This window comes from Lutra lutra, chromosome 16 (genome assembly GCF_902655055.1).
Source record: "Lutra lutra chromosome 16, mLutLut1.2, whole genome shotgun sequence".
In the NCBI taxonomy this organism is placed as follows: Eukaryota; Metazoa; Chordata; class Mammalia; order Carnivora; family Mustelidae; genus Lutra; species Lutra lutra.
In genome coordinates this window covers 24,526,017-24,648,796 of record NC_062293.1, presented here as the reverse complement: position 1 = coordinate 24,648,796, position 122,780 = coordinate 24,526,017, and the positions used below count along the sequence as shown (strand labels likewise).

Here is a 122,780-nt window from a genome sequence, read left to right as displayed (position 1 = left end):
AAGAAACACAGAAGCCTTCTAAAATAGATTTTCTCTTTTCTTTTTAGCAAGAACACAGGCTCATAATCTTGTCCGGAAACTCTTGGCCAGATGCATTTCAGAATTGAAAGTAACACTCCCAGTAAGGTCTCGGGCACCTCTCAGTAACCAAACATTGATATTTCGACAGCAAAATGTATGACTATTCTTACTAATTTAGGGTACACTTGTGAATATCCATATAGTACATCAAACAAATAACCTCCCTCTGTGTTTTATTTGACTGCCCAAACTGGTTTTTAGGAAAAAAGGTACACTTTTCACTGTTCCCTGAATTTTCCAATAAGGGACCATGGACTTGAGTGGATAATAGCCAGCACTTATTGAGACTAAAAATTTGTTTCTGGGGTGCCTGGGTGGCTCATTGAGCATCTGCTTTTGGCTTAGGTCGTGATCCCGGGGTCATGGGATCGAGCCCAGCATTGGGCTCTCAGGTCAGTGGGAAGCCTGCTTCTCCCTTCCCACTTCCCCTGCTTCTGTTCCCTCTCTTGCTGTCTGTCCAATAAATAAATAAAATCTTTAAAGAAATAAAAAATAAAAATTTTGTTTCTTTAGCTGACATTTACTGAGTGCTTAATATGTGCCAAGCATTTTGTATACTTTGTCTTATTTGTTCCTTTCAACAGCCCTATGAAGTAAGTACTATTATTAGTCCATTCTGACAGATGGAAAAACAGAGGCTTATGGAGATTCGGTCACTTAACCAGGGTCACACTGAGAGCAAGCAACAGATTTGGGGCTGTAAGCCAAAGCTGTCTGACTCCAGAGAAAAAGTTTTAACTGCTGTGTGATACTGTCACAGCCTGGAGCTCTCCCACATTGACTGAATTTTACTTCATGTGGTCCTTTGTTACCTGTTGCTCCCAACCGCTACCCCACAACACACACACACACACACACACACACACACACTCGCTCTCTTGGGGTTCTCAAGCATGTACTGTCTGTGAACCCAGCAGGGGGCCTGGTATAGCTTAGGTACTTAACATGAAGCGATATGAATCAACACAATGTTTTATACAGATTTCATGTTTTTTTGGTTTAGCATTTTACCACTCCATAGTCATAAGGATACCAGAATATATGAAAGGATACACAAAAAACTGGTAACAGTGGCTGCCTCCAGATGGTTTGATCACCGACAAGGTGGGCCAAGGTGTGTGTATGGATGGGTACCTTTTTAATATTGTACTGTGTATCTATTGCCTATTCAGACTAGGTTTTATTCATTTTTAAAAATTTTTTTTTAAATTTATTTGACAGAGATCACAAGTAGGGAGAGAGGCAGGCAGAGAGAGAGGAAGGAAAGCAGGCTCCCCGATGAGCAGAGAGCCCGATGCGGGGCTTGATTCCAGGACCCTGAGATCATGACCTTAGCCGAAAGCAGAGGCTTTAACCCACTGAGCCACCCAGGCGCCCTGGTTTTATTCATTTTTAAAGGATTCTGGAATTTTGTTCGGTTATTATTCATTTAGTAAGGTGGTCAAAGTCAACTCACTGATAACCTCACAAAGAAAAACACTACTCCATCCCTCTTCCATGACTCTAGTCTGCAGAGGCCCAGAGATGGCCCAGGGGGCAAGAGGATTCCTGCATGGGGTCCTTTCCTTACTACTGGACTATTGTTTTCAGTGGACAGAAAACATCTGGGATCCAGAAGAGTTTCCAGCTTTTAATCTGTACCACTTACAAATAGCCTGTTTGAGCCTATTTCTGCATCCACAGAATGGTGCTAATTCTTACCTCTTAGGGTTTTTCTGAGGATTAAGTGTGACAGTTCCACAAGTGTTTTGTAGAGTGTCAAGCACTGTCTAAACCATGGGCATCCCACTTGCCCATGTACTGTCTCTCCTCCAGGCCTTTGCTCATACTTTTTCTCCCTGGAATACTCTTTCCCTCTACTCTGCCAGGGGAAATCCTAGTTATTGAAACACTGAGCCTCTATTTCTCATCAGTAATATTGGTAAAATGATAGTAGCTATAAAGAAGAGCGAACGTGGGGCGCCTGGGTGGCTCAGTTGGTTAAGCGGCCAGCTCTTGATTTCAGCTCAGGTAATGATCTTAGGGTCCTGGGATAGAGTCCCACATCAGGTTCCATGCTCAGCGGGAAGTCTGCTTCATCATTCTCTCTCCCTCTTCCTCTGCCCCTCCCCGCAACTCACACCCTCTCTCTCTAAAGTAAATAAATGACTCTTTAAAAAAGAGAGATAATGTGATAACTAATGTGCACAATACCTGCTCAGAGTAAATGTTCAATAATTATTAACTCTTACTATTCCAACTCATCTTTTTTTTTTTTTTTTAGATTTTATTTATTTATTTGTCAGAGAGAGAGAGGGAGAGAGAGCAAGCACAGGCAGACAGAATGGCAGGCAGAGGCAGAGGGAGAAGCAGGCTCCCCAACGAGCAAGGAGCCCAATGTGGGACTCGATCCCAGGACGCTGGGATCATGACCTGAGCCGAAGGCAGCTGCTTAACCAACTGAGCCACCCAGGCATCCCCCAACTCATCTTTAATGCAGGCTGAAATACCACTTTCTCTCCCATGATTTGCACCTCCAGGTATATTCTTATTGTTACTATTTATTAGTCATTTAGAATTACTCTATCCTCGAGTGATTCATACCTTTATTGCAGCACATACTACTTTTTATTTTTCTGGTTTGGTTACCCTGTCTAGCTACTACGTGTGACATACTCTAGGGCAGAAAACATGGAGCACCCAACTTGTATCTCCACGAACTGACATCCAGTGAATGCTGCAGACATGGCAGACAGAGCGGAAATAAGGACAGGGCAGCGAGTTGCCCTTCCCCTGGCCATGGGTCTCTAGAATTTCAGCCCCTCCTCCTGCTCAGATATGCCTGTTTTTCTTTTCAAAAGGCTGAGCCAGGCTTGCACAAGGAATCTGCAAGTCAAGGCCCGAAGGGCCTTAGAGCATGGCAGCTGCTTAAAGGACCAGCTCACCACCTTCCAAGGGAGCTCCAGGAAGCCCCTAAGCCAGGGAAGAGGAAAGGCCAAGGAGAGGCTAGCAGCAGAGTGTTAGAAGCTGGCATTGCTCAGTCTAGTGATTACTGACTTTTTCAAAGCAACACCTGGCTGCTTTCTGGCAGCTTGGCTAGAGGGCAAGAGTGTGCCTTCTGGAGCCTCTCCCATGTCCTCTGGGGATGGATGACACAACTAAGCTGTCTTCCTACAGGAATTTGGATCCAAGCCTCTCTCCTCCACAGCGTCGGACTGCCCTGCGCCGAGACATCTCTTAGTGCAATAAAGTTTGGTAACACCTTGCTCATGGGAACTAGACAAATGTCCTCCCCCAAGGACAGAGGCCAGCAGGTGTCATAGAGTCCAGGTCACTGATGTGCCTCAACTCTAAGAGGAGAAATCGTGAAGATCTTTCTCCCCTTCCCCAAAGTTCTATGTCCCTCAGGAGCAGTCCTTCCCCCACATAAGGCCCAGCCTTTTGTCCTGGGCTCAATGCCAGGGATAGATGAATTCCCATCCAGGTCATAAAACCTGTACTAAAATTAAAAATCAGAGCTTGGACTGGGAGTTTGTGGCTTCTGATTACAAGTGATAACAGCTATATTAAAGAACTTTTTTTTATATTAAAGAACTTTTTTTAAAAAAAGATTTTATTTATTTATTTGACAGACAGAAATCACAAGTAGGCAGAGCAGCAGGCAGAGAGAGAGGGGGAAGCAGGCTCCCTGCCGAGCAGAGAGCCCGATGCGGGGCTCGATCCCAGGATCCTGGGATCATGACCTGAGCCGAAGATTCAGTTTTTCTAAAGTAATCTCCATACCCAACGTGGGGCTCAAACTCACAACCCCGAGATCAAGTTGCATGCTCTCCCAACTGAGCCAGCCAGCTACCCTCTTAAAAAATTTAGGAATACAGGTGTTATTACATCTCTCTGAATACATGGAATGTTACATGTATCTCATTAGCACTGCAATGCATATGTTACATGTATTATCATTATTTGCATACATTTACCTGTATTATCTTATTTTGTTGTCCCAACCACCCTGAATTGTTCTTATCCCCATTTTAGAGGTGAGGAAACGAATCTCAGGGGAATTACCCAGTTGAGAAGTGGCAGGGATGGTGTTTGCATTCCCCTCTGTGTTCTTTGCTACCACGCAGCTCTTCCGGAGTAGGTACTAATTGTTTTTGGTCACTGCCTCTTAAGTTTAATGAAAACAGTGGATCCTCACCGAAGAATCATACACCTCTGTAAGTATTTTGCATTAAGCAAGATGGTTCCCCGCTAAAGACCCTAAAGAATCCCAATGGTAATTGACTAACTAGCCTTGTTGGGGGTGGGGCAGCATTCTCCCCTGACTCTCTAGGGTTCTCTAGGCCCAACTACATTCCCAACCTTGCTGATTTGGATTTGTAAGTCCAGCAACTCCAAGGCTGTTTGGAGCTCATGATCAAGGGAAATTCTTGCCAGCCCCTTGGCAAAAACTAGGTTCCTGGAGCTTCACAGGAAGTTAAGAGAATCACCCTCCCTGGAGGCTGCTCCTTGAATTTACCGTTAGAGTGACCTGGCAAGGATGCCGGCCTGATATCCCAAAGGGTTACTACATTCCATTTTTGTAACATTACCAGTTTAATCCATTGCTCCCTTGGGAATACCTCAGCTGCCGGTTCAACCTGAGTTCCATTCTTTCTCTTTGGCCCTATGATTCCTGGGCTCTGCTTCAGCTTCTAATACCAGCTTGTTGGGGACAACCTTAAGAATTACTTAAAGAGGACAAGCAGCAGATTATGGGAGATGAGTAGTTCTAAGCTGGGAGTGATTTTGCCTCCAACCAGGAGACATTTGGGTGTTTAATTGGTTGTCACAACTTGGGGGTGTGGAGGCCAGGGATGCTGCCTAACTCCATACAATGCACAGGGCACCCTACCACGACCATGGACTATCTGGCCCCAGATGTGCCAAGGTTGAAAAATCCTGTGGTATGAGACCATGATTGTTGAATGAATGTCAGATGGACTTGGGATTGGAACTGCTGGTGTGCTGTGTGCTATCGGGCATGTCAGTGAACTTGGGTAAAGCTTAGGTGAGTCAGCACAGTGATAAGAACACAGGTTCTGGAGTTTGAATTCCAGCTTTACTAATCAGCTGTGTGACCTTCATAGGTCGCCTCACCTCTCTGAGCCTCTTTTTCCTTGACTATAAAAATGACCTCATAGGGATGTTGGAAGCCATTCACAGAAAATGCTTTGCACTGCGCCTGACCCCCAAGAGCTCTTGTGTTAGCTGAGGTTATTACTACACTGGCTTCCTTGCTCTCCCTCACCTACAGCACATAGTTTTGTACCCACATATTCAATGTGGGACACTGTTCAAGGTTTCCACTCTCTTAATGCCCCCAACTCCTTAAGGACAGGATCTTAAGGGCTCCGCCTCCAGCGGGTCCGCGCGAGGCGGGTGCGGGACACCGCTTGGAGCCAGGCGCTGTCCCTCTGCGTTTACCAAGCGCTTGCTGTTTGCCCCGCTCGTTCGCGACCTCCGGACCGTTGGCAGAGGGGCCTGGGGCAGGTGACCGAACCTCTCCGAGATTGTCCCAGGTCCGTCCAGAGGGTGGTGCCTTCACCTTGCGGGCAGGTAGCAAAGCCCTAGGCCAAATGACCCTTGTTTCTCACCGATGGGTTTTCTTCAGTGAGGGTAAAATACGCATGTGACAAAATTCACGACCTTAACCACCTTGTTTCATGCACATTCACATTTGTGCAGCCTTCTCCACCAGCCACCCACAGAACTTTTCCAATCCGTGATGGTTTCTGCGGTTCCTCGCAGAGAACAGCAGACTGCCTTCCGAGTGGAGGCTCTGTCCTCACTCCTTGCCCAGCGGCCAGTCAGCACGGAGTCCCCACTAGTTGGATCCTGACACACTGCAAGGCCCTGCCCTCCCGGAGTATCTCTTCTGGGGGGGTCGGGAGGGGAACCGCTAACAAACAAGCCCACCGACTGCTCCTTTCCATTGGATCATCCCCTCCACCTGAACCGTGGTCAGGCCTCTCCCAGCTTAAAAACAAAAACAAAACCAGTACCCTTTACCCCCTCCAGCTAGCACCTCAAAAAAAAAAAAAAAAAAGGACAGGATCTTAAGAGTTCCCTGCCTTCCCCAAGACGACTAGGAGGATACTTAGCACTTAAATACTTGCAGACTTTCCTTAGTTGCATGGAAATTGAATCCATTCTTCTTAATTCACATTTTTTGGTGTTCCAACCCTCTTTGCTAGCTGCCCTTCAGCTGGATAGGAATAGTCTTGGTTTCGCCATTTTGCAGAAGTATTGAAAGGGAGGTATAAGGCTTTCACAAAATGGGTCCCCACTTCTACCTCTTTTGAGACCATCCAATTTGAGACAGATCGTTGTTAACCAGCACCTCTGTGTTCATTTTGTCACGGTTAGCTCATGCTGGGGCTTAGGGCAGCAGTGGCTGTGTGTAGTAGAGCAGGTGAGCGCTCTCTTCCCTGAGTTATCAGTCGCACTTTAGCCAAGCTGGGGAAGCCTGCTGGGTCAAGACTGAAACCATGAGGAAGATGCTGTGCAAGGCTCTCTAAGCAATTTACTGGTTGGTTCAACCAAAAAAAAAAAAAAAAAAAAAAAAACAACCCCTCACCCCTTTTTTCCCCTAGCAAAGCTAAGACTGTAAATTCTCCAAGAACAGGAACTGTACCTCATCTGCTTATTCTAGAAAGTTTAGAGACTCTAAGAAAAAGTGTCTTTCATTCTTTCATCTAAGAATGAAAGTGAAACTTACAAGTGGGACTAAACGCAGGCAGATGGAGGCCCGCCTCCATTTCCAACCGGCTACATCACTTCTTTGGGACTGTTTCCCTATCGGTGCCACCCTGCTTGTGGGGCTGTCACAAAAACAGATGGGACAGCACAGCAGTTAACGGGTTAGGCTGGCCTGAGGTGGAATCCCCAGTTCTTCCACTGCCAAACTCTGTGATGTTGGACAAGTTATTTTGCTGCCCCAAGGCTTGGTCTCCTCATTTGTAAAACAGGTATAAACCGTTTATTGAAATAACTAATTAAAACAGAGCTTGGCGCAAATTAGGCCCCTCAAGAATGACACATTATTATTTTATTGAATTCAAAGGAAAAAAGCACCAATTATCATTACTTGGACAAATCCGTGCTCCCTCTGAGAAATAAAGGGAACCCTCCATGTTCTCAGGTCATGGCAGTGCCACTTCTCAGCCCTGAAGATTTGCAAACCACGAACGGATGACCCATTCCTACTTCCCTTTTCCCAGCTTTCCACCAAGACCCTCCGCAGGGGCAAAGGACAGAGGCACAGGCATATGGGTTTAGAGAAACGTTGTGTTTAATAGTAAAGCTTAGCACACTCCAGCACCAGCATGGCCTGAAGTCGAAGCAGCAGGGGCGGGTAGGTGACCCTCATGGAACCTCACATGGCGAAGAGGATGAGGAAGGCGACCATCAAACAGAAGAGCCCCATGGCCTCAGACAGGGCAAAGCCCAGAATGGCATAGGAGAAGAGCTGCTGCTTGAGAGACGGGTTCCTGCCAGGGACAGAGATCGATGCCAGCCAGGGGAGAGGAAGGGGTGAGGGCAATGGGTGGTGGAGGACACAGGTAGACTGGGTCAATGGCCGGGGGTGGGGTGGGGTGGTGGTGGGGGGTGGGCTGCTGAATCTGGGAGAGGGCCTAAACTATATATATCCTGGGGATTTAGACAGGTAAGCAGAGCACCAACATGTTAAGTTTAAGACAGCCAGGTTGGAGACATTATCTAAATACTGATTCAGAGATCACTGGAGAAAACAGGAGGCCGATGGAATCAACTCCAAGCTAGTGGGAGCTCCTGCTGAGGCTTCTCCCAAATGGGGTGGAATTTATGGTAGGAGATGCTCTAGGCCACCTCCAAACTTACCTGGCATAGCCAATGATCAAGCTGCCAAACACTGTTCCAATGCCAGCCCCTGAACCAGCCACACCAACTGTGGCAGCCCCAGCGCCAATAAACTTGGCTGCTGTGTCAATGTCCCGGGAGACAACACTGGTCTGGAACTCCCGTCGGGCCACCTGGAGCGGGGAGTTGCTGCTATAGGATGGCTGGGAGGCAAGCAGGGAAGGAGAGGTAGTGAGGCACAAGGACAGGTTGCTGACTCCCATACCCTCACTCGACCCACCTGGGCTCTGAAACTGTTGGCAAATTGCCAGGTAGGAAGAGAATGCTCAGACTGCAGAGCATGCTGGGAATTAGTCCTCAGGCCCATTTCCCGACAGGGCCAGGGAAATTTTGTAGGTTAGGGAAACTTCATTTTTGCAAACTTCTCACCTACAATGTTCACCTTAGGGTACTTAGAGCTATTAAAGCACCACAGATTCTCTAATTGTCCTCCCACTCTGGCCTACAGATCACTATCTTGAAGAACCCCTCGCTGGGGAAATTAATTTTTAAGATTTTTATTTTTAAGTAATCTCTACACCCAACGTAGGGCTTGGGCTTACAACTCCGTGATCAAGAGTTGTACGTTCTACCAACTGAGCCAGGCAGATGCCCCTGGGGAAATTTACAGGAGGGCCCACAGTCCTTTACCTGTTTAGCTGGGATCTCTGGCCTACTCAAGAGGGAGGCAGACACAGGCCTGATTAGATCCCTGGTACAACAGCGAATCTGTCAAATCAGAAAGACACATTCCTCCAAATCAAGCAAGGGAAACAGGAAAACCTAGATGCTGAAATTGTGTCATTTTTGACACATATAATATCATTTTTGATATTATAAACAGAAAAAAAACGCCCAGTGTGTTTCAAGGTCAATTAATGCATTCCTGTTTCTACCAGACAGGCCTACACCAGAGACAGCTGTCCAAGACCCAGGTGTAGTTAGCAGTGGCAACTTTCCCATTTAAACCCAGGTACCAAAGTTCATTTCTACGGGCACAGCCCTTACCGCTATCCCAGAAGGGAAGAACCCACACTAATATCAAACCAGGGACAGGGAGGGTTTGCATCTGATCACCCAAAGAATCAGAAGGGGGAAATCTTATTTTGTTAGAGTGTACTCACTGTTACACACCCCGAATGGACTGGGTCAAGAAGCCTGGTGAGGCTCCTCGAACCACCAGCTAAGCAGAGCCTCCCTGCAACTGAGCTTTCTTGAAACATGCCAACAAAATGCAGTGGTTCTCAAACATGGCTGAACACTGGAATCACCTGGAGAGTTCTGGCCAAGCCTGACTAACTGCTTCAGTGGGCTGTCTGGCTACCGCCAAGCCAGCCTGGGTGTAAAGATCATCTCCAGACTCTGACCACGCTCCAAAGCCAAGAAAGCTTGGTTTACAGGTCTAAATAAAGAGGGGTTAACTGCATCACTACACCCTCCCCCAAACGGCCAACAACATCTGGATGCCAAGCTGCTCTCAGTTCATTCATTAAATGTCGACAGGTCCCACATCTACAGGTGATCTACAGATCACCCCGGAGCCGCAGCTTACCAGAGCCGGAGAAATGAGTAGTGCCCCGGTGGTCTGCATTTTCTCAGTCTGCAGAGGAAAAAAGAAAGATTCATTCACATCCCAGTCGTCTGCCTACAGGGGCGACCTTTGGTCGTCCCCTTCATCCCGCCCGTCCTTCCTCCCTGGACCACCACGTTCTTCCTTGCACCGTGCCCCAGCTGAGGAGGGCATTAGAGGTCAGAGGGACAGCGTGAAAGGGTCTGCAAAGGAAGATCACGGGAGATCTTCAGTTAGAGGAAGGAGGGCCCAAATCCCAGTAAGGAAATGTTGCTAAAGAGGGTGGTCTCCAGGGAAGACTTTTGGAGGCAGATACTGGGTCGGTGCCCGGCAGAGTGCTGCCCATGTTACACAGCTGTTCTCGGCCCGCCTCAGTGGGGATAGTTAATCGCTCGTTACCGTTGGTAATTAACATTAATTGTTAAGGATATAGGCAACCATCGCTTCTCCCGGACAAATGCCCCCTCACAGAGCCCAGCCCACGCCCCTGCCCATCGCTGCCTTCCCGCCCCGAGTCACCTGCACTCCCACTGCCCCGCTGCCCCTACGCCGACCACAGCGTTTGCCCCGCTCAAGGTGACTGACTCACCTCCCGGCTTTAGCTCTAGGTCTCAGCGCTCAGCTCCCCCACCCACATGTCCCGGTGTCCCCCCAGTCTCATTGGTCGCAATCCTCCCGCATCCTCATTGGCTAACGTCCTCAAGTCCTCCTTTCTTATTGGCTTTCCGCAGCTTCTTCCTCTCTCTCCACAGGAGCTTCGTGGCAGTTCCCGCCTTCATGCGGGTGAAGGCGGGGTTTTCATCGGAGATCTGGCTTCCGATTGGTCAGTCCCTGAAATGCTCAACCATAGAGTCCGCGGGGCTCAGAGGTTCCAGAACCTCCCGCACAAAATGGCTGCCAAGGTGGACACCGCCCAAAAAGGCGTGGGAGAGATGACGAGACGCCTTACGCACATAGACACATGACCTTGGACCTACGCCTTCATTCGGGCGCTTGGACCTTCAGGCACGTTGTATGTCGGGATTTGTAGTCAGGTCGGAGGCCCAAGGACGGCTGAGATCCCGCGAGAAGTTCCTCCTGAGGCCCGGAGAGCCAACGCCTTTGCAGCAATTCGCGCCCTCGTGATTCGTGGAAGCCTTCCTTCCGCCTTGGAGAATAAAGGCCTCCCGCTGGCCTTGAAAGTTAACTAGTGGGCGAGCGCGGCTTTGTGGGCCTCCGCTAGAGTTCAGAAGCCATGGACAACCAGCAAGATTTTTTTAAGTTTTGTTTTTGTTTTTGGTTTTTTTTTTTGTATTGCAAAAAGCAAATTCTACAGATAAAACACTTAATACTCCTGCAGAAAAACGAGCAAAGGATAGGAACAGGCAGTCCGCTAAAGTAGAAATTCAAGGAAAGTAGACATTCAAGGAAATAGTATTTAACTTCGCTAATCAAAGAAATAGAAGTGAAGTGGATGGAGCAAGGTCCTATTCTAGCTCCTAGTTGCAAAAATTCATTTAATATATTGTCCTAGGATAGAGGACGTGTCAGATATTAAACTGATAAGAATAGATAACACTTGACATTAGCTAAAATGCCTAAAAGCTATCAGCATTCTTTTTTTTTTTTTTTAGAAGATTTCATTTATTTATTTGACAGACTGAGATCACAAGTTGGCAGAAAGGCAGGCAGAGAGAGCGGGGGAAGCAGACTCCCTACTGAGCAGACAGCTTGATGGGGGACTCGATTCCAGGACCCTGAGATCATGACCTGAGCCAAAGGAAGAGGCTTTAACCCACTGAGCCATCCAAGCGCCCCTCAGAATTCTTTTTATTAGCGTGAGCCAGGCGCTATCTTATACTATTGCCAGTGAAAGTATGAGTTAGGAAATCTTTCCAGAAAACAATGTGGACTGGAGGAAAATAAAACAAAATATTAATAGTTAATTCTGGATAGTGTAGTAAGGTTGATTTATATTTTTAGGAGTCTATAATCACAGCAAAGGATTAAAAATCATACTAATCTGGAAGGTTCGACCTCTGGATTCTTAGAAAAATATTTTATGGCGGAGATTAGGATAGCTTGCTGGCATGGTAAAATGGAAGGAATGTGGAGTTTTGAGATAACACAGGCTTGAGTTCCTGGCATGGCTCTGCCATATAAATGGATACATATGTGTCTGAGATTACCAAATTACCAAATCTTTCTTGGCTTTAGTGTTAGAAGCTACCATTGGTTGAGGCCTCATCATATGGCAAGTATTGTGTTAAAATTCCTTCAGCTCTTAGATGATTTAATCCTTAGAACAACCCTTTAAATAGGTATTATTATCCCCATTTTACAGATTACTTCATTTCACAGAATATCTTTCTCCAGTGTGACATCTTTGGTGAAGAGGTAAAGTCAGGAGGCACCTAGGTGGCTTAGTTCCTTAAGCATCTGTCTTTGTCTGGGGTTGCGATGGTGGTCCCAGGGTCCTGTGATCAAACCCTGCATCAGGCTCCCTGCTCAGTGGGAAGCCTGCTTCTCCATCTGCCCCTTCTCCCACTTGTGCACGATCTCTCTCTCAGATAAATAAACAAAAATCTTAAAAGAAAAAAAGAAGTAAAGTCAGTATTTTTTTTAAAGATTTTATTATTTGGCAGAAAGAAAGAACACAAACAGGGGGAGTAGGAGAGGGAGAAGCAGGCTTCCTGCAGAGCAGATAGCCCGATGTGGGGCTCCATGCCATGACTCTGGGATCATGGCCTGAGCTGAAGGCTGATGCCCAACAACTGAGCCACCCAGGCACCACTAAAGTCAGTATTTGAACCCAAGTGTGTCTGGGTCCAAAGCAGAAGATCTTAACCTAATGGCTAAGGAGGTTCTTGAGCCTCCTAAAACCGAGGAACATGTAAAAAAGGGTTAATACTACTTGCCTTATAGAAATACGAAATAAAATAAATGCGAGGCATAGGTTGGTGACTGGTTCTCTTTCTGTTCCTACTCTAAGGAAATTTATATTTTTGGGACACGTGTCCCTGGGACTCAGTCAGTTAAGTGTCTGCCTTCTGCTCAGGTCATAATCCCAAGGTCCTGGAATCGAGCCCCACATTGGGCTCCCTGCTCAGTGGAAAGTCTGCTTCTCCATCTCTCTCTGCCTGGTGCTCCCCCTGCTTGTGCTCTCTCTCTCTCTATCAAATAAATAAATAATTTTTTTTTTAAAAAGGAAAAAAAGAAAAGTTATATTTTCATGTGGATTATCTCTGTCTACATGTATTAATTTTTTTTCACATACAGATTTGTCATACAGCTCTACTCCTAGCATACACTCAAAGTTGTCAAGTTTGATTTACTGTAATTCAGGCCGTTCAATGTGAATCTTGAAGTCTTAACTAGCAGGTTTCAAATCCTGGCACTGCCACTTATTATTGTGTGATTTGGGGCAAGGTTCTTTTTTTTTTTTAAGATTTTTTTTTTTAATTTATTTATTTGACAGAGAGAGATCACAAGCAGGCAGAGAGGCAGGCAGAGAGAGAGGAGGAAGCAGGTTCTCCGCCGAGCAGAGAGCCCGATGTGGGGCTCGATCCCAGGACCCTGAGACCATGACCTGAGCCGAAGGCAGCGGCTTAACCCGCTGAGCCACCCAGGCGCCCCTGGGGCAAGGTTCTTAATCTCTTTAAAACTCAGTCTTCAGGGGCGCCTGGGTGGCTCAGTGGGTTAGAGCCTCTGCCTTCGGCTCAGGTCATGATCCCAGGGTCCTGGGATTGAGCCCTGCATTGGGCTCTCTGCTCAGTGGGGACCCTGCTTCCTCCCTTCTCTCTGCCTGCCTCTCTGACTACTTTGTAATCTCTATCAAATAAATAAATAAAATCTTAAAAAAAAAAAAGACTCAGTCTTCATCTCTAAAAGAGAGATATTCCTTTTTCAACAAGATTGTTTTAAGGAGTAAATGAAATAGTATATGTGGAGGTGGTCTTTTCATTATTGAACTAAAAAGTACTAGTAACCAGGAGTGGATGTGAAGTGAAAGGTAGTTGGGAAACCTCAAATCTGGCCCTGGCATCTTGGGGTGAGACAAGCTATCTTGGAGGGGCCAAAGAAACTGTGGGAACTCAGAGGATTGCTGTGTAGGCAGAAATGCTATTGATGAAGGTGGCAAAGAGCAAACTTGTGGATAGTAAGTCAGGAGGGCCCTCTTTCCAAAGGCATTTCTGACTCTGAAAACCCTCCTTTCCTGGGGCGCCTGGGTGGCTCAGTGGGGTAAGCCGCTGCCTTCGGCTCAGGTCATGATCCCCAGGTCCTGGGTTCGAGCCCCACATCGGGCTTTCTGCTCAGCAGGGAGCCTGCTTCCTCCTCTCTCTCTGCCTGCCTCTCTGCCTACTTGTGATTTCTCTCTGTCAAATAAATAAATAAAATCTTTAAAAAAAAAAAAAAACCCTCCTTTCCTGCCTAGAGTCTTATCGCAACATCTTCTCTTTCTTCCTTTAAGCCCGGTTCCTCACTAGAAATTCAGTTCAACAAACATTTTTGAGCACAGATGAATAATACCAGTTTCCACCCGAACAAACTCAAAACTAGCAAGAAAATCATGATGCAAACAAATCATTAAAACGAATCATCTTCATGGGCACCACAAGAAAAATACCTACAAAATACAAAGAAGGGAGAGACTAACTTCATCTGGAGAGAACCAAGGAAGGCCTTTTTGAAAACAAAAAAAAATTTCTGGGTTGAATTTTGAGGATAAATATAAGTTAGCTAGATATGTCAGGGGAGAGGGTGAGAATGGATGTGGCTATTCCAGGCACAGTGAACAACATGTATAAAAACACAGGAGAGTTGGTGTATCCAATCTTAGACCAGTCAGCAATGGCCATGGCACGGCACAAATGTGACTGTTGCTCTTCCGTTTCTGGCAATACAACTAAATTAAATATTCTGAGTCCTCCTGACACAACACCTAAAGATGCTACCGAAAGAAAAAATACGACAAATATATTTTTAAATGCATGGCCTTGTTTTTGATAGCTAAAATAAAATGTGTTCTCTATCATATTAAATTACCAATTTTCCACAGTCCGAAAAAACACCTCCTCTCCTAAATGACCCAGCAGGTAGTGATATATTCTGGGACAACAATAGCAACAAATATAAAAGGGGGGATTTTTAGGGGGGGGGGTTAAGGAGAGAGATGACTCATGGTGATAAATGCTAGCTTTTTTTTTTTTTTAGATTTTATTTATTTATTTGACAGAGAGATCACAAGCAGGCAGAGAGGCAGGCAGAGAGAGAGGAGGAAGCAGGCTCCCCGAGAGAGCAGAGAGCCCTATGCGGGGCTCGATCCCAGGACTCCGAGATCATGACCTGAGCCGAAGGCAGAGGCCTTAACCCTCTGAGCCACCCAGGCGCCCCTAAATGCTAGCTTTTAAACGCATAGCTGGCCTCACAAGAAAGTAAGGAAAATCCTTAGGGACCCGAAACAAAGAAAGAACATAAAACCAGAGCAGTAAACCTGTTATATTAAACTGAAGCAGCCACGGCTGGGAATATGGTGGGATAGAGAAAGGAGTGTTAGTTGCAGGAATTAAGTGACTAGAGTTTTTTTTTTTTTCAAGTAAGGTTTTTTGTTTTTGTTTTTTTAAATATTTTATTTATTTAGTAGAGAGACAGAGAGAGAGCACAAGCAGGCAGAGGGAGAGAGGGAAGCAGGCTCCCTGCTGAGCAGGGAGCCCGATGCGGGGCTCGATGTGGGGCTCGATCTCAGGACCCCAGGATCATGACCCGAGCTGAAGGCAGCCGCTTAATGACAGAGCCACCCAGGCGCCCCATTAAGGGGCTTGAGTTTTAACCCTCCATGAGGACAGAAGGGTTTGGGGTCTGTGTGAGAAAGGGAACTGGAATTGAAATTTCCAAATAAAGCTAAGATCCTCAAAAGGCTATACCCTTTGATGGGTGGACCCCTCCCCCCCCTCCCGCCTCCCCGAAAAAATCCATCCACAGGGAGGCAACAAGGAAGCTTATCTACCTATTCCCCGCTCTGGGTGAAACACACACACACACACACACAAACACACAAACACATACATACACACACACTCCTTTCCTAAGAATTTGTAACTACAGGATTATATTTTATGTTGATTTTGAATTTAAATCTATGCCCTGGGGCACCCAGGTGGCTCAGTCGTTAGACTCGAGACTAAGACTAACACTGGGGGCGCCTGGGTGGCTCAGTGGGCTAAAGCCTCTGCCTTTGGCTCAGGTCATGGTCTCAGGGTCTTGAGATGGAGCCCCGCATCAGGCTCTCTGCTCAGCGGGGAGCCTGCTTGCCCCTCTCTCTCTGCCTGCTTCTCTGCCTACTTGTGATCTCTGTCTCTGTCAAATAAATAAACAAAAATCTTAAAAAAAAAAAAAAAGACTAAGACTGAGTCTTAGACTCAGGTCATGATCCCTGAGTCCCGGAATCAAGCCCCACATTGCATGGCACTCCCTGCTCAGTGGGAAGCCTGCTTCTCCCTCTCCCACTCCCCCTGCTTCTGTTCCCTCTTTCACTGTGTCTCTCTCTATCAAATAAATAAATAAAATCTTAAAAAAAAAAATAAACCTATACCCTGTTGGGTACCTGGCTGGCTCAGTTGGTAGGACGTGTGACTCTTAACCTCAGTGGGGAGAGTTCAAGCCCCATTTGGGCATAGGATTACTTATAAAACCACATTATAGAAAAAAATATCTATACGTTGTTGTCCAGGAATGTCCAAGATAAGGAATTGGCATTAAAAGTGGTTCTGGACTAGAGATGCCCTTGAGCTGAAACAGGGTGAAATTCCTTCTTTGGACCCAGGCAGGATTGCCACAATAACGGAAAAAGTGATCTCCATAAAGAAATAATCCACAATGAGCAAAGATGAGAACACGTAGCAAACAGCAAGAATTTCAGATAACACAATTTTTTTTAAAGATTTTATTTATTTATCCGACAGAGATCACAAGTAGGCAGAGAGGCAGGGAGAGAGAGAGGAGGAAGCAGGCTCCCTGCTGAGCAGAGAGCCTGATGCAGGGCTCCATCCCAAGACTCTGGGATCATGACCCGAGCCGAAGGCAGAGGCTTTAACCCACTGAGCCACCCAGGCACCCCCAGATAACACAATTTTTCAGACAACAATTCAACTATAAAAGAGATAGTAAGGTACCGTGGTTCAGGGTATAGGTTCTAAAGTCACACTGCCTGGATTCTAGTCCAAATGCTCTACTTACTATTCAGGTGATCTTGGGTAAGTTGATTGGCTTCTCCGTGCTCCATTTCCTTATACAGGGCTGTTATGAACATTAAATGAATTCATATAGAACAGTGCTTGGCACATAGGGTCACTGATGCGTTTGTTATTATTTATCTATTTTTAAAGATTTTATTTATTTATTTGACAGAGAGAGTGAGAGAGCACAAGCAGGGGGAGTGGCAGAGGGAGAGGGGGAAGCAGGCTCCCCATTGAGCAGGAAGGCTGATGTGGGGCTCCATCCCAGGACCCTGGGATCATGACCTGAGCCAAAGGCAGATGCTTAACTGACTGAGACACCCACGCATCCCAAACTTGTTATTATTTAAAATTGAATAAGTTTACAGGTTTCTGCAGGGCTCCGTTGAAGGATAGCAAAACTATCCTTCAAAAATTATAGTAGAAATTAATCGTAGTAGAAATTAATCACTAGCAGAACTGAGCTATAAGAAATAAAAGGAGTCCTTCAGGCTGAAATGAGAGGACACTGGACAGTAACTCAAACCCACAGTACTAGTAAGTGTAAACACACAGGTAAATATAAAAGATGATATAATGTGTTTTTGTTTGTAACTTTTTTCTCTTCTGTCTTACTTAAAAGACAATTACATAAGAAATAATTATAAAGCTGTGTTAAAGGGCTTTATAATATCTGAAGACATAATTTGTATGACAATAAGTATACAAAGGAGAGTGAGGGAATTAAGCCATATTGGAGTAAAGTTTTTGCATATTATTATTATTATTTCTTAAATATTTTATTTATTTATTTGACAGAGATCACAAGTAGGCAGAGAGGCAGGGGGAAGCAGGCTCCCTGCTGAGCAGAGAGCCCGATGCGGGGCTCGATCCCAGGACTCTGGGACCACGACCCGAGCCGAAGGCAGAGGCTTTAACCCATTGAGCCACCCAGGCACCCCAAGTTTTTGCATATTATTGAAATTAAGTTAGTATTAATTTGAAGTAGAGTGTTTTATTTTTTTTTAAGATTTTATTTATTTATTTGACAGAGAGAGAGAGAGATCACAAGTAGGCAGAGAGGCAGGCAGAGAGAGGGAGTAGCAGGCTCACTGCTGAGCAGAGAGCCCGATGCGGGGCTCGATCCCAGGACCCTGAGATCATGACCTGAGCTGAAGGCAGAGGCTTAACCCACTGAGCCACCCAGGTGCCCCGAAGTAGAGTGTTTTAAGTTAAGCTGCTAATTGAAATCCCCACAGCAGCCATTAAATAATAACTAAAGAACTACAGTGAAAGAAACAAGAGAATTAAAATGACATACTAGAAATATCTATTTGACCCAAAAGAAAAAATTCACAAGTATGTGGAAATTAAATGATATGCTCCTAGATAGCCAATGGGTCAAAGAAGAATCATGAGGGAAATTAGAAAATACTTTAAGATAAATGAAAATGAGGGGCGCCTGGGTGGCTCAGTGGGTTAAGCCACTGCCTTCGGCTCAGGTCATGATCTCAGAGTCCTGGGATCGAGCCCCGCATCGGGCTCTCTGCTCAGCAGGGAGCCTGCTTCCTCCTCTCTCTGCCTGCCTCTCTGCCTGCTTATGATCTCTCTGTCAAATAAATAAATAAAATCTTAAAAAAAAAAAAGATAAATGAAAATGAAAACATATGTACCAAGCTTTATAGGATGCAGCTAAGGCTGTGCTTAGGGGTAAATTTACAGTTGTTAACACCTGTATTAAAAAAGAGGGATGATCTCAAATCAATAACCCGCTCTTCCACCATAAGAAACTAGAAAAAAGGGGGCACCTTGGTGGCTCAGTTGGTTAAGAGACTGCCTTCGGCTTGGTTCATGGTCGTAGGGTCCTGGGATCAAGTCCCACATCTGGCTCCCTGCTCAGCGGGGAGCCTACTTCTCCCTCTTCCACTTTCCCTGCTTGTTCTCTCTCTCTCTGTGTGTCAAATAAATAAATAAAATCTTTAAAAAAAAAGAAACTAGAAAAAAGAGAAGCAAACTAAACCCAGAACATGCAGAAAAGAAGGAAATAATAAAGATAACATGAAAATAGGGATCCCTGGGTGTCTCAGTTGGTTAAGTGGCTGCCTTTGGCTCAGGTCATGATCGCAGGTCCTGGGATTGAGTCCCATATCAGGCTCCTTGCTTGGCGGGGAGCCTGTTTCTCCCTCTGCCTCTGCCTGCCACTCTGCCTGCTTGTGCTCTCTCTCTGACAAGTAAATAAATAAAATCTTAAAAAAAAAAGGTAATATGAAAATAAATGAAATAGAAAATAGATGGTAGAGAAAACCAACAAAACTAAAAGTTGATTCTTTGACAAGATTAACTATGTTTTTTACTTATTTTATTATTTTTAAAAAGATTTTATTTATTTATTTGACACACACAGAGAGATCACAAGTAGGCAGAGAGGCAGGCAGAGAGAAGGGGGGAAACAGGGGAAACTGAGCAGAGAGTCTGATGCAGGACTCGATCCCAGGACCCTGAGATCATGACCTGAGCCGAAGGGAGAGGCTTTAACCCACTGAGCCACCCAGGCGCCTTTATTTTATTTTTTTTAAAGACTTTATTTATTTGTCAGAGAAAGAAAGAGGGCATAATCAGGGGAGCAGCTGGCAGAGAGAGAGAGAGAGGGAGAAACACGTTCCCTGCTGAGCAAGGAGCCCAATGTGGGACTCGATCCCAGGACCCTGGGATAACGACTTAAGACAAAGGCAGACGCTTAACCAACTGAGCCACCCAGGCATCCCCAGGATTAACTATATTGACAAACCTTTAGGTAGAGTAACCAAGAAAACCAGAAGACTCAAATTACCAAGAATAGGAGTGAAAGAGGAAGTATCATACTGACCTTATAGAAATAAAATGGATTATAAGGGAATGCTATGAACAATTATATTTCAACAAATTAGACAACTTAGATGACATGGACAAATTCCTAGAAAGTCACAAACTGTTGAAACTGACTTAAGAAGAAATAGAAAATTTCGAGGTACCTGGCTGGCTCCTTTGAAAGAGCATGGGTTGTGAGTTCAAGTCCCACACTGGATGTAGAGAGTAGTTAAATAAATAAATAAATTTTAAAAAAGAAGAAATAGAAACTCTCAACAGATATATATATATAAAAATAAAGAGGGGCACCTGGGTGGCTCAGTGGGTTAAAGCCTCTGCCTTCGGCTCAGGTCATGATCTCAGGGTCCTGGGATCGAGCTCCGCATAGGGCTCTCTGCTCAGTGGAGAGCCTGCTTCCTCCTCTCTTTCTCTCTCTCTGCCTGCCTCTCTGCCTACATGTGATCTCTGTCTGTCAAATAAATAAATAAAATCTTAAAAAAAATAAATAAAGAGATTGAATGAGTAATAGAAAAAACTCCTGAAAAGGAAAGCCCAGATCCAGGGGTGCCTGGGTGGCTCAGTCATTAAGCATCTGCCTTCGGCTCAGGTCATGATCCTGGGGTCCTGGGATCGAGCCCCACATTGGGCTCTCTGCTCAGTGGGGAGCCTGCTTTCCCCCCACTCTCTCTGCCTGCCTTTCTGCCTACTTGTGATTTCTCTGTGTTAAATAAATAAATAAATAAATAAATAAATAAATAAATAAATAAATCTTAAAAAAAAAAGAAATGGAAGAGCTGATGCTAAAATTCAAATGAAGATTCAAAGCATGCAATCTTGAAAATAATCTTGAAAATGAAGGACAAAGTTGGAGGTCTCATACGTCCCAATTTCAAGACTTACTGCAGGTGACGGTACTCAGGACAGTGTGGTACTAGTGTAAGGAGAGATGACAGATCAAGGTAAAAGAAGGAAGAGTCCAGTAATAAATCCTTACATTTATAGTCAGCTCATTTGCAAAAAGGGTTCTAAGACAGGGGCACCTGGGTGGCTCAGTGGGTTAAAGCCTCTGCCTTCGGCTCAGGTCATGATCCCAGGATCCTGGGATCGAGCCCCGCATCGGGCTCTCTGCTCAGTGGGGAGCCTGCTTCCTCCTCTCTCTGCCTGCCTCTCTGCCTACCTGTGATCTCTGTCAAATAAATAAATAAAATCTTTTAAAAAATCCATGACAGACCTAAACATAAGAGCTAAAACTGTAATACTCTTAGAAGAAAAATGGTATAAATCTTCCTGACCTTGGATTAAGGCTGTATTTCCTTAGATATGACACCAAAAGCACAAATGACAAAAGATAAAATACATAAATGGGACATAATTAATATTAAATCCTTTTATGTTTCAAAGGACACCATCAAGACAGTGAGAGGACAACCCACATAAACAAGAAAATTTTTGCAAATCATAGATTTAGTAAGGGACTTAAGTCTAAAACATATGAAGAACTCTTATAACTCAGTAAACAAACAAACAACCCAAACCCAATTTATAAATAGGCAAACGATCTGAAGAGACATTTCCCTTTCAAAAATATATAAATGGCCAGGGATGCCTGGGTGGCTCAGTCAGGTAAGCCTCTGCCTTCGGCTCAGGTCATGATCTCAGGGTCCTGGGATCAAGCCCTGCATCGGGCTCTCTGCTCAGCAGGGAGCCTGCTTACCCCGCCCTCTGCCTGCTGCTCTGCCTAGTTGCGATCTCTCTCTGTCAAATAAATAAATAAAATCTTTAAAAAAAAATGATGAAAATGTTCTAAACCTGACCATGGTGCTGATTGCTCTTGTGAATATCCTAAAAATCCTTGAATTGTAAATTTCAAGTGGTTGAATTATATGTTATGTAAATTGTGAAAAGTTTTAGAGATTTAAAAAAATATTTCTAAGCTATACAACTATGTAAATGTATTTAATTCCAGTAATTTGTACACTTAAAAATGGTTAAAATGGTAAATTTGCTATGTATATTTAACTACAATTATGTATATATATATATATATATATATATATATATATACATGTATATCACACATACATACAACACACACGACAATATGGAGGAAAATATATCCAAGTGATATGTAAATACTTTTTAATGGCATGTCACAACTCCTAGACAGAGAGAGAAAAACAGAAAAATCTGAAAGATACATCTATTAACAATGGTTTCCTGAAGTGCCTGGGTGGCTCAGTTGGTTAAGCCTTTACCTTTGGCTGTTGTCATAGTCCCGGGGTCCTGGAGTTGAGCCCCAGGTTGGGCTCCCTGCTCAGCGGGGAGTCTGCTTCTCCCTCTCCCTCTGCTTACTCTCTCCTCACGTTCTCTCTCTCACTCTCTCAAACAAATAAATAAAAATCTTTAAAAACAAAACAATGATTTCCTCTAGGTTTTTAGGTTGTAAAGTAATAGATGCTTTAATTAATCTATTTTTTATTTTTTTGCATTGTCGAAGTTGTACAAAATCATATGTATTACACATTTACTTTGAAAGACCAAATATATAAGTTAATGATAAAAACGTACCTCTTGAGGGACACCTGGGTGGCTCAGTTGGTTAAGCAGCTGCCTTCGGCTCAGGTCATGATTCCAGCGTCCTGGGATCGAGTCCCGCATCGGGCTCCTTGCTCGGCGGGAGCCTGCTTCTCCCTCTGCCTCTGCCTGCCATTCTGTCTGCCTGTGCTTGCTCTCTCTCCCTCTCTCTCTGACAAATAAATAAAATCTTAAAAAAAAAAAAACAAAAACGTACCTCTTGGGTGAACATGGGATAATATATAGAGACATTAAATCACTATGTTGTACACCTGAAATTAGTGTAACATTGCATGTTAATTATACTCAAATAAAAAAAATTAAATTTATAGGGGTGCCTAGGTGGCTCAGTTGGTTAAGTGTCTGCCTTCGGCTCAGGTCATGATCTCAGGGTCCTGGGATTGAGCCTCACATCGGGCTCCCTGTTCTGTGAAGAACCTGCTAGTTCCTCTCCCACTCCCTCTGCTTGCGCTTGCGTGCTCTCTCTCGCTCACTCTCTCTGCGTCAAAAAAATAAATAAAATCTTTTAAAAAATTAAATCTATAAATAAATAAATAAATGGCATACAGATTCAGAAGAAAACCTACATTCTGGTTCAAGGTTAAAAAAAAAAGAATGAGTATAGATAGAGAAGTTCAAGGAGGGAGCTTTGGGCACCCCAATACTGAGAGGTCAGGGAAATGAGAACTGGCAAATGAGGCTGAGAAGGAATGGTTAGCGAAGTAGGAGGATAATTAAAGCAGAGTGCTGTCTTGAAAGTCAAATGGAGAGTGTTGTTTTTTTTTTAAAGATTTCTTTTTATTTATTTGACAGACAGAGATCACAAGTAGGCAGAGAGGCAGGCAGAGAGAGAGGCGGAAGCAGGCTCCCCTCGGAGCAGAGAGCCTGATATGTGGCTTGATCCCAGAACCCTGAGATCATAACCTGAGCCGAAGGGAGATGCTTTAACCCACTGAGCCACCCAGGCCCCTGAAGAGTGTTTTAAGGAGGCAGTGATCAGGGTACCTGGGTGGCTCAGTTGGTTAAGCATCTGCCTTTGGCTCATGTCATGATTCCCAGAGTCCTGGGATGAAGTCCCACATTGAACTCCCAGCTCAGCGGGGAGTCTGCTTCTCCCTCACCCTCTCCTGCTCCCCCTGCTCCTGTGCACACTCTCTCTCTCAAATAAATAAATAATTGTTTTTGTTTGTTTGAAGATTGTATTTATTTATTTGATAGAGAGAGAGAGAGAGAGCACAAGCAGGGGGAGCAGGAGATGGAGAAGCAGTCTCCCCGCTAAGCAAGGAGCCCAATGCAGGACTCAGATTCTAGGATGCTGAGATCATGACCTGAGCCGAAGGCAGACGTCCAACTGACTGAGCCACCCAGGTGTCCCAGGAAATAAAATCTTAAAAAGAAAAAAGAAAAAAAAAAAGGAAGGAATGTTCAACTAGATGAGGTCTAGACTTGACCTCTGAATGTGAAAGCCTAGAGGTGATTGGTGAACTTCACAAGAGAAATTTTGTGGATCCCTGGGTGTGAAAAATGACTGGAGTGGGTTTAAGAACAGTAAAGCAGAAAGCACTACTATAGACTAGAGGGTCACATATATATTAGTAAAGGGTTCAATTCATAAAGAGACTATAGTAGTTCTAAACTGTATGCGTCTAATAATATGCATGTAATGTGAACACTGACAGAATTATAAGAAGAAATTCAGAAATTCATAAGCATGTTAGGAGATTTAACACATCTCTGTTTGTAATAGACAGATCTAGCAGACCAGTAATTAACTAGGGTATAGAAGATTTGAATGGCACAATTAACTCCCTTCACTTACTACTGAATTTCCATAGAACTCAGTCATTAGAGAATATGGATTCTTTTCAAGCACACATGGAACACTTATGAAAATTGACCACTTACTGAGCCACAAAATAAACTTCAATAAATACCAAAGAATCAATATCACACAGACCACACTCTCAGGCCACAATGTAATTAAATAAGAAATCAAGACATTAGAATCTATGCATTTAGACATTAAAAAAAAAAACACCTTTCAAATACGACTTGGAGTCATATCAAGTATTGAGGGGTTGTCTCGGGAAAAGGGTAAGTGAAGAGTCCTAACCAAGCAGACACCCCAAAAGGTCTTCACTATTTTCTAGGCCATGTCGTCTAGTCATGTGTGTGTGCACACACACACACACACACCCCTTTCTCCCAGCACAGCCCAAGATGAACCCACTAAGCATGACCCAATCATCTCAAAGACAACTACAACTCATGTTCCCAAAATTAAAAATCATCCACGTCCAGCTCGTTTCCAGAGACACCATGATGAGGTGGCTGTTCCCCAAGTAGTAACCTACGAATGTCTTGTAGTTCAGGGTCAGTCTCACCTCGGTATGGCTCCATATCACCCTGTCATCTCCAGACTAAGCATTGAGTATCATGTCCACCTGCCACACCCTATGCTCAGGTAGGGGCCAAGGGCAGGCCACCCCAAGATGGCCACTTTGCCATGAAGGTTATTCTGAAGGCAATGGAGACCCTATGAACTCAATACAAACTTTTGCCCCTCCCTTAACTGGATTTAACTGGAGGTCTTTCCAAAATAAGGATTATTTGCAGAGATGAGTATTATCCGAGTACCCATCTGTCTGGCAGGGCGCACATTTGTTCACCAAACATTGACCCTTTTCCACCCTCCTGTGAATTGCATTTCTTCCCTCTGAAGCCCTCTACCAGACCTCTACCCAGACCTCTACCCCTTCTCTTTAGTTTGGAACGACATATAGACCTCATTTTGCCTGACTGTCTTTGGAAGTTCCACGTCTGTGTGGATCCCCCACTCACATGCTATTAAATTTGATTTTCTCCTGTTAATCTGTCTCATGTCAATTTGGTTGTCAGCCCAGCCAGAGGGACCTTTGCAAAGGACAGGAGTTCTTGTTCCCTGATGCTCACGTGGGCTTCCTGCCACACAGCAAACTCTCTGCTCATGCAAAGTGTCAGGACAGACTCATGGGCACTTGGTTCCTTTGTGAAGGTGTAGTGTCAAGTCCTTTCGGAGCACCTGGGTTTATTGTATTTCATTTTATCCACAACTTACATCTGTCGTTATCTTTGCACAAAGATAATGAAGTTATTGGAACTTCCAAGTTCCAGCCCAGTTCCTCCCTCTCTCATGATTTAAAAAATGTCAAATGAGGGGTGCCTGGATGGCTCAGTCATTTAAGGATCTGCTTTCAGCTCAGGTCATGATCTCTAGGTTCTGGGATGGAGCCCCATGTCCAGCTCCCAGCTCAACGGGGAATCTGCTTCTCTTTCTCCCTTTGCCTCGCCCCCTGCTTGTTCTCTCTCTCTCAAATGTATAAATTTTAAAAAATTTAGAAAAGAAAGTTTAAAAAATCTTTAAAAATACACATCACATAAAATTTACCATCGTAGCCATTTTTAATCCACTCTCTCCCTCCATCTTAACCATTTTTATAAAAAAGATGTATTTACTTTTGAGAGAGAGTGAGCACGCATGTGAGCGGGGGAGACAGGCAGAGGGAGGGAAGATTTTAAGCAGACTCCACACTGAGCGGGGAGCCTGATGCAGGGCTTCATCCCACAACGCTGAGATCAGGACCTGAGCCAACACCAAGAGCCAGATGCTTAACCAACCGTGCCACCCAGGTGCACCTCCAACTTAACCATTTACATTTACGCACCATTACAGTTCAAGGGCATTAAACACATTCACACTGTTTTGTGACCATCAGCGGTGCTCATCTAATTTTCTTGCATTTTTCCTGACACAAAATATTCCTAAACATCCATGCTCACATTAACGTCAATTATAAGGTATATTTCCCTCTATATTACCAACCCTAACAAAATTCCAATTTTAGTTCTGATTGGGAGTACCTACCATTAACCATTACTCATGTATAGTAGTGGGAAAGAAAAAAGACGAACATAGTAGGTACCCTTAAGCAAAGGGTTTACTGGGAAGGCTCTATGAAAGCACCGTACTTGGCCGTTGATCTAGAAGCCGTGCTCTATCTTGCTGAACAAGTCCGTGCAGGTAAATGGCAGAACCAGCAAATTGCACAGGTGCTGTCATGTAACTAACTCTCTGGGCAGCTGGAGTGAATTCCTCGGTGCCTATGATCTACCCGCTTGGAGGACGGCTTTTGTACAACCTGCATCCTTCAAGACTGTCCCAAAGAAGACCAGTGGGTAGGGTCTCCTATAGGGAGTTGTGAGGATTGTGCCTTTCACTTCCTACTACTGCTGGTACCCTTTTGATGTGCTTTGGAATGGAGTCTCCCAGCATCGATTAAGAAAATCTCAGACCTCTGCTTGCCAGCATTGTACACATATTCTTGCTAGTGCTACAATTCCCATAAAACCTTGCTGGCTTGAGCATTTTATTTGGTGTGTGTGTGTGGTGGGGGGTCTCTGCTATAAAGCCCAAACCAGAAATCTTATGTTTCTTTGATAATTCCCAGGCCTGGTAGAGTCAAGAGTCAGAACCTGGCTTTGCTAGGGTGCTCTGCTCATCTATACCAATTCCTCTTCAGTTAAGGGTCTTAGCCTCAGGGTATGAATGGTAGGTATGGGGAGGGTGGAAGTGTCTAAGGGGAGCATTTCTCCGCTAATCAGCCTGGAAGGTTAATTAACCTGCACTTTTGCATTCCGCAGCAGTCCGAGGTCTTTTAAAAAGGGAGGCAATTTCTCATTTGTCCAGCAGAGGGGGCTCAACGGGAAGATACTTTGGAGAGATCTGAAGTTTGGTTTTGGGGGTTTTGTTTCTGTCCTTTAAACAAGGCTGGTTTCTCTGACGCCCTACATTCCGTCCCAGGAAACCATGCTGGTTCTGCCCCCAGAATGCATCTAGGGTCTGGCCACTTTTCCTGGCTACCTCCAGGGCTACCGCTCTGGTCCCAGCCGCTTCCAGTTTCTCATCTGGATCACTGCATGGAATGCCTAACACGGCATAATGCTTTTTCTTACATCCTTAACATCTCTCCTCCTCCCGCCCAGCAGCCAGAGAGATCCTTTCAAGATACACACACATTACGTCATGCCTCTGCTCAAAATCCTGCACGGGCTTGCCACTTCTTTTGGAACGAAAGCTAAAGTCCTAAAGCCCATCCCCCTTGGTCCCCCGACACCTGCCTGACCCCTCCTGCGCCTCCCCTCTGCAGTGCTCCCCTCCTGTTGCTTGAACACCCGGGCCTGTTCCTGCTCTTCCCCTTTAAGTCCATGGAACTCACGCCTTGTTTTTTGTCTTTGTTTTTTCATGTCTTTGCTCAAAGCTTGCCTTTTCCATGAATCTTGCCCTGACCTCCCTATTTAAAATTACAACCACCACCTCCCACTCTCCCCAAACTCCTTCCTTAGCTCTATTATTTCCTTTATAGTATTTAGCACCTTTAAAAAATATATTTATGGGGGCACCTGGGTGGCTCAGCGGGTTAAAGCCTCTGCCTTCGGCTCAGGTCATGATCCCGGGGTCCTGGGATGGAGCCCCACATCGGGCTCTCTGCTCAGCAGGGAGCCTGCTTCCCTTCCTCTCTCTGCCTGCCTCTCTGCCTACCTGTGATCTCTGTCTGTCAAATAAATAAATAAAATCTTTAAAAAATATATATTTTATTGGGGTACCTGGGTGGCTCAGTGGGTTAAGCCTTTACCTTCGGCTCAGGTCATGTTCTCAGGGTCCTGGGATGGAGCCCCTAATCCGCATTGGCTTTCTGCTCAGCGGGGAGCCTGCTTCCCCTTCCCCCTCTGCCTGCTTCCCTGTCTACTTGTGATCTTTCTCTCTGTCAAATAAATAAAATCTTTAAATATATATATATATATAATATTTATTTATTTGAGAGAGGGGAGGGGGTAGGGGCTGAGGGAGAAAGAATTCCAAGCAGACTCTCTGCTGAGTGCAGAGGACCCAATCCCAGGACTCCGAGATCATGACCTGAGCCAAAATCCAAAGTCTGAGCAGCCCAGGTGCTATAGCATACTGCTCTATTCTGACTCTAACAAATGTAATTTTTATGTTTACCGTTTATCATTTTTAAAAAATTTTATTTATTTATTTGACAGAAAGAGATCACAAGTAGGCAGAGAGGCAGGCAGAGAGATAGGGGGAAGCAGGCTCCCTGCTGAGCACAGAGCCCAATGTGGGGCTTGATCCCAGGACCCTGAGATCATGACCTGAGCCGAAGGCAGAGGCTTTAACCCACTGAGCCACCCAGGTGCCCCTACAGTGTGGTCTTAATTTGCATTTCTCAGTGAGTGAATTGACCACATTTTCATATCTTTAAAGGCCATTGGTAGAGGTTTTTTTGTGTATGAGTAAATTATCACCTCACGCTTTTGCCCACTTTCTTTTTTTAAGATTTTATGTATTTATTTGACAGAGGGAGAGAGAGAGAGAAGGAACACAAGCGGGAGGAGCAGCAGGCAGAGGGAGAAGGAGAAGCAGACTACACACTGAGCAGGGAGACCAATGCGGGGTTTAATCCCAGAACCCCGGGGATCATGACTTGAGCCGAAGGCAGAGGTTTTAACCCACTGAGCCACCCAGGCGCCCAAGATGTTGTATTCTTTAAAGGTAACGCATTATGCTGCTGTAACAAAGAGCCCCATAGCACAGCGGCTTAGGTCAGACAGAGATCATTTCTTTCTTTCTTTTTAAAGATTTTAAAAATTTTTTTAATTGACAGAGAGATAGCACAAGTAAGCAGAGCGGCAGGTAGAGGGAAAGAGAGAAGCAAGCTCTCTGATGAGCAGGGAACCTGATGTGGGGCTCGATCCCAGGACCCTGGAATCATGACCTGAGCTGAAGGCAGCCACTTAACCAACTGAGCCACCCAGGCGCCCCCAACAGAGATCATTTCTTTCTCAATAGTGGTAAGAGGCGAACAGCCAGGGGCTTCTAGAGGGCCCCTGTCGCCCTCAACATGTGGCTTCCATTGCTCAGTCTCGGCTGCTTCTCAGGGAGAGGAATGTGAAGAGCCAGCAACTTTGCTTCTAGGGAGGGGATCCCAAGGCCGCATACCTCACTGCTTCACACCTCCGGTTGGCCAGGACACCTAGCGGCAAGAAAGGGAAGGAAATCTGGTCTCTTGCTGGGCCACCACTCTTCCCACTGAGGCTTAAGGATGGCGATTCCATTACTAACTGGAAGGAAGGGGGAACGGGTAATGCAGAGCACTACAGGGGGTCATTAGATCCCTCTGCTCCCATGTGAGATGAGAGAGATGATGAATTCACCCTGCCCGGATGACTCACAGTGGAGAACATTTACTGAGTGGTTACTACGTGGACACTCCACTCTAAGCACTTGGCACCTGTAAAGCATTTAATCTGCCCGTAATGTATGGAATGGATAGTATGCTATTATTACAGAAAGGAAACTGGGGCAGAGAACAATTAATTTGTCTGGAATCACCTGGGTGATAGGATGGAGCCAGGACAGTCTGGCTCTGAGCAATACCCTTAGTCACTATTTTATTCCTCTTCTGGACCATATTTAGGTATTTCGAGATTTTTTTTTGCTCTCTGGGACCAGAACTTTCTTTCCTCCAACACATAAATCTATTCTTCCATTTTCAGACATATGATGCTCATACACTTTTGTGGAAATGGGAATGTTTTCCAGTAAAGGGCTGCCTTCTCACAGGAGCCTCATGGCCACTTGGTCACCTTCCAGTCATTACATGTTGTGGCTATTTGGTGACTGAGACTCCTGTCCTCCTGCCTTCCCTGTGTGGCCTCATAATAACTCCCCATTGTATAAATAACTTCAGTGTGGTTCAGATCCTTGGTCCTTGAAAGATACCGAACCTTGCCCCCTTGTGTGTTAGGCCGGGAGTATGGCCTTTTTCCTGTGCATGTTGTTATGCCCTGAAATGGTTTCGGTGGGGGGAAGCCAGGAGCAGCCCCGTGATGGAGAGGCATCCTTAGGTAGCTCAGTAGAGGCCAGGTAGGATGTGGAACGGAGGAGAAACAAGGAGGCCAATGCAAGACATTAGGCATGGGAGGAACCAGCAAGTTCAAAGGTGTTTGGGAATTTGGGAACAGACAGGTCACCGGGAAGGGGAGAGAGGTCTAGTGAAGGTCACCGGGACCTTCGGGTTTCCCGCGTGGTTGGCGGGGTACTATCACTCAAGTTAGAGAGAACACATGCTGGGGTGGAGGGGAGAGATATTCCTTCTCGGGGGCTGGATGTTGGTTCCCAAAGGACCTCTGGGTGCAGGGGTCCTGCTGGCAGCTCCGTGTAAGGGTCTGGAGTTCAAATGAGAGAGGTCTAGAGAGAGATTGGGGAGGCATGAGGGTATGGGGGAAAGCCATAACTAAGGAGTAGGAGTTAATATAGAAGACAAGAGGTTCGAGAATGAAATTGTGGGAACTTGAGAACATTTACTGAGCTTCTACCATATGCTGGGCACCGAGTTAAGGACGTCCTTTCCATACTTTCATCTCCTTTAATCCTCAAACATCCCCTATATGTGGTATTATTATAATATGTGGTATTAATAATACCTTGGTGGGGGTACTATGTTGATAGTCCCCTTTTAAGGAAGAGGTAACTGGCTCCGTCTTGAAGAAATGACTTGAAGTGACTTGCTCAAAGTCTCACAGCAAGCTGGTGGGAAAGCCAGTCACCCGCCAGTCCACTTGTACGTAGTCTGTACATAAATTTCATTTTATGTGGGATGTGCCCAGAGGATAGAGGGCTCTCCTGGGTCCTCTCCTGCTTTGTCCCACCCCCCACTCACATGGGGCTCCCCCCTTCCATGGGCTCAGCACTCATGTTTTCAATTGTATCCCTTTGAGAACGGCTGCTGTGTCTCCATATCTGACGTCATGATCCTGGGTATGTTTTGAGTCCCCCTGATGCTGTGATTTTCTGCACAGCTGGGTCACGGCTTCCTCTCGTCTGGTTGGAAACATCATATTTTTGTTTTCCAAATGGGAATTTCCTCACTGTCTGCCCCACCTGCCTCTCGAGATGGGTCTCGCGCTGTCCCACACTGTACACACTCCAGCCACACCACACCTGTCACCGGCCCCCCAGGAGCCTGCCCCTCGGCTGTGCATTGCCTTGGCTCATGTAGTCCCCCTACCCAGAATGCCTTTCCTCCCCAGGGCAGCCTGGCCCTCTTACTCATCCTTCAAGGCCCAGGTTAAATGTCACCTGTCCTGTGATGCCTTCCTCTGTTGTTCCACCCTTACTCCCATTCTCCCCTGTGTTTCCGTGGAACTTGGTTCACATCACTGGTAGGGTACTCGTACCGTACTGTCATTGTGGGTTATGTGTTTGCAGCGGCCATAAACAAAATGGTGACCTCCTGGAGGATAAGGCTGAGCTTTATGCGTCTTTGTGTTAGCCTTTGTTCCCAGAGCAGGTGCACGGGGCCTGGTCCAAGTAGGTGCTCAGTAAATGGCAGTGAGTTGAGTGGGGTGGGTTGGATACCCTGGTGCACAGGGGTCTCCCCACCTGCACCTTCCCGGCGCAACCTCTAGAGGGCAGTCACACCACACGCGGCTTCTTGAGACTCTGCCCGCCCCCCCCCCCCCCCCCCCAGTTGCTTCCTTTCTGTCCTTGGCAAAGACATAGACACAGGTGTCCACGCTTTTCCAAAGTCAACAGGCCACTTCGCTTTTCCGAAAGATCTACAGTAGTAGTTGTTTTCACTACCTGAAAGAAATCCAAAGAGGATCTTTGCTTTTATGAAAAAAGTGAAAATAGCCCTTGCTCAGCCTTAGTCTTGTAGGGAAGACCCCCCAGCAGCATGGCGGCACCCCCAGACTCCCCCCCGCCGCGGTTCCTCCCAGCCACACTCAGCATCTCAGCACCCAGCAGCCTCCAGGGCTCTTTTTCTCCACCTGTTTTGTGCATTCCTTTGCAAGAAGTGTCCTAAGGTATCACAAAGGCCTAAACGAATTTACCATATAAATTAATAATAATTGCTTCTTCCCTTTGTGTCATTTTGGCTTACAAAATGAACGATCTCAGGATCGCTACAGTTTTGGATATTGGGGAGAAATCTGTGGAGAGATCAGTGGGTGGGTGGAAAGACAGGTAGGGTGTGTGTGGTCGAGGTGGGCTCTGGAGCGGACAAGCTCTGGGACCCAGAATCTAACCAAGCCGGTTCAGGTGCCAGAGGCACCGCCCCGCATCCCTTAGATACGCAGGCGTAGGCCTAGAGATCATGGTTGAAATATAGAATGATGTTATTGGTTTCAAAATAAAAAGAGAAGATTGCGAAATGGAAACTCATCGGTATTACAGTAAATGGCCACAAAACCAAACATTAGCCAATCCACTGCAGCCCCGTTTGTATGGTTCGTCTAGAAATCACACTGCATGTGGGATGGGTGTGCCTCTTAGCATTTTTGACATGATGTGGGCACAAGTGTCAAGGGCCCTGGATGCCCTTGAAAAGGGTCTGGGAGGGAGTAAACCCACCAGAGTGCTCTGTGGAAGCCCAGACTCCCCGCCAGAGGGCTCTGGGCACCGCTCCGGAGCTCAGCCGCTGAGTGGCTGGGTCAGAGGCTGCCTGTCCAGAGCCCCCCTTCCTGCTGAGGGCTCTGGAGCCAAGCCGGGGAAGGTAAGGATCAGTTAACAAAGGCTGCCCTCAACCACCCTTTCCTGATCTTGAGATGAGATGGAAGAGGGGTGGTATTTCATTTACTTAAATTCCCACCCTGGGACGATGCTAGATAGGAAAAGATGCTGTCCCCTGGGACTTTCCGGGGTGGCATGAACAGGAGGCAAGAAGAGAACTGAGTGACTCTGAATTTAAGTCTGAACCAGTCGGCATCCGGTGGGCACCCAGGCAGGCTTCTGGGAGGAGGCAGCATTTTGAGTGGGCCTTGACAGGTAAGTCAGCATTCACTGGCAGTAGGTGGAGCATCCTAAAAGAGCAGGAGAGAGGGAAAGGGGAGACTCCAAGGCCGATCCTCCAGGCCTTGTTTCCAGCTGACACAGGAAGGACCTGAAGCTCGGGGAGTTAGTTATTGTCACAAGAGTCACTTGCTGAGTGCCCCTTTCCAGCCAGACCCTGTGTCAAGCCCCTGACATATATTGTCTCATTTAATCTTCTCAGTAACACTAATGCAAAGTAGATGTTATTGGGTTCATTTGACAGAAGGGGAACTGAAGTTTACAGAGCTTAAGGAAGCTGTGGCAAGTCAGAATTCAAGGGCAAGGCTGTCTGATTTCAAACCAGTGATTTTTTTTTTTTTTAATTCATTTGAGACAGAGAGAGAGACAGAGAGAGCACAGGCAAGGGGAGAGGGAGAAGCAGACACCCTGATGATCAGGGAGCCCGATGTGGGTCTCCGTCCCAGGACCTGGAGAACACAACCTGAGCCAAAGGCAGACACCCAACCGTCTGAGCCACCCAGGTGCCCCAAATGCAGTGTTCTTGATTCTGACCTCGTACCCTCTTTCAAGGAGGCCTGCCCAATTTCATGAAGCTCTTAATTAAGTGGCGGAGTGGAACATGTATCGAGAGCTTACAACCAATGAGGCAGACGCTATTCTCAATGCTTTCCACATTTTCTTTACAGTAGAGACTGTAATCGTCATTGCCAAATGGGGAAACCGAGGCCAAGGAGGCTAAGTAATTTGCTTGAAGTTGTTGCCAGGTGGTCCGGTCCCAGGGTCTGGGCTCTTGACCGAGATACTCGACTAGCCAGCCTCCTCGATGGAGACACCGGTGTGGGGCGGCCAGAACGCGGGGCTGGCCACAGACCCAGGGGGCTGGAGACAGGGTGGTTTGTGAGGTGTGCAGGGGAGCTGGGATAAGGAAGGACACCCCAACCGCAGGAGACACGAGGTGTTTTCCTCTGCTGTTTCCTCCGAAGGAATTCAATGCTGACTTCCCAACAAGATTACTGAGTGCATGTTTGGTTGAAGTGGTTTTTAATCAGCAAACCCAGCCGTTTTGAAATAGGGGCCCCTTTGTCTATGGCCATAGTACCCTGAATGCAAGACCTCGCCTAAAATAGGGGTTCCGTGTTCCTTCTGAGACTGGGGGCGCCAGTGGGCTGGAGCTTTCTTGAACGGCTAGCACAGTCCTCCAGTCAGGGTTAGGAAACCACTTCGTCGAGAAGGGTGGGAGCAAGACACGGTTGTCCAGAGGCAGCAGCTGGTGGGGACCTAGTCAGAGGTGGCCTTAAGTGATGGGAAGGAAACCAGCTTGGGGTCTGGTCCCTAATAACTCTATTCAGCTTCTTTGGCACCAGTTGTAGGTTTCTGGCTCAAAGGAGAATAATGGCAGGTTGATGGGGGTGAAAACTAGTGAGACATAGAGCATTAATTATGAAGCTCATGGGCTTTGAAGTTGGACTGTCTGAACTCAAATCCCAACTCGGTTACTGTATGACCTTGGGCAATTTACTCAACCTCTCTGTCTTGATGTCCCATCTCTAAAATTGTTATATCAATGATATCTTTAACCACTAATTGTTCATTCATTCCTTTGAGATCAATGGCTCATTGTGGGGATTTAAATCACCAAATACAAAGTGCTTAACCCCACAGGTTTACCACCACCACAAGCATTCACTGCCAGCTAGCTCACTTGGATCCAAAGCAAAAGCACGTTTTGTATCATGGGGAACAAAACAGAAACAATCCTATTGTTCCGGGCTCTAGGAACAGAGACTGAAGTTGGCTCCAGGAAGAATTTACCCACAACAAAGGGTGTGAAGCCCTGAGCGTATTGGAAAAACTCCTTGGTTTCTTCCCAAGGGCGGGGTGGGGGTAGGTGAGGGGGGGTGGTCATTTCTGGAGGCTGGGAACTGGAGGACTTGCCCTGGTGATGGGTGTGGCTGTTTGGCTTCCTGAATCCAGGCCATCGATAAACAGATGATCTGTTTGGCTTGGCCCTGGGTTTACAAGCAGGAGACGGAGGCCTGTATTGTCAAGGTGCCCGCTTAGAGCAATTTCCTGGACCTGGGTACATTTCTGTTTTACAAGTACTCCAACACCCTGCCTCAATCTCCCTCCTGCTGAACGTGATGGTTGCTTCTCCTGGGCTGAGTGGGGGCTGAGCTGCAGGGCAGTGGGGTTGGGTCCCCATGATGGGGAGGATGGGGATGGACCTGGATCTGGGTGGTTTCAGAAGGATTTGTCCTGACTTGAAGGTAGGCTGGAAAGCCTGGCAAGGAAAGGGTTACTGAAGGGGGCCGGCCAGCGGTGAGGGAGGCTCTGGCCAAGCAGTTCTTATCTTCCAGGAAAGTTTCACGGTCATTGTCACTTGCTGGGACTTTCCTGGACTATGAACTTAATTGCAGAGGAGAGAAGGCTGGGTGAGAGGAAGTCAGGCTCGGCGCCACACCCACCCCTCCCATCCCCCACAGGGGGGTTTGCTGTTTCCCCAAACAGGAGCCTTACACACCTAAACCACGCTCTGGCCCCGTCTGCCCGGCTCTGCCTCATCCTCTATAAAAAGGGATAATGCAGCACCTGGGTGGCTCAGTCCGTTAAGTGTCTGCCTTTGGCTAAGGTCATGATCCTGGGGTCCTGAGATCAAGCCTCCTGTAGGACTCCCCGCTCAGCGGGGTGTCTGCTTCTCCCTCTCCCTCTCCCTCTGCCCCTCCCTTTCCTTGGGCTCTCTTTGTTTCTCTAACAGATAAAAATCTTTAAAAAAAAAAAAAAGGATAACAATAGCACAAACACTCAATAAATGTTGGATTTAAATAATATGATAATGATGAGTTCCGAGGTCAGCTGGGGATGGGGCACAGAGCGGGAGGCTGTCAGAGGTGGGAGGGCAGAACACGACCTCTCCCTCCCACCAAGCAGATGTTGAAGATGAATGAAGACGGATGTGAAATATTGACCTAGGGAGAGGGAAAAGTGCCTGGTATTTATCCAGCCCAAAGCAGGGTGGCAGCTTCCGTGGGAGGAGGTGCAGGAAAGGGCCCCAGGTCCTGAGGGCTGCACTCCCGCAGGCTTGCTGGGGGATCCTCGCAGAGGTCTGGAGGAACACATTCCCCTCAGCTGGGGGGATTTAGAGAAGGATGCTTAGGTTGGGAATCAAGGCAGGCACCTTACCAGTGCACTTGCATCTAAAAAATTGGCCTTTTTTTTTTTTTTTTTTTAAGCTCATAGGAAAAAAAAACAGCTGGAAATGTTAGTAGTGATTGTGTTTGCTTGCTAGAACTATACTTGACTCTCTCCGCACTTCATGCATTTCAAACATTCTTTTTAAAAAAGTATTTTGTTTATTTGAGAGAGAGAGAGCATGGCTTGGGGGGAGGTGGAGGGAGACGCAGACTCCCTGATGGGCAGGGAGTCTGATGGACTCCATGCAGGGCTCGATCCCAGGACCCTGAGATCATGACCGGAGCGGAAGGAGCCGGAAGGCAGAGACTTAACTGACTGAGCCCCACCCCAGATGCCCCATTTCAAATGTTCTTGGTTTTTAAAAAGGGAGAAAGTAGGCACATCTGCATGTTTGTTCAATTCCTAAAATCAAATGTTTCTTTCCAGGCCTAGCCACCCAGTCAGTATTTGACACTGTGGCTTGAACCCCTTTCCTGAAGCTGTTTTCCTGCTTGACTTCCAGGTTGTGACTCCTTGCCTGGCTTTTCTCCCTTTCTGGGATGGCTGCCCAACCCCTAAAGTTGATGCTATTCCGGGTCTGTCCTCAACTCATCCTTTCTCTCTTCTCCATCCAGGCCAGCGCCTGTCCTATGTCCACAGTGACTTCTAGCCCCAACCCAGCCCTTTGCTGGAACATTTCTCCCACAGCCTACTGACTATCCCTATGAATCCCTCAGATTCAACATGCTTAAAACTGAAATTCCCTCTCCGAAGGCCTTCTGTTTTATCGTCTCCCTTGGTGGCCTGGGTCAGAAGCCTGGGAGTTAGTCTTCCCTACCTTTCTATAGTGGGTTGAATGGTGCTCTCCCCACAAAAGAGCTATCCACGTCCTAATTCCCAGAACCTGTGATCATTACCTTAAACGGCTAGAGAGTATTGCTTTATAGGACAGAAGACGTAATCATCTTTTCTCTTGGATTTTTCAAGTGACTCCTAAATCCAATGATAAGTGTCCTCAAGAGACATGCAGAGCACACACACTGGGGAGGAACTAGGGGCATGGAGGCAGACATTGGAATGAAGCCGCAAGTCGCGGAATGCCAACAGCCACTGAAAGAACGGACTGTCCCCGACAGCCTCTGGAGGGAGCGTGGCCCTGCCAACACCACCCTGGTTTTAAACATCCAGGGGCCTCCGGGGTCTGAAGGGTGAGAGAATAATTTTGTTGCTATAAGGAATCCGTTTAGTGTTCATCTGCTATGGCGGCCCTAGAAAATTAACACACCCTCATTCTTTGGCATCTACAGGCTCCCCAAAATCCTGTTGATTTCAACTCCTTGAACAGCTCTGGGTTTTGCCCCCTTGTGTATCTCTAATCTGGTCCAGGCCCTGGCTACTCTCGGGAACCACCACAGGGAGTAGTCTCCTAACTAACTGGTCTTTCTTCCTCCAGGCTTCCCTTGCTTCCTATCCCTACCACCCCATTCATTCTCCACAGGGTTTCTACAACCCAGAACCGCACCACAGGGATCATTCTAGAAGACAAACTCGATTACATCATTCCCCTATTAAAGATCTCAAAAGCTCTCTCTTGCCTCTGTTAAGACCAAGCCCGCCTTATTCCTCGGAATGGGACACAAAGCCCTTCCCGGGCTGGTTTGAACCTTCTTTCCGGCCTCCTCTCTCCCTGTGCCCCACAGGGACGCTGTGCTCTCATCACATGGACAGCAGCAGTTCCTTCATCCCAACCTGCCCTCTCGAAGCTCCTGTTCTTTTGTTAAATTTTTAAAATTTAAAAAAAAAAAAAGATTTTATTTATTTATTTGACAGGGAGAGAAACGGTGAGAGAGGGCTCGATCCCAGGACTCTGGGATCATGACCTGAGCTGAAGGCAGACCCTTAACAACTGAGCCACCCTGGTGCACCCCCCCCCCCCACCTTAAAATAACACTTTTAATTTTGAGGTAATTGTAGATTCGCAGGCCAGTTGCAGAAAACAGTACAGAGAGATCCTATGTGCCCCTTACGCAGTTTCCCCCATCATTTTGGAAAACTTTGGTCTAATCTCACAACCAGGATATTGACACGGGTACCATCTGACAGTCAACTGAGATGTCCCAGTTTACTGGTTCTCATTCATGTGTAGTTTCGTGCAGGTGTATCGCGTGGAGGTTTCTTATCCACTAGCAGGGTCAGGGTGCAACTCTGTCACCACAAGGACCCCTGGCCTAGCCCTTCAGACCATCCCCCCCTTCCCTTTCCTTCCGAACCTAGCTGCAGCAGAGCCCCAGTAATCACTGGTCTAGTCTCCGTCTCTCTAATGTTGAAGTCAAGAGTGTTAAGTAAAGGAAATATAAAGCATGTAATGTAAAATGTGTTGCAAATTTGGCATAATTCTCTGGAGACTTCAGTCAAGTTTTTGCATGGATCCAGGTTTGTTCTTTTTTATTGCTGAGTAATATTCCATCTTGTGTCTTTTTCTTTTTAAAAGATTTTACTTAGGGCACCTGGGTGGCTCAGTAGGTTAAGCATCTGCCTTTGGCTCAGGTCATGATCCTGGGGTCCTGGGATCGAGCCCCACATCGGGCTGCCTGCTCAGAGGTAAGCCTGCTTCTCCCTCTCCCTCTGCCTGCTTGTGTTTTCTGTCAAATAAATAAAATATTAAAAAAAAAAAGAAAGATTGTATTTATTTATTTACCAGAGGGAGAGCAAGAGCGAGAGGGATCGAGAGAGCACAAGCAGGGGGAGCAGCAGGCAGAGGGAGAAGCAGACTCCTCGCTGAGCTCAATTCCAGGACCCTGAGATCATGACCTGAGCTGAAGGCAGACACTTAACCACTGAGCCACCCAGGTGTCCCCAAAAGCACTCTTTAAAAAAAAAAAAAAATTATTTATTTGACAGAGAGAGAACACAAGCAGGAGGGAGCAGGAGAGGGAGAAGCAGGCTCCCCACTGAGCAAGGAGCCCCATGGAGAACTCGGTCCATGGACCCTGGGATCATGACCTGAGCCAAAGGCAGATGCTTAAGCTTAACCAACTGAGCCACCCAGGTGTCCCCAAAAGCTCTGTTATCAGACATCATTGACTTGGGCCTTGGTCACACCTTTGTTAACACTCAGGTTTCACGGTCCTTCTGTCCTCAGTCTGTGAGAAGACTTCCCTAATCTTTGTATCCTTAAATTGCTTTCGTGGGTGACTATCTCTTTTCCCCATCAGGTTAGGAGACCCCTGAACCCCGAGCCTCTCCCTCCCAGCAGTTTAAGCATTCCCTGAGGACAGAGGGACTGTTTTCATTAATTTTGCAGCTACCTCAAGGGAAGAAATTTTCTATTTTTTAAAATCCTGGCCCTGTGCTCGTTCTGCACACTGTGGGTGCTTAATAAATGTTGATTGACTGAGTAAACAATAGACTTAGTCCCCGGAGTGTCATATTCCTTCTTTCCACAGGGAGAAAGTAATAACATTAGGCAGAGCAGGCTGGCTCCCTTAATATGATTATCTGAAATTTGTGGCTGGTGACTCTCTCCCCCAACTTTATTGGGTACATTCATCTCCACAGAATAGATATTCCCAGAGAGCACTAAAACTGCCGGCCAAAGGGTGGACTACTGATGATTGCCCTGACCCTGTTCGTCTTGATTCCGTCATGACCAAAACTGCTACTTGCTTCCAGCTCAAGAGGGGGGGCGAACCCCAGGCTGCTGTGGCAGCAGGCTCTCCTGGAATAAGTACACTCTAACCAAATCCGGTAATGTGGGCCCAGCCCCGTGTCTGTAAGACATTCTACCTTGAGTCAGTGGATGGATGACTTGAGCAAGTTATTTTTCTAACCTTCTTTCTTTTTTTTAAGATTTTATTTATATATTTGACAGAGAGAGAGAGATCCCAGGCAAGGGGAGCAGCAGTGGGAGTCAGAGAAGCAGGCTCCCCACTGAGCAAGGAGCCTGATATGGGACTCGATCCCAGGACCCCGGGATTATCATGACCTGAGCTGAAGGCAGACGCTTAACTGACTGAGCCACCCAGGCACCCTTTCTCTAACCTTTTAAAAATACTTGAGATAGAACTCACACCGCATACAATTCACCCACTTAAAGTGTGTAATTCAGTAGTTTGTAGTGTATTGAGTTGTGAAAACATCTCCACAATAAATTTTAGAACATTTTCTTTACCCTCCAAGAGAGATCCCATACCCATGAGCAGTGACTCTCCAGTCCCCCCACCCCCGCAACCCTCAGCCCTAGGAAAACACTCATCTGTTTTGTTTCTACAGATTTGCCTATCTTGGACATTTCATATGAATGGAATCACACACTATGTGTTCTTTTGGGATGGGTTTTTTCCACTTAGCATGTTTTCAAGGTCCTTCCATGTTGTGAAGCAAGTTACTCAATTCCCTTTTTTTTTTTTTTTTTTTAAAGTAGGCTCCAGGGGCGCCTGGGTGGCTCAGTGGGTTAAGCCTCTGCCTTCGGCTCAGGTCATGACCCCAGGGTCCTGGGATGGAGCCCTGCATCGGGCTCTCTGCTCAGCAGGGGGCCTGCTTCCTTCTCTCTGCCTGCTGCTCTGCCTACTTGTGATCTCTGTCAAATAAATAAATAAAATCTTTAAAAAAAAAATAGTAGGCTCCAGGCCCAGCGTGGAGCCCAACACGGGGCTTGAACTCACATCACTGAGATCAGAGTTGGCTGCTTAGCCAATTGAGCCCCCCAGGTGCCTCTTTTTTTTAAATTTTATTTTTGAGTAATCCCTACATTCAATGTGGGGCTCAAAATCACAACCCAGAGATTGAGAATCACACGCTCCATTGACTGAGTCAGCCAGATACCCCTCAATCTTTTTTTTTTTTTTGCCAAATAATATCTCATCCTCTAGATATACTGTATTTTATTTACCCATTCATTGACTTTGAGGGACATTTGGGTTGTTCCAACTTTTAGCAAGTTATTTCTCCAGGTTCCAACTTATTCATCTATAAAAATGGGAGTTAATAGCTGTCTGCTTCAGAGATTACTAAAGTAGATGTGGAATATATGAACACAGTCTGAACTAGAAAGCATGCGTGCAGAGACAAAGTATTAATATTTACACCAGAGCCACTGAGAAGGCTGGGGCTGGTGGCCCAGCGTCTGTGGCCCGTTGTCGGTTACCTCTGGGTAGTTGGGGGTCTCTGGGTCAGATCCCCATGTCGAGGCCAGTTTGCTTTTTCCTAGGTGGCAATCTGCATCTCTCAGGCCGGGCCTGGCATCTCATTCCTGTTTGTTGCTAGGAGACCAGGTTAGAGCTGAGCTCGCTGTGGTCCACTGCCGCTGCCGAAGATCACCCAAATCGCAGGGGAAGGATGTTGAAACATCAAGGCCGTTTCATGTCATCCCCATTTTTAGCAAGACCAAGGAAAAGGGCTGAAGCCACAGGTGTTCTGGCGAGGGGGGTGTTAGGCTTCCAGAATATCTTGCCAACTCTCTTTTCTGATTTTTTTTTTAAGATTTTATTTATTTGACAGAGATCACAAGTAGGCAGAGAGGCAGAGAGGGAGGGGGAAGCAGGCTCCTTGCTGAGCAGAAAGCCCAATGCGGGGCTCGATCCCAGGACCCTGAGATCATGACCTGAGCCGAAGGCAGAGGCTTAGCCCACTGAGCCACCCAGGCGCCCTTTTCTGATTTTAATTCACTTCCTCTCACCTCTCTCTCTCACACACACACACATACACACACACACAGAGTGCCCGGCTGACTTCCCCTACTGCCCATCACTTGAGTGTGTAAGTAATGCAAAAACGTTTTAGTATTAGACCTAGAAGTGGTGAATGAGGAAGGAAAGCTTGTTGAGTAAATCGGAAGATGCTAAAATCCAATTTAGGCACATGTGGTTTGCTCCCACACCTTCCTGCTCCTTTCTGCAGGTATTTTACAGCCGTAACATGTGTGGGTGCAAGGAGTGAGGAGGTTAGCGGAAAAAGGCTGGGGTGAGGAGTGGATTATAGAAGAATGATTGTTTCCTTTCGCTAGGAGCTGCCTGGAGCAGAATTTCCCCTTCAAAGCCTTGGTAAGAGCAGCTGGGGATAATGAACAGTGGTTAAAGATGCTTTGTTTTACATCCAGCAAAAAGGATCATTAACACTCGGGTTTTTAAACCAAGCCTGTGGAAGGGCTCCTGCTGCTGTTGATAATCACGGTAACCCTCGGGGTAGCGGGGGCAAAGGGGTCGGTAATTCACCAGAAAATGGTATTCACTCATTCGGATTATGTGCACCGCTGCTCTTCTCCATTCACGTGCTTAATTAAGAGCTGACGAGTATGAAATAAATGAAACTGCACTTCTTCACTGGACCGATCTGGGGAGCAGCAGCAATTCTGCAGGGAGGGAGGGTGTCTGCCAGGAAAACAGTGGTACCATCTCCCCATTACATTTCTGTATTGGAGTTAGTCTTTTTTTTCTTTTTAAAGACTTTGAGAGAGAGCATGAGAGGGGAGAAGGTCAGAGGGAGAAGTAGACTCCCCACAGAGCTGGGAGCCCGATGGGGGACTCGATCCCAGGACTCCAGGATTATGACCTGAGCCAAAGGCAGTGGCTTAACCAATTGAGCCACCCAGGTGCACCTACTGGAGTTAGTCTTAATGCCACAGGATTCTTAAGGGGCAAAAGCCTTGAGTCCAAGAGACATCTCCTTGAGGTGATAATGGAGGAGGGGCAGTGGTTTCTTTTCTTAAGATTTTATTTGAGAAAGAATGAGCGAGCACAGGCAAGGGGCAGAGGGAGAAAATCTCCAAGCAGACGCCCCGCTGAGTGCGGAGCCCAATGGCAGGGCTTGATCTCAGGACCCTGAGATCATGACCTGAGACAAAATCAAGAGTCAAACACTTAACCAGCTGAGCTGCCCAGAAGCCCCAGGAGGAGTGTAGTTTCATCTTCATTTTATCAAAGGAGAAATGAAGACAAGGAACCATGACTAGGACAATACTAGACAGCTAGTCTAGGGCATAACTCATATCAGGGAAAGCCCCAGAAGGAAGTTGACTCAACCTTATTTGTGACATCATGGTTTACATCATTCAGAAGTTTCTGCAGAAGTCTCTAGAGTGACCAGCTGGTTGACTTCCTGGAGTCATTTCCATTTGTTCAATCCCGAGGTGGGGGGTTGGGGGTGGTGGTGAGAAAATGGAATTTCTTTATCATTCTGTTAGGCAGATCTGAATGGAGGGAATTGAACCTAGATCATAAAGGGTTCCCAAATGCACACTGACCCCTTTCACAAAGTGCGTGGAAGGTTCGAGCAAAAAGCCAGGGCTCCAGACTGCTCGAACGAATGTTCCACCACCTTCCTCTCTCCATCTCCAGGTCACTGCCAGGACACTCTTGTTGACTAGTTAAGACAAGTGAAATCGACTGGTGGGCTCTACAATTCCCACTAGCCTGTTGGTTCCCCTTTTTTCAGACGCTTAAAACAAAGGACCAGAAAGCCCAATTACCCAGTTTAAAATGAACAATGTCCCCAAGATAGGACGAGTTTATTTTTAGTATTAAAGAGATTAACAATAGTTCTTATTCTGACTTATCCATAGTCGAACTCACCTGCTCAGAAATTTGCAGACCCAGACAGTTTCTAACAAGTCCTACCAATCATTAAGAAAGGACTTACAATAAAGGTTATGTGCAGTTATGTGCACAGGAAAGATCGAAGAGTAGAAAATGCCAAACAGAGGTATCCAGAGAGAGAGAAGGCTTTCTGTGAATGAAATACTGTGTGTCTATAGTTCAGGAATAAGATGCTTCTGCCGGGAGCTGAGAAGTCAAGATGAGAAACCTTTGGTATCCCAGTGGGATGTCGGAGTTCTCTGCGGTGGCATCTGTGGCTAGTTTAATGCAATCAGTGGGAGAGAGAGACCTGAGGAGGTGGTGGCAGAAATTCTCAACCTCTGCCCGATCACCAGCCGCACGGTTAAGACTGGGAACTGACAATGAACACACTCAAGGCCTGACCTTGAAGGGCACTGGGACAACTTGGAAATGAACTGCTTAGTACTCAAGCCAAGCCTGTCGTGAAAGAAGGGCCAGCTCGGTTGCTTGTACAGGGCCCTTGTACTGGAGACCTGCAGAAGGCGGGGCACCAGACATGAGGATGGCGCAGCTAGTTATGGGATTTAAAAGGTAGTAACCCACAAGGATGGAAGCGACAGCCCTCGCCACTACTCTGCAGATAATCACCATGACTCCGACTCCACCCGTAGGGCCCCAGGACTGATTAAATCCCCTAGGAATTTCATGTTAGGCAGGGATCGTGGGTCAGAGCTCTAAGTAGAAGCTATAGGTTCTACTCTATAAAAATCGATGCACAGTATAGATCCAGGCATCTGGGACACTTAAAGAGTATGGCAGAACACATGGTCTTCGAAGATCTGCTTCTCTGTTGCTGGGAAGCTCTTGTCACAGATTGGACAATTCAGACACGGGGTCTGCATCCGCTGCTGCTCCAACGTGTGATCGAAAATGTCATCAGTGAAGTCTGACTTGCAGGTGGGGCATCTCTTGATGGCGAGCTGGGAGGAAGAGCGAAGGCGTCAGGACAGGTGTAAGCTCTCTGCGGCCGAGGCCAGGTCTCATGTTCTGTTACATCCTCAGCACGGGGCGTACCACTTGGCACATGGCAGGTGCTCAAGAAGTAGAGGGTGAATGAACGAAGTCACATTGGGAGACACTCACTGAGGCTTTCTCTACCCCAGGAGGGCAAGGACCTACACTTGTTACAGCGCTCAAAGAGCCTCCAGCCCAGAGGGGACAGCGGACACACCTTGCTGGCTGCCTGCCTAGTTCACATCTGCTCCCTAGTTCTGGTGCCAACCTCGGCTCACAGGCGGAGGTCGCAGGAGCAGAAAGCTGAGGGGTGAACTGGGCTTTCTTCTAGCCACCTCAATGGGCTCCCTCAGCTCAGGTTTGACCCAGCTGATCCAGGGGACTCCTGAAGTTATCGAAATGAACCAGTCTCCCTATGGTTCTCCCACGAACTGGAGCAGGAAGGGGCACTTTTCAAGGATCTGATGTGGGCAGTCTCTGGATTCGCATACTTACCAGGCCTGGGGCCGAACTTTCCTGGATACCTGAGGATCATAAAAAAGGTTTCATTCAATGAGAGAAATACCTCCCTGGATTCTCCACCTGTGATCTATTAGCTGGTTTCTGTAACTCCCTTCGTTTCCCTTTCTCCCCACTGCCTCTCTTTCTCTCTCCTGTGTACCATTAACTGCTGATAGAAGGGATCTAGGTCAATGCTGAAGGGAAAAGAGGAAAAAACAATGAAGTGGGATTTTTGATAGCCATGTTTATGCTACAGAATCAGGAAAACAAAAAACAAAACAAAACAAAACAAAAAAACCCAACCTCTTTTCAGGATGGGCAAAATGAGATTTAAATAAAAAAAGTCACAATTTAGTAAGAATAAGAAAATCTGAGAATAGGTTTTAAGACTGAAGCCCCATAAACTGGTATTTTTAAATGAAAATGCTTAAAAATATTTTTTTTTTAATTTTTTTTTTTTAAAGATTTTATTTATTTATTTGACAGAGAGAGATCACAAGTAGACGGAGAGGCAGGCAGAGAGAGAGAGGGAAGCAGGCTTCTTGCTGAGCAGAGAGCCCGATGCGGGACTCGATCCCAGGACCCTGAGATCATGACCTGAGCCAAAGGCAGCGGCTTAACCCACTGAGCCACCCAGGCGCCCGCTTAAAAATATTTTTAAAGAGAAAATAAATGTATACCCCTGCCTGCTGTAAAGATTTGACTGTGACTCTTAGAAGAAACATGACTGCTTTAAACTGTCCAAGACACGACGTCTTCTACCACTTTTGGAGACAAAAGAGGAAAAGATCCCTGTTCCCTTGTCCCTGGCAAGAACAATCTGACCCTCCGTCCTTGAGTGACAAGACTAGTTTTCATCCCCATCTCCTGTCCTCTAAACCACCCCGGGCTCTCTGTGGGGTACATTCCTGCTACCCTGGGTCAGGCCATCGAGAGGTTGCCCTAACTGCCCATTCCTGGGCGGCATACCCCACTACTTACGCTTCCATTTCCAAACCTTAATTAGCTTCCTCAGCTTTGTATGTGTATATCTTCTACATAGACACATTTCTCTGATTTATATATTTGGAATATAGCCACGGGATTCAATTTGTGTCTGCTGCCTCTAGGCGAATGATCTGATTTGCGTCTTCTAGATTCAGATTTATTTCTCAATTAACACTTCTCGCCTGGCAATCTTTCTATTGGGTCCTCGGCTTCTGCCCAGCAAGTCTTAACAATGAGACTGGTCTTAATTAGCATCTCAGACCACTCAAAAAAAAAAAAATTAGTGGGGGAAAGGGATGCAGGCAAGGGCCTTCTAGCTCAAATGGCAGTTGTCTTACCAGAATATGGGTTTCCATAGACAAGTCCTGGGTTTTGTCCAGCACCTCCTTGATCCGAAGTAGGCGCTTGATAGGGCAGAGAGTCAAAATCCAGACCCATGTAACTCAGCAATCTGCTGTTCTCCCTCTTCAAAAGCTAGGGAGAGAATGTTTAGAGAGACACGTTGGAAGACAACAAAGGAGGGCCACAAGCAACTGGCTAGGGGATGCCCATTACAGGTACTTCTCCATGAACAGTGTGGCGCTGGAGAATCCCAGGAACCAACAAGTCATTAGTCTAAAGGGGAAGTAGCAGCCTCCATACTCGGAAGATCTGAGTTCTTTATGCCTGAATTTAAGTGTATACTGAATTTTGTTTCGATTAGTTGCAAAAAAGAATTTTAAGTCTCTAAATACATACCCACCGAGGTGGGGTACAAATGCTGTGTGCACAGATGAAGGGGGCGGGACCTATATTAAGGTCGAAGCTGCTGTACATTACTGAGAGCAAAATGCTTCTTTTTAGTCTCTTTCCTAGGACAATTGTCTTACACAATGGAATATTCACTGATACAATTTTCCCTTCTTCGTGTTTTATCCTTTCAAAGGGATATACCAACAGAGAGACTGAAAGGAGGAAGGAAAGGTGGGGGGATGAGAGAAAGAGACAGGATAAGCTACAAGGAGGACAGACCGCATTTTAAAAGCTCTTAGGAAAAAAAGTTAGTAAACTGCCCCTTCACATCTTAAGAGGGCTTTACTATAGCTCTTAACAAAACTTTCAAATATCAGCTCTTTTCCTCCCTGTTGCAAATTGTGTGTGTCCTCTTCCCTCCCTCCCACCACCCCCATCAGACTATTCCAGAAAATAGAGATTTCAAAGTCAAGCTCTGTTTATCTAAATCAAGAGGATGAGGATGATGGAAACAGACTCCTAAGGCCCCTACAATGCTGAAAGGCATTGGTATAGATGACATAATCAAAGCTAGAGATGATCACTTGGAGGCACAGCCCGGAAGGCTTAGAGAGCAGGGCGAGCTGGAGAACCGTGGCAGGTGTAGATCTAAAGCATGAGCCAGAGTGCTGGGATACCTGACTTTGATGCAAGGGCAGGAAAGTGCCTTTAAGTACTGCTTTTTTTTTTTTTAAGTTTTTATTTATTGTTTTTAATAATCTCTACACCTCATATGGGGCTCGAACTCACAACCCCGAGATCAAGAGTCACACGCTCCTCCAACTGAGCCGGCCAGGCGCCCCAAGGTGCAGCTTCATTATTTGCTGCCATCATCCTCAATCAGCCAAGAATAGCTTGTGTCTAACCCACAGCAGAAGATAAATACTGCCTGGATGAATGAATGAATGAATGAATGAATGAATGAAGGGATGGATGGATGAATGAGGGAGGGAATGAAGGCAGAGCATTTTATTAGGAGCGGACCACGGGTCCAGGGCAGGCACAGGCTGTGGTTTGGAAGCAGAAGAAAAGGAAAAAGTCATGCTGAAGGAAAGGGGTCCCTCAGCTAGCCTAAAAATGACGTCAGATATTATTCCGCAAAGAAAATACTTACAACAGGTGGGGAGTTAAGAGCAAAATGAATTAAGCTAGATCTTCCGTCAAGGTGTTCCTTTCAACCTGACTACTGCCAGGACAAACAAGTTTCAGTTATAGAACCAAGGGAGGGTTCGTGGTAGATGAGGACTAGATTAAATTTACTCGTAGGAGCAATGGTTTCACCCACAGTCCCAGAAAGAGCTCTTTTACTTAACTTGTTAATCACCACATCTCTGGGTCACCCTCCTCCTGCTCCTTAAAACCTTGGGGTTTCTAGGGCCGTCTGGGTGGCTCAGTGAGTTAGGCAGCCGACTCTTGATTTCAGCTCAGGTCATGATCTCAGGGTTGTGAGATTGAGCCCTGCACTGGGCTCCATGCTCAGTGTGCAGTCTGCTTAAGATTCTCTCTCTCCCTCTCCCTCTGCTCCTCCCCACCACATGCTCGCTCGTTCTCAAAAAAATAAGTAATCTTTAAACAGAACAAAACACCTTGGAGTTTCTACCCTGTTATACACACTCACATCGTTTTCTCTTTCCAATCTCTCTTTCTCTCTCTGCAGAACATTACATACAATCTTGTTCTCATTCAGTGTTTCTGACAGGCCCGAGTTCTCATCCTGTCAATAACAAAAACCAGTTAGGATTAGGCTCACATACTGTAATCTGGATCCAGGGTGGGGTATCACAGGGGCCTGCGGAGGGTCTGGTTTCCCCACGCGGTGGGACTGAGGTGGGGAGAAGGCAGCTGGGGGGCGGAGGGCGCACGGTGGAAGTGATGCCGTGGTTTAACAAAATGCCTGAAGGCCTGGCCCGGCATCAGAGATGCTGATGTGAAAGTGACCAAAGAGGGGAAAAGTCATAAAGACGGACTTGGGAAAAGCCCCAAGACTGACTTATCAGAATTAGGGCTAACCGGAGCCCTATTTAATGGCACGCAACCATGGAAACAAGCATCTTGGTCTGGAATAAACACCTCACTCAATGTAGCGTGAGGGACTTAGGTTGATGGGACGCCCTCCCAGTGAGGACAGGCATCTGGACTCAAGGAACACTGAGGAACAAGGAACCTCGGAAGGCATTTATCCAAGGCTACAAGGACCCCGGACTGAGGTCTTAGGCGTCCCGCTGTGATGGGCGGACCTAACTTCATAAACCCCACATTGGCAGGCACGCGTCCGTGCTTCCCATCTTCTACCTACACAGAGACACGTGCACATACCTCACAGACACACTTAAGCTAATCCTACTAGTTGTGTTTTTTTTTTTTTTCCAAGATTTTTTATTTGAACGCTGGTGCCCAAACTGCTGTGCGCTTCTAGCCGACCCTGAGGTAGGAATGCGAGAGGGGCTACCCGATGATAGGGCTGACTGCAGGCTCCCGGCTCCCCATCCCCATGGGCTCTTGCTGGCTCTTCGGGTCCTGCTTCACTTCCTCAAAAGGCAGAAATAAGAAAGGGCTATCTGAGTCTGCACAGAAACCTGCTCAATGGTTACCACAACCTTCCCTGAGACCCACGGCTGGACGGGGGCCTCTACTTCCGGGAACCCCCAGATTGGTCTCTGGCCGCACACTCCCATCCCTCTTTTTAAAAGGAAGAGAAGTGTTTCTCCTCAACGAGGGTGGGCAGTCCTCTGGGCTTTGGTCTAGGAACCGCAGACCTTCACACCCCTGGCTTCCTGGGCCCCCTGAGCTCTGGCACCTACCAGTTGCGCAGCCGCCCTGAGTTGCCTGATCTGCCTGTGGAGTCGTTGACACTCTTTGTATTTCTCTAAGAAACAGGCTTTCCCGGCCTCTACCTTTGCCTTTAGGCGCTCCACCTCTTGTACTAACTGCTCCTCCACTGCTGTTTTCTTGCTCCTAGGCGCCTGAAGCATAAGATACACAGTCCTCACAGTTAGGGGCGCTCTGGGTACGTGAGGAATAAAGAATCGAGCCCCTGGGTCTTGAAAAATAGGCCACAGAAACCCAGGAAATCCCTACCTGCCACAAGGAGGTTCAAACCTTTGAAGGGTGGCAGCTTATGTGAAACAGTGATTTCTCGCTACAGCGGAGGCCACGAGCTGCGGTGTGCTGGTGGGGGCCAGGCCCGTGACGTCGCTGAGAGGCAGAGGTGAAGGCCGCGGGGGCCGGTAGAAGCAGTGGGGGAGTGGAGAACATGGGGCCTGTCTAGAGGGAGCCGCAGCCACACAGGCTGGGCGTCGCTGCTGTGTGGGAATGGGGGCTCTGGGCTGCCAGAGCCCCCCAAGTTTTCAAGAAGCTAGAAATACACATTTTTTTAAAAATGGGAAGTGTTCCCATTTTTAGTTGTTGGCAACCGATTTGATTTTTGAAAAACACCATCTAGGCTAAATAACACATTTCTCTGGGCCAAACTCAACCTGTGAGCAGCTGCTTTTCTAACTTTGTTCTCTTTTTCATGCGATAGTATCTAGTAGCTTACATATGGGAGGTACGCCTCAAGCTGACTGAATAATGGCCAAGGGAGTGAATGATATGACTTATCCCAACAGCTGGATATCCTCCAGACAGCAGGGTTTCTCATACCCTTGCGAAATTCAGAAAATGGGGCTTCCTGGCACCGTCATCACCACGAGGCCTCTTTTCCAACAACCTATTCTAGAGATTTATCAATTAGGCTTTCATTACTACATTACTATAGCTCAGAAGAATTTAGAATGATAATTGCTAATACTATATTAATCGTAACAAAAATTCTGATTGCTGTAATATTTTCTAACCGCAGAGCTTGACTTTATCATTATTCATTTGCCTGCCCCCATGATAAGAAAGGGGTAGGGGTGACTCTGGGTGATTCTTGGCTCAAGGCTCTACTTGACAACCTGTCACGAAGTACTTTCAATATCCCTCCGCCATTCATCACACAGTAGGAATGGCCACCTCTCCTTAAACGTTTTGCAAATGACAAATTCTCTGTCCTTCTGGGACGATGTCCAGTGGTAAACGCTATTCTCCTCTGTCTTTTTTATCCTTCCTGCCACCTGAAAATAGACCCATCCCTTCCTTCCCGCAGGCTCCCTCCCACGAAGCCATCTAAAGACAGACGTGCCGTTAACTGCTGCTGTTTCTTCTTGGCAGATGCTTCCTCCTGCTTCATCTCCTCTACTGTCTGCTTCAGCTTCTTCTGGTGCTCCCTCTGCACAAAAACAGATGTCAGGACCACTGCTGGGCCAGCACAGGCACGCGCACAGGAGCTAATGAGCAAGCAGCAGGCAGAGAGAGAAGCAAGTCTCTTCCTAGGTTTCTGAGAAGAGCCATGAGCTCCCTCATCTCAGACGGCTTCCTCTGAGACCTTTCCCACAGCCAGCAATGGTCGGCGCATGGGACAGAGTAAACAAAGCACCATGTACATATTTTCTCGCGAATGCCTAAAAATGTTGGTTCCGTTTGTGACTCTACCTGTTGAGCTAAAGTGAGAAGGAGCTGGCTATTCTCCTTCCTCAGATGTTCCAACTGCTCTGTCTTATCTTGATCTCCCTGCACGAGCTTCTCCATTTCTTTCTCTTGGGTTGACAGCTGGGCCTAAAGCAAAAACAGCGAATATAACCAAGATATAAAAGGAAGAAAACTGAACAGTAACAATGCTGTTTAATGTACACTCACACAAAGAAATGTGTACTCCTTGGCAACTCCTGACTGCCAAATATCCCTAGAACGCCCACTTTTCAGCTCTCCCTCACACCCTGTGCCTAAGACTCAAATAAGGAAAAGTCAACACACCCCTCTTTAAGGCACAGCTTCCTAAAACCAAGAGTGATTCAGCTTGTATCTGCTTTACATTCTAGCTTTTTTTTTTTTTTTTCCCATTCCAGGCTTTTGAGAAAGACTTTGAAGAGATTTTGTAGCTAAGAGAAAAAAGTTAGAAAAGCAGTGGTAGAGGTGACAGTGCTCCATCTTAAGAATTCATGATAAATATAAACTGAATGAATTATTCAGTTCTTGGGGGCCGGGACTTTAAGAGTAACGGTATGAGTGTCAGGGGAGGGGGGGTCCAGAATAGAAAACTTCGTGAACCTGCAGACTAGCGCTTTGACAGTTAGGCACCCCCACAGTAGAACTCACGGAGGAGCACGGGCAGGGAAAGATGATACACTTTGGCAAAGGTTTGGCACTACCCACCTGGAGCTGATCCACTCGGACTCCCATCTTCTCATTTTCTGAGGACATCTTCTGGTTTTGTTCTTTCAGTCTGTGGAGGAGAAGAGGACTGTGTGAGAGATATGCTGATTCCGGGTCAGATCCCCTGGGCCTTCAATGATTGAAGGCTGCCTTGGCCCTAAGGCTGTGGAATTAGTTTAAAATCCTTTCCTTCTGGGGCACCGGGGTGGCTCAGTGGGTTAAAGCCTCTGCCTTCGGCTCCAGTCATGATCTCAGGGTCCTGGGATCAAGCCCCGCATTGGGCTCTCTGCTCAGCGGGGAGCCTGCTTCCTCTTTTCTCTCTGCCTGCCTCTCTGCCTACTTGTGATCTGTCAAATAAATAAAATAAAATCTTTAAAAACAAAACACCAGCTTTTAAAAAAAAAAAATCCGTTCTTCTTTAGTCCTTTCTCAGCTTCCTGACCTCAAGCCACATGTACTGGACACTTCACATTAATACCTGAATTCAGGTTACTTCACCTTACCGTTCGGATACTAATGCTCCACCTAGAATCGCACCTATCACTGCCATAACAGGAAGACTGTGTCTAATGAGCTCCGCAGATCTCATCTGTGACACCCACGAACACAGCTGACCCCCCTCTCTGGGAATCACTCACTGGAGCAGCTCGTTCTCCCAGTGGTCCTTCTGCGCCTTCAGCTGCTGTTCCAGTTCCTTATTGGTGCCCTTCAGAGTTTCCAGCTCCTCCTGCAGATTGAGACATTAAAGGAACAGACCATTTCTAAGACACTTTTTAGTACCAAGGCCAGCGGACAAGTATTTACTGAGCATTTACTACATGTCAGGCCCTTATTCAATGTCATGACACGATGGTGAATGAGATATCCAAGTAAAGGGGTTTCCATATTAAACTGTTCTGAATCTGTTTTCTCCACGCAATGCATTCACCTTAATTTCTCTTCCACTGGAGCTTGTATTTGTCCATTAACTCATTAAACAAATATTTAACGAGTGCATATGAGGCACTATTCCTGCACTACGGACACAGCAGCAAATGAAATAAAGTGGGTTTTCTCTTGGAAAGGTGCTGGCCAAGAAATTCACAGACGCCACATGTGTAATTCAAGTTTAGGAGCCACATTTTAAAAAGCAAAAAGAGGGGGGTGCCTGGGTGGCTCAGTGGGTTAAGCCGCTGCCTTCGGCTCAGGTCATGATCCCAGGTCCTGGGTTCAAGCCCCACATCGGGTTCTCTGCTCAGCAGGGAGCCTGCTTCCTCCTCTCTCTCTGCCTGCCTCTCTGCCTACTTGTGATTTCTCTCTGTCAAATAAATAAATAAAATCTTTAAAAAAAAAAAAAAAAAAAAAGCAAAAAGCAAAAAGAGGGATGCCTGGGTGGCTCAGTGGGTTAAGCCTTTGCCTTCGGCTCAGGTCATGGTCTCAGGGTCCTGGGATCGAGCCCCACATCGGGCTCTCTGCTCAGCGGGGAGCCTGCTTCTCCCTCTCTCTCTGCCTGCCTCTCTACCTGCTTGTAATCTCTCTCTGTCAAATAAATACATAAAATCTTTAAAAATAAATAAATAGGGTGTCTGGGTGGCTCAGTGGTTAAGCCTCTGCCTTTGGGTCAGGTCGTGATCCCAGGGTCGTGGGATCAAGTCCCGCATCAGGCTCCCTGCAGAGAGCCTGCTTCTTCCTTTCCCTCTGCACTCCTCCTCATTCTCTCTCTCTCTCTCAAAAATAAATAAATAAAATTTAAATAAATAAATAAATAAAAATAAAAAGCAACAAGAAACATCTACGCTTAATTTTACTAATAGTAAGGGAACCTGGGTGGCTCAGTGGGTTAAGCCTCTGCCTTCGGCTCAGGTCATGATCTCAGGGTCCTGGGATTGAGCCCCACATCAGGCTCTCTGCTCAGCAGGGAGCCTGCTTCCTCCTCTCTCTCTCTCTACCTGCTTCTCTGCCTACTTGTGATCTCTGTCAAATAAATAAATAAAATCTTTAAAAAAAAAAATTTTACTAATAGTACATTTAACCCAAAATATCTAAAATATTGTTTCAATATGTAAATAAGAGGGAAATATTTTAACTTTTTTCATAATACATCTTCAAAATCCGATATACCCTTTATGCTTACGGCGCATCACAAGACGCCACGTTTCAAGTGTTGGAGAGCCACAGGCAGCTAGCAGCCCCGGCACTAGGGCTACACATTTGCTTTTTTTTTTTCCCAACTCCATTCTGCACCAAAGCCAGCCTCGTGCATCAATAACAACTCCCTGCTTTTAGCTCCAACACTTATACATTTATCATCCTTTTAAAAAATAATTTAAAAAACTGTAGGAATATGTACATAAAATTTCCCACCTTCATCAACTTTAAGCCTACAGTTCAGCGGCATTAAGCACATTCACACTGTTGTATGACCGGCCCTATAACCACCCACAGAACTATTTTCATGTGTACAGCCAAAGCTCTGTCCTGTGAAAACACTGACTCCCTGTTCTCCCCACCCACCCCTTCTCCTGGCAACTACCACTCTACTTCCTGTGTCTGTGAAGCTGGCTACACCAGGTACCTCCTGAGTGGGATCACATGCTATTTGTTTCCCTGTGTCTGACCCATTTTGCCTAGCTAATGTCCTTGGTGTTCATCCATTTAGTAGCATGTGTCAGAACCTCTTTCCTTTTTAAAGCTTAAGAACATTCCATTGTTATCTACATGCTAAACCACGTGTATCCTTCTATCCGTTACTGGACACCGGGGCTGCCTCCACCCGTTGGCTGTTGGGAAAGATGGTGTTATGAACATGGATGTACTAGTCTCTCTTTCAGAAAACAAGTATCATCAATCCCTCTTTTACAGAAAGGGGAAGCTGAAGTTCAGAGATGTTAAAAAATTTCCCCTGCTTCATCAGACAGTAAGTGGGAGAACAAGTCTGTGTGACTCCAAAGACGGGGTTCGTAACCAGTGAATGGTCCTGGCTCTAAAACACATGGGTTTTCTTCCCCATTCTTGTTTTTAATTTTAATTCCTAAAAAACATGGGTTTTAATATCAGAAAAGTCTGAGCTCAAATCCAAGCTCCTTTCAAAGTCATGAGCTGACTGTAACATTGGGCAAGTCACTGTGAGCTGCTGGGTGGTTTTAAGGATTAAGTGAAGCGATCTGCTTAATTACAGTGCCTCACTAACAGTGCACATTAATAGGTGCTGAATAAATACTGGCTTGTGTTATCCTAACAACTAGTAGTAAGTCGGTAGGAGAGCTAACTCGAGAAGTCAGACCCCTCTGATTCCTTGGCTAGAACCTGGCAGGTGAGCTGTAGGGCTCGTGGCCAGATACTGGTTCTTGACAGACAGACTGTGAATTACACCTCTGCCACCTGTTTGTTATCTAACTGCCTGGAAGAGGCCAGATCTGTAGCCTGGACCTGTTACCCACACTTCTCAACCAGCCCAGGGCTGAGGACATCACACAAGGCATTTGTGTGACAGCAACGTATAAAAAACAGTCTGTCTGGGAGTCAAGAGAAGTGGGTCCCAGCCCAGTGTGATCACTAACCTGACCTCTTCCACTCTCCTTGGGGTCTCAGTTTGCTCACCTGTAGATCAAGGGCTCTACAGATGGTGACCGCCAAGGTTTGCATGTTCTGGAACTTCTAAGGTACGACCTCAGTGTAATTAGTTTATAGTCCCGAGAGAAGACTCTCTTTTTTTTTTTTTTAAAGATTTTATTTATTTGACAGACAGAGATCACAAGTAGGCAGAGAGGCAGACAGAGAGAGAGGAGGAAGCAGGCTCCCTGCTGAGCAGAGAGCCTGATGCGGGGCTCGATCCCAGGACCCTGGGATCATGACCTGAGCCGAAGGCAGAGGCTTTAACCCACTGAGCCACCCAGGCGCCCCATGAGAAGACTCTCTTCTTTAAAGCTCCTTGCATTATCAACTCTCAATTACCACCTGTTAACTGGAAGGATGTTTCAAAAGAGAAGTAGCAAAGAGTCTGGATAACCTGCAGCCTTGCTTTTATACTCTCTACTCTCTCGAGGTCCACAGTCTAGCGAACCAAAGCAAAGAGATTACATTCTAGATAGGAACCAGGAAGCAGCAATCAGACTGCTGGTTTGAATCCTGGCTCCTCACAGATTAGCTGTATAAGGGATTATGTACCCTTTAAGCCTCAGGTTACTCATCTGTAAAATCAGGGTAATAACAGTACCTAATCCAAAGTTTAAATAAAGTAATCCATATAAAAATTTTAACACGGTGCCTATTCAAAGATGTTAGTATAGGGGAGTAAGATCACAGGCAAAAGAGAAGGTGGGGCTGGTAAGAGACACCATCCAGTTCTGACCTCTGTGGTCCAGGTTCATGTTTTTTGTTTGTCTGTCTGTTTTCAGGTTCGTGTTTCACTAGCAGCCATACCTCCTTCTTGTGGAGCTCAGCCTGCATGTCTGAGTTCTGCTGCTGGAGGCTGACGCAGCTGTCCTTCAGCTCCTGGTTTTCTTTGCGGAGCTCCTTATTGTGCTGCTCAATTTCTTCCACTTCACCCTACGAAAGAGCATCCCATGAATTCATATTTGACCCTTTATAGCTTGATAAAATATTCAAGTCCCTCTAGTGGAACATTCCCATGGGCTGGGATGCTGAGGGTCTGGTGGATTCCCACTCATACGGCGACATCTGTGTCCCCTGAATGGGAGCACCAGCTCAGTATGTAGGGTAGGGGATAACGGAGGCACGTCTGTATAATTGCAACATTGAGCCTGTCATTACCAAGAAAGAAAGACAAAATTAAGACCATAAAGAGTTAAAAGGAGGAATGACAGAAGAATGTAGATTTCTTCTTGCAAACACTTACTACTGTTTGTCTCTCCTAATGGACTTAGCTCCTAGAGGCCAAGACAGACAAGTGATTTAATTGATTCTTCACTGCCTACCACAGTGCTGGACGGAAAGAAGGTGTCCTATGAAGTAAATGAGTTAGTAAATGGATCTAATACTCAGAGTAGGACGGGCTCTGTGTCAGAATGGAGAGATGGGGTGCTTGGGTGGCTCAGTCGGTTAAGCATCTGTCTTCGGACGGGGTCAAGATCTCAATCCCACATCGGGCTCTCTCCTCAGTGGGGAGTCTGCTTTTCCCCCTCCCTCATCCCCCACTTGTGTGCTCTCTGTTGAATAAATAAATAAAATCTTAAGAAAAAAAAAAAGACAGAACTGAAAGATACAAAGCATATTTGGTGCGTCCCTCCCCAAAGAAGCTTATAATTTACTGTGGTGGTAATATGTGCAGATGACCAAAATTAAGCAACTGGCAAAGTTAAGGAAATAACTGAATGCCAACTGAGTTACAGCAGCTTTTAAGAAAGGAGGAACCACTTAGTGTTGTGATTCTTTTCAACGTTCCTAAGTTATTCCTGAGTAGGTTTGAGTGGGTACTGTATGCATTTCTCCCCATAGTATCTGTTAAGACATTTAATAAAGGCTTTATTGATCCCAATTCCACCCTATCCTGAAATTACTACTCTTACTGGCAGGAAAGGATGCGGGTGAGATGTTTACAGACCTGAGTGGTAACAACCAGGATGTCCTCCTCATTTTCTGGACGGAACTGGAAAGGGATGCTTGCTCCCCGGACCACACCATCCTGATCCACATAGCAGAACTGGTAATACTCATCATCCTTGGGCAGGTAATAAGCTGAAAATACAACATGATTTTTAATCCAAAAAAAGGTCTGTTAAGAAAACTAAAAATCTGCCAGTCTTTTATCTGCCCCAGAAAGCTTCAGCTCAAGGGAATTAGTCTTAGCTACTGTCTTCAAACACCTTTGATCCAGGATTTTTCTCACCTTTGAACTGGACTTCCTGTTGTTTGGCTGATTCACTGTTTAGGTCAACGGGCAAAGTGACCCACATGAAGGTGTAATATTCACGGGTTGTCTTCCACCCCACCTGCAATGACAGAAGGCTCTCACTCAGCATCTGACAGTGCCCCGGGGAAAACCCTTATTTGTGCAAGGTCTCCTCAAAAAGCACTTACTTTTCATTTGTTTATGTTGAAAATACAACAGAATGAGTCCCTTATGATACAACTAGGAATTGGCACACATGTGCACACGTGTGCGCACATACACACACACACACACACACCATTCAGAATACCTGGCTCAGAAGGAAATGAAAACTGACATGACACCCAGGACGAGGGTTCCAAAAATTCTGTTACCACTTCAGACAGAGAACGGTGAGTGACTGGGGAAAACATTGAAGAAGTTCTGGGCTTGTGACTCTGATCCCACTACCTTCTCCCAACAGCGTTCTTAGAACTTCTTAATCAGAAAGCCCTTCTGACCCGCTGTCTCTGTGGGTCCATCCTCTCCTGTGTCCAGGCCAGTCTTGTCACCCACACTGACCTGGTTATACTCATGCATTTTTAAAAATGCCGTTTTTGAATCATGTGCATGCAGGAGTGGAGGGGCAAAAGGGTTTTTAGATTATGAGGTAGGTCCCAGATAACGGACTCCAGTCTACAGAATTTTCGTCAGTGTTTTTCTTAATGCGAGCTTAATGAAGGCTTTTTGGTGACAGATACTGACAACAATCTGGTGGTCACAGAGGCCTCTTCTAGGTCTTGAATCGGTAAGTCATGATATAAGGATACTATAAAATATGCCTCAGAGCAGAAAGCTGGCTAAGTGGAAAATACTCTCAGTAAATGTGAAGAGGGGTAAAAGATGGCTCAAGCCATATCTGGAAGATAAGGGCACACCAGAGACTAGAAAGGGAGCCATTGTGTCTTCGAGGGGAGAGCACTCAGCAAATGAGAAGCGAAATTACATTTATTGCCATATTTTGACCCTGCCTGAGCCCAGTGGGAGGAACAAGAACTAAAAATAAATTCCATTTTTATATATGAAGGAATCAGTGCAGGGTTGAAAAGGCTACACTGAAAGCGCCTGAGAACATACCGGGGCATGTTTTAGTGTCTCATTAATACACACCCCATTGCTGTAAGCAGCTCACAGCCGCCGCGGCCTGTGGTGGTACAGGAAGCGGGAATTTTATGGAGTCTTCATTCACATCCTGGAGTTTCTTAATGCACTGTGACCAAAATATCATCTGGGAAGGCCCAAGAATTACTGCAGTGTTGGAGCAAGGAAACAGCTTCTGGCCACCTGCAACTTCTGCCCTCCGCCCTTCCACCTGCGTGGTCCTGGGCCTCTCATGGCACGACATGTCCCCTCTTAGAGCCCCTCGAAATATTTAAATGCCCAGGGGAAGGGAACTGGAGCAGAGGACTGTGCACTAAAGGCAGGAAAGGTAACTTCCACTTTAGGCTCTAGCGTTGCTGGTAGCTTTTGCTGTGTCGAGAAGACGAAGCACAGAGCACATTCAAAACCAGTTCACAAGTGCCCGCCTGGCACCGAAGGACCCGTGTTGGGACTGCTGAGGAGCTAAGGAATATGGTTGAGCCCGGCACTGGAAATGATTCAGCTGATGGAGCATGCGATGTTTCTGGGGTTTTTTTAATTAGAAAGAAAGAAAAAGATTAAGTGCTCTGTACCCCCAATGTGGGGCCTGAACTCACAACCCTGAGATCAAGGATTGTGCAGCTCTACCGACTGAGCCAGTCAGGCACCCTGAGCGTGCGACTCTTGATCTCGGGGTTGTGAGTTTGAGCCCCATGTGTGGTGTGGAGTTTACTTAAAATTAAAAAGAGGGGCGCCTGGGTGGCTCCATTGGATGAGTGTGCAACTGTTGATTCTGGCTCAGGTCATGGGACTGGGCTATGCACTGGGCTCCGCACTCAGCGTGTGGTCCACTTGACATTCTCTCCCTCCCTCTGGCCCTTCCTCCCCCTGCTCTCTCTCTCTCTAAAATAAATAAATAAAACCTTTAAAAAGAGAGAGAGACTGCACTATAAGAACACCAGGTGAGGGGCGCCTGGGTGGCTGTTGTTGAGCGTCTGCCTTTGGGCTCAGGTCATGGTCCCAGGATCCCAGGAGGAGCCCCACGTTGGGCTCCCTGCTCAGCAGGAAGCCTGCTTCTCCCTCTCCCACTCCCCCTGCTTCTGCTCCCTCTCTTGCTGTGTCTCTGTCAAATAAATAAATAAATCTTAAAAAAAAAAGCTCACACAGGTGAGCTTTCCAAGGGAGATACGGAAGATAACACTTTAAATCAGTTCTTAGTTTTCTAATTTACCATCTGTTCAGATGAATTCAGAAGAGGAAAAAAAGCAGAGGTTTAGGAAACAAACTCATTTACCACTTACTCACTGGGAAAGTCACCACCTTGAGTATATCCATTTTGTTCATCTGTGCACGAGATAACACTCCCAGTCTGAGGGTGCTGCTGAGCCGTAAGGCTCAGTGAGAACACACACGAGCGCGCACACACACCCACAGAAAACCTCATCAAAGACATCATCTGTTCTTAAAAATTTGTGTTCTTTTTACTAAGTTCTCTTAACACTTTCTTTCAGGCTTCTAGGTAGCTGTTTAAGTCAATAGCTTTATGGACAATGAACATAAGGGGCCATTTTTTGTATTAATGGTTTTCTTTATGGAATCACTGCGCTGTCTCTGAAATGCACAAAGCACTCCAAATACAGAGGCATTTTTCAAAAATTATTTTTTTTTTTAAGAATTTATTTATTTGACAGAGAGAGAGATCACAAGCAGGCAGAGAGGCAGGCAGAGAAAAGAGGGGGAAGCAGGCTCCCTGCTGAGCAGAGAGCCCGATGCAGGGCTGGATCTCAGGACCCTGGGATCATGACCTGAGCCAAAGGCAGAGGTCTGATCCACTGAGCCCCCAAGGCGCCCCTCAAAAATTATTTTAAACATTTGTTTTAATTTAATTAATTAATTTATTTACTAAACAAATCTTTTATTTACTACTTTAGTGGGGAGGGTGCACTGTTCCTGGAGGTACTGCAATGCCAGGTCAACATGTGGAGTGGACGGAGCAAGCTCCTATCCCAACTCCCTACTCCAAAAATCCATTTAATATATTGTCCTCGGATAGAGGACGTATCAGATATTAAACTGATAAGAACAGATACTACACTTGGTCTTAGCCAAAGGGCCGAGAAGCAATTAAACATTTGTTTATTTTTTAATTTATTTTTTTTTAAGATTTTATTTATTTATTTGAAAGAAAGAGATCATAAGGCAGAGAGGCAGGCAGAGGGAGAGGACGGGAAGCAGGCTCCCTGCTGAGCAGAGAGTCCGATGCAGGGCTCAATCCCAGGACCCTGGGATCACAACCTGAGCCGAAGGCAGAGGCTTTAACCCACTGAGCCACACAGGTGCCCCTAAACATTTGTTTTTTAAAAGCATAAGATTTTCATCTGGTTTATGGTCAAGTCCTCACTGGAAATTGCTAAGTCCCTGGAAAATACAACCAGTCTAGACAAAACAGAAATATAATTGTTGGGGGGGTGGATTAAGATTACATTTCAAAGGCAAACAAGCAATTTTCAAATTGTCCTCTTTCTTAATTATCTCTATCTGCACTGTCCAGAATGATAGCCACTAGCCACATGAGGCCATTTAAATTTAAATTAATTAAATTTTAGTTAATTCACCAGCCACATTTTAAGTGCTCAACAGCCACAAATGGCTAGAGGCCATTATACTGGACAGTGAAGGAACAGCTCCATTGCAGAAAGTTCTATTGGACAGTTTTGCTACATGTGGAGAAGAAAAAAAACAAGAATCATCTTCCAAAATAGGAAACAGTCCACTGTGTCAGGACATCCTTTAGTCTAACGAGTCCATATCCCGAGTCTCAGGAGGTGTCCCTGATACTCGCCAGTATGTCTCTGATTGTCTGCTCTCCTTGCCTCTAAATGCCAGCTTCCACAGTTCCATTAGTTAGCTTAGAATTCCAAACAATTATGGAAAAGTAACTCTATGAGGGATGGAACGAGCATGAGCTCCTCCACAGTGCAGTCAAGAATGATGTCTGGTTTCAGGATGAACAACAAGGCAAACAATCACATGACATACGGAGATGTCAAAACAAAGGTCACTGATGTTGGAACTCAGCAGTGTAAATTACTTAAATTTGACCTTTATCTCCTGTCTCTAGATATAATAGGAAGATCTGTCATTATGGTGTGTGTGTGAGTGTGTGTGTGTGACGTGAGAGATGGAGACACACAGACAGGGGGAGAAAGGGAGGCAGAGAATAAGCTGACTATACTAAAACAAAGTACCATTTCTATACTTGAACTGGCAGGGTGTTAAGCACTAGGAGAGGTCCCTGAGGGACCTCCGAAAATTTCTATCCATGGAAATCTTTACAAAGAAACAAGTCATACTTATTCAGGAACAAACTTCTTAGATGCAGGATGTCAAACCCGGGAACTTCTCAACCTCCTTTTTAGATATGTAATACTCATATTAAAACAAGTTAAACATTCTTCTAAGTAAGAAAGCAATGTTTAAGGTCACAGAAATTACATAAGGGGCCACTCATCCTAGTCAATTCATAGGTGAGTATTTCAAAATAGGATAATTTTAAAACATTTGGTCTTTAAATTAAAATTAAAGTTAAATTAAAACTTGAGTCCCACAGCACATGTTGGTGTGTGAAGGTAGAAGTAGGGAAGTACCAGGAAATTTAGTTTAGGATTTTAAAATTGGCCCAGGGATGCCTGGGTGGCTCAGTGGGTTAAGCGTCTGCCTTCGGCTTAGGTCATGATCCTAGAGTTCTGGGATCAAACCCCATGTTGGACTCCCTGGTCAGCGGAGGCCTACTTCTCCCTCTCCCTCTGCTGCTCCCCTTGTTTGTGTACTCTCTCTGTCAAATAAATAAATAAAATCTTTTTAAAAAAGTTTTTAAATGGCCAGACCAGAAAAAAAGTCAGGGGGGCACCTGGGTGGCTCAGTCAATTAAGCATCTGAGTTCGGCTCAGGTCATGATCTCAGGGACCTGGGATCGAGCCCTGTGCTCCTTGTTCAACAGGGAGTCTGCTTGTCCCTGTGCAACACCCCAAACTCTCATTCTCTCTCTCAAATAGATTTTTTAAAAAAGGCCAGACATAAGATGCAAAATGCTTATAACACACAGACAGTCACATAGTCAGGAATGAAGAGTCACCTCTAGTTCCCAGTCACTTGGTACTAAATTAACCACTTACTCGAAAGATGCCAATCCAATCCTTTCGGCGGGGAATGAAATGCTGGGTGAGCGTATAATAGCATGTGACATCCCCTCCAGGGACATAGAACTTCTCCACGCTATTAAAGATGACCTGAGAGAAATGACAATGATCCAGCAAAACAGCTGATGTGGGGGGATCTTCTACTGTCTCTTCCATGGTGGGCGTCCTGTTATGAGATACGGGATAAAATAAGGCTCAGAGTTGTCTGAAATGTTGGGAGATTTCTGGGCTCTCACCCAGGGAACATTCCATTCGAGGCGAGTCAGGAAAAGCAAAAGCCTGACAGGGATTGAGACCATACAACTTGCTTTCTGTTTCACTTTGAGTCAGTTTGCATTCATAGCTTCCTATGCTACAAGAACTTTCTAAGAATGTCTTTGATCTCCACCACAGGCCCACCACCCTCTCATACCTCACATACCCTCTGCTCATGGCTGTTTGTGGCACTTCTAATGCCTTAAATATATTAGCAAGGCAGCCTAGAGGAAAATAACCGGAGCTGGGAACAGTAAGACCTAGAGTCTTGATTTTTTATCCCATCCAGTCCTGTGACTTCTGAGTATCAGTTGCTTTACATTTCGGCTTCTACCTTCAGTTCCATTCATCCTGTAACTATCGAGTCCTCGCGTGTACATATTAAGGCACTCTGCTAGGAGCTGGGCATGGGTGCAGGAAGAAAAGGGAGGGTTGACAGATTATCTGACATGCACCAGTGACAAGCACGGGCTCTGAAACCAGAATGGTGAGGTTCAAATTCCAGCCTCACTACCTATAAACGCACGAGCTTGAGCAACTCACGTCATCAGCTGGGTTCTCTGCCTGCTGCCTCACCTGTAAGACAGGGCTACGAACACCTACGTCACTTGGTTTTTCATGAACGTTAACTGAAATAATGTGAACTCAGCAGGCCTTTAAATCACTACCTGCCATAGAGTCACGCCAAGTAGAAACACGTAGAATAACAGAATAACGTACGAGCAGAGTCTGCAAGAAGAAAGGGCTTGCCGGATGTTAGTGATTTTCTTAACATTGTGGGGTGTTTGGTTTTGTTTTCTGGCAGTCTTTGCCCTGGAAGGGTCCCAATGCAATACGGCAGTTAGATGAGAAAACGAGTGACCAGCAAACGAATGGAATCAATGCAAAGTGCTCTGGGGTTCAAAAGAGGGAGAGATGTTGGGGAGCCTGGGTGGCTCAGTTGGTTGAGCAACTGCCTTCGGCTCAGGTCATGATCCTGGAGTCCTGGGATCGAGTCCCACATCGGGCTCCCTGCTCGGCGGGGAGTCTGCTCTTCCTCTGACCTCTCCACTCTCACACTCTCTCTCTCTTAAATAAATAAATAAAATAAAATTAAATTTAAAAAGAGGGAGAGATGCAACTGGCTAGGAAAATGAAGGAGAGCTTTGAGGGGTGAGAAGAGTCCTGGATAAGCCCTCAAGGAAGATGAGCCTTAGGATTTGGGGGTGAGGAAATTCCAGGTGAGTGAAATGCTATGCATAAAAGCAACGAGAGAGGGGCGCCTGGGTGGCTCAGTGGGTTAAGCCTCTGCCTTCGGCTCAGGTCATGGTCTCAGGGTCCTGGGATTGAGCCCCGCATCGGGCTCTCTGCTCAGCAGGGAGCCTGCTTCCCTTCCTCTCTCTCTCTGCCTGCCTCTCTGCCTACTTGTGATTTCTGTCTGTCAAATAAATAAAATCTTAAAAAAAAAAAAGCAATGAGAGAGAGAGAGAGAAAGAGAGAGAGAGAGAGATGCTGCCCATGTTTGGAGGACAGTAAGCAAGTCGGATTCCTATTTGTAACATTGGGGATATAACCTGTATTTCACCTTTGCGGGTCACAGTACAGATAGAACGTGATCAAGGATGGCAAACTATCGGGGAGGTAAAAACAATAGAGAAAAGAAATAAAGTCTTTTGAATTGCTGAGATCTGACACTTCCTGCCTCTCAAAAGTCACGGGCTCCATCTTCTAAATGCTCCCTGAGTCTAACATTTAGTGAGTCCAGGATCCTCAACCCAGGATTTCATGGGGAAATGAAAACGATATCGTGGCTGTTATACAGGGGCTGAAGGAGAGCTGCATACAGGGGACTAGCACATGATCCCTTATAAATTCGGCTGCTGGAACATGTTGGGAGATTGTATACAACTCAATTTTTAAAAAGTAAGTACAACCAAAAAACACAGCCCTTCTAGTCCTGCCTGACCCTACTTATTTCCTGCTTTTATTTCAAACTCTAAACAACCAGGCCTCCTCTTCCAACTCCCCTAGTAGTCAATTTTCTCATAGAGAAGGCAAGGGGATTTTTGGTGGCACTGAGCTAAGGAACCAAGAAATGTATTAGCTTTCTGGTTTGTGACAATTTTGCCACATCCTTAACCTCAAACCTCAGATCAGTTTTTCCGAGGAAGGGGGTGGTCACATTCCAGTTGAGGTCAGAACTAGTTCCTCATATAAGCAGCTGCTTGTGTGATCTGTTGGATGCTATGGGAGGGTGGGCAGAGGTCTCAGCTTGCAGACCCCTCGCTTTCCTAGGGGTCTCAAGTCTTACTGAGGTCAGCATATCCCTCTGTCCTCAGCACAGAGCAGTTTTTATCTGAGTTCGTAAAATGACTTAATCTGTTGTCTGTGGATCATAAAGAACACTCAGGTAAGAGTGGCTTCAGGGCCTGTCTCTTAATTAACCTAAGTGCCCAACTCTCACTTCTTTTACTTCCTAACACGATCACCCCTGGACACAACACATAATGCCTAGCCCATAGTAATTGCTGATTAACTATTCACAGAATAAGTGAAATGCATGTGATTCACCAAAAAGTGAAAAGAAGGGGGCGCCTGGGTGGCTCAGTGGGTTGGGCCTTTGCCTTTGGCTCAGGTCGTGGTCCCGGGGTCCTGGAATCGAGCCCCACGTCGGGTTCTCTGCTCGACGGGGAGCCTGCTTCCTCCTCTCTCTCTGCCTGCCTCTCTGCCTACTTGTGATCTCTCTCCCTCTGTCAAATAAATAAATAAAATCTTAAAAAAAAAAAGTGAAAAGAAGGGGCTTTGTAGGTAAACAATGGTGGGAATGACCATGGGGCTAATTCTTTTTTAAGCCCTGCTCTTCATTTGTGGGATACTCTTGGAGAAGCTGCTGTTTCTCAGCTTTCTCTTCTCTAAAATAGAGTGAAGAGATGATAATCTCCAAGTGCTATATCAATTCTTGGTATGGCTGGTTCAGCTGGCATAGCTGGTTCGAGTGGCACAGTGCCAAAAAAACAAAAGGCACAGATTTGATTTCCTTAAGGACCCATAAAATTCACACTCCATTACCCACCTTCTACACACTCAAACTCTGGCAAGCTGTTTTGCAAATGGATGTTACTCTGAAAGGCAAGACCAGCCAAGGGTATGAGGGCTCCATATACCCTCTTTCCTACTAGAAAAACAATCAATCTATAAGCTCATGAACAGAACACTGAAGAAAGGACACGAATGTGTGCACACATGCACACTCACACACACACAAACACAGGCACAAAAGAGCTCATGTTCTGAGGCTTGAGTGTAGGTATAGCCGGTGGAAACTAGCTCTTTTCATTCATCTGAACACCTAATCATCTATCTGGAAAAGTCGACAGTCTTGGTTCCTTATTAGAAATGTAATATTCCGGGTGGCTCAGTGGGTTAAACCTCTGCCTTCAGCTCAGGTTGTGATCTCGGGGTCCTGGGATCGAGGCTCTCTGCTTAGTGGGGACTTGCTTCCCCCTCTCTCTCTGCCTACTTGTGATCTCTCTCTCTAATAAATAAATAAAATCTTAAAAATTTTTTTTAAATTTTTAAAATTTATTTATTTGACAGAGAGAGATCACAAGTAGGCAGAGAGGCGGGCAGAGGGTGAGGGGGAAGCAGGCTTCCCGCTGAGCAGAGAGCCCAATGTGGGGCTCGATTCCAGGACCCTGGGATCATGACCTGAGCTGAAGGCAGAGGCTTAACCCACTAAGCCACTCAGGTGCCCCTAAAAAATTTTTTTTAGAAAGTAAAATTCCATTAAGTTTCCCATTTCAGAGATCTCATCACCTTCCTGGGATGACTCAGAGGGTACCTAGTGGCTCTCTAGGTATCTGGAATTCAATTGTTCTTGAAATAGGAAACTTTCTTCTACCGAGACTGGGGAAGGGGTTGAGGAGGCAGGTGGAGTGGAGAACAGCCATGGCTTTGCTTCTCACCAAAGCTGAGGACAGAAAAGGCCATGGGTGAAAGGCCATGAGCATAACCAAGCTAATCTGAACTGGGTCAGTGAGGAGTTACCTCATTTAACTTTTCCTGGAAGGAAGGTATCTACTACTAATTTTTAAGGTCAGTGACCCTTAAAACCCTTTCCTCCCTCCCAGTGATCAGGTTCCTTGGGAGAAATAGGTTCTGACAATGGCTGGGGAAATCACCTTGCTGTCAAAGCAGTCCAGAAAGGACCGTTTGTGGAGGGGACAGACGGGACAGAGAGGATATGGAAGAAAAAGCAGAATGACTTAAGCATCAATTTCCCCTTCTTCTTTTTTTTTTAATTATTTCTTTTTTAAGATTTTATTTATTTGATGGAGATCACAAGTAGGCACAGAGGCAGGCAGAGAGAGAGAGAGAGGTGTATGTGGGGTGGGGGGAGGGAAGCAGGCCCCCTGCTGAGCAGAGAACCCGATGCAGGACTTGATCCCAGGACCCTGAGATTATGACCTGAGCCGAAGGCAGAGGCTTAACCCTCTTGAGTCACCCAGGCGCCCCTCAACTTCCCCTTCTTTAACCGCTCCTTCCACTATAGAACCTGTCTGCCAACCATTTCTAGTTCTGACCACATCCATGGAGGGTAATGAAAAGAAGTAGGAAAAGAGCAAAAGTTAAATTTAGAAGCCTGGAGAGCTATGGAGTCATAAAAAAGCAGGGGGATGAATTAGGCCCCCTACAAATCATGGGATGGTATTCAACCTAATTCCCTCCTCTTACTCTCATGCCCAAGACTAGCCACATGAGGAGTGAGCAGGGAAAACAAACAGGGACGTCCAAAAGCAAGCCACTGAGTAGGGAAAAATAATGCAGAGAGTCTATGGACTGTCAGAAGCACTTTACTTGGACTCTGATTTTTTTTTTTTTTTTCAGCTCAGTTTCCAAACGGATTAGGGTCCTCAGAGGATGTATGCAGTAACAGCCAACATGTTTTAAAATGAGTCCCCTGAACCGGCTTCTGGCTTCTATGAAAACCTGACACATTTTCATCTAATGAGCTTCTCAAGCCTAATATACTAGTCCCAGGACTGTTCCACGAGGGCAGAAATTCTCTTACATTCTCCTGAAGAAAAGGACAGCTAATTCAGCTTCTGCTCTGAGTCAATCTGTAAAGTACACTAATACGCTTTTTAGCAGAAAATTTTTTTTTAATTTGTAAGAAAGCTTTATTTTTTTTTATTTTTTTTTAATTTTATTTTTTATAAACATATAATATATTTTTATCCCCAGGGGTACAGGTCTGTGAATCGCCAGGTTTACACACTTCACAGCACTCACCATAGCACATACCCTCCCCAATGTCCATAATCCCACCCCTCCCAACCCCCTTCCCCCCATCAACCCTCAGTTTATTTTGTGAGATTAAGAGTCACTTATGGTTTGTCTCCCTCCCAATCCCATCTTGTTTCATTTACTCTTCTCCTACCCCCTTAACTCCCTTAGCAGAAAATTTTTTTAAAATATTATAAACCTTCCTGGTTCAGGTTCTAACAATGCAAATACGCAACCAGGTCAATTTCACCAATTTTCCTTAAGTTTTTCCCCATGTGTGCTGAACCACGAAGAGGAAATAATCTTACTAAAAAATAACTGATTCTGGGGCGCCTGGGTGGCTCAGTGGGTTAAGCCTCTGCCTTTGGCTCAGGTCATGATCTCAGGGTCCTGGGATTGAGTCCTGCATGGGGCTCTCTGCTCAGCAGGGAGCCTGCTCCCCCCCCCACACACACCTCTCTCTCTCTCTCTGCCTGCCTCTGTAGCTACTTGTGATCTCTGTCAAATAAATAAGTAAAATCTTTAAAAACAAACAAACAAAAAAACTCAAGTTCTACGTAGAGTATGCTCAACATTTTTACCTTAGCCTTTTATGCCTGTGGGCACATGTTTTAGAGAAATCAAAGACTATCAGTAGTTTATCTGGATTAGTCCACAGAAGGAAACCAAATGTTCCCACAGCCAAGAAAGAAATGCAAACCAATTCTTCATTTGGGAACAGTAAAAACAAAAGATAAGCAAAAAAATCCAAACTGCATTTCATCTAATTCCTTCATCCTGCTGATGTAACTTTCTAAACTAGTAGCCATTAGCAAAACGGATGAACTGATTTGAATCTCACTCCTCCCGGGCCCTGGAAGAGATGCTTGCTCAAAACCACCCTTAGAGAACCTGGACAGTAGCTCCTAAGGCCCTGAGCAAAAGCAAAGACACACCTCCCCTTATCTTTAAATTCTTGAGCTACTTATTCTTTTTTTTTTTTTTAAGATTTTATTTATTTGACAGAGAGATCACAAATAGGCAGAGAGGCAGGCAGAGAGAGAGGGTGGTGCAGGCTCCCTGCTGAGCAGAGAGCCCGATGTGGGGCTCGATCACAGGACCCTGAGATCATGACCTGAGCCAAAGGCAGAGGCTTAACCCACTGAGCCACCCAGGTGCCCCTTGAGCTACTTGTTCTAATCCAAAATTTCCAAGTTCGTTTTAGTTCTTTACCTAGTATCTTTCAGAGTGCCTTAGAGAACGCATATACCTCCAGGAGGCTTGTAATACTCTTCACTAACAACTGTTGGGATTGGTTGCCCCTGCTTGACATGCCACGCCAGCAGTACCAGCAGGAGAGAAGGAAAGCAAAACAGTCATGGGATAGGAGATGTGGGCAACCAGAAGAAACTGTGTTGAAAGCCTCAATGCTGTTTTCTAATCCTCTCTTTAACTTAACTGAGATGGTACACTTTTTCCTTGAAAAGGGGTGACAGGGCTAACCGCTGAAGTCACATGGGCGGTGACGGGTTTGAAGTGCGGTGGAAAGGGAACCAGGCTGGGAGCCAAGGGACCTGGGTTCCTGTCTTAGGTCTGCCACTAACTAGCTCTGACATCTTGGCTAAGTCGCACAACCTCCTTTTAGGCCTCAGTATCCTCATCAGTAAAATTGCACGGATCAGGCTAGAAAACCTCCAAGGAACTTTCCAGCTACAATGATGATCCGAAGTGAAAGAAAAAGAAAGTGAAAGAGGTCGTTTTAACGGTCTTTCCTTTCATCTAAGGAAATAAGGAACCACGGCATTGTATCAACAAGCACAAAGTGTTTAAAGAGCCCTAGAGGTACTATCTGACTTGAAAGACGATACCTGTTAGGGCTAAGTAACTCTCACCACCTTTCTTGGGGTCCTTTCCACTCCACAGCTGTCATACCTGCTAAAAGGTAGAGTTTCAGGTAGAGGCCCTTTAAGATATTTGTGAAAGTGAGGCACCTGGATACTCCCTAATCATGTACTCTACATATAATCTACAAAGACACTGAAAAGTCCTCGGTTTTTGATGGTTTTTGCAACCAGGGAAGTAAGTTATAATACATAGCATCTGTATTATTCTACTCAGCACCAGCAATGGCCACTTGTTGGCTTGCATCGGGAGCGAAGAATCCAAGTGATAGAAAAAAGTTAACATGCCCGGAAGGCGCTGAAATCTTAATGGGGGAACGTTAGCCCCCAAACTGGGCTCATGGTAGCGGTGGGGAGGGGCTTCGGGAGATCAGCTGTAAAGAAGCAGGTCATTACACTCCAGTTGCTCTTTGTTCTGCCTAGAATATCTCCGATTAGAGAAGGCCTCCTCTGAAGGAAAGGGACCTTAGCGATCAGGGAATAGACAGGGAAACTGAGGCCCAAAGGGAAAGGAACTTGCCTAGCGTGTAACTCGGCCTCGTAGCAAACAGCGATGTTGATGCCTTCAAGGACAGGGATTAAGTAACTACCGAGACCTTGGCCCGCTGGGGGAGGGAGGCGTTGATGCCGTGACGTCAGGACCCCCGAACCCCGTCAGAGGGGTCCCTTCTGCTCAAGGAGACTGCCACTGGGCCACAAGCACTGAAATTCTGCCCTCCTCCGGAGAAAACTGGCCCTCGACCCTCCAAGGCCGCGGAAGGGGCTCCAGGGGCCCCATGACGCCACACACACACTGTTACCCTGTAAGGATGAAAGGAAGTGAAAACCGAAACCAGCCGCACCGCTGCCTGCCCAAGGTCCTTTCTGAAGAGTGGAAATCTGAATTTGGAGAACCCGAAGGCCCAACTGCCCCTAATTGCCCTCCTTCACTCCAGGGACTCACCAGGGGTAGCAGCCGGCGTCGGCGCAACAGCAACAGGGCAGAGCAAGGCACAGGGGCGGGGCTAAAAGCCCAGGGGAGAGCCGATCCCATCTGGTCCCGCCCACTACGTCACAACGGCTACCAAGCCCCGCCCCTGCAGCGGCGCTTGCTGGGACTTGTAGTGCTTAGGTGACTGGGGCCCAGGGGTGCTCCGCGGAACTATGTGGTTTTCGCTCATCCGGAAGAGTTCCCCAAGGAGCCTATTTCTTCCCCTAGAATGAGCCGTTTACTTACCTTGGAAAAAAAAAAAAAACCACACAGAAGTTTATTTCTTTCAGTCCTGAACAAGAAAGGGCCATCTGGAGGTCATCTTCATTGTTCTCCTGCCTCTACATAGCTCTTCACTAAGAGCCCTACAGATGAGACCCTCTTTGGCATTTAGTCATCCTTCCGCCTGCTCCTAAAGGAGATCCAGCAATCTCCCTGGATGCCCCTGTTTCTGTGTTTCATCTTTCCCTTCCTATAAAGAAATTATTTTTTAGCGTTAACTCTGCCAAGGTAGTGTTCTTAAATACAATAAGAATAAAGTCAATAGAGGGAATTCCTTATCTTTGATAAGTGATCAATCCCTGGCCTGTCTTCAGCAAGTATCCTGTTAAGTCGGTTCAGCAGGAATCCCCCTCCCCCACCCTTGATGTCTTTTCTTAGTAATTTTCCACCCACTTGTCCTTATTGTATTTGGAGTTGAGCGCAATCTTTATCTATTGTAATGTCCCTATGGCAATACTCCTAGATAAAGCCTCTCTTAGTGGTTTAACAAGTGTCAGAGTAATTACTTCTTTAACACCGCAATTGCTATCTATGGGTGGTTAGAAGTGCCTCTTCTCCAAGGTGTAGTATCCTTCTAAGTCTGGAAAGAAACTTTCCATGCCATCTAACTGGGGAATTTATGTCCCTGAAGACACTTTACATTTCAGGCAGAAGAATAAGCATTCCTTATACTGCCTTAGCACAAAATCGGTGGCATTCAACTGAGAAGAATGGATGGCGGAAAATAGTAAGCCAGCAAACTTTTACTGGGGGTTCTGTTGAAAGTTCAAGTCACCTTCTATGTCACCAAAATTATGCTCTTCCATTTTAAACTCTGTCTACAGGGATAAGTGTCCTCAGTATCCTGGATATATCTCCTTTAATTTTACTTACTAGCTTTTTTTTTTTTTTTAAAGATTTTATTTATTTATTTGACAGAGAGAAATCACAAGTAAGCAGAGAGGCAGGCAGAGAGAGAGGAGGAAGCAGGCTCCCTGCTGAGCAGAAAGCCCGATGTGGGGCTCGAACCCAGGACCTGGGATCATGACCTGAGCCGGAGGCAGCGGGCCAACCCACTGAGCCACCCAGGCGCCCCCTTACTAGCTTTTTTAAAAGCCCTTATTATTGACATCATCTAAACCCACACACCTTACCATCCATATTAATACAACTATTTCATGGAACTTTTTTGCCTGGATGTTAAAAAATGCAAATGAATCCATTGTGCGTTTTAGAAGTCGCCTAGAAGAACCACCGATTTAAAAAAAAAAAAAAAAAGATTTTATTTGGGGTGCCTGGGTGGCTCAGTTGTTAAGCGTCTGGCTTCGGCTCAGGTCATGATCTCAGGGTCCTGGGATTGACCCCATGTTGGGCTCCCTCCTCCTCGGAAAGCCTGCTTCTCCCTCTACTACTCTCCCTGCTTGTGTTCCCTCTCTCGCTATGTCTCTCTGTCAAATAAATAAAGTCTTAAAAAAAAATATTTACTTAGTTGACAGAGAGATAGCAATAGAGGGAACACAAACACGGGGGAGATGGAAAGGGAGAAGCAGATGCGAGACTTGATCCCAGGACCCTGGGATCATGACCTGAGCTGAAGGCAGACGCTTAACTGACTGAGCCACCTTGGCATCCCAGAGCCACCAATTCTTCAATAGAAAGCATCACATGATGATAGCTCTATACTTTTCAAGACTCTTAGAATCCCCGGCCTCAAAAATCCTTGTTTGGCTGTGCCCACCAATCCCAAGCTGTTATATCATGACTCTTACCCTATCCTAGTCAACTTTTGCTTCTACCCTCACATTGAAAGATCCACCCCCTTCCCCAAACCAAACTTCGAAGTCTCAATAAACACCACTATTTTGTCCTTCTGCCCCAAGCTTGTACTACAACTTTGCCAAGATGGTGTATTCCTCACTAAGGTAAGAATAATCTTAGGTTTGTCTTTTTTTTTTTTTTTAAGATTTTATTTATTTATTTGACAGACAGAAATCACAAGTAGGCAGAGAGGCAGGCAGAGAGAGAGAGGGAGAAGCAGGCTTCCCACTGAGGAGAGAGCCCGATGCGGGGCTCGATCCCAGGACCCTGGGATCATGACCTGAGCCGAAGGCAGAGGCTTTAACCCACTGAGCCACCCAGGCACCCCATTAGGTTTGTCTTTTTAAGAATGATTTATTTTTTCGCCAAAGATAAGGGAGGCAAGGGCAAATATGAACTACTGGGACTTCATCAAGATCAAAACCTTTTGCACAGCAAAGGAAACAGTCAACAAAACCAAAAGACAACTGACAGAATGGGAGAAGATATTTGCAAGCGACATATCAGATAAAGAGTTAGTATCCAAAATCTATAAAGAACTTATGAAACTCAACACCCAAAGAACAAATAATCCAATCAAGAAATGCGCAGAGGACATGAACAGACATTTCTGCAAAGAAGACATCCAGATGACCAACAGACACATGAAAAAGTGCTCCATATCACTCGGCATCAGGGAAATACAAATCAAAACCACAATGAGATATCACTCACACCAGTCAGAATGGCTAAAATTAACAAGTCAGGAAATGACAGATGCTGGCAAGGATGCGGAGAAAGGGGAACCCTCCTACACTGTTGGTGGGAATGCAAGCTGGTGCAGCTTCTCTGGAGAACAGTATGGAGGTTCCTGAAAAAGTTGAAAATAGAGCTACCTTACGACCCAGCAATTGCACTACTGGGTATTTACCCTAAAGATACAAATGTAGTGATCCGAAGGGGCAAGTGTCCTCAAATGTTTATAGCAGCAATGTCCACAATGGCCAAACTATGGAAAGAGCCGAGATGTCCATCAACAGATGAATGGATAAAGAAGATGTAGTGTGTGTGTGTGTGTGTGTGTGTGTGTGTATAAAGAAGATGTAGTGTATATATAACATTTAGCATTAACTCTGCTAAGGTAGTGTTCTTAAATACAATAAGAATAAAGTCATTAGAGGGAATTCCTTATCCTTGATAAGGAATATAAATATATATATATATATATATATTATGCAGCCATCAAAAGAAATGAAATCTTGCCATTTGCAATGATGTGGATGGAACTAGAGGGTATTACGCTGAGCAAAATAAGTCAGTCAGAGAAAGACAATTATCATATGATCTCCCTGATATGAGGAATTTGAGAGGCAACGTGGCGGGGGGGTTGAGGGGGATAGGGAAGGAAAAAATGAAACAAGATGGGATTGGGAGGGAGACAAACCATAAGAGACTCTTTTTTTGTTGTTGTTAAGATTTTATTTATTTGAGGGAGAGACAGTGAGAGAGAGCATGAGCCAGGAGAAGGTCAGAGGGAAAAGCAGACTCCCCGTGGAGCTGGGAGCCCAATGCAGGACTCGATCCTGGGACGCTGGGATAATGACCTGAGCTGAAGGCAGTTGCTTAACCAACTGAGCCAGCCAGGTCCCCCATAAGAAACTCTTAATTTCACAAAACAAACTGAGGGTTGCTGGGGGGTGGGGGGATAGGGAGAGGGTGGTTGGGTTATGGACGTTGGGGAGGATATGTGCTATGGTGAATGCTGTGAAGTGTGTAAGCCTGACAATTCACAGACCTGTACCCCTGAGGATAATAAAACCTTATATGTTAATTAACAACAACAAAAAAGATTTATTTTTTCGAGGAGGGGAGAGGCAGAGGGAGAGAGAGAATCCTGAAGCAGACTCCCCGCTGAGCATGGAGCCCAACAGAGGGCTGGATCCCAGGACCCTCAGATCATGACCTGAGCCAAAATCAAGAGTCAGGTGCTCAGCCAACTGAGCCACCCAGGCTTCCCTCAGTTTTGTCTTATCAGTAGGTTGTTTTGGTGATACTTTGGGAAGCTAAATTTGATAGCATAGAATAAAAAATTAATTAGTCTGATTTATTTCTGATAGGAGTGTCAAGGGAGGGCTGCAAGTACAACCGTTTAGATCTGGGTAGTGAAGGAATGGGAATTGATATTCACACCTACACCTCCATTTCTATCTTCAAGTGTTAGGAATGGAGACAAACAGACTGGGGCTGGGAGTAGTTTTCTGTGCCTGAAACAGTGCGTTTTCTCATTTACTCCTTATAAGGGAAGCCCTTTTATTATCCCCATTTCACAGATGAGACAATTGAGACAATTGGAGATGTACAGTTACTTGCACAGGCTCACCTGGCTAGTGTTATCAGAAGGGTCTGTACCAAGCATTCTGATTCAAGCAACTTGGGTCCTAATCGTGACACTCACTAGACTCTTTACCAGAGTTCAGTAATCCATAAGGGAAGACCAGGGCATAAATGAGTATGATACCACATGATAGTGGCTTTATAAGAGGGATTACACAGTGTTAAGGTAGCATGGCATTAATTTTAAAGCTTCAAAAAAAGGTGTTAGAGAAAAAGTTATTCTGAAGCCTATTAAAACAGTAAGGAAAATTTTATTTGGGATGATTACAATAAGAACATTACAAAAGGGGAGAGAGACTGTGCTTAGTTCCCAAAAAAATGAGGACAAGTGGAGATTTACAGCAGTCAGGGAGGATGAGGGAGTCAATGGATGGAAAATTACAAGAGGAGACCTCAAGAATGGGGGATTCTGAGATGCCTGGGTGGCTCAGTCAGTTAAGCATCTGCTTTCAGCTCAGGTCATGATCCCAGAGTCCTGGGACTGAGTCCCGCATCTGGCTCCTTGCTTGTTGGGGAGCCTGCTTCTTCCTCTGCCGGCTGCTCCCCCTGCTTGTGCTCTCTATCTCTCCCTCTGACAAATAAATAAAATCTTTTTTTTTTCTCCAGAACTCTCTCTCTTTTTTTTTTTTTTTAGATTTTATTTATTTGAGAGAGAGAGAGTGTGAGAGGGGAGAGGTCAGAGAGAGAACAGACTCCCCGGACGAGCAGGGAGCCGGATGTGGGACTTGATCCTGGTACTCCAGGATCATGACCTGAGCTGAAGGCAGTTGCTTAACCAACTGAGCCACCCAGGCACCCCAAATAAATAAAATCTTAAAAAAAAAAAAAAAAAGAATGGGAGATTCTTCCTGAACTGGTTTAATAGGATTCTTGCTGAAGGCAGACTAAGGATTGATCAAATTTCAAGAATAAGGATTCTTGGGCGCCTGGGTGGCTCAGTGGGTTAAGCCACTGCCTTCGGCTCAGGTCATGATCTCAGGGTCCTGGGATCGAGTCCCGCATCGGGCTCTCTGCTCAGCAGGGAGCCTGCTTCCCTCTCTCTCTCTCTCTGCCTGCCTCTCTGTCTACTTGTGATCTCTCTCTGTCAAATAAATAAATAAAAATCTTTAAAAAAAAAAAAAAAAAAAAGAATAAGGATTCTTGGAGCGCCTGGGTAGCTCAGTCATTAAGCGTCTGCCTTCAGCTCAGGTTGCGATCCTGGGGTCCTGGGATCGAGCCCTACATCTAGCTCTCTGCTGCTTGGGAAGCTTGCTTCTCCCTCTCCCACTCTCCCTGCTTGTGTTCCTTCTCTCGATGTGTCTCTCTGTCACATAAATAAATAAAATCCTAAAAAAAAAAAAAAAAGGATTCTCTCTAAGCTGATTTTTTTTTAAAGATTTTATTTATTTATTTGAGAGAGAGACAGTGAGAGAGAGCATGAGCGAGGAGAAGGTCAGAGGGAGAAGCAGACTCCCCGTGGAGCTGGGAGCCCGACGTGGGACTCGATCCTGGGACCCTGGGATCATGACCTGAGCCGAAGGCAGTCGTCCAACCAACTGAGCCACCCAGGTGTCCCTCTAAGCTGATTTTTGCTGAAATTGGACTTGAAAGAGGATTTCAACTACCTCCATTTTGACCTCAGTCTGTACTTTCTAATTAAGTTCTTTCCCACCTATCTCTTAACTCAGGCAAAAGACCCTGCAGGCAAAGCATCCCGCTATGGGAACTGAAACTACCCCAACCCTCTCCAAGCTACAAGGACCACCCAGAGCCAGCAGGACCCAACATGACTAACTCCCAAGACAATGATCGACCTGACCTTTACTGCCCACCTGTTTGTACCCACCGACCTTCGTCTCACATTTTCCCTATCTAAACCTCTTAACTATTTTCAGGACTTTGGAGACGGTCCTTGAGACTGTCCACTGTCTTCCTCTTGTTGGCCTCCCTGAAATAAATCCCTTTCTTGTTTCTCCATGACTTGTCTCTCTGCCTTTGGATTTTGTCAGTGGTGAGCACCTGGTCTGTTTGGGGGGTCCCAGAACCCAGTGTCCTTGCACCCCTGGACCCCACCTGCAGACTTGGCAAAGACAGACACAGAAGCCCAGGTTGAGGCCTCATCCAGAAGAGGGCTCAGAGGAGCCTAAGTGACTAAAATTTGGTCAAAGAGTCTTTATCAAAGGAGACATTTGATTTACTTGAATAACAAGCTTGGCCACAGAAAAAGGGATGGGAACAAAATTTGACACAGAGGGAATAGTCATCTACAGCAGTGTTGTCCAGTAGAATTCTCTGCAGAGACGGAAATGCTCCTTACCTACACTATCTGATCTGGTAACCACTAACCACATGTGGCTACCGAGTGCTTGAAATGTGGCTATTCCAACTGGGAACTGGGTTTTTTATGGAGTTTAAATTTATTTTATGGGAGAAAATCAGATTTAATAGGATATGTATGTACGTATAGGGAAGCCAAACAGACGTGGAAATTCTCTATTCAAATGAAATTCATTCATTTATTTATTTATTTTCAAAGATCTTATTCATTTTTTTGACAGAGAGACACAGCGAGAGAGGGAACACAAGCAGGGGGAGTGGGAGAGGGAGAAGCAAGCTTCTGGCAGAGCAGGGAGCCCAAGGCAGGGCTCAATCCCAAGACCCTGGGATCATGACCTGAGCCGAAGGCAGACACTTAATGATTGAGCCACCTAGGTGCCCCAGAAATTTATTTTTTAAAAGATTTTATTTATTTATTTGAGAGAGAGAGAGAGTGCACGAGCAGGGAGAGGGACAGAAGAGGGATGGGGGAGAGAATCCCAAGCAGAGTTCTGCCTGTTCTCAAGCCCTACTCAGAGCTCGATCTCATGACGCTGAGATCATGACCTGAGCCACATTCAAGAGTCCGCTTAACCGACTGAGCCACCCAGGTGCTCCTGCAACTGCAGTTTAAACAGACATACATGCTCACTGTCCTTGCTGGTGCGTATCTGGAGCATCTGGGTGACAGGGGAGTGGACTATGGGGAGAAGAGGCAGGCAGCCTACAAGGTGTCCACGCAGCAGTAGTAGCTGCTTACTTTCACTTCTGCCCTCAGCTCCAGCCCTGCCCGGCTCTACCCAGTGGCAATGACTCTGGCCTTTGGACTCTCAACTCCATGAAAAAAGAGGGCGAGGGAGGAATGTTATCCTTGAAGCTTGCTGTCTCTGTAACCCACCTAGAACTCTGCAACTAGATGCCTTACAGAGTACAGAGAGTTTCTATGCCTGGATTTGCGAAAGAGAAGGACTGAACAATCATTGGAAAGAAGGAGACTACTAACTAGGTTAGGATGCTGTTGGGTTTTCTCCATGTGCAGGTCAAGTATGATGTTTTATAACCTTCTGGAGAAACAGGAGCCGGTATGCCTCACCTTAATCCCGTGTTTCTAGAATATGTGGGCAAACCAAGTCACCTGTTACACACTTCAGGGAATGTTAATATTTAAAGGTGCTTTGCAGGGCACCTAAGCAGCTCAGTGGGTTAAGTCTCTGCCTTCAGTTTAGGTCATGATCTCAGGGTCCTGAGATTGAACCCTGAACCCACACCACCCCCATCCTTTGCTCAGCAGGGAGCCTGCTTCCCCCTTTCTCTCTGCCTGTCTCTCTGCCTACTTGTGATCTCTCTCTGTGACAAATAAATATGATCTTAAAAAAAAAAAAATAAAGGTGTTTTGCAGGGGTCCCTGTAAGAACTTGGGAGGGCTGTTTTAAAACACAATGTTAAATAAACTAAAAGGGAGAGAGAGAGAGATTTCTTAATCCCACCCATACTTTCAAAACTGCTGTCTGTAGAGAAAAACCTCTCTGTTGGACCCCCCTCCCTTGATTAGCTGATGTGAATTGATTCTATAAGAATTATTTTACAACTCTGTAAATTGTAGGTAACTGACAGGCAAGGAATTCCTGTCTGGTCTGACAGAGGTTTGACTGTTTTCCCTCCTTCCCTTGGGGGGGTGGGGGGGAGGCAGTTTTTGTATCCATTTACAATTTCTTTCAATATTCCTTTTGCCAGGCAAATTGCGCTGCTTTTTTTTAAACTAGCAGAACCGTTGGTTCCCTCACTGACTGAGTTACATAAAATCTTTAACACGTGCACATTTTTTAAATTAAAGATTTTATTTATTTGGGAGAGAGAGAGAGATATATAGCAAGAGTGGGGGGAGGGGCAGAGGGAGAGGAAGAAGCGATGTGGGGCTCGACCCTGGGATCATGACCTGAGCCCAAGGCAGATGCTTAATGACTGAGCCACCCACGTGCCCCAACAATAAACCATTTTACCATAATTTACTTCACCATTCTCTAACCATTGAATATTTAAGTTCTTCATTAAATAATTTTTTTTAAAGATTTTATTTATTTATTTGACAGACAGAGATCACAAGTAGGCAGAGAGGCAGGTAGAGAGAGAGGAGGAAGCAGGCTCCCTGCTGCGCAGAGAGCTCGATCCCAGAACCCTAGGATCATGACCTGAGCCCAAGGCAGAGGTTTTAACCCACTGAGCCACCCAGGTGCCCCTTCATTAAATAATTTTTAAAGAGCAAAGATTCTATGTGAATTTAACTGCTTGTAAGTCTGGATTAGACTATATACTACTATTTTTTTTACGTATAAAATGATACCACTGTGCAAGAAAGAGGACTTCATACTATATACTCATTTTATGCACACATGTTTTGTTGGACCCACCAAAAATAAATGTTCACAGGAAATGGATGCTCCAAGCTCTTTGAAGAAAAATAAAAAGGCAAGTGTGACCGCAGGGGGTCTTTCGGCTACATGTGGTACACACATTAGTGCGTGTGTCTGTCTGGTTCCCAAGGTGTCCGGCAAACTGCTTTGCACACAGGAAGTATTCAAGTAACGCACTTTGGACTTCACATGCAAAAGGACACTTTCTATAGAACTTGCTTCCAAGATCCATCCACACCAAGAAGAGGATGGGCTGAAAACAATCATGAACAGCTCATTTCAGGGAGAGTGGTTTCCCCCAGAAGGAAAAGGGGAAGATGACAAAGGACAAGATAAAGGCAGAAGCCCAGAAGTTCCATTGCTCGAGGGCAAGCAGCCCCATTCCCTGGGGCTCTGTCAGCCCCATCAGCTACACAGCAAAGTGGGAGTGCTGGCCAGCAGTCTCTGTTTCTGTTTCACCAGTAACGGTAGTAAGATTGTGTGAAGGAGGGAGTAGTGGGTTCTATGAACTCACTGCGAGGCCTTGGTCAAGCCACTACATTTTTCTGGGCCTTGATTTCCTTTTCTAAATAGAATTCAAGGGGCGCCTGGGTGGCTCAGTGGGTTAAAGCCTCTGCCTTCGGCTCAGGGCATGATCCCAGAGTCCTGGGATCGAGCCCTACATCGGGCTCTCTGCTCAGCAGGGAGCCTGCTTCCCCTCCTCTCTCTCTGCCTGCCTCTCTGTCTACTTGTGAGCTCTCTGTCAAATAAATAAAATCTTTAAAAAAAAAATAGAATTCAAGGGAAATACTCGGTTGTAAGAGCGTTTCTGATTTAACAGGAATTCTGATTCTGTGATTGTACACACTTCCAGAACATGCCCTCATACCTTGCAGACCTAAAGCAAAGAAACAAAAACAAAAAACAAGACACCACCATCAAAACCCCTAAACTGGGGCATGGGGGGAAAAAAAGATTTTCTAAGAATATTTGTCTCATTTCCACTCCCTATTCCATTCCGGGTACATATACCAAGACTTTAAAGAATACAACATCTTGGGCACCTGGGTGGTTCAGTGGGTTAAAGCCTCTGCCTTTGGCTCAGGTCATGATCCCAGAGTCCTGGGATCGAGCCCCACATCGGGCTCTCTGCTCCGAGGGGAGCCTGCTTCCTCCTCTCTCTCTGCCTGCCTCTCTGCCTACTTATGAGCTCTGTCAAATAAATAAATAGAATATTTAAAACAAAACAAAACAAAACAAAAACCTTAGAGGAAGGGTCCTAAGCTGAGAAAAGAGTCTGTGGGTCAACTGTAGAGCAAACCACATTCTGAGGATTTTGTTATTGTCTTGTTAGCTAGTCAGGTAGGTGTCTTAGGAACAAACAGCGAAAACAAGTTTCATACCTCTATGTCCTGCTGTCCCCCTTGTACCCTCTGGCCTCTTGAGCTCAGGGGAGGGGACACAGTCCCAATTTTCTGACTCCTGGAAGGGAGACTCCAACATACTCCTTCAAACTTTCACACCCAGGCCCAGAAAAACCCCGGGTGTTTGCCTAGGGGATTTGTCTTCCCTTTTTCCCCCCTTTTAAGATTTATTTATTTGTGGAATGAAGGGGAGGGGCAGAGGGAGAGAGACTCTCAGGCACACTTCCTGCTGAGCACTGAGCCCCACACTGGGTTCAACCTCAGGAACCCACCCCCTCGCCCCCGCCCACTGATCATGACTTGAGTGGAAATCAAGAGTCAGACCCTAACCGACCTAACCCCCCAGATGCTCCGGACCTCAGGGAATTTTCTGTTTTGGGTTTGCCTGGCACAAATCACTGATGCTTTCTGATTTCCTGGCTGTCACTCTGGCCCTGGAGGGGATGCCTGACAGGGTTGAAGCCGGCTTTGCTTTCCAGTGAGGGCAGGTCTACGGTTCACCCTGTGTTTGTTCCCGTCATCACCCCTGAAAGGACAGGGGTGCCAGCCTCTGGCCTATTAACTCCCGCTGCCGCCAACCCTCTCATAAATAACCAGTTGTCAGGGATTTTAATGGAAACCCTCTGGAAGCTGTAAATCTTTGCGGCTCCATCCTGCATCCTTTCCCTCATTTCCATCACAATATTGCTCCAGAGGGACCCGAGACCAAAGCAGGAGCTTGGCAGGGCAGATTGGTAGGACACTGGGGAAAGAAAGAGGCGGGGTGGGGGAGGGGAAGAGAGCTGGGACAGTTGGTCCTAGGGAAGCATCTGCTCTGGGCCAGTTGATGACAGTCACCTGGGCCTCCTGGGCCCTGGAGAGGGGGAAGGGCAAGATAGCCCAGGGCCACCTGGAGGGAAGGGGGAAGAGGAAGAGGATAGGATGGCAGACAGGTTTTTGGAAGAGCAGCCGATGGACTGCAGGTTCTACCTCAGGCCCTCCAGGGTCTATTTAAGCATCTTGAACCAGACTTTCATTGTCTGCTGGAGGCTAAGCCATGACTTTGCCTGCCCAGGCAGATCAGCAGGTAAAAGGGCAGTGTCCTGTGCTGGCAGAAAAACTTCCTCCAACTTGGGTCCAAAAGGCAACAGTTTATTTCTCTGCATAGGAGAGCACTCAGTAGTGAGTAACTGCCCAAATAGCTAGGCATAAAGGTTTATCATATATCCCTTCTCTAAGGGGTGGGAGTTAGGGCTTCAAAATGGGCCCCTAGTGAGATTTGTTTACACAATTTTTGGCCTGTCCATATGTCCAAGAACAGAGCCTGCCCGCCTGAAGATTTCCCCCAGGGTTTAGGGGGTGTATGAGCGAGAGGGCCAGCTGACTGTGGTAATTATACATTCCCGTAGCATCAATTCAAGCATCTGGAAATCTCCAGAACGAGAGGGATGGACATGGGCAACAAGAATATTTGGCTCGATCCCTAAGAGAGTTTCCTAAAAACACTGTGGTTCAGGAAATTTAAACCGATCCTTTTTCACCAATCCCGAACTAACCCAGGCAGAACCAGGTCTACCAGCTCTCAGTCCTTTGCAGGCAGCCTGGCACGCATCGGTCTGGGCTTAGACAGGTGGAAACGGAAGGAAACCACATTATTTGAATCCAGATTCCCTACCTGCCAGACGACAGCCAAAATGTCGCTGGGAGAAGCCAAGACCCCAGAGCTGTGGGCGGCCCTCTCGCTCTTCGGCCAGGCTCTCCACTCTTTGAGATGTCATGATTTAAGAAGCCAGAGCGGTTCATTGGCAGGTTTGCGATTAGCTACTTTACTGTTAGAGACGCTGAGCCCAGAGAGAGGTTCAATGACACACGTGCCTGAGGTCTTGACTGGGGTCTCAATCCAGGGCTCTTTGCAGGGCTTTCCCCCGGTCCTGGTTTCGGTTGTTTACCCTCCCGCGAGGGCCTGGGTACAGAGCCGCCCGGCTCAGCGCAACCCCACCGCCGGCCCCTCCGTAGCAGCTGCAGCTTCTGAAGACCGCGGTTCGAGTCCGCTGGGCCCTGGGGCTCCGGCTGCGCCTGTGCACGACGCCCCGACGGCGCCGGCCGGGGAGGGCGGGGGCCCGCGAGCGCTGGGAGCGCGGCCCTAGCGTCCTCCGCGTCTCCCGGGACAACCTCGGGCGCTGCCCTCTCAGAGAGCTGGGCGGTTAATTGGATTCGGGAGGTGGGGACACGGCAGCCTACCGCTGGGGCCAATCGACGACCTAGAAAGCCCTATATGCAAATACATGAGGGCTGGGCGCACCCCAAGTTAGGAGGAGCGAGGGTTGGGTACGCGGGCTGTCGGGCAGCCAATGGGAGCCTGTCTCCTTAATCTTTGGAGGAGGGGGCCCGCAGGTGTGGTTGCCAGCGGTACCGGCAGCAGAGCCCGGGCAAGACCCGGGAGTAGGAATCGCGGGTAAGAGCCCCCCAAACTCGGTGCTGGCCCTCGATTGTGGCCTTCTAATGTCTCCCCGCCGAAAACCCGGTCCGTCATACCCCCCAATCCCCCTCGAAGCCCAGTTCCCCAGGGCTACCCCCTCCGCCCTCCCCGGTGGCGCTCTACCGCCAAAGCCACTCACCCTCCCAGTCCCTGCCCTCCCTTGGCGGGGAAGCTCGTCTCTTCCCAGCCCCATCCTCGCGTTCACCTCTGAAAGACCCTCGCTCCCTTTCTCATCCTCAAGACTCCGATGCCAAGACCTTGCCCACACGCCAACTCTTCTTTCCCCAGCTCCATATTCCCTCCTGTCCCCACTGTCCCTCACTTCCTGCCCTCCCCCGATTTCCCAAACCCGGTGCGCCCGGGGAGCTGTTCCGTGGATACCAGAGATCCTGGGAATCAGAAAACTCTCTCTGCCTCCTCCTTCCCTATCACTGGGTCCTTCTCCTGATCACCTTTCTTCCTTTGTCTGGAAAAATCTTTCAGAGAGACACTTCTGTTTTGAATAGCCAGAGCAGCCCTCTGCAAATATTCCTACCTCTCCTTTCCGGCCCTCCTCCCCCTTCCAGTATTCTTTCTCACCTCCTTTAAAAAAAATTTTTTTTTATTCATTTGACAGAGACACAGGGAGAGAGGGAGTACAAGCAGGGAGAGTGGGAGAGGAAGAGAGAGAAGTAGGCTTCCTGTAGAGCAGGGAGCCCGATGTGGGACTCGATCCCAAGACTCTGGGATCATGACCCATCGGGAGGAAGACTCTTAACCACTGACCCACCCAGGCACCCCTATTTCTCATCTCCTGAAGGAGAATTCTTCTAGGCCTGAGGAATGTTCTCCTTTGGGATTGGAATAGTAGGGAAAATGTAACTTACTTCTGGGGACCACGTGGAAGAGAGCTAACGTTTACTAAGCACCAGCCTGTGCCAGGCACCTCAAGAAGTTATTTAATAGGTGCACCAACCCTACTGTTCTATTTTTTATATATATGTATTTTTAAGATTTTATTATTTATTTATTTATTTGACAGACAGAGATCACAAGTAGGCAGAGAGGCAGGCAGAGAGGTGGGGGGGAAGCAGGCTCCCTGCAGAGCAGAGAGTCCGTCCGTCCGGTGTGGGGCTTGATCCCAGGACCCTGAGATTATGACCTGAGCTGAAGGCAGAGGCTTTAACCCACTGAGCCACCCAGGTGCCCCATTCCTCTCCATTTTTGCAGAATAAAAAATGTCATCTGAGTCCACAAGATTCTTAGTGTTTCCAGGGAACGGGGGCAGTCATTCTCAGGGCTTCTTACTGGCCTGTTCCTTGAGCAACTGAGCGCCCCCATCCCTCCCTTGTCAGTCCATGTCTTGCTAAGAACCTATTCAGTCCCTGTACTGAAAGTTCAAAGGTGGCTAGAATGGAAAGCTAAAAGATCATAAAAAGCATCTTAATTTATCCGGCCTACATTCAAGCTCAAAGCACTTTTCTAGATGTGAAGTTTTTATCTTCCTAGTGGTCCTGTAATCGCAGAAAAGACATGGAATCAGGGTACGCCTGAAACTAATGTAACCTTGTATATCAGCTATTCTAAAAAAAAAAAGAAGAAGAAGAAGAAAAGAAAAAAAAGATAGGAAATAAGGGAGGAGGTATAACTTGGCTTCTTATGGCATACAAAGTCAAAGAAGCAAAACCGGAAGCAAGATCCAGAGTTCTTACCTCTACAACTTCTCCCCCCATCTACTTTGACCTTTTCCAAGAGTTGGCCACTGGAAGCCTTCGGAGGGATGCTTCTGGTAGGGGAATGAGGACCAAAAGATGAAAAGGCGAGGAGGTGCAGGAAAATATATTATTTGTGAGAAGAGAAGAAAGCCCCCAAGCAGACACAGTAAGATAGCTCTTCGGTGCCATGTATAGGGCTACAGACTGAAAGAAAGGTCCAGGCTCTGGGGTGCCTGGGTGGCTCAGTCATTAAGCGTGGGCATTCGGCTCTGGTCATGATCCCAAGGTCCTGGAATCAAGCCCCGCATCAGGCTCCCTGCTCAGCGGGAAGCCTGCTTCTCCCTTTCCCACTCCCTCTGCTTGTGTTTCCTCTCTCACTGTCTCTCTGTCAAGTAAATAAATAAAATCTTAAAAAACAAAAAGAAAAACAAAAAAAGATCCAGGCTCTGAAGTTCAGGGTGAAAAAACTCAGTTAAAACTTTAAACAAAGGGACGCCTGGGTGGCTCAGTGGGTTAAGGCCTCTGCCTTCGGCTCGGGTCATGGTCCCAGGGTCCTGGGATCGAGCCCCACATCGGGCAATCTGCTCAGCAGGGAGCCTGCCTCCTCCTCTCTCTCTGCCTGCATCTCTGCCTACTTGTGATCTCTGTCAAATAAATAAATAAAATCTTTAAAAAAAAACAAACTTTAAACAAAAAGTTTTAACATGCTCTACTCTGTTTTTAATCAACCTCCAAATGATTCATTCCTCCAGTTTCTTGGCACCTGTATTTGAATTCAGCCTTGCAAAAGAAAACCCTAAATATTTTCCACGCTCTGCAGCACCTCTAGGAGGTAAGAAGTGTAGTTGACCTGTAGAGCCCTTCAGAACTGGAAATGAAATATGGTTCCTCCTTTGAGATTTTCCAAATAACCTGCAATATGTTTGCATGAAGCCATCCCAAGGCTCATTTCCTCCCCCTGGTGGCCAACGAAGTACATTTTCATGCTGTCTGACCAGGATTTGGTTGGCTTTGTTGGCTTGGAAGATTCAAGATCAAAGCCCACACTAAAATGGAAGGAAACTTCAGCTGCCTCTTAGCAAGGATTTAACGTCACATCTCTGGGGGTGTCTGGGTGGCCCATTCGCTTAAGCATCCGATTCTTTTTTTTTTTTTTTTCCTAAGTAGGCTCTACACCCAGTGTGGGGCCAAGCACTAGGCTTGAACTCATGACCCTGAGGTCAAGCCATGAGCTGAGATCTAAGAATCAGATGCTTCACTGGGGTGGCTCAGTTGTTTGAGTGTCTGACTCTTGATCTCAGCTCAGGTCTTGATTTCAGGGTTGTGAGTTCAGGTCCCACGTTGTGCCCCACATTGGGCATGGAATCTATTTTTTAAATCAATCAATCAATCAATCAATCAATCAATGTCACTTCTCTGACTGCAGAGGCCCTTGGACAGGGTATGTGTATGGCTCGGGATGCTGGCAGCCCCTGTTTCACTCTTTTGTATTCTCCTTAGGCTTTGTCCTTAAAATTTAGTGCCTCTCCTCCTCTGATTCCTCAAGGCTGCAAGATCACTTTTGACAATGAAATTTTTGGGCAGGAGAGTATTTGGGGGCCCCCAGGTTAGCAGGGAGTGGCTGCTGAGACTAGCAAAGAGAAGGCTGGTGGAGTCGGAGGAGACCTGAGAGGTTCTGGGGCAAGCAGCTTTTGCTTTAACTCATTGCCACTTGGGGGCCAGAGATGTGTTAAAGGAGGACAGCTCAAACCAGGGGTCCATGAGGCTGGGCCTCTGTCCTGAAGGAGAGAAGTGATCCGGGCATACAAAAATGTTCCCTCTCTCTTAATGCTACTGTAAGGAAAGGGATAGCACCAGGACAGCTGTCGCTTGGCTCCAGGATCAGGGAGACCATCGGGATGGAACTGGGGCAGACTGGAAAGTACCCAAAGAAGGAGCCATGACTTGGCTCTGTGGATTGCTGGCATGAAGCAATGGGGCCCTACTTTCCCAAAAGAAGTGGAAGTCTGGATTTTTATGAGAAATCTACATTGTCTAGTTGCTGGCAACGACTTCTATTTAAAACTACAACAAGGGGGTGCCTGGGTGGCTCAGTCGTTAAGAGTCTGCCTTCGGCTCAGGTCATGATCCCAGGGTCTTGGGATCGAGCCCCACATCAGGCTCCCTGCTCAGTGGGAAGCCTGCTTCTCCCTCACTGACTCCCTCTGCTTGTGTTCCCTCTCTTGCTGTGTCTCTCTCTGTCTAATAAATAAATAAAATCTTTAAAAAAAAATAAAAAACTACAACAAGACGCGCAGTGGTGGGTCAAGTGAACATTTCTGCAGACTAACTCCCTCAATCCCCCAACCCCCCCCAACTCCCACCCCAGCAAATCTGGAGCAAGATATTCCCTGTCAGGAGCCTTTGAGAGAGGTCAGCGGGGATTTAGCGTTGGGAATGGAACAGGAACGAGAGGACTGGGGGAAGAGAAAGCTAGGGGGCCAAAGGCAAAGCCAAAAGAGATGCACGTGGCATTGACTGCTCTCTACCGTCTTGTGCCCGGCTTGGGTACCATTCATGTGGATTTCATGTCATGAACAGCTTAGGATCTGGGGGAGGGTAGGTAAGTATGCTGTGGGGACCAGTTCCTTGAGAAGTACATGGGCTCAACTCCTTGGTCTCTGTGCCCGGGGCCCTCTCGTTGTGCAAGAGTCAACAGAATCTGATCCTTTTCCTGTTGTTTTTCTCTTTGAAGCAGATAAGCAGCAGCAGCCATGACTTGTTCTTACCACCTGGGCAGCGACTCAAGAAAGAGCAGAGACAACTCGCAACTCCAGAGGCCAAATTCAGGGTCAGTTTTTTCTCCTTCCATTAACATTAACCTTTGGGTAAATGGAGCCACTCCTCCAGGGCTTGGTAAACAGAAACCACTTGTGGAGGGGCTGGGGGAGTAGATGTGGCCGTTTACCTGAAATCGAGGGAGGAGCTCAAGGTCAAGATTTCAGGCACCTTCGTCCTCTTGAATGAGAATGTGCCTGGTCACTGGGAAAACGGACTCACAAGGGCCAGGTGTCATTGGTTTGTTGTGCTGCATACAACTCTTTCTCCCCCTGCCTGGGTGTCACCATAAAGGGGGTTGGCTCTAAGTGGCAGCCCTCCTGAGCAAGAGAGAAACCCATGGTGATTCTTGGTTGCCCCTTCTCTTGGTGATGGTTGTGAACATTCAGGGTGACAGTGTACGGGGTAACTCTCTGAAAAACATAAAGAAGTACACTCACATAAAGGCTTTTGATTAAGTTATTTATAGGTAGCCTCCAAGTTAGAGCCCTCCAGTCCCCAGTTTTGGTTTGGGAAAGGGGCAGAGACGCATAAAAGGGTGCAGTAATGTTAAAAACATGGCCCAGAAAGTATAAAATGTTGGCGAGAATTAGCAAGTGTGGGTATGGAGGAAATGTGATTCCCATGAGATTGTGTGGACCTGCTGGGCCTGCTGTTATCACGTATGGTGGTAATCCCGACTGTTGGAGTCCCTCTGGGAAACAACATGGCGATATAAATAAGATAGATAGATAGATAGATAGATAGATAGATAGATAAAGCCAGAAGCTATATAATTTTTACATTAACCTAGTAATCCTCATTCTGGATATTATTTTAGGTAAAATAATCCTCAAGAGGTAAAAGGCCTTCTATACATGAAAGTGTGCATTTCAGAGCTAGTACTATAATAGCAAAATTGGAAGCAACTTACATGGCCAACAATAGGGCAATGGTCGGTCAAATTCAGACACATTCCTTCAGTGCGGTGTTATTACACAGTCGTGCAACACTGGAAACATGTAAACTTTGTCACCACCAAAAGGATGTTTCTGATATGATAAGTGTGTGTGTGTGGAGGAAAGCAGATAGAAAATGGTTTCTATATTATTGTTACGATTATGGAAGAATAATCATGCTTAGAAATTAAGAATCAAAGAGAATATGCAAAAGGAGCAAAGTTGCTCTTCCAGGGTAGAAAAGCCACAAATGACTTCCCACCCTATCCTTTTCTAAACTCCCTTTGTTGTTTTATGATTTCATTGTAATAAATTATAAAGATATTACTATCTTTTTTTTAAAACAAAGACTTGATGAGGGAAGAGCAGGTAGTAAGTGGCAAAGGCATCCAAGGACAGAGGTTGCCATGGTGAGGAGGTTGGCAGGGTTTGGGAGGTAAAGAGGAGGAGGAGCCCCAGAAAGTTGGCTTTATGGTCATAGGAGCCTCAGATGTGAAGGAGATGGAGTAGTTCATTGGATCTGGGCTGTTCTGGGCTAGCCAAAGGCACACGAAGCATGTTCCTAAGGATTACTGAAGCAGGGGCATTAAAAACCATGAAAAGAATTTGATATTTGAAATTTCAAGCAAAGGACAAAGAAGTCATTGTGGGAATGGGGGAGGGACAAGAACTTTGCTGGACCTCCTTATTGGTATTTTGCCATCTGGTCTTATTTTTGTGTTGAATCACATGGTGCGGAAGACACCTGTACCTTTGCTGTGTGTGAGATCTCTGAAGGTCTCCCTCTGGCCCTGGGCTTGAACTGTGTTCAGTCAGCTACGCATTGACCTTGAACTCCATGAGTGACCGTTGTTTTCACCATCAGCAGCAGGCTGGGCGTGGGAGGTTCCGTGTAGCGACGAAACAGTTAACAGACCTCCTCAGAGCACCCCATCTGCACCCCGTGGGACTCACTCCCTCAGTTGGGAAGGCTTAGGGCTTGGTTCTGAGGCCGTCTCCAGACACTCACTCACTTTAATAAGATTGTTTACCAGCTGGTGCCATGCATAGCATCTCAGCCTGCTCCTGAAAATCCCAGGAGGGCAAAAGCCAAAGCCAGGGTTGGCTGAGTGAGTCCCCAAGGTCAGCGTCCCCAAAGGCAAAAGGTGGAATCAGCTCTCTCCCTCAGCTTGTACCAACCCTGGAGGTGGAGTGGCATTTTCTAAAGGGTGATGGTGCCTCGTCTGGACTGGGTCTACCACCCACATGAGCAAGGGAGGGGGTCCCCCTGCAGGCGGATCCGAGTAACTGCTGCTCCCTCTGCTCTCTCCCCAGGGTGCACGGGGATTTCCCCAGAGCCGCCTCCCAGCCTGGGGAGATGCTCCAGTGCCTGCCTTTGGAAGGCGAAGAAGGGGCAGACTGGGAAGAGCGGGAGGACAGTTCCCAAGAAGATCCAAAAGAAAGCGTCACCCTGGCTTTCGTGAGCGAGAATGCTGGGGGGCAAGAGGGGCTTCAGAATGCTCAGCAGCAAGGCAAGAAGAGGAAGAAAAAGAGGTTAGGATTGAAAGATGAGAATGGGGATCTGTGTTGTTGGGAGCAGAAGGGACCTGGAGGGGAGGGGACTTTGGCCACTGATGAGAGGTTAAAGAGATGTTGTGTCCTGGGGTCTTCAAAATCACACCCCCTTCAGTTCTTGTGAGAATAATCTACCTGGTGATAGGTTTGATTAATTGATTGATTGTTCAAAGATTTTATTTATTTATTTGTCAGAGAAAGAGCACAAACAGGGGTAGTGGCAGGCAGAGGGAGAAGCAGATTCTCTGCTGAGCATGGAATGTCCCTCCACCCCCTCCCCTGCTCCCCATTGCAGGATCCATCCCAGGACCTTGGGATCATGTCCTGAGCCGAAGGCAGACACTTAACTGCCTGAGCCCCCCAGGCGCCCCAATGATCTGTTTTATAGAATCAAATATGATGTGTGTAATCTCAAAACACACCTTGTTCTAATCTTCATTCTATTTGTGTTTAGAATGCTTGCTTTTTTTTTTTTTAATTGTGTGGGGAAAGACAATTTCCTTGTTTTAAGGAAGTGCTTATTGTCCTGGGAACTTAGTACATTTTATTTTATTTAAGATTTTATTTATTTATTTATTTGAGAGAGAGAAAGAGAGCATGAGAGGGGGGAAGGTCAGAGGTAGAAGCAGACTCCCCACCCAGCAGGGAGCCCAGGACTCCGGGATCACGACCTGAGCCAACGGCAGCCGCTCAACCAACTGAGCCACTCGGGTGTCCAACTTAGTACATTTTAAAAATAATGAAACTGATGCTGATTTCTTAGGATCTGCCTGTGGCTTCTGCATTCTGGTTCCTATTTACTATTCCATTACATTCAGGGACATGTCTCCATTCAGGGACAACGAGTCACTCCTCAGATTCACTGATACTAGAAAGCTCGTCCTCCCCCTTTCTTTCTTTTTTCCTTCCTTCCTTTCTTTCTTTCCTTCCTTCAAGATTTTATTTATTTATTTGACAGAGAGAGACACAGTGATAGAGGGAACGCAAGCAGGGGAGCAGCTGAGGGAGAGGGAGAAGCAGGCTTCCTGCTGAGCCGGGAGCTGGATGGGGGACTCGATCCCAGGATCCTGGGATCATGGCCTGAGCTGAAGGCAGACGCTTACCGACTGAGCCACCCAGGCGTCCCTCGTCCACTTTCTAACTCACCACTTCCTTTAGTGGGGGGCAAGAGGAGGGAGACCATGAAGTAATTTGGCCCAAAAGATTTTCGCTTCCTATTCCTGACAGGCCGCTGGAGTTAAAGGATTGAGGAGGTGATAATGTTCATATAAAGCGGAAGCAGAATTAGTTACAACCGCAATACAGAATTTCTGCCTCTGTGGGCAGGGTCCTGGTACAGTCCGTGTCTTCCGCCCCTCTGCCACCCCTGGGATCTGTGTCTTCAGTCGAGGGGGTAGTCAGACCAGGCTTCGTGTGGCAGGATGGGTCTCATGCAGCCCTGCCTGTGATCGGAGGCTTCTGGGTGTGGTCGCTCGTTCTGGCAAGCGTGTCTGTCTCTGTCTTGCTTTCCTTTTTCTCTTTTCCAGATGATTGGTGATCAATCTCTCCACCTGCCGGTATGAGAGTGGTGAGCACCCGCGTTCCAGGGATCCACGATGGGGACCCAGTGGATTACCCCAAAGGGTTGGGAAGGGTCATTCTTGTGTATTCTTGAGGATGAAATGGGGGTGTTTCTACATCCCGTTGTCTCCGTCCTCAATGAACTATTTGAGGAAGTTGGGGATCTTATTCCAAGGAAATACGGGGTTTGGCCCCAGTGGTGTGTATTTCAGCTCTCTATAGCTCCTCTCCAGGGTGATTTGGGATCTGATTGTAGAGAAGGCAGTTGTTGCTTCTTGTTAGAGCACAAGTTAGAGACAGGCAGTCCACAGACCGAAGACAACCTACAGACCTACACTGAGTTGTGGAACAGAGTAGTCATTCTGCCTATTTCAAGTTTGAATGTTTTAGGCTGATGCTGACTCCCCTGGGTCACTGGCACTTCTTCTCTCCCAGGCCCTTGAAGGCATTTGAATTGTGTTACCAATGCTAACAGGGACAGGGGAAGAAGGACGCAATAGCATATATGTGATTTTGAAATGCATCGTATACTTTTTTTTTTTTCCTGTCAGTTTACCTTCCTAGTTAAGCTTGGCTCTGACTGATGTTAAGGATTAGTTTATATTCCCTGAACATTCTGTGCTTGGTGTTTGGAGGAGAGCCAGAAGCCTACTTCCTGGCAAGGGGAAGCCAGGGCGGTAAAACATTCTTCCCAGAGAGACTTCTGTGGGGCTCACTGGGTGTTGGCCGAATGTCTCAATGGCTCTTCTTGTTCCTTTCTTGGCAATGGTGCGTTCAGACGAGGCAAAAGATGGCTTCCAGGCTCAATGAGCTGAGGCGTCTCTCTCCAGCACACCGTCTGAGAGAAACGAGAAACATAACCTCCCTACCCCATGCTCCTCCCCCACTCCCTGGGCTAACAGGCCTTCCTTTTTCCAACTCCATGGCAGTGCGCAGGGCCGCCCAGCGGTATGGCCTTCGAGAAGGAGGGGAGACCAATGACTGGACTCTCTACTGGACGGACTACTCGGTGTCGCTGGAGAGGGTGATGGAAATGAAAAGTTACCAGGTATTATCCGGGGCAGAGCCGATCCTCAGGATAAGTCTGGTATCTACCCAGTGGGCCCCCAATTTTACGACTGTCCCCTGAGGACATCTCATGGGTACTCCCATGGGCACCACTGTTCATGAATTCTGGCTTCCTTTGCAGAAAATCAATCACTTCCCAGGGATGAGTGAAATCTGCCGCAAGGACTTGCTGGCCAGGAATATGAGTCGTATGTTGAAGCTGTTCCCTAAGGATTTCCACTTTTTCCCTAGGACCTGGTGTCTTCCTGCCGAGTGAGCGCCCACCTGTGTTCCCTTCCACACTACCCACCCTCAATTTACGTTTCCCTCTTGTTCCAGATTCCCCAGTGCTGCTTTCTCTTCCCAAAGGATCTCCCGTCTCTCTCTCCCTTTCAGGAAGAGAAGGCATAAAGGGTGTGTCCAAGGTTGAGAGAACAGAACACGAGGCTCTGCTATAAAAAATGAGGTGACATTTCAGGGCTGGGTGCCTTGGATCCTGCACCTGCAGTTGGGATGAGAATTTGTTCTGACCCTGAAAGCTGTTGATTTTGAACTTGTTCCAACCTTTTAACTGTGCAGTTTCTGAATTTTTAAGGACTGTGAGCACTTCCGGAGGGAGTGGGATAGTGGTTAGTGCCCAGATTAGGAGCAGGGAGAGACGCCTAACCTCTGGTCCCTGGCAGGATCATGAACGGCAGCCAGCCTTTCCCTGTCTCCTTTCTCACTTTTCCATCTTAAAATCGGGCATCCAGGCTTTAAATGCTCTGGGCCCCACCACCAAGAAACAGAGCAAAGGTGAGATGACACAAACGTGACCCGGGTCTGGTCTTCGGGATAAGGACGAGGGGGCAGAGAGGCATTGCCACTAGAATTCTTTTCACATGGTGAGAATCCCACTCTGTCCTCCATGCCCAGTACTTTTCCAAACCAAGAGCTCCAGGATCCCCAGACTTCCCTAGCTTGTCCAGAACAACTTTCAAGACTTAGTAGCAACTTAGAAGGAAACATGTTTGCCTTCAGACCAACGGGCACCTCCAGATTTTAGTGGCCACTGAGGAACACTGCCATGAAGTGACTTCGCCAGTGGTCACCATGCCAATGAGTTGCAGTGCAAGACAAGAAATGTAGCAAGACTGAGATTCAGAATGCATTAAGTTGGTTTCTTTCTTCTGAAGATAGTGTCTTCAGGGTGTGTTCAAGGAGAGTAGTTGTGCTCTGATACTCTGGCTGGAGTGGAGATGTTCCCTGGAAAGAGCTGAAGCCTAGAGCAGGGGAGGAGACTGATTGATCCAAGGTCACACAACCTGTCCGGGCTGAATTCCACATCTCCCATCTGCAAACCCAGAAAGCCAAAATCCTTGGGTCACAGCTACCTTCATGGTGCATGTCACATGTATCAGCAACCTTGCCTGCATTCTGTCACGTGATTAACCTCCAGACAAGACAGGTGTCCTCATCCTCAGTGTGTAGATGATGGAAGTGAGGCTTAAAGAGGTCAAGCCCTTCCTTGCTCAGGGTTACAGGGCTGGTGAGTGGCGTCACCTGGGTTTAAATCCAGGCCTGAGTTTCCTCCAAAGCCCACCCTCTCTCTGCCATGTGTGTGCGTGCGTGGCTGTCGCTTCTATTGCCAGATCTCCCGACATGTGTCTGTCGACTCTAGAGTTTTGCCGCATTAGATAGCTTTAGTGGTTTTTTGTTGTTGTTGTTACTGTTTTTGTTTTTTTGGTTTTAATAAAGACCTAGTGTTCCTTTTCACTGCTCCCCCCGCTAAAGGTGTCTCTCATTCCCTCCCTGCTGCTCTGGTAGCTGGGGAGATTTGCAGAACTACAGCAGGTCAAGAAAAAATAAGACATTCATTTGTAAGCCCGATTCGGGCAGTCAAGGGAGAGGTATATTCATCACCCGGACGGTGAAAGACATCAAGCCAGGCGAGGATATGATCTGTCAACTCTATATTTCAAAGGTACTTCTTCATGGTGATCATTTCTCTCTTGCCCGCAGCAACCTTCTAGCTCTGCCACACCATGGGAAATGAGGCAGGTGACCGGGGCAAAACCATGTCCTCTATCTTCAGCCTTGAAAGTTGTCAGACCAGGCCTTCTAACAGGGATGTGACATGTGTCTGGCCCAGAGCCTCAGTCACCCTTATACCCTTGTAGCTGGTCTGGCCTTAACTTGGCTGGCCCCGTCGCCTCTAGCAGATGACACCTGGAGGACACTGTTGGTCTGTGGATGCCCAAGTTCATTTGGGAGAAGGCAGTAGTCCTGGAGGGATCACGGTAACCGGGTTTGCTCTGTAGCTGGAGGTCAGAGGTCATAGTGGCAGAGCCCACCGCAGGGAGGGAGCCCTCGGAAGTGTGCATGGACTCGGAAGGGCTGGTTAGCTCTGCAGGAGCGCTCTCTTGCTGAACTGCCATGTAACACAGCCCTAGATGGTGACAACATGTCCTTCATCACGGGACTTTTATTTTTTTTTAAAAAGATTTTATTTATTTATTTGAGAGAAAGAGAGAGACAGAGTAGGGGGAGCAGCAGAGGGAGAGGGAGAAGCAGGGTCCTCAATGAGTAGAAAGCCCAATGCAGAGCTCGATCCCAGGACCCTGGCATCATGACCTGAGCCGAAGGCAGACACTTAACCCACTGAGCCACCCAGGTGCCCCATCACAGAACTTTTTAATGTTACTTTGCTTGGTTGCCCAGAGATCTCTGGGAGGTGGTTACTTGTGCTATAGGAAACCAAGGCACATTGGGGTTTAGTGACTCCCACAGGTCAAGTCCCCTTATCTTCCTCCCCGACCCCAGCCCAGACTATACTCTGTAGTACCAGGCAAAACCAAGCCAAGGTACTAATCTTCAAGTCTGAATCTCTCCTCTGAGGCTTCCGTGACTTCTCTTCCCTCCTCGCAGCCCTTTATCATTGATGGGTTCAAGTTCGACCTACGGATTTATGTGCTGATGACCTCCTGTGACCCTCTCAGGATTTTTGTGTACAACGAGGGACTGGCACGCTTTGCCACCACCTCCTACTGCCACCCCAGCCCAGACAACGTGGTGAGCTCCAGGGACAGGCCCTGCCCCCTCTTCCTTAGTGGGATGAAAAATCCCACTTCAATCCACATTCTCCAGGCACTGAGGATATGGCCGTCATTTGTTGAACACTTACTATGTGCCAGGTTGTGGACGTCCAGATATCCCTTCCTTTAGCCCTCTCAGGAGCCCTCAGAAACAGAGATTATGATCTCCATTTTACAGATGAGGAAATGAAAACTCATTTTCATCCTCATGAAAACCTAAAAAAGAGTTTAAGGAACTTGTCCAAGGTCACAGAACTGGGAAGAGACGAGGCTGCGACTCGTGGCCAGATCTCCCTTCTGCAAAGCCAGTGCCCCAGATCTCTGATGCGTGAGGAGAGAAGGTCATAGGCGAGCCCCCATCTCTCCCCCACTCCCATCCTTCACTCTTTGACCCCCCAAGATTCCTGAAATGTCCCTCAGGCAGTGAACCACCCAATCTTGGGAGTAGCTAGACTCTCTTCTACCCCAGGCTGAAGGCTACCATATTACTTCCTGTTTTACCAGTTTAACCCCCAAGGCGATCCCTCTCTTTTCCTTCTCTTTAAGCCCCAGCAGCCACAGGGGAGGGCACAGAGAAGAAGCAGGAGGCCTGCCTACCTCCTGATGACACAGACTTTTGTCTCTTTCCCCAGGATGATATCTGCATGCACCTGACTAATTATTCCATTAATAAGCACAGTTCCAATTTCATTCAAGATGCTCACACCGGAAGCAAGAGGTAAGGAGGCTGCCTCATTTCTGTCTTGCCCTGCCACACTCAGAGCTCAGATCCTGCCCGTCTGTCTGTCCACATTAGTGTTTCCATCTTGGGTCACCTGGGCTCAGCAAATATTCCTTTGCCTCCTTATTCTCTGCCCTCTGGCTGTTAATCATTAAAAGAAGGCTACATCGTAAACCTAGGAGGCTGGGAGGAGGAGAGATAAACCTCCCTAGCTGGACACACACACACACACACACACACACACACACTCACCACATACACACCAAAACATGCACTTATTCTACCGGGCCCTTCTGACATTTCCAAACCAATAGATATTTATCAATTGCTAGTTGGCCAAGGGAGAGGGACATGTCAAGCCATTGTTCCTTTGGCCTGTGGTTTCCCAGGGTGATGCTCCAACAGAGATTCTCGAGTGATAGGTCATGATGCCTGCTGTGGCCTGACCGTGGCTGGCTGGCTTTGAGATTCCCCAGAAGGAGGGAAGGGCGAGGAATGCGTGAGTGTCTTCCCAGTTATCACTTTCACGTTGTCGTCTGATCCTGTCTCATTTGACTTTTAGGAAAAAGGGGGGACTGGAGGAAGTGAACATGGGCCAGGCCCGAGGGGAAGGCAAGGCAGTATGTACTAAGGCCTTCTGTGTTGGGGGGCCCGTGCTGGGGGCTCTGTGCACATTTTTTCCCCATTGCATCTTCTCTCTGCTATGACCGAGGCATCATAATCGGCCCTTTTTAGGTGCAGAATCATGAGTTAGGTACCATCTCCATTTTACAGACAAGGAAACTGAGTCTCTGAGAGTTAAGCTGCCCAAGGTCACATGGTCCTAAATTCTAGAGCCCGGTGAGAAGGTAGGTCTGTCGGATTGCAAGGTGCAGCTCCGTCCCCTGCCCCGGGCTTCAAAGGCCTGGTAAACACACAGTCTGTTTGGCTCAAAGCATCAGAGAGGCATGTGAAATTTCACAACTCCCTGGTGGTAGAGTTCCAAAAAGCAAATGGAAAATCGCCAGCTGAAACCTGCTTGGAGGGGCAGTCTCCCCTGTTTCAGAGGGTGCCCGAAGCTGTCTCCCCTCCTCGGCTCCCCACCTGGACCCTGGACACCAACTCAGCCGAGAGTCAGTACTCAGCGAGGCCTGGCTCTCAGGCCTGGCCCTGACTCTCACCAGCAGGACACGCATGGGTCCGTGTCTTCCTCTCTCTGAGCCTCCGCTTCTTCACCCCCCAGGGTCACTGTGAGGCTCAGATGACCCGTGATGGCTGCAGGGACACTGCTGGTGTTTACTGTGATTTTTCCTCGGTCGGAAGGCATGTAACCTAAGGGCCCCCGTTTCCCCTCCTCTTATGAGAAGACCTCCCAGTGACAGGCTTTGGACTCTCAGGCCACGATGGAGGGGGTATTAGGGGGCCAGGGCTCAGGGGAGAGTATGCAGTATTGTTCTGTGACGCCCACCCCCCCTTCCTCCTCTTTTCCCTCACCTCTCCCTCCCTCCCCACCAGGCAAGGCCTTGCCCCTCTGCTCCACTCCCCTAGCCTCCATGCTGCCCCTTCTCCCTGAGCTCCAGGCTCATCCCTCCTCAGTGCACCCCGACATCTGTTGCCCCCAACTCAGCGTTTTCTTGCTCCTTGCTCCCAGCCCAGCCTTCCAAACTGGCTCCCCTGCCCAGCTCCCCTTCTCTGCCTCCTGACCAGCAAGGTTAGAGAGTTTGATGTCATCTCCGTAGTTGAATCCTGAACGTTCCTCCTGCAGATGTCCCCGTGTCCCTTCCTTTCCACCAGACCCAGGCCTCCCTTCAGCCTCAGACCTGACGGCGGCTTGGCCTCCTTGCCCTCCTCCCTAAATCCAGGCTTCGATCTCTCTGTGCCTCCATTTTCTCATCTCTAGAATGACAGAAACGTACAATTCTGGCTGGCCAGCCTCAGACATGCTGTTAAGGACCTATTGAGAGGACATGTATGAATGACCTTCAGAAGCAAGAACCCCCACATGGGGAGATGCTGTTAATACTCTGTAGTCCCTATTCTGTGTTCTGTATCACCGGCTAAGGTTAACTGAGGTCCAGTAATGGACGGTCTTCCTTCTGATGCATCGTCAGAAGGTCAATGGTAGCCTAATGCTAGGTCATGTGCCTGCGTCGTCCTCATTCATCTCACCAGATAGGCGTCTCATCATCTCACATCATCTTCATAAGAAAGGTGAGTACAGCCCAGGAAGCTATTATGAGAGCCCAAGAGAGAGAGAGAGAGACGACATTCACATTACTTTCATTATGGTGTATTGTTGTAATTGTTCTATTTTATTTTTAGTTATTATTATGAATCGCTTACTCTGTCTCATTTACAAATTAACCTTTATTATAGTTGTGTATGTATAGGAAAAACCAGTACCTGTAGAGTTAGGTAATAACCATGGATGGGTTCCGGCATCCTCTGGGGGGTCTTAGAGCATACCTCCTCCGGGTAAGGGGGGATTTCTCTGCTACTTACTTCCATATCAGTGTGGCTCCCGAGTGCCTAGAGGGTCAAGTCCAAACTCTTCTGCTCAATCTACTGTAATGTGACCAGACACCACTTTCCATTGTTGTCCTGCTACACTGGTAGTGAGCTTTCTATTTGTTGAGGGCTTGCTAGGTGCCAGGCACTGTTCTAAGAAATACACACACCTCAGCCCCTCTAATCCTCATAACAACACTCTAAGAATTATCATCAGCACGATTTTGCATATTAGAATTCTGCGGCATAAAGGGTTAAGTAACTTGGCCAAGGTCCTACAGCCAGGAGGTGATAGAACCTCCATGAAAACGCCCGAGTGTCTACCCTTCACCACTAGGGCGCGCTGTTCCCTCCGTGGTGATCCGCCAGGACACTCTGGCTCACATTCCGTATAGAGGCCTTGCCCATTCCCGCTTCTCCATCTTTGCTCAGCTCCAACAGAAAACATGAGAGAACATCCTTGAAGGCCCTTCTGGCTTGCTAGGCTTCCACGTTGCCTTCTCTGATCTGGCTGTAGGTCCTGGTCCAGCCACAGAGCTGCTGTGCAGCCCGTCTTCTCTGTGAGTCTCTGCTCACTTGATAATCAGATGAGAGAACTGGGGGTCCATCTCTGAGGACGAGCCCGTGGATCTGAGTCAAACCACCCACAGGAACCTTCCCATCTCAGGACTCCCACCACGGTCTGGTCAACATCGACCATAGCCCATAACTGCTTTGGCTTGGTGCACACGTTTTCATGTGTTCTCCATTGTGCTTAAGCTCCCTGAGGGTTAGAGTGGCTTCCTGGCCTTCTGGGCATCTCCCATGGGACGGGCAGAGTCCTCCTTTTCTTCTGTGCCTCCCTTTTCTTTTCACCTTTCCTCCTCTTCTTCTTTTTTTTTTTTTTTAAGATTTTATTAATTTATTTGACAGAAAGATCACAAGTAGGCGGAGAGGCAGGCAGAGAGAGAGGGGAAAACAGGCTCCCTGCTGAGCAGAGAGCTTGATGTGGGGCTCGATCCCAAGACCCTGAGACCATGACCTGAGCCAAAGGCAGAGGCTTAACCCACTAAGCCACCTAGGCGCCCCTCACCTTTCCTCTCTTCTTCTTCCCCATCTTCTGAGGCGATCTGCTTCTCATGTTGACTGTCTCACCTGTCCCCAGTTCCCCTGTCCCCAGCAGGAGGCCAACTGCGCCCCCCAGTAGACCCCCTCCCCACCAGTCATGCACTCAGCAGGAACAGTGAAGGGGAAGACAGAACAACTGGAAATCTGGGAGGGCTTGGGGGTCAGAGACCAGGTCCTCTGCATCTTCCGGGGTGCCTGGCACATAGCTGATGTATTCAATTGAATTGGCTAACCATGGAGCATTAGGAGATTATACAGTAATGTACGCTTATTGTGATGTGCCTGAGTCATCAAGAAGAGGTTATGTTATGATTTGCAGTGTCTGTTATACGAAGGCAGGGAAGTGTATAATCTATTTTGGGAAAATTTATTTCCCAATTAGGCAAATTAAATACATTTTTATTTTGCACTTGAATGGCTTGGCTTCAAGCTATCTGGAAAATTCATTTATGTGCCACACTTCTCTGGCATTGGCAAGTAGAGGCAGTGGGCCTCTGTATCGAGTGGCCTTTGCTAATGTGTCTTTATATAAATGCAACCTTGGTTGTTTCCTATGTGAGTTGACCCCCCCAAATGGTCCTTAGGCTTCCCATGACCCTGGGGGTGGTTTCTTGGGGTTCTCTCATTTCCCAAGCTTTGCATGGACAGCAGGCCCTCAGCCAGTGTACACTCCTGTTTCCTCTTTTTTGGCTCCACTGGCTGGGGTCTAGTGAGCTCTTTGAACAACCTTGTGAGCCATGTCTCTCGTCTTAGTCTCTCCTCTTTACTCTTCATGCCCCTGCCTCTCTTGCTCTCACTTTCTCACTTCCCATTTCAACTCTCTGTGCGCACGCGCGTGCTTGTGAGCGGGGGTGTGTCTGTGTCCCCACCCTTGTCTCTCAGACCCTCAGCTTTGCCTCTTTTCTGTAGTGCCCAGCTCAGAGCTGACCAGAGCAACCCTTCAGATGTTTCCTCATGAACCGTAGACATCCTCCGATCTCTGTACTAGGGTGACAAGCCTCCTCAGTTTGCCTCTGCCTGAGGGGTTTCCCATGATGTGAGACTTTCAGTTCTTTTTTTTTTAAATTTATTATTTTTTAAAATTTTAGTTTATTTAAATCCAAGTAATTAAAGTATACTGTATCATCAGTTTCAGAGGTAGAGGTCAGCAACTCATCGTTGCATGTAACACCCAGTGCTCATTCCATCCGGTGCCCTCCTTAATACCTGTCACCCAGTTACCCCATCCCCCTACCCACATCCCCTCCAGCAACCCTCAGTTTATTTCCTGTAGTTAAGAGTCTCTTACGGTTTGCCTCCCTCTCTGATTTTGTTTTATTTTATTTTTCCCTTCCTTTCCCTATTTTTTGTTTTGTTTCTTAAATTCCCTCTGTTTTGTTTCTCAAATTCCACCTATGAATGAGATCATAGGATAATTGTCTTTCTTTGATTGGCTTATTTTGCTTAGCATAATACCCTCTAGTTCCATCCACGTGGTTACACATGGTAAGATTCCATTTTTTGGATGGCTCCGTCATATTCCATTGAAGATACACACCACATCTTCTTTATCTAAACAATTGGGACCATCCTGGTTTGCTGGGACAGTTGGTAACCCTATCTGTGGAAATGCCCCAGGGCTACCTTTTCTCTGCGAATAGTCCTCAAGCAAAGTTTCCGTGTTTTTGGTGCCCCCCAGAATCCCATCAGATGGCTGGGGGCGGGGGGACCCAGGGATTGGTGTTCTTAAAAGGCTCCCTGCCAGTTTCTAATGACCACCAAAGGTTGCAAAAATATTTGCCATCAAAACAAAACCATGATGTAGGGTGTTTTTTGTTTTTTTTTAATATTTTTTATTCACCCATCCATTAAGCTTTCCACCTTGAATACCCAGTTCCTGCCCCAGCCTCCCAGGTGTTTTCCGGGTCACAGGGACAGTGCCCAAGCCAGGTCTTCTGTGTCGTCATCTGCACCCACTTTTGGGCTATAGAGGTTCCTGAAGGCCCCTTCTGAGCTGACATAGCCCTACTTGTCACCCTGGGTCTTGGGCATCTGTCCCCATTACCTCTGGGGTCTTAACTTCTCCAGAAGTTTCTGGTTTCCAGCAGGAGATGGCCTCAGATGACCAGAAGGTGGGCTGCCTCACCTCACGGCCTGTGGTTTCCTTCCAGGAAGCTCTCCACCTTCAACGTGTACATGGAGACCCATGGCTACAACATGGAGCAGATCTGGAGAGACATGGAGGACGTCATCATCAAGACGATCATCTCCGCCCACCCCATCATCAAGCATAACTACCACACCTGCTTCCCCAACCACACCCTCAACAGCGCCTGCTTTGAAATCCTGGGCTTCGACATTTTGTTGGACCACAAACTCAAGCCCTGGCTGCTGGAGGTAGAGGAGTTGGGGTGAGGGGTGAAAATTGGCTGCTGTTCCTGGGGGTCAGCCGGGGTCAGGCTCATGCCTTCATCCCTGGTTCAGCCAGTCATTTTAATCAACTTCCTGGCCAGGCCCGTTCATCCAGTGGTGCTGGCTGCCTGGGGCTTCTCTCTGAGCTAAGAAGTGGCCACCAGAGGGGGGTAGATGGCCAGGAATTAGAGAGCTCCTCGTGCCCTCTTGAGGTCTACCCAGACCTGGAAACTTTGATCTCAGGCACAGAAAGACTCTAGAGAAAACAAGAAAGACTCTAGGGACAACTTGATTTTTTTGTCGCAGAATCATCTCCCAGAAAGGGGGTGTTCTTCCTCAAAGCTGGGTGGTAGTGTTCAAGATCATACAGGAGCAGCCAGTCCTGGATCTCAGGGGCTTGGGCCACTCCAGTCCTGGTGTCTGTGGCCAAGGGAATGAGTGGGGAACCACTCAGTGAGTTTCCTGCCTCCCCCAGACCCATGGCAGAGTGGTTGGAGGAGGAAGAAAAGCATCTGGGTGGCTGTCTCTCTTCCCCATTACACCTGAGGTCAGCAGCCCTCAAGGGGCCCGTCAGTCTGCATTATAGGAGATGGGGGTTGGCCGAGGCGGGTGCCAAGTCCCAGGGGCTAGGGCCGGTTGGCACAGAGTCAGAGTCTTTAGAGGGCAGAGCCCGAATCATGTGTCCCCTTCCTGGGGCCTTGCCTTTCCTCCATTCCCAGCCTTTGTTCCCAGATATAGGTAGGAAGGAGAATATGGCTGTTTGGAGCTCTTACCCAAAGAGTGGAATTGGCCCCGGGGCACAGGCCTTCAGAAACCACTAAAAACCTTCAAATGTTACAGAGTGCGTCTGAACGATCCGGTCTTTTCCGTGAGCAGGAACAAGGCCTCTCCCTCCTCCCACCTGCCTCTCCCTCAGTCCTGGTGAGGGTCCCGAAGACATTAATCTGGTTTCTTCCCCACCTCTCAGGCCGGTCCTTTAGACAGCACCCTTCCCTCTGCTCAAGGCCTTGCCATGTACATGGGAAAGCACACCCACCAGGTGCAGGAAAACCAGACACAGTGGCCCTGATGCTTCTCAAGAGGAAAGGACCGAAATCGAAGCTGGTTAAACTAGAGGAGGTTCTGCTTCCTCCTCTTCTCACCGTGCCTCCAGGGCAGACTCCCTCTTCCTCTTCCCACCCCACCCCTTGGTAGCCAAGGCCCCATGCTGGGCTTAGGGAGCTCCCTGGAGGGGGCGTGTGGGCCTTGCTCCCTGCTTCCACACTGGACAGCCCGGCCCCCTGCTGCCCTCACAGGTTAACCACTCTCCGAGCTTCTCCACCGACTCCTGGCTAGATAAAGAGGTGAAAGACAGTCTGCTATATGACACCTTGGTCCTGATCAACCTGGGAAACTGTGACAAAAAGAAAGTCTTGGAGGAGGAGAGACAACGGGGGCGATTCCGACAGCACTGTCGTTCTCGGGAGACCAGGTACAGAGGTGACCCCTCACCCTGGGGACCCCATTCTCTATGACTTTCTTGCTCCCAGTAAGACTAAGTTGTCCTGGTCCTCAGCAACCTACTAGTTATGTGGCCTGTACGTCTCTTCTCTGAGCCTCAGTGTTCTTTCTGTGAAATGGAGCCAGTGATCTATAAGGTGGAATTAAATGAGATAATGTGTAATAAAAGGTTCATCATAGTGTCTGGCACAATAGTGTATATTAGAGGTGGTGAAAAGTCTTGCCTGGCAGGGTGGAGTGGGCAAAATGAGTGAAGGGGCTTAAGAGGTACAAACTTTCAGTTATAAAATAAGTCACGGGGGACGCCTGGGTGGCTCAGTGGGTTAAGCCACTGGCTTCGGCTCAGGTCATGATCCCAGGGTCCTGGGATCGAGTCCCGCATCGGGCTCCTTGCTCAGCGGGGAGCCTACCTCTCTCTCCGCCTCTGCCTGCCTCTCTGCCTGCTTGTGTGCTTTCTCTCTCTCTCTTTCTGACAAATAAATAAATAAAATCTTTAAAAAAAAAAAAAGTCACGGGGAGGTAATGTAGGGCATGGTGACTGTAGTTAGTAAGGCTGTTGCATATTTGAAAGTTGCCAAGATCTTAAAAGTTCTCATCACAAGAAAAAAAATTTTTTTAAAAGATTTTGTTTATTTATTTGAGAGAGAAAGAGAGAGCATGAGCAGAGGGAGGGGCTGATGGAGAAGCAGGCTCCATGGTGAGCAGGGAACCTGACGCGGGGCTCAATCCCAGAGCCCTGGGATCATGACCTGAGCCGAAGGCAGATGCTTAATCTACTGAACCACCCCGGCACCCTGGAAAAAAACTTTGTTAACTGTGTATGGCGACAGATGTTAAGTAGACTTATTGTGGTGTTCATTTCCCAATAAATACAAGTAGCGAATCGTGTTTGCACACCTGAGAAACTAACAGAATGTTCTATATCAATTATACTTCAATTTTAAAAAGTCATTACGTTTTTAAAAAAGAATCTTGCTTGGAGTTGGTGGGGAGTGGAGTCAGTTCTAACAAATGATAATCCTATTTGGAAAATCAGTTTATAATTGCAGAATGTGGCAACTTCTACAGTTTCACTGTGAACCTTTTTTTTTTTTTGTACCTAAAAATAGGAGATTAAGTTGTAGACAGAACTATACATTATGGATATGAGTTTACTAATACAACAGGAAGATTCAGGGATTACCAATCAAAAAATAAAACTGTTGTTTTATTTTTATGGAAAGACACATGAACCCTACTACCCACTCCCCCACCCCCTCACTCCCCACCCCCCATCCTCCCCACGTCCCTGGGTTGGTGGGAACAGGTCCCTGGGTTGGCAGGGGTGAGCGTGCCCAGCTCCCTGCCTGGCAGTATTTGCCTGTAAATAGGGGCCTTCGTTCTGTGGGGTGATTCTAGTGTCTGAAGACTAAACGTGGCCGAGGACATGCCTTTGTTGCTTTTCAGATCCTACAGCAACTGCCGTGCCCACATGAGCAGAGCCCACTGATTCTTGGGGCCAGAGTTTTGGTAACTGGGACAGTAGCCTCTGTGTTGGGAGGACACTGAGATTCTCTGAGCACTTTTGCCTGTGCTCTCCGTCTTCCCTCCAAGGCGGATCAGTAGCAGGGGCTCTTGTGTGGTCCTGTCGCTGGAGCTAAGGAGACCAGGCTTCTGGAAGGGGATCTGACTTGTGTGCAAGGTCCCCTTGCTGGGAAGGGGCAGGCGTGGGGCCGGAGTGCAGCAAGTGTGCTCTTTAGGATTCCAGAATGCCTTCCGCTGGGCCAGCTCTCTCCCCACTGCTCAAGGAGGAGGCAGCATCCATCCGCCAGGGAGAAGCTGGGGCCCTCCCCTGAGTCATTCTCTTGGTCGTGAATTGGCCCTGGTAGCTCAAGGCTCTCGGTTTCCCTGCTGTTTCTCATTCCTCCCTCCCTGACCTCCACCTCCCTGAGGGGCTGTGAAGGAGAATGAGATCATCACAGCTCTCGTAAAAGCGCATCCAAAAGGCCCTCAAATTTAGTCAAACACAAGCTGTCATTCTCCAGAGGAGGGTTGCAGGGGCTGTGAATGGGAGGTGATGACGGTCTGCCTCCTCAGAGCTGAGCCAAGGGGAAATGGGTTTTTGTGTGAGGAGAGAGTCTCATACAGAAAGACGACCATTCTGATCAGCTTTCCGTGCATCAGGACATTGGCTGTCCCAAGAGGGCTAGGATCTCCTTTCAGGGAAACGTTCATACGTTTATTTAGCAAATACGGGTTGATCACTGTTGTGTGCAAGGCCTCGGCCTGGCCCCACGGGACGTCTGGCTTGGCGTGTCCCTTCCAGGCTTCATCCCGAGAAAATCTACGGCAGCCCTGCGTTCTGTTCCCCCACAGGATGGAGGAAGTCAAGGGTTTCCAGGCTATGCAGTTGGAGAAAACTGAGAAGTACGAGCAGGAGAATCGTGGGGGGTTCCGCCTGATTTATCCTACTCTGAATTCGGCGAAGTATGAGAAGTTTTTCCAGGACAACAACTCCCTCTTCCAGAATACTATTACCTCCAGGGCTCGGGAGGAGTATGCCCGGTAGGAAGGCTCCAGGCCAGGTAGATGGGTGTTGGGATGGGTTGGGTCGTGCTTGACCTTCTGGGTGACCGGCCTAGGATGGTGAGGAGGGTCTCTGAGCTTCAATCCCCAACCTAGAAATTGTCAGGGGAGCATTTGCTTTAGTCTCACAGGGACCAGGAATCATAGGCATTGTTGGTGTGGGGTGTTCAGTATGTAGCTCCTTCTAGAAACTCACTCCTGAGACAGGAACCTGCACCCTCCTCCAGAATTCCCAGGGAGCTATCTCCTGGATTCACATAGGCCTGAAATCTAAGAGCTGGAAGGCACTCATCCTGTCCTGTCCTATCCCTACCTATCACCTCATTTTATGGACGGGGAGGTCAGAGCACAGAAGGGGTTATAGGATGGTGATGACCAAAGAGGGATTGGGATCCCCGTCTCCTGACCCACGTGACTGTGTTATTCCCACTACATCATTGGCCAGAAAGGCCCAGGATAAAAAGTGGCCCAAAGTAGGGGCCCCTCGGGTTGGCCCCCTACCCAGACCCTCTTCCCAGCCCCTGCCACGTATGGAATTTGGCCTGCTGGGAAGTGGAGAGAGAGAGAGAGAAGGTGGAGAAGATGGGTAGAGGCCCTGACTGTGTCCACTCCTTGGATGCTATTCCCCAGACTGGGAATGGTATGGTGGGAGGTACGGCTGTCCCCTCCCCTCCACCTCCTGCGCGGGGCTCTGCAATCATCTGAGCAGACTGGACACCTGGGGGGATGACACTGCACTCTCTGCCAAGCATCAACGACCCCTTGGGGAGGGGTTGGGGAGCGCCCACTTGTGCAGCCCATCCCTAACCTCCGCGACCCTCCCTGTTCCACCTGGACAGGCAGCTGATCCAGGACCTGAGGCTGAAGCAGGAGAAAAAGTCCTTCCCAGTGAAGGAGAAGAAGGTGGAGATGCAGGGGGAGTCGGCTGGCGAGCAAGCGAGGGGCAGGAGGACGAAAAGCTGCCAACAGAAGCCCCAGCAGACGCTCCAGGCCGCCACCTTCACCTTCAAACAAGTAAACCCTGCTGGGAGGGGAGCATGTGTGCCCGGCACCCTTCCCCGGCTGGGGCCGCTCCGTGGGGGGGTGCTCAGGAGACCGCTGCTCAGAGCCCTGACGCACTGAACGAAGGGGGCTGACAGAGGCCGGGCCACAGGAAGTCATGACGACCCGGGCATCCTTCAGAGGACTCTTGCTGCTCTGTCCTCGTCTCCTCCTCCGGTGGGAAGAAAAGCAGCTGCGAGGCTGACCACGATTCCCCATGTAGGGGGCGGGCACTAGGACCATTCTACTCATGTGTCCCACGCCCAGTTTGGGCTGGAGTGCTCCCCTCTAGCAGGTCAGGGGTGCAGCTGAGAGAGGGGGCCGCAGAGAAGGGCTTCACGGAGGCAGGACCCTCACCTTTATGTGGGGTAAGGGACCACAGCTAGGGCCTTCCAGCCTGCTCTGCTCAAAGTATGGACCAGCCCTGGATGTGGTGGGGCAGGGGGGCAGCTGTCCCGTTGTCCTATGGTCTGAATCTTTGGATTGACCTTCTCTGCCTCACTATTTCTTCCGGCTCAGGGGAAGGACTCAGCTGGTTTTTTGGTCCATCTCCTTTTTCTCGAACCCTCACCTAAAGGGACAGGATGACAGCAGGATATTTTTAGTTTAGTTTTTTTTTTTTAATTTTGTAACTTTGCTAGGGTCATAGGTCTTTTAAGAAACTGATAAAAAAATATATGATACTCTCTTACCATGAAATATACAAAGATACAAGTATACAAAGTTCTAAAACTACAGGTTTAAGCGGCAAAAAGATCGTGTGAAACCGTCCATGAGCCCTCTAGGGGTCCCTGCACCCCAGGATAAGAACCTCAGATTAGAGAAACTTTGATACCGATTGCTTTCCTTCTCCTCCTCCTCTCCTCAGCACCTACCCTTGGTGCAGATAAATCTGGAAGTGGACAGAGCTGGGTTCCCACGGGCTGTGTTTGGTTTCCTCCTTCCTAGCATCTCCAGCCAATGGCATTGGTATCCTGCACACCGGACTTCTTCCTGAGTGTCAGAGATGCAAAGACAAATGAGACAGACAGCAGCCTCGACCCGGAAGGGGCCAGCCCTCCTCCTTGCAAGCCTGTAGCTGCAAGGCATTACACATCTGTACCTGACCTGAGCCACTCGAACCTTCTCAGCTGCCCGGGGCTGGAGCTCAGTCAACCCATCTCCAGAATCGAGGAGGTCAAATCTGCCTCTGCGGTGAACATATTTCCCAGCACAGGGGTGAGTAGAGCGGTCTATCTCCCCAGAGAGCTCTGCTCACTCAGGGGGCAGTGGTAGGAGTCTTGCTTTCTGGTCCCTTCTATCCTCCTGACTTGCGGTCTCCCTTTGAGCAAGCCACTTAAGCCTCAGTGTCCCCACCTGGGAAGCCCAAGTTGTGCGAGAGCGTACGTGCTAGGAGAATGGACCCATACTTTTAGGGCTTTCCCAGTGGCCGTCTTCTGCACCCCATCTTTAGGCATGTTCTCACCTCTGGCTGCTGGAGCAAATCACCAAGGACTTGGGGGCTTAAAACACACATTTATTCGTTCACAGTTCTGGAGGCTAGAAGTCTGAAAACAAGGTGTTGGTGGGGCCGTGCCTCATCTGAAGGCTCTAGAGGGAGGATCCTTCTTTTCCTTCCTTGATCCTTGCTAAATTCTGGTGGCTGCCAACAATCCTTGGCGCCCCTTGGCTTGTGGCACTGGGACTCCAGTGGGACTCGTTGAGTGTCTCTTCTGTAAGTCTTCACGTGGCCTTCCTGTAAGCACACCACCAGTCATTGGACTGAGGGCTCCCCCAGATCCAACATGACCTCACTTTCACCTGCTTCGTGATATCTGTAAAGATGCTGTTTCCAGGGGCTCCTGGGTGGGTCAGTGGGTTAAGCCGCTGCCTTCGGCTCAGGTCATGATCTCAGAGTCCTGGGATCGAGCCCCGCATCAGGCTCTCTGCTCAGCAGGGAGCCTGCTTCCTCCTCTCTCTCTGCCTGCCTCTCTGCCTGCTTGTGATCTCTCTGTCAAATAAATAAATCTTAAAAAAAAAAAAAAAAAGATGCTGTTTCCAAATAAGGTCACAGTCTGAGCTTTGTGGCAGCGTTGAACCTAGTTCATCCCCTTACACAGTGTTTCTCAAACTCCATTTGTGTATGGACACCTGTTGAAGGAGGGAACACTCTTTCAGATCTCCACTGTAGCCCTAAATAACTTTTATAGATATTTACAAGCAGAAAACCAGATGTATACAATCTTTATAACTCTTCTACAATGAGGAAATCAAAACAAACATCACTCATAAAGTTCACATCAAGAACATTAATTGAATGTGACAGTTGATTTTCTATTTTTGTGGATACTAGGGTGCCGCATAAATGTGGTCCTGACAACTCTAGAATGGATCCTTTTGTGTTTACTGTAGTCAGGCTACATGATGACTGTGTTGTAAGTACTGGAAAATGTTCGGCCTTGCTGGGCCATTGCCAGGCCCAAGTGCAATACGGAGGAATGCAATGCTTTTCAAGTTCCTAACCATAGCCCGCAGTAGAAATCTGTTTCATTTCATCCGTCCATACACACACACTGGAAAAAAGCTTCTAAAACAACAATGAGCCATACTACAGATGGTGACTCCTTCGATATTTTTTATTCTGTTCTGTTCTGTTCTTTCAAAAATACCAGTTCCTGGGGCACCTGGGTGGCTAAGTTGGCTAAGCCTCTGCCTTCAGCTCGGATCATGATCCCAGGGTCCGGGATCCAGCCCTATGTTGGGTTCCCAGTTCAATGGGAAGTCTGCTTCTCCCTCTCTCCCTGCTTGTGTTCTCTCTGTCTCTCTCTCTCTCTCTCAAATGAATAAATAAAATCTTTAAAATAAATAAATAAAAATACCTGTTACAACCCACTAGATTAATTTCATGACTTATTAATAGGTTCACAACCACCATTCGATAAACACCTTTAAGAGATTAGGCTTTGAAGCTTCATGACACTGGATTTCACAGATAGGACACCAAAAGCAGGGCTGCCTGCCTGACTCAGTCATAAGACCGTGTGGCTCTTGATCTCAGGGTCTTGAGTTCAAGCCCCATGTTGCATATAGAGATTACTTAAATTTATTTAAGTAATTTATTATTATTAAGTATTTAAGTATTTATTATACTTAAATAATAAATAATAAAGAAGGAAACAAAACTTAAAAAAAAAAGCAAAAGTAGGTAAGTGGGACTATATCAAACTTGAACAGTCAACAGAGTGAAAAGGCAACATGTGAAATGGGAGAAAATATTTTCAAACTGTGTCTCTGATAAGGGGTTCGTATCTAGAATATATAAAGGATTCTTACAACTCACACCAAAGATAACCTGATTTTAAAAATGGCCGAAGGATTAACGGGTGGTCCGTTTGGTTGCCTGACTCTTGGTTTCCGCTCAGGTTGTGATCTTGGGTTCGTGGGGTCAAGTCCCCCATTGGGCTCTGCCCTCAGTGTGGAGTCTGAGATTCTTTCCCTGTCTCCCTCTGCCCATCCTCCTGCTCTTTCTCAAATAAATAAATAAATAAATCTTTAAAAACCTGAGGGGCACCTGTATGGCTCAATTGGTTAAACATCTGACTCTTAGTTTTAGCTCAGGTCCTCGCTCATGGGTGTGGGATCAAGCCCCAGGTCAGGCTCCCTACTCAGCAGGGAGTCTCCCTGGAGGTCTGTTGCACAGTGATGGGGATACTACTGATGCTACTTATTGTATACTTAAAAATGGTTAAGGTAGGGGCACCTGGGTGGCTCAGTGGGTTAAGCCTCTGCCTTTGGCTCAAGTCATGATCTCAGGGTCCTGGTCGAGCCCCGCATTGGGCTCTCTGCTCGGCAGGGAGCCTGCTTCCCCCTCTCTCTCTGCCTGCCTCTCTGCCTACTTATGATCTCTGTCTGTCAAATAAATAAATAAAATCTTTTTTTAAAAAAAAAGTGGTTAAGTAGATGGGGCACCTCAATGGCTCAGTTGTTAAGCGTCTGCCTTCAGCTCAGGTCATGATCCCAGGGTCCTGCTCAGTGGGAAGCCTGCTTCTCCCTCTCCCACTCCCCCTGCTTGTGTTCCCTCTCTCACTGTGTCTCTCTCTGTCAAATAAATAAAATCTTATGTCATGTGTGTGCATGTGCATTTTTTCCTGCAATAAAGAAAAAAAAAAGAGTAAAGAGTATGCATTGATCTGGTTGTCTCTATTTGGATCCTGGAGTCTCCTCTATGACTTGTGCTAGTCACTCTTCTCTCCCTAAGCCTCAGTTTCCTCAACTGAAAAAACTGGAATTTGGGCACCTGGGTGGCTCAGTGGGTTAAGCGTCTGACTTCAGCGTAGGTCACGATTTCAGGATCCTGGGATCCAGCCTCCTGTCTGCAGGCTCTGCACTCAGCAGGGAGTCTGCTTCCCACCTCCCCCCGCCGCCCTTCCTCCCGCTCTTGTACTCTCTCTGTCTCTGTCTCTCTCTCATTCTCTCAAATAAATAAATATAATCTTTTAAAAATGGAATTTTAATAATAGTACCTGCCAGTGGATTGCTTTGAGGCTTAAATGGAAGAATACATGAAAACGTAGAGGTGGCACCTGCCACAAAGGGTTCAGAAAGCATTAGCTGCTATTTTAATATTACTGCGACTTCTTAAGACTGTCTTTGTTCTTCTCTCATTAATCTAAGTGTCAAGTAGTATTACTTAACTCCAAAGAGATCTTTTAAAATAAGCAATTTTTTATTTTTTTTATATTTCATGTGCGTATTGTTAATTTAATAAAAAGTCCTGCTTCATTCAAAGACTTTACATCTTTCATTTATTTATATTTCCTTCTTATCTCTATGCTCACCTCCCATTCTCCTATCCACCATCTTTTGTTAATATGTTTCCTGGCAAAGTAGGGATTTAAAAAAAAAATACATGCATTTAAACTTTATTTAAATGTGATTGGGTCATTTATCTCATTCTGTGACCTTTTTCTTGTTGAGCCTGTTTTTTTTTTTTTAAGATTAAATTTACATGCCTTGAAATGCTCAAATCTTTTTTTTTTAATATTTTATTTATTTATTTGACAGAGATCACAAGTTGGCAGAGAGGCAGGCAGAGAGAGGAGGGGGAGCCACAGGCTCCCCGCTGAGCAGAGAGCCCGATGTGGGGCTCGATCCCAGAACCCTGAGATCATGACCTGAGCCAAAGGCAGAGGCAGAGGCTTAACCCACTGAGCCACCCAGGCACCCCATCAAATCTTTTTTTTTAAGACGTATTTATTTTAGAAAGAGAGAGCACACATGCACACAGAGCGTGGGGCAGAGGGAGAGAGAGAATCTCAGGCAGATGCTTGTGTTCCCTCTCTCTCTCTCTCTGAAATAAATAAATAAAATCTTCAAATAAAAAATAAATAATTTTGAAAAATAAAATTTCTCTTTTGTTTAAAAAAAAAAATCCCCCCAAAACAAAAAACCAGAGGAAGCTCTATGGACATCCACCATCCTCTGCCCTAGTGTTCAGCCAATTCCTGGTTACAAAAGTATTCTAACCTAATCTTTCTTGCTGCTGATGAACTTGGCCTCCTTAGTCTGTTTATTTAAATCAAGAAGGTATGGGAAGGCGTGTCAGGCTTCCACAATCTCATGTTGGACTGTTTTCTCTTCCAGCCCTTAGCCTCCACAGAAACGTGCCCAGCTCCTGCCACTCAGGTCTCAGACTCCCCAGAGCCTCTGCCTGGTGGGACCAGGACAACCAGCTCTGGCTGCGGTAGCCCTGAGATGAACAAGATGGTCTTTAAACACAAGGTGCATCACTTCCCGCAAGACCTCATCCAGGGGAAAATATCCAAAATTTGCCTTCCAGCAAAATCCCAGAGCTTCTCACGAAGTCTGAAGCCAAGCTGGTCGGCGCTGGAGAATGAGACTCAGAAGCAGCCCCTGCTGTCGGAGCTCTTCACCAAGGTCCCACTGCGGGAGAAGCTCTCCCTGTTCCCAGCTTGCTACAGCCGAGAGCTGGGGCCAAGTCACAAGTCACGTGAGTGCCAGCCCGGCCAGGCGGGTGCCAAGAGCTTAGGGGTTCCCAACAGGACCAGTCCTTGTCTTTGAGGAGCACCCAGTCTGGGGTGGGGGTGTGGGTATGCAGCCTTAGGAAGACACCCCCTTCCCCGCCTGGTGGGGGAGACATCATTCACATTCTTAGGGAGTCTCTGGTCTTACTGAAATTACAAAAAAAGGTAAAAACAGACTACTTTTGGCAAGCTCCCTGTCTGACGATTCCTGATTCCTGGTTGTCATTGAGGTGAGGGGCATTTGGCAGAGTCGGAATCAGCGGAAGGGCACGAAGTAGGGAAACAGGGAAGAGAATCTTCTGGCAGGAGAGGAGCAGAGGCTGATTCTGAATCAGGAACTTGAGCTGGCTTGAAGCCAGGGAACCCCGGCGGGAGGCGGCCTCCGCGGGCCATGTGCGCCTCACCCAGCCTTACAAATGGGTGATGCCAATGATTTCGCCTTTCCAGAAAACCGCTGCCTGCCCTGGGAGTGCTGCTTCAGCAGCCGAAGCTCTGGCAAGAAGAGGCAGCTGCGTCTGTCCTCGCTCCTGCTCCTGCACAGTCCTCCCAGCCACGAAATGACCCTCAGCGACCTGCTGGTGGTCGCCACCCCAGCCCGACTGGATCCGAGGCCTGGCAGGAGCCACAGCAGCACCGCAAGACACCCGTGTAAGGAAGCCTACAGCCGCAACCTGGTCTCTGGCCAAAAAGGATGTGAGAGGGACTAGGTGGGTCCACCAGTATTCCCTTCATGGGCTTGTTTCCCTGACAAGCACCGCACGTGTGTATTTCTGGAACGTCAGGGAGGTAGGAGGGTGCCTGGATTGATAAAAGACATCCAGGTAAGTAAACAGTTCAGACGGACCTCAATCAAAATGTGCCCCCCGCCAGCCCCTTGCAATGTGTGATTCTGCTATGACCTCCCTCCCTCCTCCTACTAAAGCAAGCAGACTGTGACTGCCAGTTTGACCCAGCCCCCTTGTGACCGGTAGCTCTCGCAGCAGGAGGGCAAACAGGTAAACATCAGCCCATAGACATCACTTTGGGTGCTTGTAAAAATGCATACGTCTACAGTCTGCTTCCGGAAATTCTGATTCATTAGGTCCTGGGGGGTCCAGGAATCTGCATTTGAGGAGGTCTTCTACCATGATTCTGATGCCCTTCTCCCCACCTTCAGAGAAAAACTGGGCCTGGTGTTTCCCAAACTTCCCTGACAATATGAATCACGGTGGGGGGATGCTTGTTGAGCCTACAGTTTTCTGGGTCACACTCCCTGAAAGTTCTGATGCAAGAGATTGAGATGAGGCCCTGGGAATCTGTCTCTCGAATAAGCATCTCAGGTGTGGTAGGGAGGATTGTCCTGCATCTAGACCCAGGCCTGGGCAGAGGAACCTGTGACAGCCAGGCCTGACCTACTGGCCTGCCCTTAGGGAGCTCAAACCCACCCCTACTATCTTCGATTTGTAATCTTCCAGTACTAAAATTAAAAAAAAAATTTTTTTTTGAAGATTTATTTATTTTAGTGAGAAAGAGAGTTAAAAACCAGAGTCAAGGGGCACCTGGGTGGCTCCATGGGTTAAGCCGCTGCCTTCGGCTCAGGTCATGATCTCAGGGTCCTGGGATCGAGCCCCACATCGGGCTCTCTGCTCAGCAGGGAGCCTGCTTCCTCCTCTCTCTCTGCCTGCCTCTCTGCCTACTTGTGATTTCTCTCTGTCAGATAAATAAATAAAAATCTTAAAAAAAAAAAAAAACAAAAACCAGAGTCGAAGGCTTACCCAACTGTGCCACCCAGTTGTCCCCATACTGGCACTTAAGGGATTTGGTGACTCAACACCAGGTTTGGGTCATAGTGAGCTAGAAACAAGAGCTTCTCACTTACTTGAACCCCTGACATCAGGTGCCCCTCTTTTTGAGATGGAATTGTTTTTTCTTTTTTTCTTTTTAACTTATTTTATTTAAATTCAATTAGTTGACATACAGTGTATTGTCAGTTTCAGATGTGGAGATCAGTTACTCATCTGTTGCATACAACACCCAGTACTCATTTCATCATGTCTGTGTCATTCTTCAGCAAAGTCCAGCTCGGGTTCAGGCTCCCTGAGAGGCTCTGGGATTTTTTTGGCAGAGAAGTTTTTGATACTTTCTCCTAAGTGAGTAAAAGTAAGTTCAAAAGGAAAGATAAATAGGTAGCTAGTTCTGTAGGAGAGACTTGTTTCTCTGGCTCTAATTTCTAAGAGCAGTTTGTCACACGGAGTCTTCTGTTACAGACTTTTACTACCATAGTGGACAGTGGCTGAAGGCAGTAACTTTTTAATGAATATTAATGATGGTAATAGTTACCCCTTTTTTTGGGAGCCTACCATAGAGGTGCCAGAACACTTCTACATATATTTTTTATCTAATCTCATTCCATCACATTGTGCCTTTTAGAAAAGAAAAAAAATTGAGGCTCAAAAAGCATTAACGCCTAACTTTTGGGAGATCCCATAGCTTGTTGGTGACAGAGCAAGGATTTGAGTCACATGGTTCTGATGCCCAAACCATACCATCTTTCTTTCCAATGGTGTTTGTAATAGTCTTCAGTTTGAGCTAAGGGCGTAGTAAATAGCTTTTCTATTTCTGCAGGTAGCCAGGGTAGCCAAGACCAGGCAGGACCTCTTAGCATGTTGTATGGGGTCACCAGATATCAGAGCCGGCCCTCTGCTCTCATGTCAAATGATGGCGTCTAAAAATCCCAAAGTAATCAGTCCACAAAGGACTGACCCATACAAGGCAAACTCATAAAATCTGGTTATATACAGGGCAATGCCCAGCTATCGATGCATTGATGTACAAATGAAAGATGATAAGGCATAAGACTAGGGCTTTGGCATAATGACTAATGGTTGAACGAAAGAAAGAAGAAAGGTCCAAATTGTGGATCAGGGGCTCTCCCAGTTGCTCTAATACCTTCCACACATCAAGGAGAGGTGCCATGTCTCATGCAATCCTCAGGTCAATATTGTGAGGTTGACAAGAAGACATTATGATTTATCCTCAATTTGCAGAGGAAGAGAATCAGGGTTTGGGGGACAGTAAATGACTCCCCCAACCTCATAGAAGTGATGGGTTCTGGACAAAAGAACATGATGTTTCTTCCATCTTGCCCCATGTGAGGACGGGAGGCCTGACACATTCCTCCATGGTTTTCCTTAAATCACTATAATCTCATCGTCCTTCCTCTGGATCCACTTTCACAGTAAGTAGGTCGGTCAACAAGCCTCGGATTCCAGATCTGTCAACAATTGAGTTTTAGGGGACAAGTAGCGCATTTTGTTGATTTTAAGATGAGTAAAAGCTTGCCAAAGCGGGATGCCTGGCACCCGAGTGAGTTGGCTGCACTGGTGAGGATGACCCATGAGCATGATGATGGTGGTGATGCCACGTTGATGGTGATGAGCCCAGCAGGGATTGAAGCAAGACACACTTGCTTTCGGTGTACTAAAGGCTTTGCCTACCTTCTCTCAGTCCTCAAAGCAAGTCTGTGTGGCGAGTGCTGTTGTCATTCTTTTTTTTCAAAAGAGAAAACCAAGGGTGAGAGAGGTTAAGTAACTTGCACAAGGTCATTGAGAGATCCTACACTCACGCACTTAACCGCTACCGCTTCTTGTCTCTGTCCAGCCATCTTGGCCACTCTTGAATGGTTCATACCATAGCATCTGGCGCTAGAAGGATGCAGGAAGGTGAATGGTGCATAGGTAAAATGAATTTCTGGTGACTGTGGATGTGGATCTAGGAGTGTCTCCTGACCTACTAGACAGGATGGTGATGAGAGTTAATTGGCTTGAATATTCTAAAGGCCATTTTAAAGGAAAGGCTAAGGAAAAATTCTTTTTTTTTTTTCTTTTCAGAATCAGACTGGATCTCTGTCATTTTTCCCTCTTTCCATCTCTTATGCCCAGGAAATAATTTATCATTTCTTAAAGTGTCTACAATGTCCATAGAATCAACTGAAAGTTTTATTTCCTCATCTAGATATCCTGGTCTTATAACGACTTCCCATTAACACCATGGGGCCAACAGCCTTGTCTTCTGTGCCCTCCCAGTTAGCTTCCAGTGCTATAGAACCATGACCTCTGAAACGTATTGGTTCTGCCCCAGGACACGGCCCAGTTGCCCCACCAGTAACATTCCTATGGGTCCCTCAGATGGCCCCATCATCCAGAACACTCCCCCACCCCAACCCCAGATAGAGCAGTGTGAAAGGAGGAGTGTTTCAGAGAAGGACTCAGAGTTCCCAGGAATCCGAAGCCCTCATTCTACCAACAGGTCTGTGTCACTTGGTTTTCGACCCTAAAGAGAAAAGACAGAGAAAAGGTGAGGCATGTTGGAGGATTCTGAGCCCTGAATAAGGGAATTGGTGCAGATGTAACTTTACCAGGTACAGACCAGACCTCCTCCCACCTGAGCCACCTCAATGCCTAATGCCTTCCTGCTACCTCCCTTACAGTCCACATCCACATCAATCTTTCTGATGAAGAAGTGAGGTGAGAGTTACCCAGCCTGCAGGTGTTTTTATATCAACTTGCAGAAATGATACATCTTCCCCTGAAGTGTACACTAATAAAATAAATTGTCATGCTCGATGCTGGGATGGTGAGCCTGATCCAGAGTAAGAATGGGAAGGGGGAAGCAGGAGAGAAAGTTCTCCTGAGTTCTCCTCATTAAGAAAGCTCCAAATTCGCTAAAAATATGTTGGGAGCACTTGAAGAATTTCTTTGGATGAATGGTAAGCCTTGCCCTCCCTGTTGGGAGCCTGGTGTCTAGGGGACCCCTTTGGGAGCCCTGTGGTTGCCATGTGTCTGCCCAACATCAACCCTGGCTAGACTCCAGGCATAACATTTCATTTTGCCATTTTGTTCATGCCATTTCATTTGGTTCATTCTCTACCCTCTCCAAGAATGTGATCCAAGACTTTGCCTCACTTGCTCTTTCGGAATAAGATCCCAGAAATGAGCTTTGGAGGAGGAGTACGGGGCAGGGGTGGAAGAAAGTTGATGTCTGAAGTCAAGAATCTGCTTCACAATGTTGACCCAGATTTGCTTTAGGAAGTCCTGATGGGATGACTTTCTGGCCTCAAGGATGTCAGGGGATTCTGGGATACTTGAAGCCCTCAGTACTCCTCAGTTATCCAAAGTGGTGGATGGAGTAGTGAATGGAGAAGCCATTTGTGTCCAGCTGTGAAGCACACATACACACAACATCTTAAGGCCTGGTTTTCAAGGACTCCTGGTGTAGACTTCTTCTTGTAAGTAAGTCAAGTCTCACCTGGATGGCAAAAAAAGGAAGCCCTGATTACAACTAGGGAGACTACTAAAAAATTAACTGGGCCACCTGGCTGGCTCAGTCGGTGGAGCATGTGACTCTTGATCTCGGGGTTGTGAGTTTGAGCCCCATGTTGGGCATAGAGATGACTTTAAAAAAATTAACCCGGGGCGCCTGGGTGGCTCAGTGAGTTAAGCCTCTGCCTTCGGCTCAGGTCATGATCCCAGGGTCCTGGGATCGAGCTCCGCATCAGGCTCTCTGCTCAGCGGGGAGCCTGCTTCCTTTTCTCTCTCTGCCTGCTTCTCTACCTACTTGTGATCTCTGTCTGTCAAATGAATAAATAAAATCTTTTTTTAAAAAAGCTGTTAAAAGGGGCGCCCGGGTGGCTCAGTTGGTTAAGCGACTGCTTTCAGCTCAGGTCATGATCCTAGAGTCTGGGGATCGAGTCCCGCATCGGGCTCCCAGCTCCACGGGGAGTCTGCTTCTCTCTCTGACCTTCTCCTCGCTCATACTCTCTCTCACTGTCTCTCTCTCAAATAAATAAATGAAGTATTAAAAAAAAAAAAAAAAGCTGGGGCCCCTGGGTGGCTCAGTGGGTTGAAGCCTCTGCCTTCAGCTCAGGTCATGATCTGAGAGTCCTGGGATCGAGCCCCACATCAGGCTCTCTGCTCCAAGGGGAGCCTGCTTTCTCCTCTCTCTCTGCCTGCCTCTCTGCCTGCTTGTGGTCTCTGTCTGTCAAATAAATAAATAAATAAAATCTTAAAAAAAAAAACCATATTGAAACACACTAGCTCCTCCCTGACAGGACGCAATAAAATTGGGAATTTGTAAAAGGCGAGAAATGTTGGGCTACCTTTAAAAAAAAAATTAATAAATAATTTAAAAAAAGGGCGCCTGGGTGGCTCAGTTGGTTGAGTGACTGCCTTCAGCTCAGGTCATGATCCTGGAGTCCTGGGATCGAGTCCCGCATCAGGCTCCCAGCTCCATGGGGAGTCTGTGTCTCCCTCTGACCTTCTCTTCGCTCATGTTTTCTCTCACTGTCTCTCTCTCAAAAAAATAAATAAAATCTTTAAAAATAAATAAATAAATAATTTTTTAAAAAGCTGTTAAAAAATTTAAAAAAAATTAACCCTCCCTTTGCCAGCCCTTCCCAATGCCATTTAGGAGCCTCCGAATGAAATGATTCAAGGCCAATTTTTCCATTGTCATTATCAGGTTGCCACAGATTATAGTCTGGACCACACAAAAGCTGTAAGACTTGCTGAAATGGGGCTTTCTAGAACCTCTGCATCTCTCCCTTTTTCTCCCTAGTCACCAGCCCCAGCCAGTCAAGGTTCCTAAGCTGATAAAAAGGAAGTCTTTTAATAAGATGAAGTCAGGGGTGCCTGGGTGGCTCAGTGGGTTAAAGCCTCTGCCTTCGGCTCAGGTCATGACCCCAGGGTGCTGGGATCGAGCCCCGCGTCGGGCTCTCTGCTCTGCAGGGAGCCTGCTTCCTCCCCTCTCTCTCTCTGCCTGTCTCTCTGCCTGCTTGTGATATCTCTCTCTCTGTCGAATAAATAAAAAATCTTGAGGAAAAAAATAAGATGAAGTCAGAATTATTTGTCTTTCTAGGGGACAATTTGGTGTCAGCATCTTTGATCCTAGAAATAGGCTCAGCTTCATGGGCATGCCATCTGTGCAGTCCCACAGGCTCCACCCTTAGAAGGGCACTGTACTTGGTTAAATGCTCTGTTGTCACCCTCTTGAAATTCTGAGCATTTTTTGAACAAGGAGCCCCACATTTTCATTTTGTACCCACCACACTATGTAGCCAGTCCTGCTCAGAGACCTCAACAGGTCTGGGTTATCCAAAGAGAAGGCAAAATGGCAGCCCCCATGCACCTCTTGCCTGTTCACCCTCGGGGCTAAGCGGAGCAACTGTCTGCTGAATGTTTGTGGGCGACCTTGCCCCCCATGGAGTGTGCGTTGGAGTAAGACAGGTCCACAGACAGCTGGCCTGAGTTAAGTGCCACTGTCATTAGTTGAGAAGGAAATGCCCTCGCACCAGCTGAGAGGATCAAGTCCCCTTCTTCAGAGGAGGTGATATTTGAGATAGCAGGGAAAGAGAAATACGATCTTAAACTGTTTTAAAAAGATTCATTTGGGGGCGGGAGAGGGGTAGAAGGAGAG

General features: G+C 47.0%; 3 protein-coding genes, 1 non-coding gene and 1 pseudogene across 10 annotated transcripts; 1 reads left to right on the top strand and 4 right to left on the bottom strand.

Moving 5' to 3' along the window:
* Window positions 1–7,375: 7,375 nt before the first annotated feature.
* Window positions 7,376–10,226, bottom strand: ATP5MC1 (ATP synthase membrane subunit c locus 1). Of its 2 annotated transcripts, none has more exons than XM_047708793.1 (5): window positions 10,140–10,226; window positions 9,533–9,580; window positions 8,632–8,709; window positions 7,963–8,144; window positions 7,376–7,592 (listed from the first exon to the last, which is right to left on the bottom strand). In XM_047708793.1, the coding sequence occupies exons 2-5, from the start codon at window positions 9,569–9,571 to the stop codon at window positions 7,478–7,480; spliced, it is 414 nt and encodes a 137-aa protein (XP_047564749.1). In that variant the 5' UTR covers window positions 9,572–9,580; window positions 10,140–10,226; the 3' UTR covers window positions 7,376–7,477. The 2 variants fall into 2 exon arrangements, with proteins under 2 accessions (XP_047564749.1, XP_047564748.1); XM_047708792.1 differs by having other exon boundaries at window positions 10,070–10,176.
* A 732-nt stretch (window positions 10,227–10,958) lies between these two features.
* Window positions 10,959–11,138, bottom strand: LOC125088288 (uncharacterized; annotated as a pseudogene).
* Window positions 11,139–43,675: 32,537 nt separating this feature from the next.
* Window positions 43,676–84,151, bottom strand: CALCOCO2 (calcium binding and coiled-coil domain 2). Of its 4 annotated transcripts, none has more exons than XM_047707694.1 (13): window positions 84,006–84,025; window positions 63,397–63,586; window positions 58,100–58,202; window positions 57,815–57,948; window positions 56,674–56,799; window positions 52,911–52,999; window positions 52,273–52,342; window positions 51,553–51,675; window positions 51,203–51,289; window positions 48,656–48,751; window positions 46,605–46,740; window positions 45,274–45,302; window positions 43,676–44,744 (listed from the first exon to the last, which is right to left on the bottom strand). In XM_047707694.1, the coding sequence occupies exons 2-13, from the start codon at window positions 63,574–63,576 to the stop codon at window positions 44,568–44,570; spliced, it is 1,350 nt and encodes a 449-aa protein (XP_047563650.1). In that variant the 5' UTR covers window positions 63,577–63,586; window positions 84,006–84,025; the 3' UTR covers window positions 43,676–44,567. The 4 variants fall into 4 exon arrangements, 3 of the variants coding, with proteins under 3 accessions (XP_047563650.1, XP_047563652.1, XP_047563651.1); XM_047707696.1 differs by lacking the exon at window positions 84,006–84,025 and adding an exon at window positions 71,764–71,864; XR_007123428.1 differs by lacking the exons at window positions 43,676–44,744; window positions 45,274–45,302 and adding exons at window positions 49,487–49,566; window positions 49,839–50,000 and having other exon boundaries at window positions 84,006–84,151.
* LOC125088285 (U2 spliceosomal RNA) lies at window positions 61,156–61,346 on the bottom strand. The gene has a single exon (XR_007123680.1). It is a non-coding gene; the product is annotated as a U2 spliceosomal RNA (small nuclear RNA).
* Window positions 84,152–84,490: 339 nt separating the features above from the next.
* On the top strand, window positions 84,491–116,776 carry TTLL6 (tubulin tyrosine ligase like 6). 3 transcript variants are annotated; one of them, XM_047709090.1, is made up of 17 exons: window positions 84,491–84,785; window positions 87,256–87,335; window positions 89,238–89,333; window positions 91,573–91,791; window positions 93,342–93,379; window positions 94,302–94,420; window positions 94,562–94,692; window positions 96,226–96,382; window positions 97,327–97,470; window positions 98,126–98,211; window positions 103,959–104,184; window positions 105,495–105,670; window positions 108,055–108,243; window positions 109,104–109,278; window positions 110,254–110,523; window positions 114,928–115,294; window positions 115,776–116,776. In XM_047709090.1, the coding sequence occupies exons 3-17, from the start codon at window positions 89,257–89,259 to the stop codon at window positions 116,033–116,035; spliced, it is 2,634 nt and encodes an 877-aa protein (XP_047565046.1). In that variant the 5' UTR covers window positions 84,491–84,785; window positions 87,256–87,335; window positions 89,238–89,256; the 3' UTR covers window positions 116,036–116,776. The 3 variants fall into 3 exon arrangements, with proteins under 3 accessions (XP_047565046.1, XP_047565047.1, XP_047565048.1); XM_047709091.1 differs by lacking the exons at window positions 84,491–84,785; window positions 87,256–87,335; window positions 89,238–89,333 and having other exon boundaries at window positions 91,760–91,791; window positions 93,339–93,379; XM_047709092.1 differs by lacking the exons at window positions 84,491–84,785; window positions 87,256–87,335; window positions 89,238–89,333; window positions 91,573–91,791; window positions 115,776–116,776 and having other exon boundaries at window positions 93,339–93,379; window positions 115,124–115,208.
* Window positions 116,777–122,780: the final 6,004 nt, after the last annotated feature.

Coding starts and splice junctions, on each gene's coding strand:
- ATP5MC1 (XM_047708793.1), bottom strand. CDS start 9,571: ATGCAGACCACCGGGGCACTACTCATTTCTCCGGCTCTG. Junction 8,145..8,631: donor CAGAGATCCCAGCTAAACAG/GTAAAGGACTGT, acceptor CTTGCCTCCCAG/CCATCCTATAGCAGCAACTC. Junction 7,593..7,962: donor TTGATCATTGGCTATGCCAG/GTAAGTTTGGAG, acceptor TGTCCCTGGCAG/GAACCCGTCTCTCAAGCAGC.
- CALCOCO2 (XM_047707694.1), bottom strand. CDS start 63,576: ATGGAAGAGACAGTAGAAGATCCCCCCACATCAGCTGTTTTGCTGGAT. Junction 52,343..52,910: donor TGGGAGAACGAGCTGCTCCA/GTGAGTGATTCC, acceptor TCTCCTCCACAG/ACTGAAAGAACAAAACCAGA. Junction 51,290..51,552: donor TTCTCACTTTAGCTCAACAG/GTAGAGTCACAA, acceptor GTTTTTGTGCAG/AGGGAGCACCAGAAGAAGCT.
- TTLL6 (XM_047709090.1), top strand. CDS start 89,257: ATGACTTGTTCTTACCACCTGGGCAGCGACTCAAGAAAGAGCAGAGAC. Junction 98,212..103,958: donor GCTCACACCGGAAGCAAGAG/GTAAGGAGGCTG, acceptor GTTTCCTTCCAG/GAAGCTCTCCACCTTCAACG. Junction 105,671..108,054: donor TGTCGTTCTCGGGAGACCAG/GTACAGAGGTGA, acceptor GTTCCCCCACAG/GATGGAGGAAGTCAAGGGTT.